This window comes from Sceloporus occidentalis, unplaced genomic scaffold, assembly GCF_023333645.1.
Source record: "Sceloporus occidentalis isolate IW3139 unplaced genomic scaffold, rSceOcc1.0.p SCAF_5, whole genome shotgun sequence".
Classification (NCBI taxonomy): domain Eukaryota; kingdom Metazoa; phylum Chordata; class Lepidosauria; order Squamata; family Phrynosomatidae; genus Sceloporus; species Sceloporus occidentalis.
This window is the reverse complement of record NW_028316985.1, coordinates 157,213,228-157,357,406: the sequence shown is the minus strand read 5'-3', so window position 1 is coordinate 157,357,406 and position 144,179 is coordinate 157,213,228. Positions and strand designations below refer to the sequence as shown.

Sequence of the window (144,179 nt, the reverse complement as noted above, 5' to 3'; positions counted from 1 at the left end):
CAGCACAATTGTGTGAAATAATAGTTTCTCTTTTTTGTATTTCAATTTTAAATTGTCTGTTATATTCAAGAGATACATCTTGGGGTCCATTCGTTCCTTTAATTTAAATATTTATTTTCATCTCAGTATGATTTCCCCCCAAAATATTTTAGTTTTTTGACAATTCCACCACAGTGTAAGTACGTACCCACCTCTTTTTGACATTTCCAACACAAATTTTTATTATTCTTAAACATTTTTATAAGTACCACCTGTAAAGGGATTTATAGAAATTCTCTCTCAATTCCACATTTAATGTTAAATTTATTCTTTTTCCCCAGAGCCTTTCCCATTCTTCCAGTTGTATGGGTTCTCTTAGATCTTTTACCCAATTAACCATAAAATGTTTAACTACTTCTTCCTCTAGTTCAAATTTGATTATTGGTTTGTATAATTTTGATATTTGTTTCATAGGGTCTTTTACAATATTTTCCAAATTCAATTCTATCATACCTATTCCATTAATTTTATTGTCCATCCTGAATCTCTCTCTTAGTTGCCTATACATGAACCAGTTACAGGAAAAACCTTCATTTAATAATTCCTCTTGTGTTTTCATTACCCTCTTACCTTGGTGCAACTTTGTTATATCAGCATATGTCACCCAGTCATCTTCCTTTAACACCTGTCTTGGAAACATTGCCTCATTCATAGAAACCCATAAAGGGATTTTTGTGCAGCATTTTGGTTTATATTTTAACCAGATTCTTATTAAAGACTTTCTAAAGAAGTGATTATTAAAGTTACTATCAAATTTAATTTTCCCATAAAACAGGTATCCACGTAATCCAAATTTTAAATCTGTTCTTTCCAAATTTAATGTCCTTTTCCCCAAAATCTTATCCAGTCAGTTATCCAATCGAGCACACATGCATAATAGTACCACTTTAAATTGGGAAGTGCAAGGCCTCCTTTATCTACTGAGTCCTGTAGGACTTTCATTTTAATTCTGGTTTTTTTGTTTATTCCAAATAAATTTTGATAAATCTTTTTCTCAGATTCTAAAAGTTAGATTGTTAGAGATTATGGGAAGATTCTGGAAAACAAACATTAACTTTGGTAGAATCATCATCTTTATTGTGGCTATCTTACCCATCCGTGATATATTAAATTTTTCCATCTGTCCAAATCCTTTTTTATAGTTTTCCAAATTTTCCCATAATTATTGTCAAAAAGCTCTGTATTTGTTGATGATATAGTAATTCCCGGATATTTCACTGGTTTTTCCACTTGGAAACCTGTTTTTTCTTTTAAGATTTTCACCTCTGCTTTAGTCAGATTCATAGTCAACATAGTTGTTTTTTCTTTATTGATTCGATATGCTGCTACTTTCCCAAATTTATTTAAAGATTGCATTAAATGTTCACAACTCTCAGTCGGGTTAGATATTGTCAAAACAAGGTCATCCACATAAGCTCTTAATTTATATTCTTCTTTCTTCAATTTATACCCTTCTATCAAATGATTTTCTCTTATGTTAATCAAAAGTACTTCCAATGTTAATATAAATAAAAGTGGAGACAGGGGACAACCCAGTCTCACACCTTTATAAATAAAACATGTGCCTGTTTTTGTTGGACTAGAATTCTGAAGACAAGGGGTTCAGTTCCCAGCTCAGCCATGGAAACCCACTGGGTAACTTTGTGAAAGTCACATTCTCTTGGTGTCAGAGGAAGGCAGTGACAATTCGCTCCAAACAAATCTTGCCAATAAAACCCATAATAGGGTCACCTTAGGGTCACCATAAGTCAGAAATGACTTGAAGGCACACAACAACAACATTCCTTACTGATACTGTTAACAACATGGTCTTTATCATGTGATAGTGTTTCTTTACACAATAACACTGCAAGGTAAGTCACTAGTTTTCCTGTTCTATGAGCTTCTGTGTCTGAAGAAGGGAATTTAAGATAGCGGAAAAAGAAGAATGGAACTGAACTCAGCTCCATGTCCATCACTACTCTTCTAAACCACAGAATGCCATTTTGGCAGATGCGCTGTGATTGCATCAGTAAGTGCCTGCCATTTCCTCTGCTGATCCTACTATGCTTATATAACAGGCAGGAAGGTACAAGCACAAGGACAAAAGAAAGGTAAGCTAAACCAAAGGGAATAAACACGCCAAAAGATTTGTCTGTTCTATTCAGAGCTGCTTGATTGCATTTCACATCAGTATTTTTTCCTGTTGACAAGCAAAGCTTGAAAGTAATAAGTGCTGCATGAATTAAATACATCACACTTGACTGCTTGGATACTGGTGGAGCTTCAAACCAATCTGGGTTCTATCAATGTGCCGCAATTGATTTCTCTACCTTGACAGAAAATGGCTGAAAAACAAATTATGAGAGGAGGAACAAATAAAAGTTAATTTTCCTGTTACATCTCTTTCGCATGCAACTAAAATAATACTGAACTTGTAAACAAGGTTTGGTACGTGTATCCTATCAGCAAAATTAAAACACTTATCCTTATTTTCACACAGGAAACTACACATGCATTCTACAAAAAATGGGCAGGCTGCCATCAAACCAGCATGTTCATTTTTGAGATGGTTCCTCACAAAATTTATTTCTTCTCTTCCTTGAATATGGTACTGCTGAGGGAAAAAATGCATTGCAGTTTCATTTTCTTATATTTTCTCACTAAATCTTTTCATTTATTGCTGAACCTTTGCTTCAGGGGAGGGAGAGCTGTATTGGTTCTGTTGGCTTCATGCTGTGTTTCAAGGAAGCCTGGAGTTTTTCAAAAGCTTAACAGGGTTTCCTTGGTGAGAGCAAGAGTAACAACACAAAACCACCCCTACAGTGTGTCTGCCATTACAAGTCTTCCCCCTGTGTGCTTATTGGGGAATACTAACCACATTCTATAATCAGAGTTTGCAGGGAAAATACTTTTTGGACTGCACAATTTCCAGGGTCCACTAGCCAGCATGGCCACTACCACTGCTGGCTGGTGAATTCTGGATGTTACAGAATGCAAACCTAACTAACAAAGATGGCCAAGGACCAACTGAGCAGACAGTAGGTTCAAAAAACCCCACCCAGTTGGAAATTATTTAAGAGGCCCACACTTGCCCTGTCCTAACATCCTAGCATTATGTCAGTGTTCTTAGGTTGGAGGCAGTTTGGATCTGGTATAACTTTGTTCTTCCATCACCCCCTCTTCTCTGTTAGAGTTAATAGTTAATATAGTTAACCTTTGTATGTCTATGCTTACAACTAGCATGGTCAGTGATGCAGGATAATGAGAGTTGTTGTCCAATAATATCTGGAATACCACAGATTTCTCTGTCCTTTTCTACTAAATAGTCTTCTGAGACAAAGACTGAGGCAAAGACCTTGTTCTATCACATTATGTAGTTATTAACACAGAATTACATTGCTTCCGTATTGTACACACTGGGTTCTTAGCTGTAAAGAGCTTAACCAAAATTAACTGGCAAATCTTCCCCATGAGGTCAATTACACATAGTTAAATATTATAGTTGCTTTGTTCTGAACTGCTTGCAAGCTGGAAAGGTTTGAAAAGTTGAAAAGAAACCTTTGTTTTCATACAACCTGGGTGCCATTACTTTAAGGGTATACATCCAAACAGTTACAATTTTGTCACCAAGGCAATACATCATTCTTGTCCTCAACAGATGTTTTTGTGGCATGTAGGGTTTATCTTCATCTTGCAACACCTTCTTAATAGAGAATCAGAACAAAAAAGGAAACAAACAAACAAACAAACAAATAAGCAAGCATGCTTCTGGATAGCAGTAGCCAATGTTTTAAGGCCAAATACATATTTCCAGGGTCAAACTCCAGGTACAGTCAGTCTTCCCCATAGGCAGGCTTGCCTTCCGTGACTTTGAGCTTACGCAGAAGGCAAGGCCTAGCAAAAGTAATGGGGTGTGTACCCACACCGCCGCAAGCATGCACCACCACAAGCATGCAACCCATTATTTTCTACGGGGCCTGAGCATATGCTCTTTTCCCCATATGTGGGGGGGGGGGGGTCTGGAACGGATTCCCTGCATACGTGGAGGGCAGACTGTATATAGAACTAGATATACCAGCATCCAGTGAGCACAATGCTGAAGAAGGCTGATACAGCAGGGTGACCAGATATCACCACCAAGGAGAATCAGGCACTGCAAAATGTAGGGCATTCCAGAAAATGTAAGGCATTACCAAATAACAGGGGGGAAATACACACATCAATATAAATTCATGCTTCTTAGTCATGCTCAAAATGGAGGGGATTTGGAATGACTCCAGGACAGAAGGATGAAATGTAGGATGTTTCCTGGGAAAGGAGGATGTCTGGTCACCCTGGATATAATAATAATAATAATTATTATTATTATTATTATTATTATTATTATTATTATTATTATTTGTATACCGCCCTCTGGCAAACCAATCCGGGCAGTTAACAACAGAACTGCAGTTCCTTATATGTTTTGTCTTCACTCTTAAGTAAGTGTGGAAGCCTCAGCTGAGATTGTGACAGCATACCCTCCAGTCCTGATTAATCCTCTGTCAAAATATTCACCCTAGAATTCAATGGTTCTCAATCACTCAGGTCCAAGTTATTTGGCAGACCATATCTCCCTGTCTAAGGGCCTGAACACACAGGCCAAAATAAAGCTGCTTCAGGTCACTTTGGAGGTATGCTGTTTAAATGGCACACACATTTTAAGAGGCCAGAAGCTGCACCAAAGCTGCCCTCTGGTCCTTAAGACTGGAGCGTGGCTTTGGCACGGCTTCCGGCCTCTTAAATGCAGCATTTAAACAGCATACCTCCAAAGTGATCCAAAACAGCTTTATTTTGGCCTGTCTGTTTGGGCCCAAAGCTAGCCTGGGCTCTGATATCATCAGGAGAGGCTCTTCTCTTAGTCCCACCACTATTGCAAGCATGGTTGATGCAGACAGAAGAGAGGGCCTTCTCAGTGGCTGCCCCTAGACACTAGAACTTCCTTCCAGGAAGGCCCAAATGCCCCCTTCCTTGTTCACAACAGGTGAAAACATTTTTATTCAGACAGATTTTCAAAATGGAAAGTGCTGTACTGTTTTAATTCTACTGTTGCTAAGTGCTTTTACCTTTTACAGTTGCATTTTTATGTGTGATGTGTTTCAATACTGTAATTCTGTTTTAATTCATTTTCCAGAATCCGTGACCATTGGCCAAGGCTTCTGAGAGTTCAATAACATCGGGAACCTCTCTGGTTAAGAAACACTGCACAAATCTGACTTCAGGAATGGTGAAGAGGGAAGACCTTTAGTCCATAGACTTATTCCAACTTTGGAGGGTACAGATCCAGCCTTCAGAAGGTGCAGGTCTCTATCAACATCTCCCCAAAGTTTTCCTGTCTCCTGCAGAGAACAAACAGAAATGTACACTGTGAAGGAGCCTGGACTATCCTGCCGTGATTAAGAAAAAGTATCCATGTGCTGATGTCCTTACTGATCAAACATAAATAGAAATACAGGAGGAAATGCATGTTCTCTGTCACTTGGAATGTAAGGAGACAGGACCTTATAACAAGAGCAATGCCAGGCATTTCTTCCAACCCAGCCACCAAAGTCCAATCCATGTAGCAGTGAGGGCTTGTAATGAGACATAATTCAGTTGTGAGACAAGACATCAAGGAAATTTCCTGACAGTAAGAGTGAGATTTAATCACTCCACAGGCTGCCACTGCAACTACTGCTGAGGCGCCCTCCCTTCACTGTCAGGGAAGGAGATGCCTGTCAAGATTGCAAGTAAACTGAATTGCTGCCAAGCTGCTGCCTACAGACAGCAGATGATTCTCATCCACCATTTCTTTCACTCTTGCACATTCGGATCTGGCACTGTTATGTTGCCTCTGTGAACTGTGAGGCTTTTCAACAACCAGAAGAGGCCATTTTTAAAAAATTAGTGCAATTAAAATTCCACACATATTCATATCTTCCAATCACCAAAAAAATACATAGTGCTCCTTTAGAAACAACCTTTTTTCTTACATGAGATATGTTAAAGCTGCTGTTCAGTTAAACCATCACTACCAAAAATGTCAACCATTAATAATTCCTGGAAAAATACAGTGAGAAGTTCTTCAAAGAAAAAATAGAATATCTTTGTTCAAGACAATAAACATAACATAACTATTACTGTTCAAGCAACAATTGTTTTTCCAGGCTAAGATTCATTTATTTCTTATTGAATTTACTGGCTACATTTATAACTCTCCTTTAATTAGCTCAAGGTGGTATACATGGCTCTCTTCCTCCCCATTTTGTCCTCACAACAATCCTATATTTTGGGGAATGTGAGAGATAGTAATGTATCCCAGACGCAGAGTAGTATTCACAAGCAGAATGTGAGCAATAACCAGTCCCAAAGCACCACAGTGTACACACAAGCGTCAGCATTGAAATAAATCAGATTTAGGCTGCATTCACACTGCAGAAACAATCCAGTTTGATACCACTTGAACTGCCATGGATCAATGCTATGGAAGTCTGGAACAAACTACAATTCCCAAAATTTAATAGCACTGAGTCATGGTAGTTCTAGTGATGTCAAACTGCATTATTTCTGCAGTGAGGATGCAGCCTTAGGTCCTTTACAGACTGGCAAAAAGCACTGGCCTATGGGCTTGGAGAGGGCTGAGCAAGCCCACGCTCAAAGCCCTCGCCACGCTGCCCAGGTGCCATCTTGTGTGTGCACCATGATGATGCCCTGGCACAATGCCCAAACAGCACTGCGCCAAAGGGGTGTCATCAAGCTGCGCAGCAGTGGCTGTGGTGTCCCTTCGAGGGCTCAAAAGGAAGCCAGTTTTTCTGGCTCCTTTTTGTGCTCTACAGAGGCTGGATCAGTGCCACAGCGTGCAATTGCTGCAGCACTGATCCAGGGCAGAAAGGGGAGGTGTCTCGACTGATGAGAAGCTTTACAGTTCAGTACTTATTTACTACAAAATTTGCACCTGGTTGTTTTGTGCAGAAATTAGCATTTTCTGCCCAGGAAACAGCATTTTGTGCATGGAAAATAATATTTCAATACAGAAATTAATTATTGTGCAGAAAATCCTGTTTTCTTCACAAAAATGCTGTATTTGGGGGTTTATTCTGCATAAAGTTTGCACATGCTTGATTTGCATATAAAATAGAATCTTCTGCTCAGTAAACAGTATTTTATGCACAGGAATTAATCATTCTGCATTGATATATTATTTTCCACACCCAAATTGCTGTTTTCTGTGAGCTATATTCCAGAAAAGTAATGTTCCCCAGGTCTCACTCGGATGTTGTAGATAGAGGAAGCTCTTCTGCTGCTAGTAGAAGTTTCAGTTGCCAGTCTGCCCAGCTTTTTTACAAAGAATTAAGGCTGGAGTGGTGCCATCTTGTCCTTGCCTCAAGCAGCAAAATGTTTTGATCTGCCTCTGTGTACAATTTATAAATACTGTATTGGCTTTTGTTATTAAAATGTGCAATATAAAAAGATAAGAATTCTATGTTTCTGTACAAGCAAGCAAGGAGACTGAGTTCTTTCGACATCAATTCTGCTTGATACCAACCTACTATATACTAGAAATGAATACAAATCCACAGAGGGCTTATATTTTGAGAAGGAAGGCAAAGGCCTTATAACAGGAGGATACTTCTATTGCTCGCCTTCTCCATTTTGAAATGGGAACAATATTTCCTCTGCTCTTAAAAGAGGATTATAGAGGACTGGTTGTTTTCTCAGTGCTTTGAACATGGCAGATGCTATAAAAGTGTTAAACGTTATCAGAATATTTTTTTTAACACAGCCTTCAGAGTTCTCCATTGTGCAATGTGTGGTGGAAGTAATGGGTAATTGGGTTTCTTCTTAGTGCCATTAGATAAGAAATGTTTCACTTCAGTTCATCAGACAAGAGATTAAGGGCTCTTGTTATGCCAAGGGAATAAAAATGTATAGGATAGAGGAAGTGAATAATAGACAATGTAAAACTGTCATTGTCAACCAAAACCTGTTACCAGACACAAAGATGTTTCTAGCCATGTAGCACATTTGCTTTTTTTATAGTTATACTCTCAGTTCAACAGACAGTGAAACATTGCTTCATGTCACACAATAGAGTATAAACTGGCCCATTAATTGTAGCTCCAATTTACAGCAGACTGTGTTGTGAGTTTTCACATCTATTGTTGCCTCTACCTAACTCTTCCATAACTCACTGCAAAGACTGTGGAAAGTCATCTCTGTGACCAGTCTGATTCTCTAATGCCTTTCACTGTCAGCACTGTCTTCTCAATTACATAGGCTTGAATGCACCTGATGTATCCCTCCACTGTTTTCTCCCTGTGACCAGGAGAGCATATATTAGTGCTAAACTTGGTAAACAGCCATTCTGACAGGGCTGTGCTTCAGAATTCATCCCAGACCAAATCTCACTATAGGATAGATGCTAGCCACTAAACCTGAGATTTACTTTAGGATATCTGTCTTGATAACTTTCAACAAAACCATAATAGGTATAAAATCCATGATCCTGGATTTTATTGTCCTGTCTAGGCTGGTGGTCAAATGTGAGAGTGGGAAGTTTAATTGTTAAAATTAAGTTTCTAGCCCTTATAGCTTTGATCACAATGTTATAGCAGAGGACAAACTAACCATCAGAACTGGGGAAGTGGCAGGGTTTAAGAAACCACAAATTATTAAATAATATTTCAGATATATATTGATCACTTCAAAAATAAATACTATCAGGCTTTAAAAAATTGATATGGGGCATGATGAAATCTCCCAGCTTTTATTTTTGATTTGGAATGATTTTTGGTTTGGTTTTATGGGGGTTGGGGAGAGAGAACTTTGGTTAATATTGGATTAATTGTATCATTTTTCCAAATGCAGTGTGCCTGCCTTAGCAATCCTATGGGATACCTGTAATGTAGGATAGTGCTATCTGTATCATGTATTATTATTTTTCTGTTGTGAGACCATCAAGAAGACACATTTAGATTAAGAAAAGAGCATTGGAGCATTTATGGAGATCCTTAGGCATTGTGGGTATAACCAGTCCTCTTCTCAACTTCTACAGATCCACTCCTTTGCACTATTGTTTCCCTGCTTTTGTATATGTTTTTATCAAAAGAGGTTTATCTTGCTTGGGTTAAAGAGAAATCATTTGAATGAATGAGGAATCCTGTGCTTCATCAAACGCAAAGCCTTTGTCAAACCATTTAAATATATAAAGTGATACGAAAATGAACTGATTTCATCACGGATTGTTCATATTACACGTGGTTTGGCCCACATATCACAGGTAATGATTACACAATGAAATGAAGGTCACAGGTACCCTGGGATGCTTTCAAAGTCTCAAAGAGCTCCTAGCTGATAAAACTGCTTTCCTTCAGCACCTAATATGATGCAAGATGGGGGTTGATTAACATTATTCAGGCAATGTTTAGTAGTAAGCTTGTGTTTTCATCCTCCTCACTTTGCTAGTTGGTGAGCAAGGACAAACATGGCAAATTGGAGCACTGTGGTATTGTTCCTGGAAGGGGGAGGATAAAGGAAAGCATTTGATGCATGCACTATAAAAATTGTCCACTCTATTTATGCTCCATTTTGACCTTATAAGAACAATGTACGCATACAAGGCAACAAGCATTTAATTACTGCAGTTCTGTTTTAAAGAAGCTAGTCAAAGGGTTATTGGCATACTTTTTCAATGGAATAGACAGCTATGGTCAATTACCACTGGCCTACATGGCCGCATGTGGAGTGATAAACTGACTTTTAATTTGCCCAGTTGATTTCCAGATTCTATAATTGTTCAAGAGCACCTTATTCAAGGGCATTCCACTGAATTTCCTGTGAGCATTTTTAGTGTTCTGCTGTATGGTGATGCAGTACAATGTTCCACTGTCCTATCCAGAGTTGGATTATCATTCATTCAAATGGAGCAGTTACTCCAGACCCACCACAGGCTGGGAACTTATGCTGAAAGAAAAAATGCCATTTGCTGCTGGTGGTGGTGGTGCTGCTTCACCAGTCACTTCCTGACTCTACCAATTTTTTCTGTTATCATCACCATTGTGTGTGTTACTTGAGTAACTGAGGGGAAAGGCATAGGATCAGGCCTGTCATCTCACCCAGGCTGCACGGCTGATTTTGGGTTTATTGGGGAATGTGAGTGATAGTAATATATCTCACAAAGAAATTAGCATCTGCAAGCAGAAGGTGAGCAACAATCAGACCCATACTATTAATCTAATATGTATGCAGGCTGAAATCCTGCTGGGGTTTAGAGGGAAAATAGAGGAAACAGATATGCAAGAGGTTGTACTTTCTCAGAGGCTGCATAAGTGTTGTCACTAGTGCAAGCTAACATTTTGCAAGCACAGACACAGAGCTTTCTCACATGTTCGATTTGGTGGGTGGAGAACTAATCACCCATTGCCTTACAGATATTCTCAAGTCTCTAGCATCCATTGCACAGTTGCACTGCTGTGGATACAGTCCGGCAGCAGGTTGCTAATGAGTATTATCAAATGTAATGTGCCACCACTGCAGGCAGGTGATTGCAACCCGGCTGCATCCCGGGTCCCAGGCGTGCTTCGGAGGCCACTTTTCCAAGCCGGGAGCTTGCCATTTTGGAAAAGTGGACTCCAAAACATGCCTCCAGCTTGCAATTGCCAAGTGGCAGTGGCAGTAAATTACATGTGATAATACTCACCAGCAACCCACATTCCAACTGTATCCCATTGGGGAGCACTCAGATAATTAGTCAATGTGATAATCTCCTTAGTGTCACTATATGCATATGCTATTCTTAAAATACAAAGACTTTTCACCAGAATGTTAGCAGACAAATCTAGTTCTAATATTATTATTAGGGAATATAATTTGGATATTCAGTCATCCAGGAATGTTACATGGCTTGGAAAACCTCCCATAACATTTTTTCATCTTACACACATCTATCTTGCTCTGTTCTCAAGGATGGGAAAGGTCTGGTCCTCCAACTGTTGGACTGCATTTATCATCTGCTCTAGTTTTCATAAACATTGGTGAAGAGTGGGAACTGCCATTCAACATCTGAAAAACCACAAAATCCTTCATGCCTGTTCTGATGCCAGAATGAAAAAGAAATTGGATAAAATCCTCTTGGTTAGTCACAATTAGGGTAAGAGCAGAAAGCAGAGAGTAGAAATGAACAACTCTCCCAAAGGAGTTCTTGTAACAAGTGAGGTTATCCAATTATCTGTATTGGGACCAGAGATTTTTAACTGGTTCATAAATGATCTAGTATATGATGAATTTGTGGTGGCTAGGTTTACTGACAACAATTCAAGGCAAAATGCTTGAAGAGGAAACAAAATAGCAAATGATATTCAGAATAAATAAACATAGATTATCACATGTGGCTTATAAAATGCAATTAAAGTTGGAAAATGGCACCTTTGATAATACTTATCACATGATATCACCTCCAACCCATAACTGCGGTGTCTCTGAAATGTGGTTAAGGCATCCCTTTTTGTTAATGGTGTAAACCCATAAATAAGCTTCCAACTGTGCAAGTCCTATTAGTCTTCAGGTGCAAAACTGCTGCAGGCAGTGTGATCTTGGCAGTCATGTAGTGTCAGTGTCTTCTCCTCCCCCATCCCCTTCGCTGTTCCAAAGCAGGCTAATTTTCTTTATTTTTTAATTTCAATTTCTTTCTCTCTTTTTTTTTACTGTCCAATACAAGTCTACTTGAAAGTAAGTTCCAAACCACTGAATAAATATTGCTTTCAGGTAGGTGTAGGACTGCAACCGTATTTCCACTTTTCTCATTGTACAGTAGTGTAAGGTGTAAAATAACCCATCCACGAGATTTAAAAAATGAGAAATCTCTCTCCCACCCTCCCACCCCCTCTCTTTCTCTCTCTCTCTCTCTCTCTCTCTCTCACACACACACACACACACACTTGAACTGGCTTCAGCAGAGGATTAGAATTTCATTCTGTTCTGAATGACTGATGGAAGAGAGATTAATTTCTTAAGTTGAGGCAGGCAGAAGTGAGTTTCCTAATTATTACTTTGAATTCACCCATTGTGATTTTTTAAATATGAATAGAGAAATAATTAAGAATAATAGTGGCCTCAAGCACAGCTCTGCTTATAAATGTATTCATTTCATACTCCAGCTTCAAGATGAGCAATCATTTCTTTTTGTAGTCTGACAAAGCTTTTCTCCCACCCTCTTTTCCATCTATAGAACAAGGCTTTTTTTTAAAAAAAAAAAAAACATGATAATCTAGAAGTCATCTCTGCATTAATGCTTTTGCAGATGCTATCTCATAGTGCAGCCCACATTAGGGAAGACATGTGGTTAAAGAAGAAAAATGGAATAGTGGTGTGTGGAATAAAGGATCTTTCCAGTGTGTTTCACCAGAAAAAGTGAACCAAAAGGTGAATTAAATGATCAGGGAAAATGTCATCTCAGAGCACTGTGCACATTATAATAGAAAGAAGGAGAAGTAATAGTGATAACCTGAAGTTTAAACTTTGGTCCCCAGGTGTTTTAGACTTCAAGTCCCAGAAGCCTCAGTCAATATGGTCAATAGTCAGGGTTTGGGAAGTTGAAAACCTTAACATTTGTAGGAGCTTAAAATTTTTAGGACCAAAGACTGAAAAGCACTGATCTAAATCCTTTCATCGCCAGACATGCTGACCTTCAGGTGTTCATTATCATGTTCCCCAACACAACAGAAAGAGAACAGCTAGAAGTTGACTGAACTGACCCACTCCAGGATATCCTTGTTCTCCTTGTCTGACATTTTCCAGGTATTGGAGAGCAATTCTTTGTATCAGAGGACTTCCCTTACCTTTCACTTTAGTTCTTAAGAGGGTTGGCTTTAATATTAGACTAATGACAGGTCTATATGACCAGAATACCCTGGGATGCTCCCAGAGTATTCTGGCCTTGAAACTGCCCTGAATTCTCCCATTACCTGGACATTCTGGAGCAACACTGGCTGGCTGTCTACATACACAACTCACTGTGCTGTCTGCTGCCAGCACCATTGGCTCCTTCTGAGATCAAAAACCAGGCACCCAGCAATGATCACATGGCTAGGAACCTCACTGTGATCTCAGAAGGAGCACCTCTGTCACCCCCACCAGTGGATGTCACAGTGGAACACTGTTTAAATATACTGTGGTCCAGCATCACTCCAGAGTGCTCTGGATTTTCCTGGAAAATCTGGAGCAAATGATAATTTTTTTTAAAAAAAAGAATTGATTTAAGGGATGCATGGACTTAATTGATATTACTCTATCTTATGATTTGTAGTTTCATGAGGTATTTAGAGGTTTCCATCAGTGAACTCTAGTGCTTCACCAGATCTCAAATCCCAAAATTCCACAGGATGTATCAATAGACAATAAAGTGGTAACAAAGTGCTGTGAGTATTTAGCGTGGAAAAAGCTTCTGTCATGGGAGGCCCAAGTGGACTGAGCATCACAGAATACCTTTATCAGTTTCAGATGAAACATCAGCAACACCCCTACCTGGACAGAGATACCAATAGTAAGAGCTACCAATGCAATGGTAACTTTCTGCTTTGTTTATTGCAATGTGTGGTATGTGAAGCTAACATTGAAAATAATCTAGGAACTATAGCACATTTGGAATAGAACAATAAAATTGATCACTGTGATTGGTCATCATGCCCCAATGCTGTGTCAACTGACCTGATTACCAGCCATTGCCAGGCCCAATTCATTGTGTTGATGCTAACCTTTAAAGCCCCAAAGGTTATTGGCCAGTCTACTTGAAGGGATGCCTCCTTCCAGATTCTCTTGTTTGATTTTTAATAACATATCTGGATGACTTTTTCTACATGCTACTGTCCATAATAGACGGCTAAAGAGAAAGAATCTTCTCAGTAGTCTCCCAGAACCACTCCTGGCATTATACAGTGCACCCGCGTCATACACGGGCACACATTATGTGGCTTTCAGCATATGCTGAAAGCTGTGCAGGGAGAAGGGGTGGCACATACCATAGGAATGGATAGGGTGTGTGCCTCTGGCGTGCATGCACTGCTGCGCCACCGCACCACCTCATGCACGAGCCCCATTCATTTAAATGGAGCTCGAGCATAGGCGGTATTTGCTTTATGCGGGGGAGTCCAGAACAGATCGCCCGCATAAAGAAAGGGCAAACTGTAATTAGTAATATGTTGATGCCAAGCTAAGACCTCCCTAATATGGCTGGCAGGCAGGCAGGTAATTCTTGATGTCTACTTCTATCTTTGTTTTTTACTGTTTTCAACACCTCCAGAAGTTCTAAATCTATACAACCATTAACAGAACAAATAGAATAGAATCTTTATTACAATCACAGACCACCACAATTAACAGGACAGAAATCCTCTCCAGAATTCACTCTGGAAACCCTTCATATGAAAGTGAGAGGCTGTGCAGACAGCCCCAAAGGGCGACCCCCAGCTGCCCCTTTTACAGCCAGATCGGGACCACAGCAATTGCACACTGCAGTCCCAATCTGGTCTTTCCAGGGTGCAAAAAGAGCCACAAAAAGCGGTCCTTTTTGCTCCCTGGAAAGGGTGTGATAGCCACAGCTTGCTCCTTCAGTGCCGGACAAAGCACCAGAGGAGCACCATGACGCCGCACTCTAGGTGGTGTGGTGCATGATGTCACACCGCCCTGGAGCTGGAGGCGGGGCATGCATCATGTAGACTCTGCCCCCAACCAAGCCCAAACTGCTGGTCTGCACAGGGCCTGGGATACAATAAAATTCCTACATTGCACTCCTTTTTCCTTCTTGTTTAGCATGAAACAGCTGTGCAATAATTCCATTTTTGACACTTTAGGCAGTTTCCCAAATTAAGCATGGAATACTGTGGTCTTTTTAGATTCAGAAAAAGCCTTTGTTTATTTAGAAAAAGATTATTATTATTATTATTATTATTATTTCATAGAAATGATCAGAAAAGCAGGAAGAGGAGGAGCACCTGAAGTAATAGCCAAATTACTGGAATCAAACAATTTAATAAAATGGTTGCTACCAATTTGGCTGCTTTAGTGATCAGTTATAGTTGAGTTTCTGTTATAAATGGGTATGATTGTCATTATTTTTGGGGGGGAACCAGATAAAGTTATTCTCAAGTCTCACAGCAAAGCACTGTACTTCTCTTACCTATTCACTTAAAACAGTCAGCTTCTTGTCTCATATTAGCTGCCTTAGTATTCCTGTAGATGGAACTAAGAGGCCAGCCATAAGAATGTTCTAATTATCTTGAGCTACTAAGTGACAACAAACCTATAAACATATGTACATCTGATCTGCTTAATCTTACCCACATGAGGGAAGAGCACATTTATTTTGATAGATGTAAATGAGGAAGGGTATGCCAGCGTTACACACATCTAATGGCAGTTAAAGGAAAGAAATTCATTTTTTGGATGTGATTTAAAATCGCACACCACACAAACACAGACAAAAAAACTGCCTTGGAACATATAAAAAAGTACAATTCAGCTTTTTACTCTCTAAATCAGTTTTGCTTTCTTTGCATAAGAATGAAGTGGGCTTGCTGTGTTGTTAATGCACATTCATTAGAATGAGAACAGAGTCCAATGCTGGGTTTCTTTTGTGGCTAGTATTTCCCATGTATATATCTCAGTAGTATAGAAACCAGGGTAGAAAAAAGAACTTTGGGATTGGGTTCAAGCTAAATTGGCTTTTCTAATTATTTGACTCATGGGGTTTAAGCATTTACACTTGTATTTATGTACACAAGAATCAGCCCCACAGGAGCTATTTTTTAAATGTGTTTTTAAATTTTGCTTTGTATAATGAGAATGTATTTTAACTATGTGTAACTTTATATATGTGCTGTTCTCCCACCTCGATCTGTAGGGAGAGGTGGGATATATAAATAAAAATTATTATTATTATTATTATTATTATTATTATTATTAAACATGAATTGTCAAGGCAGAAAGGGAATTTTTCAAAGGCTATTGCCAAGTCATTGAATAAGTTTCCCCAACACAGAGTTATAAAAATGCCTGTTCAGATAGCTAGCTATAGATATGGATATCAATATGCTGATGAAAAAGCAGAAATCAACAGATAGGCCTACAAGAGTTACCTATTAGTTTTCTTAAATTGTGCAGTCCTGAGTCTCCTTTCATCACCTCTTTCTTTTGAGAAGAATGCTATCCTTTCTTTCAGGCTGAGACATAAATGTACCAAATTAGAGATAATGTTAATCCCTCCTCTTCGTACACAATCATCCTGTGGGCATTCCTGTTTTTCCTAAAGACTACGAGTGAGGAAAGAGTAAAACTCCCTTCTCAATCCATCCAAGAATCCTGAAGATTAGCCAGTGCATCTACTTTTACCAATTATAATTTTAAACACACACACACACACACACACACACACACACACACACACACCAGCAACTGACTACTTTTTAGCCTCACATCTAGTTTGACCCTTAATAGACATTGCTGGAGAAACCACTTCTGAGTATTCCTTGCCTAAGAAAGCCTTACGAAATTCATGAGTTTGCCATAAATTGACAGGAGACTTGAAGACACATATACACTACTTCTATGCTAAACTACTGGTATGGATGCCACTTAGTATTACCCTTATTGGCTCCTCATAAAATTCAGGAGACAGGAGCCAACTGACATTAGTACATTAAACTACCATTTCAGCATGAGCTATGCATTCTGTTCTCTACTCTTGTCATGTGGCACTGTACTGCAAGACATCTCCCACTAACTTACACAAAGTGTCTGCATACAGTTGATCTCAGGGTTGAAATTTGGGACTCCACAGGTGGTTCCAAAATAACAACCAAGAGATCAGCAGGTGATGGCAACAGTAGCAAAAAAGACTGAGGTCAGCACCTGGATCAACATGAATTTATTTAATGTTTTGATTAACATTTATGTAAGATATGGGATGGCTGGGAGGTGACAGGACTAGGAATAATGTTAGTTGTTTTCTTCTTGGGTCTCCAAAGAGGATTACCTGGAATATAAGTAAAGCCAGTGGTGCCTGATGTATCCAAGTCAGTGAGGTAGTACATCCCCTCTGGTTTTAGTCCAGATTCTAAAGGAGCTACCCAGGTATGGAAGCCTATTTCCAAAATGTTCATACTAAAGGCTGGAACATAATCAGCACTCCACTAACATAGAAGTCTCTGCCCACCACTAAGAAGTCCATGTTCTCTAACTACTTAGCTGTTCCACTGCAAGAATTCACAGAATATCAATATACCTGGAAATACAATCTGTTCAATATGGCAGAAACAGACATGTGTAGGATTCTGATTTCTTTGCAAAACATGTGTTTTCTTTTCAATACATCAAATAATTCAATATTCTATGCTTTATAATATGAAAGCGATACACATCTCTCCAATTATTTCTTGACACTTTTGCATAGGTAAATTTAACAGTTTTGTTCAAAGACCAGTAATAATTATGAAAATAATCTCTCAGTTTAAACCCTTGCACCTCTAACAAATAAACCTCATTAGCTTTGCCTATTAATCCTTACTGTTAATACCTCAGTGGATCAACTCGTTATATGGGAGTTAACACTGCTAATAACATTTGTAAAGCCTCTTAACTTGTTCAGTGTAATCTGTGGTCTTGACCTAAAGCCAAAAAGAATCCTGTACAGTTGTCCTTCATGCCATGAGTCAGATAGTACAGTTCTAGAAGCCACTATTATGTAGCCACAATTATTTATTTTATTGATTGATTGGATTTATATCCACCTTCCCCCCCCCCCCAAATAGTATTCAAAGTGGCTTGAATAAGCCACAACTTCAGTCATTTAACCCTGTCTACATTTGATCATATGAGGAAACCAGCTAGAGCCAGTAGAATGGGTCATGTGTGATGCTGACAAAATTTATAGCCAGAAGAGGTCCTAAACTCTTGTCTATGATGTGTTTGCCATTTCTGCATAGCCTGGCTATCAAGAACGCAGATATAGCTCTAAAAAAATGTTGAATCTAGAATCAATTCATTAGTCAGTTGAGCTCACTGGGGAAGGGAAACTTTGACCCTTTAGGTTTGGGGGTCAACAACTCTCATTGCCAATTCTAATTAATTATGGGAGTAATGGAACAGAAATTACGGTTTGCAGCAACTGAGGTGAATTGAAGACAACAAGAAAAGGGAAAGGAGACAGAAACTGGGACATTTTAAAAACACTGAAAAAAGGGGGAAACGAAGGAGACCGTCCCTATCAAATTTGGACAGTTGGGGAGCACAAGGTCACCATAATTCAGTAGGTGATGGATGGAGAAGACTCACTCAGTAGTGGGAGAAGCTGAGTCAGATCTATGGGGGAGCAGAGGAAAAGACAAACCTCCTATTAATAACACACATATATACATATTTACCCAAAGGCATATTCAGATAAGCAGATACACAACTGCAGCCTAACTGTTCAATCTTATACATGCCTGCTCAAAAGTAGTTCACAGAAGATGGAATTGTATTGGGAATATACTCGTGCATAGGCCATGCTACACATGCTGGACCAAATACTCATAATTGTGCAACAGAAGTATTCTGCTGATAGCAGTGATGGAAAAGAGCTGGACAGACTACATGTTCTTCTGTGCCTTGTCTTTGCAAGTTGTTCATTACATTTTGTGGCTGTGCATCCAATACTTTGTGTTGTGCATTATGTATTGTGTATTGTGCACTGGCACAAAGTCATTGACATGTGTTGTGCAATGTTGCTGTTCTGCATAGGAGTTGTGTAGAACTCACATACAATACCCAGGATACCATAGGATGTAGCTATGGCAGTTAAAGTGGAATACAGTACTATAATTTTATAGTGTTAATGGTCCCAAGGCTCTCCCACCAAGACACACCCACACCCAGAGTCTGTATAGTGCTAAGATGGCATATTGGTGACTTTCTCTTGTGGAGGAGGGGAGGAGCAGCTGCTAGTGTTTCTTCTGCTAGTGATAGCAAGTGGAAAGTTCTGAATCAGTTGCTGTTTATCCATAGGGCAGGATGGAACTGGATCCACTAGATCCAAAGCAACTCTATCCCCTTAGAATACTCTCTTGAATGAACAGTCTGGAGAAACTATCCCACCACCCTCCCCACTTGGTGATCCAAGACGGCAGGACTGGGGAAGAGGCAGAAAAATCATTGTGTTGCTCCCATCTCCTTCCCTCTTTCTTGTAATGCTCTGTGGATATTTATTTCCAGTACTCAAGATCAAAGTGACTAAGACTACATTTCACAATTTGTACAACAGACAGATTATAAGACTCCTATATAAGGACTCATATATAAGGCAACAATAAACTCCTGTGCTCATGTAGTGCAAATTTCAGTCCACTGTTTGAAAGAGCTCATTTGTCAGCTTCCTGACAAATTCATAAATATCCTGAATTATAGAAATGGCATTATAAATTGTTTTTCCTTCTTGATTTTATCTGTAGTTCTGCAATCCAGTAGGGAGTAATGCCTCATTGTCCTTTGCTCCTTCTTAGACAAAGAAGCATGGTGCTTTAATTCAATATGATCCTGCTGTGGATAGTTCGGAGGGGGGGGGGCTAATTTCTAGTTCCAAATTAACTGTTCCTATAAATTTTATGTGGCTTTCATTTTACCACAGCAAGAGAGGCAGTCCAATGAGAGTAAAAGCAATAAATAAAGTGTCATTCCGTGTCAGTGTTAAGAATCCTCTGACAAATTCATTTCTCATAGCTGATTTGTATATCTTTGTCCATATAATTAGTTATTTGAATACACGTATAATAACTTGAATAATATGTGTACCCTCATAGAAATGAATGCTCAAATGAAACTAATAGCAGCATGTTTTGGGCATCCAAAAGGAATACTAATGCACATTTCATTCCATTGTGATGGAGCATGAGATCCTCTTTCTTTTTCAGTGTATAGAGTGTATTGCCTAACTTTAAACATTGTACTAACTACATTCTGCTGTCAGTAATAGACTGGATGAGGGTAAACAAATTGAACCTTAATCCAGAGAAGATCAGGACAAAAGTGTTGCTGATCAGTCAAGAAGCAGATCAAGGAATAGGATTTCAAACTGTACTTAACAGGGGTACACACTCCCTGAAATCTCAGGTTTGTAGCTTGGGCATACTATAAACTGCTGATGGAGGGAGGTTATGGGGGCATATAACCCCCTTGCTGAAACAAGTTCACTGGCTGCAGATCTGTTTCTGGGAAGAATTGAAAGTGCTCTCTATGACCTTCAAAGCTCTCCATAGATTGGGTCCAGACCATTTGAAAAGTATCTCTCTAAATGAGCCTGCCAATGCTCTCAGATCAGCAAGGAAAGATTTTCTCTCCATCCCAGATATGAAGGAGCCAGTGGAAAATCAAGGAAGAAAGTGCAAAAGCAGGCTTATTGTTGAACATAGAGGAAACAAAAAGAATGACTACAGACAATTTACACAAATTCAAACTAGACAATGTAGAGATAGAAATAGTAAAATTCTCATACCTGGGATCAAACATTGATCAGAGTGGAGACTGCAGTCAAAAAACCAGAAGAAGACTAAGAATGGAGAGGGCTATTATGAAAAATTAGAAAATATCCTAAAAGGTAAAAGATATTCAACTGAGTACAAAAGTTAGAATTGTACAAGCCATTGTATTCCATATCACCACATATGGATGTGAGAGCTGTGCAGTTAAGAGATCAGAGAAGAAGAAAATAAATGCATTTGAGAGTGCTGAGGACACTATGGACAGTCAAAAAGACAAACAAGCTAGAAACCTCTCTGAAAGCCAAAATGATTAAGCTGAAGTTGCCATACTTCGGCCACATACTAAGAAGGCACAGCTCACTGGAAAAAACAATAATGCTAGGAAAGGTGGAGGGAAGCCGAAAGAGAGGAAAGCTATATGCAAGATGGATGGACTGTATAAAAGAGGTCATGGGTATGAATTTGCAAGAACTGAGCAAGGGAGTAGAGGACAGTGAGTCTTGGAGATGTCTTATCTACAGGGTCACCCTGAGTCAAGATTGACTTGAGGCTGGTTAACAACAAAAACATTGAACGTTGCACTGAGACTGTGTGTCTACATGGGGAAATAGTACTAGAGACAGATTGTTAGAACAACTTGGGTATTCCCTTTTTTTGTGTTGGATCTATCTTCTTTTTATGCAAACTGATATTCACAGGGTAATACCATTTCTTTTCTCCTCAGTCCCATCCTAGCTGTCTCCCAAGCAAAGAACACAGTGCTAGCATCCCAAGCTTTTCTTCCTATCTCTCAATGGAGTTCCCATAGTAAAAGTTCCTTTCCTTTTACTCAAAATAGTCTTTGCTGTTTAATCAAAGCACCAATATTCCACACTTAGCCACCCTTAGTTTTGCAAGGGCATTCTATAAACAAGGCATCAACACTGAGAAGGTATTCTCACATGTCCATTCAGTTGGGATACTCAGGGGAGAGATTCCAAAGAGGACCTAAGATTTGAGGCAGTCAGGGGTGTGTGTATGTACGTACATGTAAACATTTTACATTTCAAAGTGTAAAACAGAGACACTTGAGAAAAGCAAATTTAGGAGTGAACTCTTTTGAATTATAATTTGTCGCTTCAATTTAGAACATAACCGGCTTTCCACATTTCATAGCATACAAACAAAAATAATAGGTAGAAACACAACATTCTGCACTATGGATCAACTCATTTAAAAATGAAACTCATCATTTTCTTTCACTGCTACAGATTCAGCATAGCTGCTTCAGTGGTTTAGAACCAACAAAAAATTTTCAATAGCATCACTTTGCTTTCTTGAACTTAAGTTGCACAACTCTTTCCAGTTTGATAAAAGCTTATGACATGCTCTTTGGTCACAAGGAGGAAAGTCTAATTGAGTTTTCTTTTGGGGTAGGGGGGCTATAGGCTTTGAAGATTAACTTTTTTCTAACTTTTAAATTATTTCAGTTCCAATGTAGTCTAAAAGTTACATGCCAAGAAAGCTGAGGCAAGCCAAGCAGAACATTCATATAAGACTATCTACTGTGCCTCAGAGAATTTGTTTGTATATCAGATAGAGAATCATTTCATACTTATTCCAAGCTTAGTGCAACATACTTCTCAGAAAGCAAATCAAATTGTAAAACTCAGAAAATGCCAAGGTTGGCTAACATTGTGGCACAGCACATATAGCAACAAATCCAGACATACCTAGGAAATGGTGCAGCTGGTGGCACAAAAGCACTGGTCAAAATGAAAAATGTGCAGCAAAAATAAATCAAGAGTAATGGGGAAATGAAGCATACTTGGTGGGTGTTTGATGTTGCTGTTGTCTCTTGCCATTTGCCACAGATTTCCAAGTGTGTGCTCTTATTTATTTGATGTATTTGTTGCTCCACTCTTCAATCACCAATGCTCAGCAATAGCTTACAGGAAAATATTTTTAAAATTGCAACAACACAATAAAAACATCAGTAATAGAAGACAATAAGCAGTTATACAAGGCAATGCACACATAGAGAGGAACCCTATGTGTGTACATAGGTTTTTCTAGACCACTGGTGGGAATGGTGAGGCATTCACTTGTTGTTGAACTGAAGTTCCCAGAAGCTCTAGCCAACAGTGAAGAATACTGGAAGCTGCAACTTTGGAAAGGCAACTGTTACAAAGGGAACGAGAATGGATTGGATTCAGGGTGGTGGTACTTTAGGGAGCATGGAGAATAAAGGAAACTGGATCATTTCTGCACTCCTCCAAAATGGGTTTCCTTCAGATCCAAAGGATTTACTTCCAAGTAAACCTGCAGCTTCTATACTGATTATTTTGTAGTGAAAGAAAATTTTATTAATAATAATAATAATAATAATAATTCCTTAATAATAATAATAATAATAATAATAATAATAATTATTTTAAAAATAATATTAATAATTAGTTATTCGTTTGCTGAGGCACCAGAGCTGTCTGGCAGAGAAGGCTCAATGTCTCACGACACTACAGTTCCCAGAATTCCATAGCACTGAGCTAGGACAGTTAAAGTGGAGTCAAACCAGATTGTTTCTCCAGTACAGATGCAACCTGAGAAGAAGGCAACTCTTACAAAGGGAAGGAGAGTGGATTGGATTCAGGGAGGTGGTATTTTAGGGAGCATGGAGAATAAGGGAAACCAAATCATTTCTGCACTCCTCCAAAATGGGTCTCCTTCAGATCTAAAGGATATACTTCCAAGTAAACCTGCCACTTCTAAACTAATAATAATAATAATAATAATAATAATAATAATAATAATAATAATTTTTCCAGTGATACATTCGGATGAAGCAGAGGGCATGTAGGGATAGGGGACATTCCCTATCATTCATGTGAGGCTAGCATTCACGTGAATCTGGAACCAGGAAGTGGCCCCCTTCTTAACTTTGGAAGTGCAAAGGTTCACGATGCACATTGGTGAATCCGCATGGTATGTACTGGTGTGGTAATTTAATGTGCACTCGCTCTGCTTTGACTCAGAAATGGCCACAATTTCATTCTTCATGTGTGATAATTCATCACGTGAATTGCCTTGGATTTGAATTGATTCTGCTTCCTCTTTACTTCGGATTGGCTCCGGATTGGAGTTCCAGTTTCACGTGTGATAAGGGCCCAGGAGTGCTTTTGCACATTTATAGCTTGTGCTCCAACTGTGCCTGTTCCTTGAGACATCTGATATAGTGGTGCATGCTTTTTTGTGCCTCCTTTTTGCACTCTCCAGAGGCTGGATCAGGGCCATGGCATGAGGGTACCGCAGCCCCTTATCTGGCCAGTAAAGGGGCAGCTGCAGACCACCTGTTTGGGGTGGTATATATAGCCCCTGAGTCCCAGTTTTGGGGAAAGGATGGGATATAAATAAAAATAAAAATGGACCAGCAGTTTGTTTCTTTTACTTATAACCAGTCCTTCTCCCAGCACGGGATGCAATGCATTTGAACCTTACTTCATTACCGCTGCTGGGAGGGCATCCTGCACCACATCTGAGACAGCAAGTTATATTAAGAGACAACAAAAGTTGCGTGGCAGGCACAGCCTTAAACTGAGAGGTACAGCTGAAACATTCTGAAGAAGTTATCAATAAGTTGGTCTCATTTCTCTCTACTGAGAAACTGCTGCGTGAGGCAATTGCCTCAAATGGTTAGGGCTGGCCTTGTGTTGGAAGTTGGATGTTAGGTTTGCAGCATGGGAACAGTTTGAAGTATAGCTTCTCTTTCTTGACGACAGTGTGATGAGACTTTACACTTTCTTGGAACAGCCCACACTGTGGCAGTTCATGTGCAAATCCAAGTGGTCCCAGCATTCCTGCAAAGATAATGCTCACATAAGCAGAATCAGAAGGAATTCCTTCTGTATGTTATCTATGGGTCCTATTTTTACCTTGGCAGCAGACACAGGGATTATGTTGCACCTGAGAGGATGTTAAACTCCAGCTCCTATTTTTACTAACCATTGATTATGCTGGCCACCTGTGGTCAGAGCTGTTTTCCAACAATATTTGGGGATCACAAACTTTTTATTACTGTTGTATACAGCATGAGAGGAAGACAAGCCAAATTAAGGAGGCTGGGGTCCTAGAGCAATTTCCTAATAGTGCTCTCTTTGTACATATGTGTGAGAATAGAAATTAAATAGAAAAGGCAAAAATGTTCACAAGTATAGCCATTTTCAGTCCTGTGACTCAGGTGAGACTAACACTATGAGTCCTTGTATTTTTACTAAGCTAGTGAAATAACATAAAAACATCAGGATACAAAGGAAGTAACTGAGAAAGAAGAGGAAGCAAGTTATATATATTTTTTTCCCTTCAGCATTGGGCCTAGAGTCTATGAGGGGCCTGGAGTCATTGTTTCAAATGAACCATTGATAATTCAGCCATGTCAGAAGAAAGTCATGTTGGAAAGGTTCCCCTGCTGTGAAATATTATGAGATGGGGATCTAACAGATATTCTATAATTAAATATAGTGCAGTCACAGAATTTCAACTATAGACTCTAGTTTGGGGAACCACAATCTTTGTACCCAACTTCTAATAATACTTCTCCCGACCTATTGGTCCTGGGAGAAGGCTTTGCTGGCCTCTCATTGGAGAGACCAGAAATTTAAATAAAAATGGCGCGCTTCTGCGGCTGTTAGCAGGGAATGGTCAGGGGTTAGCCTGCTTGAGGCTCTCCTGCCAGATCTCCCTGTCACTTGCCTTGATCGCTGGCCCACCCTCCCACCTCGACAACAGTGGGAGATTCATTCTGGTTGCTTCGGGGCTGGGTAGGAATTTTTGCCCTTGTTTATCCAAGGGTTTTTTGTCTACCCTACACTGTTAATTGGGGAATTGGACAATTGGCTTAGGATGTGGTCATAAATAGGCTTCATGGCATAGGTGGGGGGAGATTGACATTTCGGTGAGCACCTCAGCACCCTCCTAAAGGGTAAAGGTGGGTCTCTGGAACTGAGGTTTACGTCTTGAGACTAAACACAAAGGGAAAGAGACTTGCCTTGGGGCTGGCCTGAGATTTAAGTGGGAGAGTCTTGGATTGGCCTTCCGGATGAGGGCCGGCTGGGGAGCAACCCAATTATGGATTGCCCTTGGGGCTCAGGTATTTTCGCCCTTTGGAAGCTGGGGAATTGGTCTTGGAGCAGACCATCCGCCAGCTGTTCCTACACAAGGTTCTACCCCCTGGGATTGCAGTTCTCAAAGAAATAAAATTAAATAGGTTCAGTTTTAATAAAGTTGCCCATTTTACAACCCAGTTCTCTGTGTCTGGTCTCGTTATTCAATGAGTTGGTCAGCAAAAAAGCTTTCTAACTAATGTAATGTATATGTCTACTGGGTAGTAAATTATGTTGCTTTCAGTGGGGTTTACTCCCATGTAAGTGAGTCTATAATTGTAAAATAAATGGAAAATATGATATTGTTATCCCCCAATACTGTGCTGAATTTCTTTGTTCAGTGAGTGTATCTTTTTAGTGAGGACATTCAAAAATATCCCTACATACACACACACACACACACACACACACACACACAAAGAAAGAGAGAGAGAGAGAGAGAGAGAGAGAGAGACCTGTTATTCTTAACAGCAGTATGCTAAAACATATTTTGTAGATGACATGGAACTGATATCATGGAAATGGTGAAAATACTTTTTCAGAAGGATGTGTCTATATGTGATATAGCAATTCTTCAGAGGATACATTCAAATAACATAAATTACATATTTGCTTGTGCTTGTTTTTTTTTAATTGAAATACTGAGGATTCACCATATGTTGAGGAGTTTAGAATTAAGAGAGAGTAAGAAAAGAAATAGAAATCTGCTTCACTGCAGTCACATAGACATTGACCCTACTGTGATTTGAAACTTAATGGCTAACAAGTATTTTAACAAGTGATGCTCTGAATGCCTTTTGACAAGAATGTGTCACTTGCTAATGGTTTTCTTGTGAGACTGAAAGTAAAAGACTTTTTTTAAAGAAAAAAATCAATAGATATTAATGTCAGTGTTGCTTTGGCATCTTCTTCTATTTCATCTGATTTGAATTTAACAAGTACCGTGGGCCCTTGGTATCTGCTGGGCTTGGTTCCAGTACTCCACATGGATACTGAAATCTGTGGTTGCTCAGGTCCTACTAAATACAATGGCACAATAAAATGGTGTCCCTTATATAAAATGGCAAAATCAAGTTTGCTTTTTGGAATTTATATTTTTTAAAATATTTTCAAGCTGTTGATTGTTGGATTTTTGGATAAAGAACCTATGAATATGGATACCTGACTGTATGACAAAGACACAGAACTACAGACACAACATACACATTTTTTAGTTTCTGGCAGTGGGGATGAGGAACTTGATTCAGGAGTATTCAGTAAAGGAAACAAAGAGAGCTACTTTATTAAAGCAACATTTTTGTCAAGGGTGTTTCAACTAATAATAAATAATAATAATAATAAAAAATTATTTATATACCGCTTTTCCATTGATCAAAGCGGTTTAACAACATGTAAAACTTACAATATAGAAACATCAATATATTAAAAACACAGTAAACAATAAACCATATCTCATGCCAGCTCAACAGTGCTGTCAGGGGGGGGAGAGCATTCGGGAGTCAGGAGTCAGGGGTATGCCTGCTCAAAAAGGTGTGTTTTCAGCCCCTTCTTAAATTGGACTAAGGAGGTGGCCGAGCGGAGCTCGCCGGGGAGCGAGTTCCAGAGCTTGGGGGCCGAGATAGAAAAGGCCCTCCTGGTGGTGATAGACAATCTAGACTCTGGAACTCTTAACATTTGCTTCCCGGCTGATCTGAGTGTGCGGGGCGGATTATATGGAGAGAGGCGGTCCTCCAAGTACCCTGGGCCCAAGCCATTTAACCAACTAACAAAAACAATAATGAGATATAAAAACGGTCGCCCGACTTGGCGGGCAGACCGTTTTGCCACTAGAAGCAGCTGGAACTACAAGCCCCAGTGTGCACTGGGGCTTGCTCCGGCTCCCTATTGGTGTGCGGAGCGGATGGGGCGGTCCCATCGCTCCGCGACACTCTGGGAGCCAGGCTTGTTGGTGTGGAGCTTCCGGTCCTCCAGGGCTGCCCATTGGTTGGGTGGCCTTGGAGGAGGGGCTCCGCACAGCATGCAATATGGGCGGGGCCTAGGCCCATGTTAGGCCAAGTTGCCGGCCCCAGCCCTCAGTTGGCGCTTGGCTTCGAGCAGAGCGGAGCCAAGCTGAGGAAGGGAGAAAGACTTTGAGCCTCTTCCGCCCGCCCACCGCTGTTTTGTGGGTGTTTTTTCGTCACAACTTTGGCGGCAGCATAGGCCAGGATCTGCATGTTGTTGTACCAGGGCTATGGAGCTCTGGTTTGGGAGTCAATAGGTACCCGGGGGCGAATAGGGCAGGTGTTTGGCCATTGCGGGGGCCAGAACGTGGGAGCGCCTCCCGGTGACTAGGGGCTTAGTGAATTTCTGAACGCAAGACAATGTTTGCGGTCAAGTTGTGTTCCTTAGCCCCTAGGTCATCCCAAGCACCTGGTGGGTGCCAGCTTTGGATAATCAGACAACATCGGGTTGTTTGATTTCACAGATCCTGACCTTATGCTTTGTGCCAACCCTACCAATTGTTTGCAAATAACGTTGTGGCCTTACTTCCAACTGTTGTATTGTGGTTATTTGACAGCAACATCTGAGGCAACAAGAAGAATGAGAGGCTGAATAGACCAGCATAAAGAGCTGGCCTTGGGGCAGAGTGGGAGTGTGGTGTCCATACGTCGACTACCTGGACGCCACCTCCACACCACCCCCACACCACATTTTTGGCTCAGCATTTACACACATGCCAAAGAAGCAGCAAAAAGTTTTCTCAACCATGGATAGGCGTCCTTTACGTGGTGCAAAAAGAAGCCACTTTTTGTGGCTCCTTTTGGCACTGAGGAATGCCAGATCCAGACCATGGCATGTAGTTGTGATGAAAGAGGCAGCTGAAGGCCACCCTTTAGGGGTGGTCTGTTCAGTCCCTGAGTTATAAAAAAGTTATTTATTTTATTTTATAAGCGAATGGCTTCACTTAACTGATATGACCGAGATAATGATAACAATGATGGCGAGTTCTTGTTCCATCCCTCCACCCCAGGGATTTTTGGAAAGTCCCAGGAACTTCTATCTTGTGAAATTATCCTAAAAGATGGACTTTTTCTTCCAAACATGATTATTTGATTTCTGTTGCTGGGGGGCGAGGGGCTGCAGAATGGCTTAATAGGTTTTCCTGCTCAATATAAAGAATATAAGTACATACAGGACATTGTTAGAGGGAACTTGAGAAAATATTTTCCTTTTCTTTTCCTTTCTTTTCTTTTCTTTTCTTTTCTTTTAAGCACTATAGCTCTCACAGGCCTCTAGCTCTCATGGCCAACACTGGCTGGAGGGGTTTTGGGTATTGTAGTGCAAATTCTGTTGTTAGGCCATTAGAACATTAAATCACTATTGTGACATCCTAACAATGCACCATGAAAAGAATTGACCAAGCTTTCCCCTGTTCACTTATGCAGTGGAGGAATTCTCTGCAAGGATTCATGTAACTATTCCCAAGAATTCATAATTAGTTTAGCAGTACAAAATAACTCATGTGGATTAGGTCCTGGGTGCTTGCTTCCCTGTTTGCTCTCCCTTTCCTCTCTCTGTCTCTCTCTCCCACCCACATACACTACACACTTACTAACTCATAGTACTTTGGAAATGTGAGTGGACAGGAAAATGATTAACAAGATTGTGATAAAAGCCTTGACAAGAATATTGCTAGGTGCTGTATTCATTCTTCATAGCTTCCATTCAACTCTGTTGCATACTGAGCAGTCTGTAATTTGACACCCTGCTGCCAGGGGGCATAGCCTACAGTCAATATGATCAACTGACCAAGGGGCAGCTTTTAGCATCCTCCTCTCATACTTGTGGTTGTCTGCTTCCTATATTCCCCTCCTCAATGCACTCTCCAAATCTCCATTGCTTCTGGAAATCCTCCAGAGCTGGTTTGCAGGCAACAAAAAAATCTCCATGACAATTTTCTTCCTAAAAGAGGTCCCACTGTATGAACCAGCCTGGATGATAACGCCTTCAGTACAGTATGTCCTTCTGAACGTCCTACCACTCCAATAAGCTAGGTTGAGAATTAGAGCTTTCTCTATAGCTGCACCACACCTCAGCTATGGTAACTCTGTCCTGAAGGAAATCAGGCTGCTTCCATCCACAGTGAATAGACTAGTGTCACCAAGTGTATTGTTCCAACTGGCTTTTAAAATGAGCTTTCAGATGTTTTTAAAAGGAAGTTTTGTATAGGTTATTGTACATCACTTGAAACTGTATTAGGCCTAAAAATGATTAATATTTTTAGTAAATCATAATAAATTACACTGTGAAGTTGTATATAACCATTTAAGATGCCAAGCTGTACATGAAAAGCCATCAAATACATGATATGTGCTATCAAGATGTCATTCATGACAGCAGGATGTTAAGATTGGCTGGTGATTCCTTCATGAAGATATAATTCTACCTGGTGCCCACCTGAAATTTGGCTCGTTGCAGTTGGAGTACAGGGAAATTGCCCAGGATGGCATTTTGTATAATAGTAGATATTGGATTAGAAGTTGTTTTGTTTGGTTAGGCTTTTTCAGCCTAGTCCCTCAGTATTTGCTACTGTATTTTCAGAGATGTTTTTTGCAATATAGTACAAAGTTGATGTTTCATTGAACTGTTTTTAGATGAAGGTCAATATTTAATTCATGTACTGCATTTAACAGAAGTTGAGAGGCAATCAGAAAATCTGAAATACATAAATGAAAAGGCACCACTGGAGGACCTCACAGTTCAAAATATAATGTTGTATATAAGCTGGAACAATGAAGCTGTATTTGCAGAAAAAGCCAGAGTGAAAATGAGAGCATGAGAACCCTAGTATGCACTTAAGTTTTTGACCTGCTGTGTTCCTTTTCATACCAAACCAATATTTAGCACTCGCTGAAGCCTGAGGGTTTGTACAGGAGAGAAAGAATCATTCCAAGAGAAAGTTAATGTTCCTAATTTAATAGGAAAAATAAGAGAGAGAAATTATCAGTACAAGAAACAGAGACATTGGAATATTTGATACCTTCACAAATGCACTACTCCAATTACTTTTGTTTTCAAAAACAAAAGAATGTAAATTGACCATGAACTATTCAAGATTTTTCCCAATGTTTGGCTCTATGCAATCTCACCAAGGGAGAAATCAACTATTAGATTCTTTAGTTATAATGAAAGAACCCCTGTTGCACTACTGCATACTATGAATAAAACAAAATATGGCATGATTAAAGAAATACCAGTTCTTGTAAAATCTTTAGTCTATAATTCAATGTCCCTTTTTGCACAATGGCTTTGGGTTCAAAGAATAATGGGCCAATCAGTAGTGTTTCTGTCCAGGGTGTTACCCGGTGTAGGGAGACAGGGCTTTGGAGGAGCTCCAGGGGGCAGGATCAAAAGGCCATGCCCTCTTCCTCCCTGTCCCCTGGGTAAAATAGCACCAGGCATGAAGATGGGGTGCACCGGGCACTCTTCCTCCCTGCCTAGTACCATTTTCATTTTCATTGCTTTTTTAATACTTTGGATGAAATTCCCCCAAAGACAAGAGGTGCATAATTTGACACTTTGTGTTAGAGAGTAATAAAAGAAAAATCAACATTGCAACTAATATTACACACCTATACTTTATAGACTATAGCAAAGGCCTTGGAGATTATCTCACTACACTCTTAAAGTGTTGCTATTCCACTTTAACTGCTCTGACTGCTGTTGCATTTTGGGCTTTGTACTCTGGCTGAATAGTCTAAATGCCCCTTCCTAAACTGCAAATCCCAGAATGCAACAGGAGACAGCCAGAGCAGTTAAAGTGGAATGGCAACACGTTAAGAGTGCAGTGTATCAATCTCTTTGACTGCATAGATGATGAAAAGTTAAGGACTGCTTGTAAAGAATAATAATATAATAATAATAATAATAATAATAATAATAAAATTTTATTTCTATACCGCTATTCCAGCGATCACAGCGGTGTGCTACTACATTTGATTGTCCTGATTTGTAATCTGTACTCAGGACAAGAGGGTACTATTAGAACAGAATATGGAGAAACACAATGGTGCCTAATTGGAAAGGGGGTCAGGCAAGACTGCATTTTATCACCCTATTTGTTCCACTTGTACAGTCAGTCCTCCATATCCACAGATTCTGTACCCATGGATCTACAAATTCAAAATATTTTTTTTAAAAATTCAGAAAATAAACCATATTTTTTCCATTTTATACAGGAGACATCATATTGCTGCAGCCCTGTATATAACAGGACTTGAGCATCCATGGATTTGGGTATCCACAGGAATTCTTAGAACCAAGCCCCAGCAGATACCAGAGGACCACTGTAATAAGAAAATACCATATGCAGAGCAGGCTTAGGCTCAAAGGAATGAGGAGTGAAGATCACAAGAAGGTATATCAACAATCTAGCATATGACATCATATACATAAACACACACTCCTCTCCATCAACTTCCAACCAACTTCTTCAACATCTGCTCCAAACAACTCTCCAACTCTCCAAACAAACCCAACTAACCCACATGTGACCAGACTCTTGGTCCACTTATATAGAAGGTTGGCTCTAAGTCATTACTCTGTGCCACATAGCATGATCTAAACTTGCTGTAACTTTGCCTCATGCCATGTGCTCCTGACCCAGCAGTCTGTGGTTGTCCCATAGGATATATGTCACCTGTCAAGCAAAACGTTTTTCTGTTGTTAAAGTCACAATTACTCCAACAGAAAGCTTACAGAAAGCAAACCAATTCAGTTGAGATGTGGTGCTGGAGAAGAGTTCTGAGAATAGTGTTTACAGCTAAAAAGACAAACAAATGGGACCTAGAACAAATAAAGCCTGATCTCTCCCTAGAAGCCAAGACAGCTAAATCGAAGCTGTTGTACTTCAGCCACATTTACTTACTTATTTATTTCAAGAATTTATATCCTATCTTTCTCCCACAATGGGATTCAAGGCGGGTTATGATCATTTAAAAAGATAGAGCTAAAACATTGATTACAAAAATTAAAAATCATGAGAAGACATGACTTGCTGGAAAAGATGACAATGCTTGGAAAAGTAGAAGGCAGTAGGATGAGAGGATGACTTCATACCAGTTGGATAGACTTAGGGATGAAGCAGGCAGGCAGAAAGGAACGGCCAAAAGTCACTCCCAACCTGATCACCCCAGGGCCTCTGCAAACACATGCCACAGCCCCAAGGGCCTCCTGTTACAGCCACAAATAGAAAAACTGGCCCCGGTGTAACCCTGGGGCTCCTTCCACATGCTCTGGGAGTATGTATCATGTAAACGCCAAGCCACCTGTTTTGGTCCTTAATCAAGGAGAGCACAGCCCTGAGTCTGCTGAATCTAAACAGTGCAATTAGGATAGGCTGTCTTGGAGGTGTCTTGGGACCTAGTGTCCATACCGGCCTCACCCCTAGCACGTGATGGGGGCGTAAAGATGGCGGCATCCTATACACACGGGCACCGCCATCTTTACGTGCTAGATGCGTTGCGTCCGCACGTGTCGCCCTGGAAATGATGCTGCAAATGCGCCCCTTGCGCTTTGCGGTGCCTCTTCCGGGGCCTAAGAAGGAGCGCGATTTCCGCGCTCCTTCTCGGCAGCGTCCGGGAGCCGCGCCATTTAAAGGCTGCGGCTCCTGGATGGTGCAAGCGGCGGCGGCAGCAGACCGCCGCAATCCGGTGGTCTGTAATGCGCCTTATTCACCCAGCTGCCATAAGTCAAAGTTGACTTGAAGGCATTAACAGCAACAACAAATGCTTTAAATGGAACTGACTCTCTAGTAAGTGCTAAAGATTATAGCTACAGGTTACTCTCCTATGCACAATTTTCTGGGACTAAGCCCCACTAAATACAGCGTGTGTTGCTGCAGAATAAACAATGGTATCCATCTATCAGGGCAAAGTCAAACGCATGTACCCACAGAAGCATGAGGCCTTCTCTGTTATTGAATTATTTTAGCATTTCATGAACTTGTCTGTTAGCATCTGCACGCGTCTTTGCAAAACAGGACCAGTAACAATTTTCTTTTCACTCTCAGTTCTTTGGATCCTAGCTCCTGTGTTTAGACTTATGCCCTTCTTGTAATAAAATCTGGCTGGAAAGATTTGAAATCATTACAGATTTCCTACAGGCAAGTCTGCAGTTAGATTGTGTCAGCAACTCTATTACTTCCATTATATAGCTTTTTCCTTTACCATTTCATATTGTGACTCTAAATATTTCTTGTGGGCTGCAGCTTGCTACAAGACATCTGCACTGGAAACAAATTACTTACTTACTGAAAACAAAAAGAGAGTACCAAGTCCTTTAAATACATTTTCTGTTAATTTTGGTTCCTTTTGTAATTGTGCTATTAATCAACAAATGGCTTCAAATTAACAGATTGTTAGCGGTTCCTTTATTTCCTTCCCATAAAAATGATTTTTAACATTTTTTTTTAAGTCTTTAAGAACACGAACACTAGATGCTCTGTTCATGACTAAGACAGGAAGGAACTACCTGCAGTTTCTCAGACTTTTTCTCAAGCAAACCGCTGACACTTGCAGCAACTATTCAAAAGTATATTGAAACTAGAGAAACAGAACTACTAGTAAGATGCTTCCTGAACAATAACTGAGTTTATACCAAACAAAATACTCAATAAATATGGGCTGGGGGGGGGGGGGAGATCTTTCCAGATATTTCCAACTGTAATGCCCACAATCCCTTGCCATTTGGCTATGGTGAGTGGGTCTTCTTGGAGTTGTATCCCAGAACAGCTGAAAAAGCAAAGCTTCTCAATTCATACCATGTAACCAAAGCTATATGTAAAAGCTACTTTGAAGACAACTAATGAAGCAGATAGGTATAGTGGCTGCAATCAGATTATTTTATCATGGTTGGAGGACTGGGAACTACTAAGTGTCAGTCCTAAATTTGTGCTCTCCATTTTCCTCTTTTTCCTACTTCAGGAGAGGAAATACATCTGGGTCATTTTATCCTGGTTTGATATTATCACTGATGAACAAACTACAATTTACACAAACCACAGTTTCCTGTATGTAAGTTTCTTGTTTGCATCGCTCATGTGCAAAAAAATAAAAATGGAAGGGAAGAGAAGGAGCACCGGAGCCTAACCAAGGCTTACACATTCCACATTACTATATCAACAAAACCAGGCTTGTTATTTTGTCTGAATCAAACATTGCTGTTAATGAAAGAAGGAATGTCTTACATATATCAGGGTGCATAAACCATTGTGTGTAATGCTTTCCTATTTTCAATTTTTAGAAATAAAATAAAGCTTCTAACTTTTACTATAAGCGAGAAAGAGAAAATCCAGATAAGCAGGAAATGATGAGGATATTGGACTTTTCTTTTTAGCATCTATTTATCAAATCAGTGTGTGTGATGAAAACATGTCTGAGGCATGCTAGAAGAAAACATGGAATGGCCTGCATCAGATAGATTGAGGGGTGCTGCTCTAAATCATTCTTTTTGGAAATGATGTTTTGCTTTTGAAGAAATAAACATAATTTATTTTGCACTTTTAAACAGGGGGTTGATATAAGAATTAAGGTGAGCCAACACCAGAAGGTATTGTCTTCCCAAGTATAACAGTGCCTGAACAGAATGGAACAGAATTACTGTCTTCTGGTAAATGTAGTGTAACAGGTCAAAACATTGGAAAGAGAGAGATCTAGGGCCTTCTTACATCATATAGAGCTATGATTCCACTTTAACTGCTATGGTTCTATTCTATGAAGTCCTGCAACCTGCAGTTTAGAAAAGTATATTTATCATTCTAGGCCACAGAAGTCTAATGACTCACCAAAATGCAAATTCTAGAATTCCATAAGGATGTTGCCATGGCACTTAAAGTGGAATCATACCACTATAAATGTGCAGTGTGAAAGATCCCCTGGATCATGCTGAGACCCCTTAAAATACACAAAACTATATAATGAGAAAATGACCATGTCACTTTAAATATATCTTAAACCACAGAAAACAATTTCTTTCTTTGTTCTACAGTTTATAGACTAGAGATGCAAAAATTTATTTCTCCTGAAGTACATAGCTCATGAAAGCCACCCAGTTGCCAATTGGATTCTTCAAAGCAAAAGCTGATTAAAAACATCTTGGCAGATGTGGAAAGGAAATGGTAAACATTACCTGCTTTATTTTGGCCAATATAAAATACACTGATGATGAGATTAAAGAAAAAAATGTTATTTTTACACATTTTTTCATATAGTATATTTTATTTCACTTGCTGATTGTTTAGATTGGGGAAACCATTTGTTTCAAATAACGATTACATATGTATGCTTTTGTACAACTTTTTTTTAAAGATATTAGCATATCTGTGTCATTTAAAGAGATTGCAAACATCTGATTTATGGCAGCGATAAATTGTTAAGGTGTTTTAAGGAAAAAATAGCAACCTAATGCATTCAGATTCATCAAAATGCAATCTCACAGATAACATCCCAAAGTGGTGAGTTTTCTACTTAGATGGCCCAGATCCTTTAATAGAGTGTAGCAGGAGCTAGATTTATGTTTTTATAAATTGGAATGTAAAGGTTGAAAGTGATTCTAACAAAGAACTATTGCATGCTTATGAGACAGGAATACTAAGAGATGAATATCCAGAATGCTGGTCTATATCAAGCAAATTTGCAAAACTTTCTCAGAAAATAGTCTGGCAGATTTTATGGGATGCTTTTATGTGAGCACTCACAGTGGGAGAGAACCTGAATTGTCTTCACATATCCAAGCAAGAAAGGTCATTCCCCCTTTAACACACATCAAATCTTCTAAAAGCTTGTGAGAAAGCTCTCACTATTTTGACTGGCTATATAAACGTGGAAGATAGAGAATAATAAGACAAGCATAAATACAGATATAAAAAGAGCATTACTGAAGGTCATTCAGAGGAGATAACATGTTTGGCAGAACTAGGGAAAAAAGTTAATTTTAAACTACAACTTCCAGAATTCCTAGCCGACATGACTATTTGCCATCCTGGTTGAGGAATTCTGCCAGTTGCAGTTCCCAAAATAATTTTTCCTCATCCTGATCTTTCAATATTTGAAGGATGTGTCATTTCAAAATATATACTATCAAGGAAAGAAAATAGCATTAGAACTTTCTGATCCAAAAGACATTAACAAACAGTTCCTTACTAAACGGTGAAATCTCTTATGCACTGCCTCTGAAACAGTAGGGCAGGACCCCCAAGGGTGCTTGAATGTTGCTCAAGGGGTGTGTGAGACTTGAAGGCCCTGATCCCTCCTCTTCCTCCTCCTCTTCCCTATCTTTTTAGGTGTAAAAGTTACATATGTATTGAGTTAAATATTGAATGTACTTGAACAAAACTTTTCTAATTTGAAGAATGTAATTTCCTTATGAAATGTTAAAATATTAATATATATGAATGTGGGAATGAAAATACACACAGTAAAAAGAAAATATTTTTATTCATGTACTAGGGTAAAATGTTTGAGTACCACTGATCTAATCCAGCCTTTGTCAAAAACTTGAAGTTGTCTTAGGACTATACAAGGCTATAAAAGTAGAATTTTTTAACAGGATAAAATTCTGCCTTGAATTCCAGTTTGGCAGAAAGGCGGGATATAAACCCTTTAAATAAATAAAAATCAAAAGCTTCTTTGGCTGGTATGTATCACACAATGTTGTTTGTGTCCTGCTTCCCCTTGCATTTCATTTGTTACTATAATGTACCTTTTCATTGGTGGGAAAAACCCTTCAATAGTTTCTGGGTCTCACTGCTATTCTATTACTGCTGGAGTTTTGGGAAGTAGCAAGGAAACAATAATTGCTATTGAATTTGTTTGCATTTGAAGAAATAGGTGAATTTTGCTGGTCTAGTAAAAGCACTGGCTTTTACTACCACCTTAGGTAAATTATTTGGAACTGTCACTTCCAGAATATCCTTGTTGGACATGAATAAAGACTGGAAACTCAATTGCACTTATAGGGACAGTATATGTTCAATGTACCTTAGTACAACACACTACCTGCTTTAAAATCTGCCTAAGATGCACTACATTAAAATTCAAAATATATTTTTCAAGATTATATACTCAGAACATGTAATATAAACATACATTGATTAAATATTTGTGTTTGAATAAAAATATTTTTTAATAAAGAACATGTATAAGTTTATACATGGGATCTGATAGCACACCTGGTGACACTGCTTCTAATAAACTTAACTTGTATCTTTGTTCATAAATATGGCTCTGACAGCTTTAAGTCTCCAAACCAAAACCAACCATGATTGCCCTGGGTTTTCATAACACTCATGGAGATAAAAAATCTTTAAAATATATGACACTCTTTAGATTATTTCTGTTCATAGAGCAAGAAAAGTACATATCCATAATTTTCCGATAATTTTTACCATTGAAATTTGGGGATGGAATGGTTGTTTCCTCTTTGGCATGCCATATGAAGTATATCAGCAAGTTCTGATATAAGAGTTTATCACACAGGCTCCTGGAACGGGAATTGTGCATTACAAAAGGGGCCGGGATAGGGCCAGAACAAGTGGGGGATGCATTTTACTGCACACAAAAGTCCCCATTCCATTCTGTTCCCTTCAGTTCCGTTCCCCATCCATCCCACAGGAGGCAATTTTTGAGAACTGTTCAGTAACCATTCTCAAAAATTGCCTCCTGTGGGACAAATGGGGAACGGAATGGGAGGGAATGGAATGGAATGGAATGGGGACTTTTGTGTGCAGTAAAGTGCGTCCCCCACTCATTCCGCACTCATTCCCGCCCCCTTCTGTTCTGTTCCCAATCCATCCCGGTGCTATAAACTTTATAGTCTGTAGAGTGGGCCCTTGGTACCTGCTGGGGTTCCAGGAACCCCCATGGATACCAAAATCCATGGATGCTCAGTTCCAGTGGTGTAGTAAAATAGTGTTCCTTATATAAAATAGCAAAATCAAGGTTTACTTTTTGGATTATTTTATTTTCAAGCCATAGATCATTGAAAACATACGTTCACAATCTGTGGATATAAAGAGTCAGCTATATAAGACAAAATTTAGCTCTTCCTTATGGAAACAGTCTTAAAAGTGTAACAAGGATTTTGCCAAATGTGCAGGATGCGTGGACAACAAAGAAAAAGCACATGGAGAGATTTTCAAATTATCAAGAAGCTTTCCAGGACTATTAAGGTAAAAATAAATAATTTCCCCCATATTTTTTTCATTTCTATGCATTGCAAATATTTTTACATTCCTTTACAGTTTTATAACAAAGCTGTTGACGGAGCATAGTATCTCCATTTTTCTTTAATCCTCTCTTTCTCTGTCACAAAATGCATTCCTCCAAACAATTTCAATATTACCAAGGACCTTTCAATCACATTGACATATATTCAAAATATCTCACTAAAATTAATATATTCTGAATTTCCACTGCCTCATCTTGAATATGTATTAACCCATGAAGCCCCCTGAAACCTAGAGAACCAATATCATTAAAAAGGCATGGTGGATGGTGGGGAGAGAACTTTTTTTGCTTTCCCAATAAATAACTTTTCCTTCAAAAGCAGATAGAAAAATGTATCCATACTTGAGGAAAAGGCCCATTGTACACAGTGGGTGCTAGTACAAGAAAGCATTAGAGGTTTGTAAGTAGAGACTGAACAGCCACCAGTCAAAAATGCTATAGCAGCAGATGTCCTAAATAGACAAGGTGCTGACTACATGAATTTTGAGGTTTCTTCCAACTGTATTATTCTGTGTGTAGCAATTCACTGTCATTGACTATGGGTAGTTAGTCCTCTGCCACCAGGTAGATGGGTTTTGTAGTCCACAATAGCATTGTGGCCAAATTTCAACAGCTGTCCAGTGGTAAGAAACCTACCATCACCAGTTCTGAAATAGCGATACTGTCTTCCGGTATATTTCTCACTCCAGTTCATCTGAGGCACTTCTCAAGTCTCCTTACCATCAAAGGTGAGATCAGTAGTGATCAAAGAAAGGAATTATCCCCCTCCTCATGTAGAGGAACAACCATCCCTATTGGGTGTTTTATTTTGTTATGTTTTTGACATCAAGTGCTTGTAGTTTAGGGGAGGTATTTAGAATTTTCAGCCAGAGAGGTCAAATGTCTCACCAGATTACCAATCCCAAAATACATTGGATGTTGCCTTGACAGTGAAAGTGGGATTTTAGCACTATATTGTGTAGTGTGAAAGGCTCAAATGTGGAAATTATTTCATCTGCCTAGACGTTTGGGTTTTAAATGCTAGAACTTTATTGCTGAGAGCCAGCATGGCATAGTGATTTGAGTGTTGAGAGCCAGTATAGTGTAGTGGCTTGAGCACTAGACTATAACCCTGGAGACCAGGATTTGAATCCCTGCTCAGCTATGGAAACCCCACTGCAAGGCTGCACATACAGCCCCGAAGGGGCAGCCTGAAACTGCCCATGTTACAGCCAGATCAGGGCTATGGAAATCACACACCATGCCCCTCCTTTGGCCTTTGCAGGACACAAAAGATGCAGTTTGGCAACGTTCTTTCAGGGCTGTGTCATATGTACACAGCGCCAGAGAAGTGCCATGATGCCACACACTGTGAGGTGCAGTGCACAGCGTCATTCCACCCTAGAGGTGGAGCTGGGGCATGTGTCATGGAGATGCTACGCGCTGACTCCACCCCAAGCCAGCCCAAATAACCGGTCTGCACAGCCCCTGGGTGACCTTGGGCAAATCTCACTCTCTCAGCATCAGAGGAAGGTCAAGGCAAATGACAAAGCTTGTTGAGAAAACTCCATAAGAAAACACTTTCACCACAAGTCAGAAATGACTTGAAGAGACACAACAACAATAAATTATGTTTTATTATATTAGATAATAGGTAGATGAAGATGAACAATAGATACATATGTGTGCATACCTTTAATTGATTCTAATCTACTGCAAAAGCTTTGATTGAAGAAAAAGTTATATCTACTGTATATTTTTCAATGTTTATTGTTAAACACGCTGACCTTAGCCTGTTGTATTTGATCTTGGCCTTCATCTGACATGCTATGTGCCATATTGTGTCCACAGGCAACAATTCAAAATGAAACTCAGAGGTCTTTCTCATTCTGATATTTATGCCTGAGTATATGCATTGAAGTCACTAAGCATACCCCAAACAACATTTGTTATTTGTTTGCAAAATGTTTATCTTATCTGTTTGAAAACACTTAGGAGATATAACAATGCAATAATTAAACACACACATTAACAAACCTAACACCATAAATCAACAGGTGAAACAGGAGGCATCCCTATTGAAATTAGAGTAAACAAGCAACATACAGAAATTTAAGCACCATTAAAAACTCAAGGAGAAATTAGGGACTTTATTTAATGCTTAGAGATATCAGCAATGATTCCAGGTAGACATGCCTAAGGAGAGAGGTCTATAATTGAAAGTACCCAGGTAACTTTCAAAGAAGAAAATATACAATGGGCATTGGGAAATGATTTGTAGAGTGTGATTGCTTTTCGGAGTACAAGAGTACAGGGCCTTGTCCACAGAAGCTCATAATCAATAATTTGTCACAGGGCAAACTATAGACAAAGGAAAAAACAGACAAGAATGTGCAATTATTTAAGGTAGAGGAACTTTGGGAATTATAGCTTTGCAATAGTACTGGAAGGTAATCTCAGATAATGCACATGCTTGTATCAAAGAACACAATACACACCCGTAGTGTGAAATGAACACCCACTCAGAATTAGGCAGGTGTATCTTTGAAATACATACACAAGCAGCAAAAGCCTTTTCTGAAACCTGTGATCACTAAAGCTATCTCAGCAACTTTTCTTTTTAAAAAGATATAAATTGTATGAACTTCTGATCCTAACAAGACAAAACAGAGTTACAGCAAGTGTTTAGTGCAAACACATTTGTCTTGTTATGTTTCAGTGGGGTATACACTGGATGCTCAGTAGGGATTGGGCCCTAAAGGCAAGCGTTCATCTTTGGTACCAAGAATTTATCATCCAAAGCCTGAGGAACCTTCAAAGAGCTTCAGGGAAGCACAACACATATTTCTGAAAATGAGGTGTTGAGAAAATGAAACAAAAGCAAGTGAAGAGAAACAGCCGATGCATTTTCCATCTATCTCAAAGATAGGGACAAAGTGTAGGAGGATGGATAGCCTCAGCAACAGCTTATAGAAAACATAACAAAACAAATCTTCAGATAATATAGATATGAAATGAAGTGAAGCATAATAAAGAAAACAGGCGAGCCAATGTTTAATGTAGAAGGGTTATATATCTTAACCTGCTCTCTTCTCCTGGTTGCAAACTCAAGAGAATGAATGCTTCAGAATGCATTCTCCTCTCAATGACATGAATGCCTCTAAATCTAAATCAAGTGTTATCATCACTGTAAATGAAAAAGGGAATTGCTCTTGCTTTTATTTGTTGGTCTCAAAGACCATTTGTTAGGTGAAGTAATAATGAACCTACACTATTGTGATGTAGTTCAGGAAGACTGTGGGAAATGTAAATGGTACCTCTGTACTCTCAGGCACCAGAAATGGAAGGGTGGCTGTTGGCCTTGCTGGGAGACTGACAGACTTCCAAGGGTGCTGTGTGCTGTGGACATAGGAGGCTGTGCCAACTGACCATTCAAACCTGGACCCACCTTTGCTCTTTTGTTGTGAACAGTTGTTCAAGCAAATAATACAGAGAAATGCCTTTAAAAGGATGATCATGTCAGGGGGGCTTTTATATGGCGTGTGTTGCTATGTTTTTAAACTTTTCATTTTTTATGTAATTTTATATTGATTTTGATTAGATTATTTTAATTGTTTTCAAATTTTTATAGTACAGTGTTCAAATTATTTTATCTCTAAGCCACATTGGGTTCTTTCTGGGGAAAAGGCAGCTTAGAAATGAAATATATAAAATAACTTAACTAACTAAATAAATAAATAAATACCAGCTGTGGGAAACTTGAATGTTGTTCTGCTGCAGTCATGTTCATGGGCTTTCCAGTGTCTATTATGGGAAGAGAATGCTGGTCTGATTCAGCAAGGCCCTCTCATGTTATTCTGTCCTTAAAATCTTTAGTTCGCTATTCTACAGATTGCAGCCTAGTAATTTAGTCTGAAAGTTAACTTGATTTATGGAAAGAGCAATAAAAAATAATACATATCCTCCAACGTTTCACAGATTAAAACTGGGACATGTGTGCCAAGCAACACCAGAGTGGGGTCAAGATGGCAAAAGTTATTAATGAGGAAGAACAGACAAGCTACAAGAGTCTACAGCAGATTGCTTTTTTCTGACCCTAGTGGGAAAGGCAAGATCGGGCCTCCTCTTCTCATCTTCCTCCACTGAAATAAAGGCGAACAACTTTTACACTGTGAACTAAGGCTCTGTACAGACTGGTGCTATGCGCCAGCCTGGGGCTGATTTTAGGGCTCAGGAAAGCGGAGTGTCTGCACGCTCTAGAGCCCTACCACGCTGTCCTGGTGCCATCATGGCTCACTCCTGTCCACATGGGGGCCGCCATGATGGCATACATGCAGCACAGTGTCCAAATGGCACCACGCCACACATACATCATCGGTACATATGAGAGCTCCAGTGGTGCCCCGGGCATGTCCTAGAAAGAGCCCGCTGGAAGTGGATTCTTTTTATGCCTCCCGGAGACCACACTGTTTGGTTGCTGCGGGCTCCATCCATCTGTTGAGCCCCTGAGTTTGCAACAGCTTAAGTAAGATGAAGACAGAGAAGGGAGACAGTGGGAGGAGGAAAGAGAAACTAGACATTTTATAAGCAGCTAAAAAAGTGGAACAACAGAGGATTAATCAGGAATGCCCCCCAACATTGCAATGAAGAGTATTATAATAGGCTTTGTGAAGAGAAAAGTGGACATGCCATTCCCTGCTCAGCCACATCATGTAATGTTTGGTATAGCAACTCTCACATGCTGAGACTCTCTAGGAGTTTACATGTTTGTTGTAACTTCCTGTTTTTAAAATGCGCCCTCTCATTTCCTTCAAGCACACCTTGCTAAATTATGCACAATCTATTTTGTCTCTAGTCTCCATTTTGTCTTTAAGATCCCATTTGTCTCCATGTTTCTGTTGACCAACTGACAAACCATTTTTCTTCTTAATGTCCTTGTCACCCTAAAGCTTAGGAGCACATTTAACCCAACTGCACCCTAACAGGACACGGGATACAGGCGGCAATTATCACACGTAATTCGCCACCAATTCTGCCAGCCGAGTACAGCGCAGCAGGCATGTTTCGGAAGCCGCTTTTCAAAGCTGGGAGCTTTCTAACTTGGAAAAACAGCTGCTGTGAAGTGCTCCTGTGAGCCGAGATGCAGCCGAGCTGTACTCAGCCAGTAAAAGCAGCAGCAAATTATGTGCAATAATCCCCATGCATCCCACATCCTAGCTGCATCCAGTTAGAGTGAAGTTGGGTTAACAGGTGCATGCGATAAGCACCTTAAGAGGCCCTTCAGAATGAGGATTTGTGCCAGCATGCCAGGGTCCCAATTGAGAGAGAGATTCTTTATGGCACTTTATTAAATCTTGCAAGATTGAGTACATATGGCTTAGTAGCAAATCACATCGCCTCCCATTACTGGTGAGAATAGCCTTCTTAAACAGTTTTACAATTATATCTATGACATCACAGCAAACTCTAATTGGGAGACTGCATTCCACATACAGACATAGTCTAAACACGTGGACACTGCATGGACACTAACTCATGATTGGCTGCTCAAGCTTTACTTACTGTGCCACATATGTTTTTCTGCTTATGCATGATAAAACTGAATTTGGAGATCATTGCATGGGCTTATGCCTGGCCCAGGACAGACTGAAATTTTGGGACTTTTTTTTTCCAGATTGGGTGTTATCGCACACTTCTGTCCTCAGACTGGAGGCATCACAACCCAATCTTAGCCAGATCTGTCCCCAAACTTCCCTAATCCTGCCCATTGCAAAACAGTCCTTTGCAAAGAATGGGATTAGGTCTGATTGCGAGTGATAGGCTTCGCTCAGTCAGGTGCCTCCTATAGGTTATGCTGGGTGTCATGAAAGATGAGTAAATAATGTATTACTGTTGTCATGAAACAACAAGGGGATGTTTGAAGTGGGTTAGTTGCTGCTCACAAGTTACATCCAGTCTCTTTTTTGAAATATAGGCCTGAAACAGACGGGCAGACAGGGGTGGCTTTCAGCTTCTCTGAGGGCATGGTGTTTAAATGATGCACGCCCATGAAGTGCTGGGGCTGCCTAAGGTGGCCCAAAGCCAGTCCCAAAAAGAATGGATCTTTTCCGCTCCTTGCTATGGTCCATTTGAGACCACAACAAGAGGCACCCTCAGGCCTGCGGCATGTGTTTGCCACAGCCCTGGGGCAACTGGGCCAGGAGTAGCTTCTGCCTGCTCCTGGATGCCCCTTCGTTTTCGCCCCATACTTTGTTCCCCTCTCCTCCTTTGTATTGTTCCCCTTACACTCACCCTGATCATTTGTCAGAACCAATTTCCACTGAGCCTCTTTTATTATTATTCAGAAGTTATTGTCAAAGTGCTAAAATGCTTTATAAATTTTATACTAGTTAAACATTAAGATCATTTTTGTTTTAGTACTAACATTCCTCTTTCTCTTCCTTTTTATGCTGAATCTGTGTGCTGGAAACAATAGCTGCGTTTACTGGCAGTAACCATCTTTACCGTTTCCAAAAGTACAAAATGTTGCAAAACAATTACAAAACTTTGGCGCAGGTTTGAAAACTATTCCAAATTTCAGGCTTTGTAGTAAACATTTACTTGGAACCCTGTAGCTGAGGTGTTGGTATCTCTTAGGCCTATTACAAAACACTCGAGTTTTCTTGCAAAACATTGGAAAACAATGACAAAACCTTGACACAGGTTAGGAGGTGATTTTGGAATTCATAGTAAAGAAAGCTTTATAATTTTATAATTCGTAGGATTTGCAGTTTAAAAGGGGACATTTAGGATTCTTAGCCAGAGTGTCTAGTGCAGTGATGGCAAACCTATGGCATGCGTGTCAGAGGTGGCACTCAGAGCCCTCTCTGTGGGCACATGTGCCGTTGGCCCAGCACAGAGTTTGCCAGAGTTTGTTACCAGAAAGCCAGAGGGACATGGCACTTTGCAATAAATAAGTGGGTTTTGGGTTGCAGTTTGGGCACTCGGCCTCTACAAGGTTCACCTCTCCAGACTACAAACCCTAGGAATCCAAAGGATGGAATTATGACAGTTAAAGTGAAATGATAGCATGACAGTGTGCCCGCTCCATACGCAGGCGTGCCATACACGGCTTCCGGTTTATGCAGAAGCCGCGCTGCAATCTATTGAATGTAGCGCCGCCACAAGCAAAAGCCCCATTCTATTGAATGGGGCTCAAGCTTACACAGTATTTGTCTTACGTGGGGGGAGGGGGGCAGGTCTGGAACAGGTCCCTGTGTAAGGCAAGGCTCCACTGTATACATTTGTAGCGTGAGGGGAGAATGTCCACCATTGAGTCTGAGGGCTTGTCTACCGCTTTGTCTATATTGATGTTTTACCCTGAATTTCCCTCAGGCTCACTGTGTCCTATTTAAAGGATACAAGGCCCAAACCCTGAATTGGACCCAGACTGTCTTCACAACGCCTACACCTGATTTGGGGTTTCTTCCCCCTAACCTTCCCTTTTGTATGTTTGGAATTGTATTATTCTTTGAAACTGTAAGCTACTCTGAGTCCGAATTTTTTGGGGAAAACGGGAGATAAAGATAATAATGCTAATAATAATAGAATCATAGAGTTGGAAGAGACCTCAAGGGTCATCCAGTCCAACCCCCTGCCATGCAAGAACACAGGATCAAAGCACCCTGGACAGATGGCCATTCAGCCTCTGTTTAAAAACCTCCAAAGAAGGAGACTCCACTGCACCTCAAGGGAGTGTGTTCCACTGTCGAACAGCTCTTACTGTCAGGAAGTTCTTCCTAATCTTTAGGAGGAATCTCTTTTCCTATAGTTTGAATCCATTCCTCCTTGTCCTGTTCTCTAGAGCAGCAGAAAACAAGCTTGCTCCATCCTCAATATGACACCCCTTCAAATACTTAAACAGGGCTATCATATCAGCTCTAACCCTTCTCTTCTCTATGCTAAAGACACCCAGCTCCCTCAAGATAACCATACCCAGCTCCTTAAATAGTATAGTAGTAGTAGTAACAACAACAACAACAATCCACTGATTCTGAGATCATGCCTTGTTATTGATGCGAGATGCCCAGTACAAGTCACTCTGAGATCATAATGAGGCATTCAGCATCAATACAATGCATAATCTCAGAAGCAGTGCTGTGTGACAAATGGGGAACCATGTAGGAAGCCCTGTTGTTCCCTGCTGTTAGAGAGCCAAGAGAGTGGGGGGGGGGGGGATTTAGGGCCAGAATACACCAGGGAAACTCTGGAATATTCTGGCAAATGAAGATGGGGCCTAAGGTAGTATGTTCTGGACAGCTATTTGAAGTATGCATCTCTCTGCCTTCCAACAGAATGGAATGGATGGGATCTCAAAAGGAACTAGAGGGGAGTGAAGCTGCTGTCCACTTCAGCATGAGCTGCCTGAAGCAGTGGTTTGATTTTGCTTAACAGTTGTCCCGACCCTGCATTTTAGGCAGAAAAATTCTAAATTTGGGAGGAGTTCAGAAGAAGCTACTACTTTTATACCAGATCAGAGTCATGACTGCAAAAAGCTATTATCTGCATTTAATGCAGCCATTCCATTGAGTGCCCACACACATGGAAGCAGTGGCTCTTCCTACAGAAGAAGTTTGTTTTTTAAAAAAGCAACACTGAGGACCATTTCCCACCTCCCCTACCAATTTTCTGAAAAGTTGCATTGTTACAAAGATCAGTTTTGCCTTCATAAAAGGGCCACCCTGCTTGGACTGCCTTTAAGTCAACCATGACTAATGGCAACACTGTGAAGGAGACTTCTGCAAGACCTTCTGTTCTCATCTGCTTTGCTCAGGCCCTGCTGGCTCAGGGCTATAGCCTCCTTGATAGACTCCATCCATCTGGTTTGTGGTCTTCCTACAGTTCTCCACCATTATTGTTTTTTTCTAGTGAGTCCTAGTTTCTCATAATGAGGCCAAGATATGACAGCCTTATCTTTGTCATCTTGGCTTTCAAGGAGATTTCAGGCTCTTCTAGGACCCAATTGTTTATCTTTTTTGGCTGTCCACAATATCCACAGAACTTTGAAGTTGAAGGTTTTCATGGCCAGCATACATAGTTTTTTGTGGGTTTTTCGGGCTATATGACCATGTTCCAGAAGAGTTTATTCCTGACATTTTGCTAGTATCTGTGGCTGACATCTTCAGAGATGCCAGCCACAGATGCTGGTGAAACATCGGGAATAAACTCTTTCAGAACATGGCCACGTAGCCTGAAAAAACCACAAAAAATTATCCAGAGAACTCTTCTCCAGCACCACATTTAAGTAAGTTGATTTTCTTTCTACCAGCATTCTTCACTATCCAGCTCTGGCATCCATACACTGTGATGCAAAATGTGATGGTTTGGACAATGCTAACTTTAGTTTTCAGTTTATATCTTTGCACTTGAGGTTTTGTCTGGTTCTTTTGTAGCTGCCCTTCCAGTCCTAGTCTTTGTCTGATTTCATGACTGCAATCTCCTTTCTTTCCCCCTGCCCCTGGAATATTATTTTATGTATATATTCCTCTATTTACATAAAGCCTTTCTTTCTTTCTTTCTTTCTTTTTCTTTCTTTCTTTCTTTCTTTCTACTTTTATGTTTTTCAGTTCCTCAAAGAGTACTAAATCAACAATAACAACAAAATATTCAAATAGGCTTAGGATATGAGTTAACAAAAAACACAGATAAGGGACTCTTAACAGACAATTCTAGTGCAATCTCCCTTCTGACCAATAATTGATCCAAGGTTTGGGAACTCCTCCTCATCATTTTTGTTTTCTTAATGTTCAAGTATAATCCTGCCTTAGTGCTTTCTTCTTTGATTTTCTTTAGCAATTGTTCTAAATTGTTTTTGTGACATTTGCATGATGCTAATAAAGTAAGATATGATGAGCGGCAGTGTTTAAAGGTGATGTTTCCTGATTGTGCCATATTATATATTGTGCATTATGTGGGCAGCCAGTGTGACATAGACTATGACTCTGGAGACCAGGATTCAGTTCCCAGCCACGAAATCCATTGGGTGGCCTTGGGCAAGTCACATGCTCTTAGTCTCAGGGGAAGGCAATGGTAAATCTCCTCTGAACAAATCTTGCCAAGAAACCCCCATTATAGGTTTGCCTTAGGGTCAGAAACCACTTGAAGACACACAACAACAACAAGAACAACAACAATAGCCGGGTGTAATGGTTTGAGTGTTGGACCAAGGACTCTGGCGACCAGGGTTCATTTTCTCAACTCAGTCATGGAAACCCACTGGATGACCTTGAGCAAGTCACACTCTCTCAACCTCAGAGGAGGACGATAGAAAAAAACCTCTGAAGGAAATTTGCCAAGAAAACCCCAGGATAGGCTTACCATCTTACAGTCACCATAAGTCAGAAACCCCTTGAAGGAACACAACAAAACTGGGTGCAGTGCTTTGAGTGTTGGATTAAGACTGAGAGACCAGGGTTTGAACCTCCACTTGACTATGGAAACTCACTGGGTGACCTTGGGTAAGTCACACTCTCTCCAGTAGTGTCACTATGGGGGTTCGGGGGGTGCAAAGTGCACCAGGCGACAACCTAAGAGGGGGTGACACCACTGCTTCTCAAACACCTACTTTTTGGCAGAAATGGGCTGTGGCATTCACCTGCTTCCCTTTAAAAGGCTTTAAGAGATAGTGGGAGCGGGGTGAAGCTCTCTCAGCCTCAGAGGAGGGCAACAGCCAAGCCTCCTTCTGAAGGAAACTTGGCGAGAAAACCTCAGGATAGCTGCACCACCTTTGGGTCGCCAAAAGTCAGGGACCCTGGTGGCCAATGGTTAAATGCCTGTACTGCAGCCACTCACCAGCCAGGGGCTCAGGGTCGACTCAGCCTGGCATCCTTCTGAGGTGGCTAACATGGGCAGCCAGCTTGTTGGGGGCAATTAGCTTACAGTTGTAAAGCGCTTGGAGAGTGCATTGATACGTGGTATAGAAATGTACTTGCTCTTGCTTTAATCCCTTAAGGTGCACAAGAAAGGCAACAATGGCGACGAGTGGGGGATGAGGAGGGAAGGAGGGGGACCCTTTTGACTTTTGAAGAGCACCAGAGATGCTCAAACCCAGTGGTTCATGTCACAGCTATTAGTATTACATTCTGTGCTCTGTGGCAATGATTTACGAGTAACATTCGTGCAAAAAAGCATGACTAAATATTCTGTAGGGTGTGAAATGGGGGGAGGAGGGGGGTGACCCCAGTGCTCCCACCACCATCTCCTCAGGGGACCCTCTGCTTGGGCTCCTCCGATCAAGGGAGACCCCGCCTGTCTTCTCAAGTAGAGAAGAAGCAGCCGCCGCCGCCGCCGCCTCCTCCTCCTCGCCATCCCCGCCAGCAGCATCCCGACTGCGCTCCTCAGGAGGAAGGCTTTGTGGGAGGCGGCGAGGTCTCCCCTGCTTTCCTTCCTTCCTCCCTCTCCTTCCCCTTCACCCTCCAAGGAAAGGCGGGAGACGCTTTGGGCGTGGGCTGCGGGGGTTTCTTCTGCTTCTCTTCTTCCTCGAGGTCTCTTCCTCCCAAGTCCCTCCCCAGGCTCTTGCCTCTCCTTCCTCTCTCTCTCTCGGAGGGAAAGCAGCCCCAGCAGCAGCAGCAGAAGCGACGTCTGGGAATCTTGTGGAGGGACTGAGGCTGGTGCTCTTGCAAGAGGAGAGGAGAAGGGGAAAGCCGGCTTCGCTGAGCCAAGCCCGAGGGGGACACCCAGCTCTCAAGTTGGGGTCTCTGCCCAGGGAAAGGAGCCCCATGGCGGAGAAGTTCAGGTAATGGCCCCTCAAGGCGGGCAGGGCTTGGAGGAGGAGGAGGAGGAGGAGGAGGGCTGGGGCTGGGCTCCTGGGAAGGAAGTATGCTGTAGCTCCACTTTCACTCTCTACATTGCACTGACCTTTCCCTGCCTTTCTTTTTATGATTAGCTCTCTGCCTTCCTGACATAAAAGTTAGGAGAGATGCCCCTGTCTGGGTCTCCTTTTGCCCCTGGAGGCTGCTGAGGGCGGAGGCATGCTGGGCTGTTGGGGGAGAGGTTGGGGGGTGCAAAAGAGGGACTTTGGGGACTTCTGCCTCTCTGGGTTGTGAGTCTGCTGGAAGAGCGGGTATTTGCCTTTGGAAAGAAAACTTCTTGCAGTGGCTTAATGTGATGCTCCACGAACATATCTACATACAGAGATACACTCCAAATATACAGAATCCTAGAGTCGGAAGAGACCCCAAGGTTCATCCAGGCCAACCCCATTCTGCCATGCAGGGACACTCGGTCAAAGCATCCCCGACAGATGGCCATCCAGTCTCTGCTTAAAGACCTCCAAGGAAGGAGACTCCATCACTTCCCAAGGGAATTATGTTCCATTGTTGAACAGCCCTTACTACCAGGAAGCAACTCTTAACGTTGAAGTGGAATCTCTTTTCCTGTAGTTTGCATCCATTCTTCCCGGTCCTGTTTCTGGAGCAGCAGAAAACAAGCTTGCTCCCTCCTCAATATGACATCCCTTCAAGTATTTAAACAGGGCTATCATATCATCTCTTAACCATCTCTTTTCCAGACTAAACATCACCAACTCCCTGAGTCATTCCTCATAGGACATGGTTTCCAGACCCTTCACCATTTTAGTCACCCTCCTTTGGACATGCTCCAGCTTCTCAGCATCCTTTTTGAATTGTGGTATCCAGAACTGGACACACACAAACACACACACATATATATATATATACACACATACATACATATATCTTTCTTCTTCTTTTTTCTCTTTGCCTTGTGTTGTTTGGGAGCTTGTAATGTCATCCTTTAAATTGCATTAGCTCAGTTTAACATCTGCCTTGCGACTGTGGTACCCGAGCAAAGCTTTTCAGGGGTTTTTCCTCCCTTTTCTATGAGACATTGTTGCCCTCTAGTGTTTTAAGGCATGGAAGGCTGCTCTGTTGATGTACCAGTTAAAAGAGAAAAATCATAATCGTCGAACACTTGATATTGTCACAGATATTCTGGGTAGCTGGTGTGTGTGTGTGTGTGTGTGTGTGTGTGTGTGTGTGTGTTAAATCTCCAAACAAGTCAAACCATATGAGCATCTGTCTTAAACCTTTGGATATTATGTGGGTTATTTTTTCTTGATTTAAAAAAGGTAAGTGTTTATTTAGAAGTTTCTTGACCTGGGCGAGCTCAGAAACAAAGCAATAAGTGCATATGCCTATCTGAATAATGGGTTTGGGATTCATGTTTGTGGGGCATGTACTCAAAATGTAAAATAGACTGAGTTGGTCTCAAAGAAATCAGCAGCATCTCTCTTTGCATCTTGCATTTTTAGCCCAAACTTTATATGCCTGCTGCAGTGAAACACCTCCTAAACAAATATTCACTAGCAATAGAATAAAAGAAGCAAAAGCAGAGGGTGGACGCATACAGTCACTTGTGTATAGGGCTCTTATTAGACTGCAGTCATTCATAGTACGTGGGAGTAAGCAGGATTTACTTCTGAGTAGATAGGCATAAGGTTGCACAGTGCCAATTGTATTTCAGCATTGCCGTTTGTAAAATAGCAGTATGAATAATGTCAATTTGAGAGTGTCCCTGACATTCAATGGTCATGTATAGCTGGGGAAGGGCTGTATTAAAGTTGTAACAGTAATTTTAATATTTTTAAAAAATTATTTCCAAATTACTTCCAAAATAATTCTTCAAAATAAAGGAATGTGAACTAGATTTGTGGAATGAATGCTAATACTTTCCTAAACTATCCATCTACAACTCAGTTAAGTGTTGGAATATATAGTGGTTTCAGGCTGCATTCCTAGGTACCTTTAATTTCAAATGGATGGATCTCAGTGGCGTATATAAGACAGGGTTGCTCTTTCCATTGAATTAAGTTTAAACAGTGCCCATGCTTGCTGAAACAGAATAGAAAAGTGTATGATATATACAGAGGGAGTATGCAGCCATTCTAGTGCAACACAAACTGTGAAGTGCCTCACTTTAAATTAACACTGGTTCAAAACACACTGTAGAAATAATCCAATCTGAGACTGCTTTAACTGCCCTGGCTCAGTGTTATGGAATTCTGGGAACTGTAGTTTTGTGAGACATTTAGCCTTATCTGTCAGAGAGCTCTGGGCCACAATAAACTACAATTCCCAGGATTCTCTAACACTGAGCCCGGGGAGTTAAAGCAGTCTGAAACCAAATTATTTCTGCAGTGTGTTTTGGACCATGGTTTCAGATATGTGAGCCTCATATTTCAGGTGAGTATCCTTTATACATGTTTAAGGCTGTGATTCCAAATCAGCTGAGCTGCAATTACTGTTATTTAGTTCTAGATCAGATTAGAACAAACCAAGACAGCAACAAACTATACATGACTGAGATTCAGTAAAAACTGTTTCTCTTTGCTCAAATGCAACACCTGCTTTGGAATATGACAGAATGGTGCATTTAGAAAATTGAAGTCTGCACTTATAACTTGGACAGGTTTTCTTGCGTACCTAGACCTACCTTGCAGAGTGCTGCTTGTTTGCATAAATCAGTTATTTACCTTTGCAACCAATCTTTAAATACCCTTGAAAGTATCTCTCCAAACAGACATTTGGAGCTCTCTCTCTCTCTCTCTCTGCCTTAAGAATAATTCATTTCTGAATATTGGGGTGGGGAGTGGAGGGTCTGTAAAGCACCCTTTCAGCTGCCAGATTCAGAAGACTGTCCATATGTGCATGAGGATGAATATCTGAATAATATGGGGGAAAGCAAAGAAAAATTATTATCATAGATGCACATCTTTTAATATTTATAAAAACTGTCAATTCATACTTGTGGTTCAAAATAGGAAAAATATAAATAAGAAATAACCATGCACTTTTTCAGTATTAGTTTTCCAAACATTCAGTGCATGAAACATAGCATTTTCCATATTCTTAAAGATAGTCTAATTGAGTTCATGTTTAAGCACTTTTGAATCATAGTATTTTCAGTGGAAGAATTAAGCATGTGGTTAAATATTTCTCCCATTGAAATAAATGAGACTTGACAATTTTTGACTTTGTCTCTGTTATGCCCTAAATTAGGGTGAGAATTGTGTAGCGTTCCAGATGTTGCTCCTTACAATTAGCTGTGCTGCATAGGGTGGCTGGGTCTTGTAGTACAGCAACATCTGGTGGGTTAGACTACCAGTATCTAGGCACTAGTTGATTTGGATACAGAAGTTGGACTCAATTTATTTTTTTGGTTCCTGGTGGTGCACAATTGTTGTAAATGTAAAGGCAGTCCCTTGACATGACTGTCTAGTCGTAACCAGCTGTAGGAGGTGGTGCTCATTTCCATTTCTAAACCTAAGAGCCAGCATTGTCTGAGGACTGCTCTGGTGGTCATGTGGCCAGCATGACTGCACCGAATGCTATTACCTTCCCACTGAGAAGTGGTACCTATCTATCTACTTGTATTTGCATGCTTTTGAATTGCTAGGTTGGCAGAAGCTGAGAATAGTGACAGGAGTTCACCCCGTCATGCAGCACTCGGGCCTTGAACTGCCAACCTTCTGATTTTCCAATCATCAGATCTGGCGTCTTAACCACTAAGCACAGTTGTTGTACTGAACTTTTAATTCTTCTTCTTTTCTAGTTTTATTAAATTTAAACCTCCATAGAGGGTTAGGGCCTAGTGCTTTGTTGCAAATAAATAAAAGACTATAAACATGTAGTGTAGGCTATATAGACTTGTATATGAATGTTTTGTGACACCACCATGATTATTCTGAATGATACTTTTGTACTATAACATGCAACTGTTTCTATTTTGTCTTTCATTGGAATTCTGTTTGTTTCACTTTTGCAGATTTAGTTTGTCTAAAAAAATAGTTTGCCATTAATTGAATAAAGTACTGTGATGTTTTTACACATGAATAGGAATCTCAACTCTCTTTTTTCCTTTCTAGCATATATTTTCTGTGAAGTGTGCTGAAGATAGATATACACGCTGCAATGGTGACATAAACTGCTAAACTGGACTGGGATAAATTTTGAAACTTCTCTCTTCAATTTAAATGCTGCTGCTCTTGGAAACCATCTAAGGAATGACTTACAACATGACTTTTGTAGTGAAACTACATAGACATTTTCAGCGGACAGTTATACTACTGGCCACTTTTTGTATGGTGAGCATAGTTATTTCTGCCTACTATTTATACAATGGCTACAAACAGGAAAATGAACTTTCTGAGATCAATTCAGAGATGGAATGTGGAGATCTTCCCATCCTACAGCCCTACAAGATAACACCTTGGAAGACAGTGAAACCCACCAATCCCCTAAGGACTGATCCTGTGGTGCTGGTGTTTGTGGAAAGCCAGTATTCTGCACTTGGTCAAGACATAATAATGATTTTGGAATCTAGCAGATTCCAATATCATATAGAGATTGCTTCTGGGAAAGGTGACCTTCCCGTACTTATAGATAAAAACAAAGGCAAGTATGTTCTCATAATATATGAAAATATTTTTAAGTATGTGAATATGGATTCCTGGAATCAAGGCCTTCTACATAAGTACTGTGGAGAATATGGTGTAGGGATGATTGGGTTCCATAAGAACAGTGAGAACACTTTGCAGACTTTTCAGTTAAAAGGTTTTCCTTTCCATGTCCATAGCAATGTGGCTGTTAAGGACTGTTGCATCAATCCTCATTCCTCTCTGCTCCATATCACTAAATCATCTAAATTTGATAAAGGCCCTTTGCCTGGAAATGACTGGACAGTTTTCCACATAAATCATTCAGCCTATGAACCTATTATATTTGCAAAAGTAAAAGCACCTGAAAACCTCCCTCCACCTTTAATTAAAAATGCTCGCCATGCAACTGTCATTCATGACTTGGGTCTTCATGATGGGATTCAACGTGTTCTGTTTGGGAACAACTTAAACTTTTGGCTGCACAAGCTCATATTTATTGATGCCGTTTCATTCTTGACTGGAAAAAGGCTTATGTTGTCTTTGGATAGATACATTCTCGTTGACATAGATGACATCTTTGTTGGAAAGGAAGGAACAAGGATGAAAGCCAACGATGTTCAGGTGAAGTATGGGGGGAAAGCTCATATGATCTGCAATTTATATTTGGGAATTGTAGTTTTTAACTTTCAGCATTGTTGTATTGCAGGATTAAAGTGGGGGGAGGAAGAAATATGATTCCCTTGTGCCAAATATCTACATCTGAAACAGGTTGATCTTTTCAGGTGGTCTAATCAAGAAACTAGTTAAATGTTCATTCTTAATACTGTTTCATTCAGCTTAACTAAAAGGGTTAACATTCTCCATACCTTGCATGACTTCACACATTTCTGCTGTGTTCCATCATTTTACTTTTTTCCAAAATGAAAACATGTAGTAAACTTTTCCTCATAGCAAGTGCACCATTCTCTTCACTGGTTGTAGATATAAAAATGTTTTTAAGGAAAGGAATACCAGAACTGTACAAAGGATTTATTAGTTACACATATCTTCACTTTTACATTAAAACCACCCTTTGAAGGTTAGGTTGAAGGTGTCAGTCAGTCAAGGTCAACCAGTGAATCTCATAGCTAAGTAGGAAGCTTTAATTTAGGTCTTCCAAGGTCCATTCCTCTAACCACAAAACCATTCAGGTTCTCCATGTATTCCAAGTATGGATGCACCAAAGATTTGTACAAAAAAGTTATGATAGTGGCAGTTCTATTTGAAATCCCTGCCCTAATGACACCCAATATAGATTTTACCTTTTCCATAGCAGCAACACACCTGCTAAGTATTTTAATTGAACTGTCCACCACAACTGCAATGTCTCTTTCCCTGGTCATTCTTCCATATAGTTTGAATTTAGGATGGTTTGTTCAAGGTAAATTACTTTACATTTACACTGAACCCTGTTTGTCATTTCAATGCCATTTTTTCTCCTGTTTGGAAGACTGTTTTGAAGCTCTTTACTATTCCTTTTATTTCAACCATACTAAATATTTTCATGTTCACAGTCAATTTGGCTACTTTACTGTTGGTTCCTAACATTGGCTAATTAATGAATGAGTCAAAAAGCACTAATTCCAGTAGAGACCCTTGTTGGATTCCCATTTCTGATGTGAAAACTATCCTGCAACCATTTTTTCACCAATTCATAAGAGAACCTCTCCTCTTTCCCCATGTTTTTGCTGGAATCTGAACAAACCAGTTCAAAGCTGCCTCTTTAGCTTTTGTGGACTAACTGGTTGTGTGTTTTAGTATCACCCCATGGTCCAATATACCTTTGATATGGGTACACTAGGAAGAGATATTTTGGGGTGATCATCAATACAATGTTGGTGGTTCAATATACAAATAGTATGGAAAATATAATAGGAAATGTATACTATATATGCGGGATGACGGTGGCCAGTACTTGCTTATGAATCTAGAATTGTCTGAGGAGGTCACAAAATTCTTACTTTACATTGTACATTACAATTACATCTTTTAGATGTATAAAATCTATGCATGTTCAGAAAAATACTTCCCACTCATCACATTCACCCTGTAGCAGGAGTCCACAGCATGCTAATTGGGGGCAGATGTTGCAGCACCTAGGACAGTTCCAAAGGAATATCTTGCTCCAAAAAGCCATGGAACTCAACTGAAGCCTTTTATTGCTACAAGGCCATGCTTCTCTTTCAGGTTCTGCCCTTTTCCTCACAGAGGGAAGCCTAAAAGGCACAGAAATTTGACTTTAAGTCTAGAGTTCTCTGTTTCTCCAACAGCTTAGGTGCTGGCACCACAGCTGCAGGGACTGTGGGGCTCTTGGGAAAGAGTGTGTTATCTTAGGACATATTATCTCTTTTATGAACTGAATTGTTAACGACATATTTTTCTCTTGTTATAATCAGTTTTGACAAATCAGTGAGGGGGGGTAAGCACTGGTACCATGAAACTCTGAAACCAAGAATTTTAATTCATGATAGTAAAAAATGGAGATGCAGTTCTCAGAAAGATGAGCACCATGGGAACATATTTTGGTTCAGTGTGGGCTCTGGCATGTAATTCAAAGCGATCCACTGTTAAGATGTTAGTTATTAGTTCTAGTTCTAGAATAACCTTTGATAACATAAATCCTTTATGTGCCTCACTCTATTTTGTTTACCATTTTTAAAGAAATGGGTTTGACAGGTAAAGAATCCCTTGTGGAAGGGGGACCTAAGATGCTATTAAAGCATGCTGTTAGCATAAGTACAATTTTGCCATTTTATCTTATTCATACACCCATTCTCTTTCAAGGTCCCAAGGAGATGGTTGCTGTAGCACTGCTTTTTCACTGCAACGAAGGTGAAATGTAGCACAGTTATCTCATTTTGAAAGATGAGGTGAAATTTAAGGACAGGTTGATTGCTATTTAATGTAATGAGTATGTGTTCCCTTATAACAGTATTGCTGCCAAAATATACTCAAACGGATCTCATTTGCCATAAATATCTCCGGTGCACAAAACTTGAATTTTTCAGTATAATTTTAATAATTTAAGAATCAAGCAGAAAATAATGGACATGTGAAACCTGTCACAAAGTATGATCATAATAATCTGGGTACAATTCAGAAAATGTCCCATTGGTTTCAATGGGATTAGCAAAAATATTAATATAAAGTATGACCTTGTTCAGAGTTATGTTTCCTGGTTTACAAAACCATATTTTATAAGATATAGGGATCAAATAGTGAGATAACATTCACCCTATCATCACCATTCCCGCTCCTTTCTGCTGTACTATTATGTTAATGCCTAGAATGGGATATTCTGTTCAGTTCAGTTTAATGAAATCTTATGTTTCTGGCTTCAAAATCTGTTTTAATAAGCTTGATATTAAGCTATAGAGAACTATCGTTTAAATCATGAGTGGGCAGCTGTGGTGGGTTTAGATACCAGTTTCTGCCCTTGAGACATTCTGGGAACTACATGGAATGCCAAAGTGCTCCGCCATCCAAAATACTCAAAAATGGCCAGAAGACTACTGATTTTGGGAAACGTCAGTATTTAAAAATGTTAAAATGTGCAGGAATAAGGGTCTGCATCCTATTTTAAAAAACAAATTGCCACTTCTGGAGGCTTCCAAGAAAAAGCAGTTTACTTTTTTAGGACAGAAAAAGGACATTCTAGGAATCTGTAGAAGTTGTGAGGCCCAGAAAAGGCCTTGGAGGTCATGTGGCCTCAGGTTGCACTTGGCTTGCCCCTGATTTAAACAAATCTTTTAACATGTCAGCATATGTCTGAACTGGAGCTTTGTGTAAGGATATACTGGGTCAAGTTCACATATAATGATAAACCAGAATTCAGGAGAACCTTAATTTCTTGTTTATGATCTTGATACTCATGCATGCTGCCTGATTACGTCCTCTGTATTCCAGTGTTACATTTTAATATGTAGTGCAGCCCAAAAATTCTGTCTTATCTTTCCCCTTGCAAGCCTGTGACATAAGCCATGGTTTGGCTTGACTTTGGCATGAAAGGTGATGGTGGGCATGGGATAAAGACATGCCTGATTTTTCTTTATGTTTAGTTTGCAAGAAAAGCCAAGTGAGAGTGAGTAATGTGCATGCTAGCTTTATCACAATACGCCAGAATTCTAACAAACACAAGCACTACATGCAAACTATGCATGATAGATTCTGTCACTAAGTATTGTTTACACATTTAGGGATAAAGTTTGGTGGAACTGCACCTGAAATCTCAAATTCAGCAGTAGGCTTTTCCCCATAGAAATGCAAGGCAATTATTTATACTGGAGAACATAAAAGATCATTATTGTTTTATGCACTATTAGTCAGCTTCAATTTATGGTAACTGCATGATGTCCAAGAAGTCCTGTGATTAAGAATCTTGCAAACTTTAGTAAAAGAAAAACAACTCAATTACATTAGGCACTGTTACACTATGCTACTGAAAACCAGCCTTCATGGGATTTTATTCTCTACTGTAACTTCTGTCTCTTCTCTTTCTCTCTCTCTGTTTTGCTAAAGTCAGCTAAATTTTTGCAAAGGACTATTTGTATCCAAAGAGATCTCTGTATAAAATGTGTCCAAGCTTAGCAAAACAAATAAGTAGAATTACTGAGTTATGTAGTCTGTATCTAATAAATTTCCAGTTCTCAACTATCTGTCAAGCATCTATATATCTGGATTCTGAGCTAGATCTAGTAGATTTAGATTGTGCTACTTTATTCAAATGCCCAGTCCTCGGAGTGACTAAACTAGTAAATTACTTGCTGGCAGAAGTTGTAGCCCAAAGTCTGTTGGGGGCACCAGTTTGGAATCAACTGAATTTTCATGTTCCTTTGAGTCCCATGAACCTTTTTAATAAATGCAATTTTGACCTTCCTTTGGTTCCTCTGTACCTCTTTAAGGTATCTTATCTGGCTGGTAAGGAAAACTGGATCACTCACTGAATGTGGAATGTGTTTGTAAACATTAATAATTGATTAATTGGTTTACCAATGCAAGCTGTATTCACCCCAGATAAAATATTTGTAACCTTCTATTTATATACATACTGTTTTTCTTCTCTTGAGTTTTCTTCCTTCGTAAGAGAAATCTGATGATAAAACAGATGGTTAGAGAATTGTGCTGCTGCTGCTGCTGCTGCTGCTGCTGCTGCTGCTGCTGCTGCTGCTGCTGCTCTCTTCCCTTCAAGTTGTTTCTGACTTATGGTGACTCTAAGGTGAACCTATCATGGTTCGTTTTGTTTGTTTGTTTGTTTGTTTGTTTACAAGATTTATTTAGAGGAGGTTGCCATTGCCTTCTGCTGAGGCTGAGAGTGTGTGACTTGCCAAAGTCACCCAGTGGCTTTCATGGCTGAGCAGGGATTTGAACCCTCATCTCTAGAGTTGTAGACCATCAAATAAGCCGCCATGCCATATTGGCTTTAGATAATTGCTTATAAAACTTATAAAAATATTATTAAAATATTTTATCAAGTTTTTTCCTTAGCTATGTGTTCTCAGAATACCAAAAACAGTGTTTTAAATAACTGAAAGCATAAGATAAATATGCAGGGGTAGTAAAACTATAACCTTGGATATGTTTTTGCCCAATAATTGAAGGATTTAAAGTTTCACATAGCTGATAAAGAAGAGTTGATTATATTGATATTAAATATACTATACAATGTTAACAATTGGATACTTGGCTTTGTGTAAAAGGGGGATTTTGGATTAGCAATTCAAGTTAATTATGGTCTTTAAAAATATGGTAGGTATATTTTTCCTGCTTCAGATGTAATAGATCTAAGTGCTTCCTACACACTTTCACAGTTTTATCCTTTATTACATAAGCAGTTCAGTACAGACAAATAAAAAAGAATAAATGGCTAAACATACATGCTTTATGTAGGTGTAATGTTCATTTTTCAAGTACATAGTTAAGATGCATGTCCTTAATCTGCTCTTTTCAAAGCTACTGTAAAACATTGCCTTTGTTGCAAATCCTAGCTATGATCCAATCAAAGATGAGAACATTTAAATTTACATTACTTTCACATACAATAGCAATAGCAAGTACATTTCTATACCACTTAAAAGTGCACTTAAGCACTCCCAAAGAATTTACAAGGTGTAAGCCAATTGCTCCCAACAAGCTGGGTACTCAGAATTAAATGCTTAAGTGATTCACATTGAAATCAGTGAAATTAAGAAAAGTGTTTAACCAATGCTTTCAATTTGGAACATGGCATATGTCTGTTTTGTTATTAACGGAAATCAAGCTGGCTTCAACTCATGGAAACCCTATTAATGAGACACCTCCAAGCCAGCCTATCATCAGGTCTTGCAGACTCAGGGCTGTGGCTTCTTTGATTGAGTCTATCAGTCTGGAATGCTGTCATTCTCTTTTCCCACTGCCTTCTACTTTACTAAGCACCATTCTCTTTTCTAGTGAGTCATGTGTCCTCATGATATGGCCATAAGTATGGGATGTTTTACATCCTATAGCCACTTTATATCCCATTTTCAGAGAAAGGCAGTGTGACGCAAGCTTCTTTCTATGTGTTAAAGTTACCTTTTATCTTTGAATGAGAAGGCCCCCCCCATCAATGACATCTGCCCAGCATCCACCCTTTATATACTTTCCTTAAATCTCCCAAGTGACTTCCTCTTAGGCAGTTATCACATGGAGCCTTACTGTCCCTGAAACATGGCTAAATTGTCTGTAAAGCACGTGGGTGTGATAGCAGTCGCTCTTGCCTCCTATGATTTAATCGTCATTGAGGCATCCTGCTCCTTTCCTGTCATCAAAGCATTCATGGAGCAGCCATTTTTCAACAACGGGAACTTCAGTTATTGGAGAAATGGCTGCTCCACAAACGCTTTGATGACAGGAGAGGAGCAGGATGCCACAATGACGATTAAATCACAGGAGGCAAGCGTGATTGGCTATCACACCTGCGTACTTTACGGATGATTTAGCCACATTTCAGGGACAGTAAGGCTCCATGTGATAACTGCCTTACAAGTTTAATATCTTAGGTAGTGTGTTTGTATGTGCCTATATGGCTTAGAATTCATTCAGGCAGAGGTTTCTGTTATAACAGATAAACACTGACTTTATTGAATAACATTTAGCTAGAATGTATCTTAAGTAGAATAATTCAAAGATGGTATGGTTACAATAATATAAAAGTTGCAGGCATTTCACAGTTTTCTCTTTATAATCTCCAATACATTTTCTCTCCCATTTAGCATCCCTCTCTCAACTCAGTTCCTTTCAACTCTTTTCAACTCTCTTAAAATTCCCCCTCATCTTTCATTCAACTGACACTCTCCACTGCGCTCCCCTGAACTCCACTCACAGTCACTCATTTTTGCCTTTTATATCTACTCCTTCCCCAGCAGCCCCTCCCTGACAGACAGCCCGAACTGTGATGAGGTATCAGGAAGCCAAATCTGCTCAGTGATTCCATCACAGTATATAAATAAATAAAGTACAACGGACTTAGTTTAGTCACCTTGGCTTCTAGGGAGAGTTCATGCCTGATTTGCTTTAGGAGCTGTTGATTTGTCTTTTTTAACAGTCCACGATATCTGCACAACTGTTCACCAGCACTACATCTCATATGAGTTGATTTTCTTCCTATCAGCTTTCTTCACTGTCCAATTTTTACAACCTTACATAGAAACTATGGTGGTATAGTCAGTTCTGTCTTTAATATTCAATTATATATTGTTACACTTCAGGATCTTGTGAAGGGTTTTCATAACTGTCCTATCAAGTCATAGTTTTCTTCTCATTTCTGATTAATGATTGTGGAAAGGTTTGGAAAATCTTCAGCTATTTCAATGTTGTCATTGTCTGCTTTATCGTTAATGTAAATCATCTGTGGTCATTTTTTATTTCAATTAACATTAAAGCAGACAATGACAACACTGAAATAGCTGAAGATTTTCCAAACCTAATGAACGCCTGTAAAACTTCCTTTGCACTTTCCTCCTTGACTTTCTTCATTAATTGTTCTATGTCTGCTATTTTCTGCTAGTAATATGGTGTCAACTGTATATCTTAAATTGTTGCTGTTTCTTCCTCCAAGTCTAGTCCTGCTTTACCTATTATATTTTTGACATACAAGTTAAACAGATAGGATGATAACATGCAGCTTTGCCTGACCTCCCTTTCCAATTGGAAAGCATTATGTTTCTTTGTATTCTGCCCTGACAGTATCCTCTTGACCTGAGTACAGGTTATGCATCAGGACAGCCAAACGCTATGTTTAAAAGTGACCTATAGTTATTGTGTTTTTTCACAATCTACTAAATTAAAGGTATTGCTATAATTTATAAAACACAGGTTGATTTTCTTCTGAAATACTTCAGTGTGCTGTATTATTTAATGTATATTTGCAATATGATCCCTAGTGTGTCTTCTTGGACATTTGGCATTTCTCACTCCATGTACAGTAAAAGTCTTTGTTGAACAATTCTGAGCATCCCTTTACTTGCATGGGAAATTAATGCAATGGTCCTATAGCTACTGCAATTTCTGGTGCCCTCTTTCTTGGGAGCTGGGATGTATATTAAACGTTTCCATTGATTTGTTTCCCACATTTGTTGACAGATTTTGGTTAGAACTAGAATATAATCTGTCTCTATGGATTATAGCAACTCTGTTGATATGTCATCTTTTCCTGGTGATTTATATCCCCCAAGTACTCTAGATGAAGCTTCCACTTCTCTTTTTAATATCATCTTCATATCATCTTCCTGAAATAAATCTGTTATCATTTCATTTCTTCTACTTAGTTGTTCCATGTATTGTTTCATCTTTTCTAATTCTTCTTGGCTATGCAATGTGTTCCCCTGGTATTCATAGAGCATCCTCACTCATGGTTTAAATTTCCCTTTGATTTCTTGGATCTTGTGAAAGAGGTCTGTTGTTCTTTTTTGTTCTTCCCTTTTATTTCTCTGCATTGATCACTATATCAGTTCTTCTTGTCTGTGTGCCCAAGTCATTGAACATTTACATTCAGGATTCTGACTCTGTTTCTGTCACCTTTTACTTATGTTTCTCATCTGCCCTTAACAATTTCATCTATCATCCACTGATGCTTCTCTTTCTTTTTTGGCCACAAATAGTGGTGTGGTTTTCCCAAAGTCCATCATGTTCCCAGGAAATTAAACTTAATAGTGCAAATATGTTTTTACATTATCTTTAAACTCTGCAGGGATGTTCTTCAGGTTGTATTTTGGCATGGTGTTTGGTTTAGTGTTCTTCTTCAGCTTTACCCTGGCTTTTGCTATTAGTAGTTCATGGTCTGTGCCACAATATGCTCCTGGTTTTGTTTTTCCTGGAATATGGAGCTTTTCCTCCTCCTCCTCCTCCTCCTAGTTATGTAGTCTATTTGATTTCTATAATCCCATGTATACAGTCACTTCTTAGGTTGTTTGAAGAATGTGTTCACAATAAAGAAAATGTTTTCTTCACAAAATTCCATTAGTCAGTCTCATGCTTCATTTCCTGATCCTAGGACCCATTTTCCTATAATATTTGATTGTGCTCTATTTCCTGTTTTTGCATTCCAATCACCTATGATTAACAAGTAAGTCCTGTTTTGGTGTGTGATCAATTTTCTCCAGCACAGAATCTTTCAATTTTGTATAGAAACTTTCAGTATTGTCTGTTATACTTAAATATTTGATGGTCCCATTCAGATGGTGATCTACTTTCAATAATTTGGAATGAGCTGTGATGAGATTCAGTATCCATTCTAAATGGAAGACAGTGGAAACTGTTGCTTTCATTAAAGTACAGACTTGAGGAAATGGTATTTGTTCTAACCAAAGACAGTTAAAACAAATTAGGTTCATCTCATGTTTTCAGATCTTGGTTTAATCAACTGCATTTATATGAAACCATAACTTACTACAGTTTGTATACAGCAAAAATTGTCATTTGTATTAAAATCAGACTTTAATTTTTCACTCTTTTCTTTTCCCACAAGGAAGCAGAAGAAAGGAAGTAAGATAAATAGCTTACATATTGCCAGGGCTTCACCTAAATCATCAGGTTACCATCTGAACTTGATGTCTTTTGCACAGCTCCATTTAGGAACATATTAACACTTATTTTATGGTTCAACAATACTATGTAGTCAATTATCACGAACAATGCATTTTAAAAATAGAATTGAGCACTGGTATAGCAACACATCTATCCAGTAAGGGGAACATTAAAAATGTAAAAAGGTGCATATTGTTGAAATACTAAATTGCAGCATGGATATAAATTCTGAAACACTATAACAGAAACAGCCATTTAAATTACCATTACGTTACACTGTGGAATCTGGATAAAAATCTCTTTAAACCTTAATGTATTCAAAGCTAATGCATTCCATTAAAGATGTTAACAGTGGCAGATGCAATGCATCTTTATTATTATTAATATGGAAGGAGTTGTCCTAAGCAACAGAATGACACATGGGTTATGAATATAAATCAGTTGAAAAATCTAGTTTTGAAACCCGTATTTGTGTGCATCTCAACAGTATGATTGTTCTAGTCAGTATATCACATGCATTAAATGAAAACAAGGCATTTAACAGGAAGGCTGCACATATTCAGTACTTTTGTCATGCGTATTTTAGAACAGTTATGGAAGATACAACCATCAGCATCTGCTAGTCATAAGGGCTACACATGTTATTTCCTGCCTCAGGGGCACTATGCCATTTAGTATCATTTAATGGGGAGCATGACCAAGAAAGTGCTATATCATTCATGTACTGCTTGGGGCCCTCCCATAAGCATCTATGTGCCATAGTAGGAACAGAATGTGCCACAGATGATCTAGCATGACTTTTCTTATGTTCTTAATATATCAGTATGCTAACTAGGAGCTTAAGGGATTGGGCATGTCTTTAGCATACCCAATGTACTATGGTATGTGTCAGAAAACATTTATCTTCCATGTCTGCACGAAGTATTGCTAAAGCAAAGTAACCACAGTGCAATAGTTACCAATTCTAGGAGTACTGTTGTCATGGAGTGAAAGGATCAGTGCTCTGAATACTGCAGAGCTAGAGGCCAGTACTAAGGACTCTGAATGCAGTAACTGAGCCAAGAACACTTGAGTCTGAATGAGCCACATTCACTCTCTTTTTTCATGGCTTTTAAATTCTGGAGTACGTGGGCAACAAAAGAATCTTAAACCCAGTAACCAAAGAGTAAATCTTTCTCTTGTTCCTGAGTGTTTAGGTTTCTTGGCAGTATTGCATTCTAGAAATAAATTTGTAAGTGAATTGTTTTGGACTTCCAGTTACTGTATACTGCTTGGCATGTAAACTACAAATTACATCAGTTGACTTGGCCTATTATGAATTTCATTTTTGCCTAAAATTAGAATCCTTTGACAGAATGGCACTAATACTTGCATTTTCTGGCAATCTCTGTTCTTCCCCCTCCCCACTATAAGGAAATATTTTTCCTGCAAACTTCTATTTACTTGAGCTTAAGCTTCAGTAAATTCAGTCTTACTTCTAAAAAGTCCTATTTTATGGTTCAACAAGAGTTCCATTAAGAATACAACTGAGAAGGATCTGCCACCAACAATCATTGATTGCCATAGGCAACAATAATAGATATGCCAAAAATTTACTGAGTGTGGCATGGATGAGGCAATATTTGGATATCATGCTGAAAAGGTTTAACAGAATGCAAGTGAGCCTATCCTTATTGCAGGATTGCATATTACTCCATTTTTTCTCCCCAATTTCTTGTGGGTATAGTAGAAGGAGAGTTTAGAAACCTTTTCTTCAGACTTCATTTAATGATATTTTTATGTTGTTGGAACTTTTGGTTAGGTTTGGGCAACTGATTTCCAAGTTATAATGGCTTGTTTAATGTAAACTAATCACAGTTAACCCTCGTTCTGGATTCAGACTTCACAGCAAATGGTAGCTAACCAAAAGGGGAAAGTACAAGCTGGCAAACTTTTCCTGTCATCTGTGCAGGAGAGGGGTTTAGGGTTTCCACTCTTTATATGAGAGCTCCACCCTTTATTCCACTGCTGTTTTCACAAAATGTGTGGGTTTTCCATCCCTTATTCCCCCAGTTGTGGTGTTTTCCACTTGGACAATCCTGTCATGGCCAGTCAAGAGCAGCTCTCGGAGGAGGAGGAGGAGGAGGAGGAGGAGCCTTCTCCAGAGCAAGAGCTAATTGAGGCTACACCAGGTGGTAATCCTGCTCTGCCAGGTCCCAGCTGTGAGCTCCCAGCCCCAGAGGAGGAGGCCCAACCAGGTCCTAGTGCTAGTGAGATGCCTCCTGTGGTGCAACAGCCTAGTGGTGACTCTGGGGAGGAAGCTTGCCTGGATGTGCCTACTTACAAACAGAGAAGGGCTGAGAGTGCTTGCAGGCGCAGATCCAGGAGGATTGCAGAGAGGCAATTAGCCAACCAGCCTCAGGTGGCACGGGGGAGAGTTTCCCTTACTTAAGTTGTAGAGAGGCCTCCACTCAGTGCCAGACCTTATTGCATGATCCCTTGGTGTGATTGCTGCCGGCACTGGCTCCTTGTATCTTGACTCCTTGTTGCTTTGACCTTGGAACGAACTGGACCTTTGTTATCTTCTGGCTGCTTTGACCCTTGACTGATTTGACTACTCTGACTCCTGGTATCCTGATTTCGGCTTGGCTTTTGGACTGCTCTGACTTCTGGTATCCTGACTTTGGCTTGGCTTTTCGGACTGCTCTTATGCTTACTCCTTGCAAGGTCTGTGTTCTGCTTCCACTTGCTGTGCTAAGCCATTCTTATCAGTGTGTGTCTGAGTGTGCTGGCTGCAGTCCAGGACAAATCCCACCACTGTGATGAAATGTGGTGTTTCTGCCCTTTAACTGACAAAATGTGAAGAGTTCCATGGTGTTCACTGCAATTCCTGGGGGGGGGGGAGGCTAATAGTCTGCCACAATGTAAGGACTTCCTCCTGCTCTACGTGTGTGATGCCCACATGTAATATCCTTAAAGTACCAATGTGGATTTATACAATGTCTGTCTCAATGGATACCATCCAGTGTATTCAATGCTGCCCCAACACAGACACTTTGTCTGAATCCAAGTTCTTGTTCCCAGAGGTTAAACATATCAGAGAAGAAAAAATATTCATTACATTTAAACACTGCAGTCTCTCTCTCTCTCACTGTAATCAAGCTAACTTGGACCCTTACCAACCACTAAATTCAAACTCTCTTCTTTCACTACAACCTAGTAGTTTATAACACCAGTCTCTTTTTCTGCTGAAGTTGTGTTCTTTTCAATCTTTTCACTGTGCAATTGTGACTAACCTCTGTTAGGAAGGATCTAATTAGGGGAATTTCTGAATTTAGCTCAATTGCTGAGAGGTAGAGTCCTAACAACACCCTTGCGAGACCGGGTCCCAAGATGTCTACGAGAGGTCCACAAGAATCCCTTGAGAGATGATGCTGAGACAGACTGCTCCAATTAAGTCCAAATATTTATTAAAAAGGGAAAAACAAACACACAGCAAAAGTGGGCACACACGCTCACGCACACACACAATTCTTAATGAAAGTAAAGGAGGGAAATCGAGAGAGAGTTGAGAGAGGCAAATCTATGGGAGATACTCACTTCTGAAGGCTTCTCCAGGAACCAGATGTGGATATAGATGATGAGATGACACGGCCGCTGAAATTGGGGAATTGGCCAAGGGGGCTAATATCAGAGTTTGGTCTGACATGAAGCCAGGCTGTATTCTGAATGTAGCACACTGGTGTATGCTTAGACTGAGGCTTATACAGACAATTTGTAGCCCCTGGCTATGAACTTGATGGCTTAACTTCAGCCAATACAAAGGGTATGAAGACCTGGGCTTTTGTTAAACCAAGGTGAATAATAGCCTGAGCCAGTGCACTTGGATCTGACCACAATCAAGGAAGGCAAACAGATGAATAGATGGCCAGTGACTTAATCACTGGGCCATTAAGTGTGAGGCCTACAATAAAGATTTTCCTTTTGGAGGTGATGGTTTTCCCTTTAGCAACTCCCAAACCTCTCTCTGGGGAATTTCCAAAGTGTTGCTTTTCAGGGGTCTTGTGAGGCAGACTCATCTGCCTACCTGACCCACTGCTTTCAGGATTATGGCTGCTAGCCTGGCAGGTCAGTTTGGGGTCATGAAGGAACTCCACACACGCTCCAAAATTTATTAAAATCCATATGTGGTAACACCTCTTCTTTATTGCAACTTCATAATATTTCCAGCATTACAGCCTTTGTTCACAATAATACCTTATCACATGGAGCATTTGGTATTGCCCACCCAGTCCAGTCCAGAATGTGCCTAGTTTGGCACATACACAGACAACCCTCAATGAAATATAAATTAAAATGAGTCATACTTTTAAAAGGGCTCCCCCGCCCCTTGGAAGTGAGACTTCCCAATTCAGGATAGGCTAATTACTGGCAAATGAAAGTGGTTAATCTGCCAGCAATCAATCTAGTCTGATGAGATCAGGACTCATCCCTGATCACCGTTAAGCAAAGGGCAAGCAACACCAAAAGCCATCCCACTGACCAACTAAAATTGGGATTAAAGCAAAATTGATTTATTGCACTGCAAATGCTAGCTCCACAGGAGCATGAAAGGAGATAATTCACTGAGGTTTTGTGTGAAAGAAAAGAAATGCCTACCAAATGATCTCCCACTGAGATAATAACAGAAAAGAGGTGACATCTTCCTAGCAAAAGATGTTCTTAACCAGCTGCTTCTGTGATTTATTGCCTTGTGTAAAAAAGTCCTTAGCCTAACTTAAACCATTCTAGACTCTTTTCTAACTGTCCTCCTCTCCAACCCTAGAGTAACCAAACTTTCCTCTCAAACAGAACTCCCAAATATCATTCCCCAACTGATATTCACCAGTCTTAGGCAAATCTCCTTAAACATTCCACCAATTAGTATTCACTTTGTTGTTGTTAACTGTCCTGAGTTTACTCTGACTCATGGTGACCCTGTAGATGAGACATCTCAAAGATTCCCAGTCCTCGACTGCCCTGCTCTAGTCCTGCAGGCTCAGGCCCATGGCCTCCCTGATCAGGACTAACTATCCAGCGTTGACACTCCATTTTCATCCCCTGTTCCTACAGCTCATTCCCTTTTATTGTAATATACAATCCATAAAGCAAACAAAAAAATTAAATACAAACCCATGTCATCACAAGGGAGCACTGTGCATTTGGCAAGAGGTAAGTATTATTCATGTCTTGCTAAATCATTTAGGGCTTGCCTATATTAGGTGCAAAGGTCTGAATGGACTCCTCAAGCTGTATCTGTCCTGCTTCCCCACTCCCACCCCCAACAGGGCAGATCTATTGTTCATACTACAGGAAGAATGGAAATTTCCTGGAAACTCAGGAGAAAAGTACGAGTTTTTAAAAGTGATGTTAAAGTTGTATACTCCATGTTTGGTTCGAAAAGGGCCATACATCATGTGGCCTTATAACACTGGATTTGGGAAGAGTAGTTTTTTTACCTTGTATAGACAATTACATAGCGTGATATCCACATAAGTTATATCAATTAACATAACTGGAACATCTGGGGAGCATTTTCATAACTGTTATGAAGACAACTCATTTTTAAAAATGTTACTTTGAGTTTTGCTACTGGTTATTTTTAAGTTATAGAACCAGACAGAACAGTTTAATTATATTGTGTATGTATAAACTAACCTTTTAAAAAACCTTTTATTTCTTACATTAGAAGTTTACTGATGTCTGTACATGGAACCTGAACACTTGACAGATCTGATTATATGAAGCACACCTTTGATATATCAAAGTAACTCATTTTATTTGTTTAAGCCATAGGCCATAAAAAAGTTACAGACAAATGTAACCATCAATAAAACAGAATACAAAAAATAAAATAAGCAGCAAGAAAAGAACAAATAATGCAGAGAGTATGTTACTATTTTCAGAATCTAAGTTGGACATTGCCACCAGTTTTTGCCTAAAGCAAGATTTTGAAGTTAATTCAGAGGTGCCTGCTTCTCAAAACATTGCAGAAAGTTTGAAAAAAAAACCCACTGTGTTTAATAAGACTAACTCAGTTTCTCATCAGGATTCCATATATCCTTAATATCAATTATTTCCTCAGCAGTAAAGCCAAAAACAGATCAGGGAAAAATACTTAGGTTACTGGAAAATGTGTTTTAGGGCTTCTTTTTCTTTTTCTTTTGTGGCAATTGACTTATTTTTGACTGCGTAAGGCTGAAGCTATCTTACAGTATATTGGTCAGTGGCTTATTCAGCATGATACTAAAGCAAATATGTGTATTCACTGGAGGATGTTTCTCATAAAACACAGTCAACAGCTGTACACTGGGCTTTCCACATTCGTTAAGGGTGCAGGAACCCAATGAAAGTGGAAAACCCGCAAACAAAACAAAACAAAACACCATTTTTTTAACCTGAAAGAAAATCTATCTAGGAATCTTTAGAGCCTCTACTGCAATTCTGTAGTCAATATCCAGTGGATATTGACCATAAAATTGTGCTGGAGGACCTACAATTGGCCAGAGAAGTATTTTTTCTAGGAATCTCTAGGTCCTCTAGTGCAACTTAGCTGGACATTGACCATGATGTCTAGAGATTCCTAGAGAAGAATGTATTATACAAATCCATGAATAATCAAATTCACAAAAGTCAAACCTGCAAATGTGGAGAGTTGATGGTATTTTAGACTGAGTGGTGATCTATCCCATTAAGATTCTGGTGATTTGGCATTCAGCAGGAGAGGATAATATTGTTGCTCCCACACTCCTCTTTGAAAATGTTCCTGGGGCAAACTGTTGGCCTATGAGAACCATTAGAAGGAATTTATAACAAGAGTGGTTTGACAATGGAACCAATTATCTAGAGAGGCGGCTGGGCCTCTTTCTCTCAACATCTTCAAGAAGAGGCTGGACAGCTTCTTGTTGTAGATGATCTAGCTAGGGTTCATCCACTGACCGGGGGGGGGGGGGGGGGGCTGGACTCAATAGGCCTCTTCCAACTATGATTTTATTATTTCCTTGTGATGTTACATTCCGTTTATTTTACTGTTCCAGTTTCAAATCCTAAAAAACTGTACAGCTGGATAAATAGCTGTGACTAGCATGCTCCTGTTCAATCTTTTGCATGTCTTTCTTTCTTTCTCTTTCTCTCTCACACACCACTTCTTAAACTTTCATATTAGTGTCTGTAAATGGTGGTGGATGATTGTATGTACAGTGGGCCCAACCCTTATGTGGAGATCCGTTCTAGACCCCTCCACGTAAGGTGAAATCAGCATGTGCTGGAGCCCCATAGGAAGTAATGGGGCTCATGAGCGCCATGGACGGGCGCCTCAGTTCTTCCTCCCCAGATATAGAGATATTGTCCCCTCATTTGTCTATTCTTCCCTGCCTATGTTTCTGCCTTTTTAAAAAGCTTTTAATGTTTTTTATACTATTATTGTTTAATTCTGTTTTAGTACTGGATATGGGGGGGCGGTAGGTCTAGGGTTTGATTTTTAACTCAATTGTAATTGATGTATTTTATTGTTGTAACCCGCCCGGATACTTCATGATTGGGCAGGCTATAAATAAATCTTTATTATATTATTATTATCTGCATCTGGGGCTAGGCATAGTGGAGCTGGGCCTGCCTTTTCTTCTCTCACTCCGAGACCAGGACGATACCAGTTAAGATGGAGTAATTTAATAAGGAACATGAAGTCTGCCATCCCAAATTTATATACTGTAACAGTGTGTAATGCCTGCTGAAATCTTTGGGGTGTGCTTTTCAGTAAAGACAAAAAGGGTTGTATTTAAAGAGACACGGCCTAGACCAATAAGTGATCTTTATTAAATACAGATCTGTTAATAGAGAAAATTGTAATGGCTGCTTATACAGTTATCCAGAGAGTGAAAGCACCACTGTATTCTGTTTCATTTTTCTCTAGGAAGCCATAAAAGAGTTTTAAAGTGGGCAAGTATTTAATTAGGAGCTCTTTGGAAAATTAGGTAGTGGGTAATAATATACAAAGTTCTTAAGAGGATGGCACAATAGGGATTCATTTGCTTGTGTTCCAGGAGCGGGTGGTGGCAGCTACTTAGCTTTTGTACATCCAACTGCTTGACTTTGACCATGGATATTATATATGGAATGTGCATTTTCAGGCCATTGAGAGATACTGTGGATTTTCTTCTTTTTTTAATCTAATTAGGATAAGAGCAGAATACAACAAGTGTTTCCAAATAAAGCGTTTATTGTACAGTCACATTGCTTCACTTGCAGAAGAAGGCTTCCAACAACATCCTATACTTGTAACCCTCTTGTGGTCTTCTACTACTTCTTTCATGCGTTTTCCCTGTTTTATACAATAAGGCAGTTGCAAAGAGAAAGATTGCACAGTGCCTTTTAATGACTAATACTAGGAATGCTCCACCTGTGAAACAATCTCTTTTCAGCAAAGACATTCCTCTTTTTCCCTTCATTAAATTATTTACAATACCTGAAAATGGTCATTAAAATAATCATATCCTGCCAAATATGCAAATAAACAATGGAGCATTCAATAAAGTACAGTTTCCTCCAAACTGGGGGTGGGTGGGAAGTAACTTCAGAACAAGCCAAGATATGGATCCATAGGCCTAAATCTAATTGCTAATCCCAACCACAGTAGACTCATTGAATCAATTGTTAAATTATAGGTCAAGATACATGGATTCCTTCATTAAATGGATCTACTCTAGTTAGGACTAATGATTAAATTTAGGCCATAGTTTGAAGTTATCTTAATATTTTGATTTGTTCAAAATCTGTTAGGTTCAGGTGAAACAGCAAACTATATTTCTTTTAATTTTCTGGTGATTTTATATTAATACAACAAACAAAATGACAAAGAAAAAACAAAAAGAAAAGAAGGGGAAACAGCCATAATAGAATCCTAGAATTGTAGAGTTGGACGAGACCACAAGGGCCATCCAGTCCAACTCCCTGCCATGCAGGAACTCCCAATCAAAGCCTTTAAGAAGGCATTGAAAACCTACCTCTTCTGGGTAGCATACCCTCCCGACTCACTGTAGAGAAACTAGTCCCTAATGGATTGATTCTTGTATCTGATGCCCGACTGTTGTTATATATGTTTTTAAATTTTGATTGTACTTTTGGAATGTATAATATATTGTACTATGACACAGATCATAGAGTTTTTAATGACTGTAAACCGCTTTGATCTCCAGGAAAAGCGGTATTAAAAAAAGTTTCATTATTATTATTTTATTATTATTTATTATTATTTTATTATGCCCAACAGATGACCATCCATCCTCTGTTTAAAGACCTCCAAGGAAGGAGATTCCACTACACTCCGAGGGAGTGCGTTCCACTGTCGAACAGCCCTTACTGCCAGGAAGTTCCTCCTAATGTTGAGGTGGAATCTCTTTTCCTTCAGCTTGCATCCATTGTTCCGGGTCCTGTTCTCTGGAGCAGCAGAAAACAAGCTAGCTCCCTCCTCAATATGAAATTCCTTCAAGTATTTAAACAGGGCTATCATATCACCTCTTAACCTTCTTTTCTCCAGGTTAAACATCCCCAGCTCCCTAAGTCATTCCTCATAGGGCATGATTTCCAGACCCTTCAGCATTTTAGTCACCCTCCTTTGGATACGCTTCAGTTTCTCAACATCCTTTTTAACTGTAGTGCCCAGAACTGGACAACGTATTCCAGGTGGGGCCTGACCAAAGCAGAATAGAGTGGCACTATTACTTCCCTTGATCTAGACACTATACTTCTACTGATGCAGCCTAAAATTGCATTGGCCTTTTTAGCTGCCTCATCATACTGTTGACTCATGTTCACCTTGTGGTCTACTTGAACTCCTAGATCCCTTTCACTTGTAGTCTCTTTAAGCCAGGTGTCCCCCATCCTATATCTATGCATTTCATTTTTCTGCCCTAAGTGGAGTACCTTACATCTTTCTGTGTTGAATATAATTTTGTTAGATTTGGCCCAGCTATCCAGTTTATTCATTTGAATTTTGATCCTGTCCTCTGGGCTGTTAGCTGTTCCTTCTAATTTGAAGTCAACTTCAGATTTCATAAGTTTACCCTAATTCTGTCATCAAAGCCATTGACGAAGATGTTGAATAGCACTGGGCCCAAGACAGAGCCCTGTGGGACCCCACTGGTCACTTCTCTCCAGGATGAAAAGGAGCCATTGTTGAGCACCCTTTGTCTTTGGCCAGACACCAATTACAAATCCATGTAAAAGTCACCTTGTCTAGCCCATGTAATGGGGAACCTTGTCAAAGGCCTTACTGAAATAAGATATACTATATCCACAGCATTCCCTTCATCTACTAAGCTGCTAATTTTATCAAAAAAGAGGTCAGATTTGTCTGTCATGACTTGTTTCTCTGAAACTCGTGTTGAATTTTTGTGATTATGGCATTGCCTTCTAGATGTTCACAGACTCTTCTTTTTAATGATCTGCTCTAGAATCTTTCCTGGTATTGATGTCAGACTAACTGGATGATAATTGTTGGGATCTTCTTTTTTCCCCTTTTTGAAGATGGGGACAACGTTTGCCCTCCTCCAGTCTGCTGGGATTTCTCCTGTTCTCCAGGAGTTCTCAAAATTATTGCCAGTAATATGACAGGAAACTGGTTGGCTGAAGAATTCCTGTGTAATTTGTCGGTTCACCTGAGACTCAGCCTGGCATCCTTCCGTAGGTCACTAAAATGAGTATCCAGCTAGTTGGAGCAATTAGCTTACACTTTGTAAACCACTTAGTACATTGGTAAATGGTATAGAAATGTACTTGCTATTGCTAAATCCCACAAGGCTTGCTTGTGTGTGCATCTACACTGTAGAAATAATGCAGTCTGACACCACTTTAAGTGTTGTTTTTCCATCCTCTGGAATTCTGGGATTTGTAGTTTTACAAGGTCTTTAGCCTTCACTGTCAGAGAATATTGGTGCCTCACAAAACTACAAATCCTGAGATTCCATAGTATAGAGTCATGGCAGTTAAAGATGTATCAAACTGCATTATTGCTATGGTGTACATTCACCCTAACTTGTTAAGTTTAGAGATATTACTGTCTGAATCACTAATATGCACAATCGGTTAAGAGAATCAGTACTGTAGATGTTCCCTGACCAATTCAGTTTCCAGTTCAGCAAATATTTGTGATCCATTTTCCCACTGGAATTATTTTGCAATTAGACTTTCTTGCCCCAAGGGAGGAAAAAATCCAAAATGCCAAAGATAACAGATGCAGGTGACAAGCAGGGTATCCTGCTAAAGAAGGGGTTTGTGAAGTTTTATTTATTTTTTTTATTTTTGCTCTTAGAGGGGGTACATTTGTGCTTACAATAACACCTGTCATGTTGGCTTTCAGTTCTGCTGTTCCTGTGCAGTAAAAGGGATCTCCCACTGTTCCAGCATTCTGTTATCTCTGTGACTTGGCTTGCTCTGGAAAACATGTAAATGTTACAAGGCCAAATTAATTTCTCACATTTGGAGGATGTGGGGTAAAAATTCCTTCTTCCTGAGACTTCTCTAAGCAAAAATATATTTGGACAATTCTTGAACCCAGTTCAGTTTCATTTGCACATTCCTTAATACTTTCAAATATTTTTAGTTAAAAGTAGAGTTTATTTCTTATTGGATTCATCCCAAAATTCCAATTAAGCTGCAGAATAATTTCAGGATTTTTGTTAGAGCTACCGAACATTCAATATGTCTGTTGCTGTTTATGGTAGCTTGAGTATGCAAAGCTAACTGAAAGAAGCTAGTAGCATGAACTTTTTGTATTCTTCTGTTCTCTTAACATGAGGCTCAAAGCAGTGGTATTTTGGTATATCAGGACTGTGGGTGGAAGCTGATTTACTGTCAATTGAGCTTTGCTAATTCAGCAGCAGGCGACGTGGGTGAGCTGAAAATAAACCTGAACTCCATCATTGTGAACATCCACCAAAGCTGAGTGGCTGGAACTAGATATTAAGATGGATATTGCAAATGAAAAGTGACAAATGGTTTCTAAAATCAACAGTTTGTGGAGGAAACCAAGGTTGGTCCTTGATGGAAATAAATGGATACATAAACAATTTTAAAAATTAACAGAGATCATGGAGGAGGATTTTCCAATGATGGTTGACTATAAAAACTTGTAGTTTTGTTTTTGTTTGTCCAGATAAAGAAATCTTAAAAATGATGTTGATGAAATCCTTAACTTAACACACTGTAACCTTTAGTATTACTCTGTTTCCTAATTTATCACACAATGCATGATTACTATACCAGTGTTGTCTCCTGCACTGGCACGGCAATGCCTATGAGATGATGAACTAAGAAATGAAATGAAAAAATGTATGGTATTGCACCGGCAGAGCTAGCATGGTGAAGCAGTTTGAATGTTGGACTTGGAATTTGATAGCGTTTGAATCACTACTCAGCTATGGAAATCCATTGGGAAGCCTTGGGCAAGTCATACTCTCTCAGCCTCAGAGGAGGGCATTGGCAAATCCCTTAACAAATCTTGCCAAGAAAACCCTGTGATAGGTCTGGCTTAAGGTCACCATAAGTCAGAAATGGCTTGGAGGCACACAACACCAACCATAATTGCACTGGCATGTTGAGTTATGCTGTACAAGAAAACAGTAAAAATGGAAAGATTGTTGGGAATAAAAGTATAAAAATAGATTTAATCACAATTGGGAAAACATGTATATGCGCCTGCACAGCTATCAAGAAGAGGAAACATAAATTGTCCCTTTCTTTGAATGGTATGTGTTTCATGGTGCGATATCTGAAAACAGCATCAGACCAAGTGGCTGTTGGCTAAAGACATTTTCTTACCTGAGCAAAATATTAAAATGCTATACACTTGGCCCTCTGTTTTTGTGGAGATCTGTTCTGGACCCACCCACCCACCCCTGCCCAAAAATGAAGGCTTGTGCTTATTCAAGCCACAAAGGCTTGAATGGAGAGCCCCCCTGTGTGCATAGCAAGGGTGTGTGTGCTGGGCACATGCACCATTGCAAACAGCGGAGGTTGCCCCTCTGCATGTATTCAAGGGCACGGATCCCAGATCCATGCATTGGGGGTGGGGGGACTGTCCACTGTGGGTTTTTTTAAAAAAAAAATACAAACTCTGAGTTAGTTTGATCCTTCCTCAGCACTTTTATAGAGAAGGAGAGGAGTTTTATTGGGTACATGTTGGGTTCTCATACAGGTTGAAGGGTTATATTCAGCTTGACAGGTTAAAAGTTGTGATATAGACAGAAAATGAAATAAAATGAACAGCATTGCTCTTACCAGCTAAGCTCTTCAGCATCAGAATATATGTGGGGAACAAAATGATGACAGGATACAGCAGGGTGCTTTTTAATTCTCTTGTTTTAATTGGCCACAAAAAATGTTTTTGACCTTTAATTAAAAGAAATTGATGGCATATTTTTCTGTTAGCAGCAGGGTAATGAAATCATTTTAGGTGGTGGAATACCTTATGTACCCAAGAACTAATATCAGGAAAGCAGACAAAATCCTGAAGATGCATTGTTAATTGCATTCCTTTATTCACTGAAATTGGTAAGAGATAATCTAAAAGCTCTGGCCCCTCTTGCCATAATTAGCCCTTTTCCTCTGGCTTCTTCTGTTATTTATTTCAAATCTTCTGATTGTGTAAATGAAAGGAGGAAAGGAAAGCATAATATCAAGATACATACAGAAATAATTGTACAATCAAAATCATTGGCTGTATATACCCAGAGAATACCAAGAGAAGTATAACTTTCAAACAATGTTTGATCTATTAACCGTATTAACCATATTTGAGCTTTAAATAAATTCATCTAATAATATATCTAATAATAATACAGATTGAATATATCTTATCTGGAATTCCTAACTACTCCAAAACCAAAACATTTTTCATGCATGGCTGAGATGGTGACACCTTTGCTTTCTGATGGTTCAATGTACACAAATTTTGTTTCACACACAAAATTATTTAAAATATTCCATAAAATTTACTTTCAGGCTGTGTGTATAAAGTATATATGAAACATACATGAATTATGTGTTTGGACTTGGGTTCCATCTCCAAGATATTTCATATATATCTGCAAACATTCCAAAATCCAAAACACTTCTAGTCCCAAGCATTTTGGATAAGGGAGATTCAACATGAAACTATAATGAACTTTACTGTGGTATATGATAGGCTTTAATAACATGCCTACATTTCCATAATTATTTTATCACTAATAAATCCTAGTCTTGGATAGCTATTGAACCCAATATTTTCAAAGTAGTTTGGGGCCCATTTATACTTGGTACTAAATTTGAACTACCTTGATCAAAATCTACATAAGTAATCTGAGCTATACCTGTAAATATGTTCCACTATCAAAATTCAGACTGCTTCAGAAGCAAACTAGTAGCTGAGCAGAGGTTCACCATGAACAGTCTTCTCATATTTTATTTAAATGAAGAGCAGAAGTATCTGCCTTCAACCAAAAAAGTAGCAGAAAGCAGCTAGGTAGCTTAACCATTGCTCTGGCTACCTTTCACCAGAATTGCCTTCTAAAATGTTGTACCATTTTTGTATGGGAAAAAACACAGGTCCCCATGACAAATGATCTTTCTTTCTCAAGGTTCTCCTGAACCCTAAAATATACTGTGTAAGTCTGGGAAACTATTTTGACCTGATATTTAGTACCAGGAAAGGGGGGACATTTCTATTTCTATCAATGCAAGACAGTCATGCCTATGCAGGGCACGTGAATGCAGAATGCACAATATATTAGTGCCACAGTTCTAGTCCATTCACTTTCTTATCCAGTTGGAAGAAGAACACAGACAGCACTCTCAGTAAGTCTTTACTGGCAGCTCAAAACATAATGGTTACAGAGTCCAATTACTACAGAATCTCAAGGTATCAGAGTGACCTTGACTCTTTCTTCAGAATAAGAGCAACTGCGAAGGATGATAACTGTCTGCACTCAAATTGCCTAATTCCTTCTTTGGGTTTTATTTTTTATTATTATTATTACTGCACCTGGAAAAACCTATACCTAAGAAATCTACAGCCTAGATACTATAACAGTATTGCCAGCAAGAATACTTCAGTATACAGTGGGCCTTTGTTATCTGCTGAGGTTTGGTTCCAGGACCACCTGGAAATAACACAATCTGTGGATGCTCAAGTCCCATTAAATAAGATGGGACTTATCAAGGATTGTTATTTGGAATTTATACTTTTTTTTTAATATTTTCAAGCCATGGATGCTTGAATCCGTGGATAAAAAATCAGTGGATAAGGAGGACTGACTGTACTCTTGAACCATGACCATGATGTTAGAGAATCTGCCCCCTCTTCCCACTTGCTCTTAGTTCTTGGGTGAGCTAGGAAATTGTTTCCACCCCCACCCCCACCCCACCCCTTATCAGATAGGCCAAGAAGCACTGATTTAAATTTTCAGTTGTTAATTTAGTTGTTAATAAAAACTTCTAAGAATTACACCTCGTCATATCCTATGCTTTTTGACTATTCCTTGACTAGCTTCAAATGCAGTTAATGACACAAAAGCACTCAAGAGCTTAAGGGAAAAACTGGACCCATTTGGGGATATTATTGTATGCAGCAACATGTACATAGCCTGTGGCAAATGTTGGAAACAGACATTGCTATCATGCTGTAGAGTTCAAGGAAATGTACATCCCTAGTCAAGCCCCTGTGCTGCCTTTTGTGGATTACAACTACAAATCTTGATGAAAATCCACATGTACAACCAGTTTCAGTCTAATCTAGACCTGCTAGTTTAGCAAGGCAATTTATACATAGAAGCAACCTTGGAGGAATGTTCATCTTCAGATCAAGACCATGGCAGTGTAGATTTCCCCCTGCTCACCATGGTAGATGCGACAGTCAGGAGCACTTGTTATCAGCTTCGGCTGATACGCCAGCTGCGCCCCTTCCTGGAGCAGGGAGACCTTGAAACAGTTGTACATGCGCTGGTCACCTCTCGATTGGACTTCTGTAATGCGCTGTATATGGGGCTACCCTTGTGCCAAGTTCAGAAACTTCAACTTGTACAAAATATGGCAGCCAGGTTAATTACAGGTACTTGTCGTACCGATCACATAACACCGGTTTTGAAATCCCTTCACTGGCTGCCAATTATTTTCCGGGCAAGGTACAAGGTGTTGGTGATCACCTTCAAAGCCCTACATGGCTTGGGTCCAGAATACTTAAGAGATCGCCTACTTCCATACTGTCCGTCCCGCACTCTAAGGTCCTCGGGGAAGAATCTACTTCAGCCAATAAAATCTAGGCTAACTTCAGTCACCCAGAGGGCCTTTTCCATTGCGGCTCCGAAGCTATGAAATGACCTGCCGAAGAAGATCCGTGACATTTCTACTCTTACAGCCTTTAAGAAGGCTCTTAAAACGGATCTCTTCCGGCAGGCCTTCCCTACCTAGTTCTACTCCCCATTTACTGTGACTTATGTCACTCTGTCCACCAATTCTTCTCTTAAATTTAATGAGAAGAATTAAATTAAAATTAATTAAAATAAAATCCTTGCCTCAAGAAGAAGAGCCCTCCCTCCATGACATCATCATCAGGCCTAGGAGGGAGTGAAAAAGAGAGGCCCAACTTCCATCAGGCCTAACTGTGAATGTACTCACTTCGCTCTCTGTAATTTTATTGTATTTTATTTATTTATTGTATTTTATTTTATTATCTTTATTTTTACTGTTGTAACCCGCCTGGATTCCTTGTGATTGGGCGGGCTATAAATAAATCATTATTATTATTAGTAGTAGTAGTATTAGTATTAGTATTATTATTAATTTAGAACTTCACCAAGGCAGCATCTGGGAGCACTGCATGTGTAATACTTCTTTTTTTAAAAAAGGAGATGGGCTGTGGGCCTGGGAGGGAACTTGGGGGGGGGGGTTGGAGGCAGCAAAATAGTGGGGGGGCTACAGGAGGTCTATGGCCATATCCTTGGTTTTAAGGGTAGTGTAATCTTATATATTTATATATTTAAAGCCCTACATGGCTTGGGCCCAAGTTACTTAAGGGAATACCTCTCCCTACACAATCCGCCCCACACTCTCCGAACATCGGGGAAGAAAATATTGGAATATACAAAGACCAGACTAATCACAACTTGCCATAAAGCATTCACAGCCACGGCCCCCACACTTTGGAAGAGCTTACTGGAAGAGATCTGTCTTATCATGACCTTACATGCCTTCAAGAATGCACTTAAGACGGATCTCTTCCAGTGGGCCTACCCATCTGATCTTCTATAACTGATCTTAAAGAATCTTCTACACATGATTCAATAGTACAGAAACAGATGGCGATTTGGCTATTTTAATGACTGTGCATGTATTTTTGTGTGCTTTTATTGACATTTTGTAACTGTATTGTTAGATTTTATCTGTTGTAATCCCGCCTTGATCTGCAGGGAGAGGCGGGAAATATAAATAATAACAACAACAACAACAACAATAATAATATACAGAGCCAGTGTGATGATGTGGTTTAGGTGTTGGAGTACAACTTTGAAGAGACCTGGGTTTGAATCCCTGCTTAGCCATGGAAACCGACTGGGTGACTTTGGGCAAGACACACTCTCTTAGCTTCAGAGAAAGGCAAAGAAAACCCTCCTCTGAATAAATGTTGCCAAGAAAACCCCATGATAGGGTTACCTTAGGGTCGCCATAAGTTGGAAATGTTTTTAAGGTGCACAAAAAGAACACTCACATGTATGTGACAAAACCCTGGAAGTGTAAAATTTTAAACTAGGAACAGGCATGCTGGTGCCTATCCAACATATCAAATATCTTAATTTTATGATTTTGATGTGATGAACAGCAGTGTCACTAGGACAGTTCTACTTGTGTTTGTTTGAATGTGAATTCCTTGTCACAATGTGTGTTCTACTCACATTATTCTACTACTTTAGATTATGGACTTAACTGTCTTTCAAAATAATTTATAATAATTTTTCCAATAAAGATCGAAAACTGACAACCCCCCAACCCCCGATTTACATATATCCAAATATCAGCATTATTAAAACCATGATAATAGCATTCCAAAACATCAGCAGTGACTGAGGATCTTCTATATATAGATAGATTACTTGGTCCCTTTTCTCTAGAAATATCAACATAGCTTTTCCAATTGAAGTGTACACCCTGCATTATGTAAAATTTGTAAATCAGTAGTTTACAAGACATTTTAAACCATTAAATCTCAGGAAAGCTTTTCAAAACTAATGACAATTTCTATTCCTATTTTTAATAGAAGGCAGGTTATGAGCACTTTTATTTCCTAAGGCTAATGTCCAAAAAGCAATTCCAAAATTATTTTAATGGGTTTTTTTAATTTTGTCACACAGAATAAGGTTAATGTTTTTCATTTTGTCAGCTTTGAAAGACATCTGTCGTTCTGGGAACATCGATGCATTTAACATTGTCTTATGTTTTTCTTTGAATTTATTCCTCTTTGCTGTAATACATCATTATTTATTTCACTACTGCTCAAAACATTAGAAGTCTACCTATGTATTTGATAAAGTATTTATGGTCTCTGCTAAATTGTGGAATAAGGGGAAGAGAGTTTAGCCCATCTTTTCTCATCCATGGCCAAAATCTCTTTCCTTAATTACTATAATAATCAGATGTATTTCCTCTACAATCATCACCACTCCTCCTCCTCCATAATTTCCCATTGCTAGCATGAAAGATATTTATTTAAATGCATTTGGCTGTCAATGAACAGGTCATGAAGTATACCTGTCTGTAGCAATATGTTGTTTATATAGCTCTATTCGTACAAATAAATTATCTGAAGAGCTGTTCATAAAGGAAAGGCTAAAAGAGTAGAGATAAACTTCCAATAGCTTACCTTGAGTATATAAAATAGCATTTTGAAAGGAAAATGTAGTCTCTACCCCCACATAATAACATACCCACTGTCTCTGAGACAGTCGTGCCCTTGTGTCATCTGTTGCTATATATTTTTCATGGGTTTTAACATTTTAGTTGTAGAACCTAAATGATGAGTAAAATGTCAAGTCACCCAGAAAATAATATAGGCATGAAAACCAAAATGTTAGCTCAGCTTGTCTGGCTAGCAAACAGTTCACAAGAGAGAAGTATTCCTCTGCTTCAGAGATACTACTATGTACTCCGCCCGTTGTAAATGTTCAAAGATCTTTGCAAGATTATAGCAGCATGACTTACTGATACCATCACCATCATCATCACCACCACCTCAACCATTGTTACCCTGATTTTCCCTCAAAATTGGGACTCAAAAACAGTTGTTAAAATGCAACAGCATCCCCTAGCCCATTCTTTAAAAACTTTAAAATTCTGTCTGAATAAAAAGTTTTTAACCTGCTCACAGAAGGAGAATGCAGAGAGGGCCATTCTGGAAGTTGCAGAGTCTAGGGGCAGCTACCAAGAAGGCCCTCTCCTGTGTCCCCATCCACTGTGCTTGCAGTGATGTTGTGACTGAGAGAAGGCCTGTCCTGATTATCTCAGAGCTTGAGGTGGCTCATGCAGGTAGATACAGTTTGCCAAATAGTCTGGACCTGAACCATACTGGGCTTTATACATCATAACCAGCACTTTGAATTGTGCTCAGAAACAAACTGGCAGCCAAAGGAGCTGTTTCAACAAGGGTGTTGTATAATCTCTGTAATCTGCCCCAGTTAACAGTCTTGCTGCAGTTCTTTAGACCAGCTGATATTTCTGAATGTTCTTCAAAGACAGCTCCAAGTAGAGCACATTACAGTAGTCCTGGCAAGATATAACCAAAGCATGTACCAGTATGGCCAGATCCAGTATCTCAAAAAACAGGTGCATTTGGCACACAAGCTGTAAATGTGCAGAAACACTCCTAGCCATCACAGAAACCTGGGCCTCCAGGTTCAAAGCTGAGTCCAGGAGTACCCCCAACCTGTGAACCTGTGTCTTAAGGGGTTGTTTTGAAAGACAGTTGTTTTGAAAGACAGGTACATAACCCCATCTAGCACAGGCTGAATCCCTATTCTTTATTCTGCCTTCCAACTGACCAAGAGCACCTCTGTCTGTCTTGTCTGGATTAAGTTTCAGTTTGTCTGTTTTAATGGGAATCATGTGGCTTAAAACCACAGAACTTTCAAAGTCTACTGCAAGTCACAAATCATTTGAAAGATTAGTAAATATTGTTTATATATATTGTTCTCCTTTATAGTTCTGTCTCAAGTACAGTCTAGTATTTAGAATAGATGTTGCTCTTTTAGGTATAGACAGTGAGATACAGATATGTATGGAATTGTGGGACTTCTGCCCATCCAGATTGATGAAGCCAGGAGGAAAATTTTTGGCTTTTAAGGGGATCACTGATTTTCTCCTTAGTTGCAGCCTCCCTGTGATGTAGTGGTTTGAGTATTCTGCTTTATCACACTAGGGAACAAACAGGATTTAAATGAGAGTTAAATGAGAGTTAAACAGGAAACGTGGTGTGATAAACATCAGGTATTTCCTGTTTAACTCTCGTTTAACTCTTGTTTAAATCCTGTTTGCCCTTTAGTGTGATACAGCAGTATGACTCTGGAGACCAGAATTCTAATCCCTTCTTGGCCATAGAAACCCATTGGGTGACCTTGGGAAACTTACACTTTCTCAGCCTCAGAGGAAGGCAAAGGCAAACACCTACTGAAATCTTCCCAAGAAAACCCTGTGATACGTTCGCCTTAGAGTTGCCATAAGTCAGAAACAACTTGAAGCCACACAGCAATGACAAGCAAACCTCATCACCACCAAATTCCCCAACCCTTAGCCAATTTTTAGATAGATTCAAGAGGCTATAACTAAATGACAGATATGGTAAAATACTATTCAGTAAGTATAACATTACTGCTCCTTTTTAGTAACTAATCTTTTTTGGGGGGGAGGTCTAGCATCTTTTGCAGGAAGGTAGAAGGGAGAAATGCCCTCCTTCCTAAAATTATTAGAAGACCCTCAAAGAAATCAATGATTAATAGAAATTATAAACCATTTGCTAATTAAAAGTTCTCTCTTATTCCTTTTTTTGCTTAATTTGTATATGAAACTCTTGGAAGAGCTCTTTAGAGCAAGGTGTTATTAGACATCCATATCCAGTTTCAGTTCTCAATCAAAGTGAGGTGGTCATGCTGGAGAGTTTGGCTAAATAAATTCAAACCAAATGAACATAAAGTAGAAGATAATACTTCCTTCTCTTTTGTTGATCAGGTGTGGAACTTAGGGATCTTGATTGATTTTCCCTGTCCAAAATGGTATTTAAATACTGTTACTCAGCTACACATAATTTTTCCTTTTTCTGGAGGAGGACTTCCTATCTGGTATTACCATCCACCATCACTACAGTTTGAAGACAATTTATTGCATGTTCCTTAATCATAGAATCATAGAGTTGGAAGAGACCACAAGGGTCATCCAGCCCAACCTCCTGCAATGCAGTAACTCCCAATCAAAGCACCCTGAACAGATAGCCATCCAGACTCTACTTAAAGGCCTCCAAAGAAGGAGACTCATCACTTTCCAAGGGAGTGTGTTCCACTGTCTAACAGCTCTTACTGTCAGGAAGTTCTTCCTAATGTTTAGGTGGAATCTCTTTCCCTGTAGCTTCCATCCATTGTTCCAGGTCCTATTCTCTGAAGCAGCAGAAAACAAGCTTGCTTCATCCTCAATGTGACACCCCTTCAAATATTTAAACAGGGCTATCATATCACTTCTTAACCTTCTCTTCTCCAGGCTAAACATCCCTAGCTTCCTAAGTCTCTCTTCATAGGACATGGTTTCCAAAACCTTCACCATTTTGGTCACCTCCTCCAGACATGCTGCAGCTTGTCGACATTCTTTTTGCATAGTGATGCCCAGAACTGGATGCAGTATTCCAAGTGAGGCCTGACCAAAGCAGAACAGAGTGGCACTATTACCTCCCTTGATAGTCACCACAGTCCTATACATTTGCCTGGGTTTGGGTATCTTTCAGTACTTAAAATTTAACATGCAAATAGACATGCATATGATTGAACTGTCTGACTTTTTTTCAACTGTCTTATTATAGAAATGGAACAAAGTCATGTGAAGGATTCACTTGGCCTTTTGGGTCATGAGCCTGATTTGCTGCAAGAATCCATATATTTCAGCAAATTGGGTCTACATTGTACTAAATTAATATAATATTGTAAATCCTGACATATAAAGCATACTGCTTCCAAGGTTAGTGAGTTATATTTTGTGGGTTAGATTCCATTTGGTGCTGAACAAGGTTGTTTTTTTTTTTTTTTTAATATTTAGCTTCAGAGTCTTTCCTTACACAAAACACAAGATATTCCTATATGAGGAATTAAATGTATTGTTTCTATATGAAGGGTATTGGTAGTTTGTAGTATAGGAGAGGGGAATGTCATCCCCAATTTTCATAGTGTCTCCACAGACTGTAGACCATCCCTGAGAAAGGCTCTCCATCATCTACCTTCTTTTTCGTTTGATATAATTATCAACTATTGGGGTTTGAACTATGGAAATGGGAAGGGGAAGCATTGCTGTTGGTTTGAGGAAAAAATGACCATTTTATTTTATTTTATTAAAAAAGAAATATAAATGGGAAGAAGACATTTTCTGCATCAAATGCATTATTACACAGGTGTTGATATATTTTTAATTTATATTTATTTCAGGCTCTACTTGATACTCAGAATCTTCTAAGATCTCATATCTCAAATTTCACTTTCAACTTGGGATTTTCAGGGAAATTTTACCACACAGGTAAGAATCGGGGAAAAACAATAAAATCACTTGTAATCAATGTTCTTGCAGTGCATAGAAAGTGAAATGGATTTTGCTGATTCAGGTTTGTGCTATAAAATGAAATGAAATGAGAGTGAAGAACTCTTGGAGCCTGAGGGGAGGAAACAGCTTCCTTCAGGAGGATAAAACTAGAAAATAGATCACCTCTTCCATATGCTGTGAATTTTACAAGGTAAGGTAGTCAGACTCTAAAATGCCAGATATTTTCAGTATTATATCTGCCTATAGTACTGCTACATTATCCAGTGGTAGAGCAATTCTACAGTAACACTGAGATTGTTGTAATTTATTGAGTACTCAACTATCATTTTGGGTTGGAAAAACAACCCAATCAGTAGATTCTCGACAGGTGCTATTTAATATGATTGCCTCTTAAAAGCTTTGTTTTACAAAATCATTAAGAAATATTTCACAGCTGAGACTGAAACTACTAAATTGCAAAGTTTTTTTTGTAAACATGTTCAAAGGGAATGGTAGAAGCTTTGTTATAACACTGTTGAGTTGGGCTTAAAACCAATAATATTTGCAAACTACATTAATTTGTCAGCTACTGTTCTTCATTAAACATCTATGTGCCCCACCACACACACTGTCATAGCTATCATACTAGAGATGTGTGTTCCTTTTGTAATGACCTTGCAACTACTGAAAACTAGAATAGTTTTCAGCATCAAGTTATTGTTTCATTTTGCTTTCTAACTGACTATTTTGGTATTAATCTTGGCAAGTTGTTCTTCCTTTTAGAATTATGAGCTCAAATTTTTAATATATTTGTTTGAACAATATTTGTTGTGATAGCTGAATTCATATACCTGGAAATCTCTTTAAAATAAAACAAAACTAGATGCATTTTTCCAAAGAGTGTTGTCTTCTAAAGATGTGACACTTTTTAGCCAGCTTTTCATGACTGAAAATGGAATGCACATTAAGGTCTAGAATAGCCTTATTGAATCAATGGGATTAATGTCAATGTTACCTTATTTAGACATTGGGGATTATCATATGGGGACGGGATAGGGACAGGATCACTCCTCTGTCTTTATCTTGTCCATGACCATGATCGTGCAAAGGAAATTAGACATGTTATGCTGATCCTGTCAAGTCCTGTCAGTGAAGCGGAGTTGTATTAATGGGTTCTCCTGTTAATACTAAATGCCAGCAAATGATGAGACAATTCCATTTCACTCACAGGACAATGACAGGATCAGCACAATGTCTTGATCACTGTCAATTGTGCCTTCTCGACAGGATATTGTCTGAATAAGTGCAACGTCATTTGAAAGTCCTTCTCACAATCACGCGGGAAGGATGGGACAGGAACAGGACAATGATGTCCTGTCCCCCATGTGATAATCTTCATTGATTCAATGAGCCTACTCTATTTGGCTGACCAAACTGGCAAGATCATTATTAATTTTTTTTGGTAAATGGGCATACAGAAGCAATGGCACTAACTGAGAATGAAGTAAATTTGAATGGCTTTGGTAATGAAGGGAAGCAGAACATCAGATGGAATTTGATGCAAACTGATATGAGAAGAAATGGAAAGATTGAGTTCTGAAGATGTATAATCAAATGTTGATAAATTATCTATATACGTTACAGGTTTCATGGAATTTATGCCACTTTAATTGCTATGGCTCCATCTTTTGGGATATTTAGAATATTCTGCTAGAGTTCCAGCACCATAGTACAGGAAAGCGCACAAAAGCTGTGGTTTTAAAACTGTAGTGTTCAGGGTGCTTTGGACTTCAGTTCCAGAAGCCTCTGGTAGCTTGGCTGATGCTCAGACTTCTGCAACCTGAAGTGGAAAATATATGGAGGACCACAGCAATAGAGTTCTCTTGCAGACATTTCTGAATATTCATCACAAAACTGCAAATCCCAGGATTCCATAGTGGTAGAGTCATGAAAGTTAAAGTAGTATGAAGCTGCTATAATTGTATAGTGTAGACAGACTTTCACCTACCACTTATTTAAACTATCAATGCTGGATTGTGCAAAAAGTGCTAATTTGAATGCACCCACTTTACCATAGTATCACCATAAGTAGTAGTTTGTCCAATAGGTATTCCAAGAAGCAGGGAAAGAAAAAGCTAGTTTGCATCATTGCTACAGTGTGAACACGATTCAAGGCTCTCTGATGGCATGAGAAAGCAGTACATCTACATAATTACCATAGAACAAATCTCTTTATGTTGGCTCACCCCTGAAATGACCATATTGTTCAACTACAAAGTCATTGGTTTTAATGTACTCCTAAAATCTAATGATCCCAGGCTAGCCACTACATCATTTCAGCTGCTTAAAATGCTGTTTCCACTCTAAAATTACTTGCTTCTCTCAGACTGAAAGAGAAGGTGAAAGTCTGGAGAGCAAATCACTAGTGAGGAAATAAGAGTTATACCAATAGAAAGATTGAAGTCAAACATATGAGATTGCATATGCAAAGCCACATAAATCAGGATCTTAAAACCCTGGTGGTTAGTTTACAACATGTTCTGCTACTGCTACTTTTTCTGGCTGCCCCAGTATGCAGTGTCTCTCATGTTCCTTGATTGGAGTTTGAACACTGTGTTTGATGGTCCCTAGTTAGACTTATCCACAGCTGCACGGCAAAGTTGACAAGTCTACATAGGGATCACCAAATGCGGTGTTCAAAAGCCAGTCAAAGAACATGAGAGAGACACTGCAGACTGAGCCAGCCAGAAAAATCAGCAGTAGCAGAACATGTTATAAACCAACCTGGGCATAACGTGCTATTTGAAAACATTGAAATTCTGGACCATCCAAACAACTATCAGGTCAGAATGCACAGGGAAACCACTGAAATCCACAAACACCTGGAAAACTTCAACAGGAAAGAAGAAACCCTGAAAGTAAACAAAGGCCTGTTACAGACTGCCAAAATAAAGCTGCTCCGGGTCTCTTTGGAGGTATGCTATTTAAATGATGCATGGGTCCTAAGAATCCAGAAGCTGCGCCAAAGCTGCACTCCAGTGCTTAGGAATGGAGTGTGGCTTTGGCGTGACTTCCGGACTCTTAGGATGCATGCATCATCTAAACAGCATACCTCCAAAGAGACCCGAAGCAGCTTTATTTTGGCAGTCTGTAACAGGCCAAAGTTTGACTACCAGTCCTGAAAAACACTAAAATCAAGACTCAGCACATCCAAATGAACATCACCCAGGATCAGGAGGTTTCCCAGCAGACAACGGATGACGAATTAAATAGTCCCAAATCCTCCTTGCATATCCTCCCACTCTGAGGCCTTGCCATTCACCAAAAGACCAGCATACAAATGAACATGTAAATCACTTCTTCTTAACCAAGGGTCACACAGAATATATACCCCACACACCTCCATGCCACCATTCTCTGAAGATGCCAGCTATAGATGCAGGCAAAATGTCAGGAATAAACTCTTCTAGAACACAGCCACATAGCCCGAAAAACCCACAAAAAACTATGGATGCCAGCCGTGAAAGCCTTCAACTTCACAAAGCAACTTCTCTTTACAAGAGGCATTTCAGTCGTCTCTTTGGCTTCCAGATGCAGAATGGAACATGGACACTTCTTTTTCTTCCTTGGGCAGCCTGAGTTAACACAGTTACTTCCCTTAATCATTGTAACAGGATTTTAAAACTAAAATGAAAAGTTATTGATTTTATTTCTGCAGGAACTGTAGAGGAAGATGAAGGTGATGACTTGTTGCTGGGGTCTGTGGATGAATTCTGGTGGTTTCCTCACATGTGGAGCCACATGCAGCCTCATCTTTTCCATAATGAATCATCATTGGTGGAACAAATGATTCTCAACAAAAAATTTGCCCTAGTAAGTTAAAAGCATGTATTGTGGATTGGCCAGAAGTATTTTGTGTCTTATTTTTTCTTCAATCTCTTAAATTTAGTGCTTTCTCTTACATTTATGATCATGTACTGAAATACTCAATGATCAATCTATGTGGACTGTTATTCTCAACTCATTAAGAAATTTACATTAATTTACCCATGAACTTATGCTGCTACTAGATAAATAAAATCATGGTGTGGCATACCTCAAATTCAGAGCAGTTGTCAGCACAAGACTCCTGTATGTCATTTAGATGGACTGGCCCTGGCCAGTCAGATGATTTGAAAGTCCAATTTCTGAGCCTGTGGGGAAATGAAAGTTCTGCTTCCTAAAAGCCATGAGTTCCTAGCTTCAGAATGATACTGAAATGAGTAAGTACAAGAGATAACTGAACCATCCATCCATGATCCTGCTCTGAAGGACATAGTCATAGTCATTATTTACATCTTAGCCAGAACATGGTGTACATATTGGTACATCCTATGGATAAATAAACTGAACATTAAACATACAGCTGAGCACTGAAGTTAGAATTGCCCAAGCCACTGTATTCCCCATTACCATGTGCTGATGTGAGAGCTGGATAATGAAGAAAGTGGACAGGAAGAAAATAAACTCATTTGAGATGTTATGCTGGAGAAGAGTGCTTATGATACTGTGGACAGCCAAAAAGACAAACAAATGGGTCCTTGAACAGATCAAACCAGAACTCGCCCGGAAGTCAAGATGATAAAACTCAGTTATAATATTTCCCTCTTCTTTTTTTCTTCAAAAATGATATAAACAGTTCCCAATCTTTTGGTAATTATTTAATGGCTATTCTTTGATATAAGTATCTAATTTATCAGTTCCAGCTATTCTGATGACTTTGAGCCATTCCATTCTTTTTTAATTGGTAGTGAAATATTCTTCCAGTTTGGGGAATATAAAACTCTTGCTGCCAATATCATATAATATAATACCATAAAAATACTCCTTTGATGTTCTTATTTAATATCTCCAATAAAAAAACTTCAGGTTTTTTTATTTTTTATTTTGATAATATCTTGTATTGGCTTCTGTATCATTTTCCAATATTTTTTAGCTTTATAACTAAAGCCTAAATTTTGTCAAAGTGAGAGCTGGTATTATTGCAATTTACACAGCGTCCTAAATCCAATAGTCTCAAAAAGAGTAGATCCACTCAAACAGTAGAACTCGCATACATGTTGATTTATTTATCAAGTTTCCATTGATTCATTGGGTTCTCTCTAGTTGGGGCTAACAGTTGGATTTAGGTCAATATTACTTCAGGATTTTTGAACCTGTATTCTTGAGCAGAAGTATTTAGTGCCATGAAATAAGCTCACAGAGAGTACTTTAGGAATTTAACTCTGAAACAGAATTGATAAATTGCATTACTTACAGAGATAAGAATCACCAAAGGAGGCCTAAACTGAATTTAGTAAAATAAAAAAGAAAAGATTCAAAATCACAGAGGAACCTTCATTTTAAGCTTTAGACTATGAAGTTTAGAGATAGAGAGAGATTTCAAATCTGAAGAGGAATCAAAGGTTTGCTACTATGAAAGCATAGTATTTCACACACTGTTTTAAAATAAGCCATGGAAATTAACAAGTTATTCATGGAAAGCTACTTGCATTTTAGCAGATAGATGTCTCAACAGAAAACCAATAGGAATACAAGATTATCGCCCAAAACAACAACAACAACCTGAAACCCATGCATGATTCAGGTATTTCTTACCCAGTTTCAGTTAACATAGATGTTGACCCATCCTCTCCATAATTATATCATCCCATGGAAAGCAACAGGCCTGAAGTGAAGATGTTCTTGGTCATGTGGATTCATCATTAAGAATACTAGAAAAATCAGAATTGGGGATAGGTGCGGCCACCCTCTAATTAACTGCAATGAGCTCAGCATCTCTCTCAGTAATAACCTTTTCCTCCTGGGTTTACAATCTCAGTTGTGCTCTTGCTGAAGAGGAATTAGGATATTTAGAGTACAGCAGATGTGGTTCTTCAGGTGTTCTTTGTCTGCAGCACACATCACCCCTAGCTAACATAGGCAATAGTGATGAATGTTGGGAGATGTAATCTTGAAGGCTACATGATTGCTACCTTTGTAGTACTGTAAGAGAAGCAGACCCTCATACTGTATTACAGATTCATTAATTAACAATTCGTTCTGCCTATTTTTTTTTTTTTGCCCAAACTGTGTACATGTTAATCAAATTTCAATTATTGAAAGCCAGATGCTCTCCTGATGTCCTTCCCTCCCTCTCTCTCTTCATACTGAAATATGATAGGTATATACCTATATGCCTTTCACCATTCACACATAGGAAAATGTGTGTTAAGTTGCATAGCAGCACCACTAGAAAGATGGAGAGAGAAAGCTTGCTCATTATTTGTCACTCTTACTTGGTCCTTGTGAAGGTGTGCTGCTGTTGCTTGTGGAGTTTTCTGACCAACAAAAATGGCTGCCAGTAATCTTTGTCATCTTTTCGTGGGCAGTGTGAGCAAAAGCTAGATGTGAAAAGCAATACTATCATACCTACTCAAATATATGTGTAATGATGATGCTCATGAACTACATAGCTCTGATTGCTTAGCTTTCTAATCTGATTTTGCTTTGTTTTAGGAACATGGAATTCCAACGGATATGGGATATGCTGTGGCTCCACACCATTCTGGTGTCTATCCTGTTCATGTTCAACTTTATGATGCCTGGAAAAAAGTCTGGAATATTAAAATCACAAGTACAGAAGAGTACCCACACCTGAAACCTGCACGATACAGAAAAGGCTTCATCCACAAAAACATTATGGTGAGCTGTTCTGGTTCTCTTTCTGATGGTTGAGATTATATTCCCAGATACTTGTGAATAATCTCAAAGGAAAAGAATGTTATAAGGTTCACAATGTTTGAAGAGATGCCCTTGATTATTCATGTCCTAGCTGGTGAATGCACAGGCAGAATGCACAGGCAGGATAGTCTGGTTTTAAGATAAAGAATTATTCAGGCTATGTCCACACGGAGGAAAAGAAACATTCCTATCACATCCCCATAGTGACCTGTTTAGATGACACATACAGCCAAAACACTGCTACAGTCCATACTACAGGGTGATTCTCCAGAGTAAAAAGAGTCCCTTTTGCTCTGAAGCCAGAAACTTTGGATAATCCCCTGAGCATGTTGATTGTGCACCGGGGTGGGGATTGGATGGAGGAGCATCGGTGGTTGGGTGGAAGATGTCAGGAGGCATCCTGGGCCAGGCAAGCTGCTGACTTCTTCCTGTCTGGACATTCCAAGTCCTGTCCAGAGCTGTCACTTTCAAGATTGTGCAGCTCCTTTACTCCATATTGTATTTTAATGGGACTGGGACAGGATGGGAGGGGGAGTGTGTGGGCAGTGCTGCCAATATGAGTCTACTCTTGCTGCCAATTGTGTGGAGAGCTTGTCCTCACCATAGATCCAGAAACCCCAACAATAAGCTGGGTTTTCCTGTCAGTATGGACATGGAATCAGAAGGAAGAGATCAAGGTTGCCACCAACCATTATGCACATGGACAGCTTACAGAGCAGATGCAGAGGTCACTTCATCATAGTTTCACCCACCGTGATCGGATATATTGCAAATAGAGTAATAGTTTCCAGTTTGCATTTATACATAGAAATCAGCATATGTACATTTTGTGCAGACCTGTCTCCTCTTTTTATGTTCTCTTTTGATGATATAGTGGGCCCTTGGTATCCACTGGGATATGCTTCAAGGACCCCCTCCCATGGATGCTCAAGTCCCATTATATATAGTGACAGAGTAACATAGTGTCTCTTACATAAAATGATAAAATCAAAGTTTTCTTTTTAAAATTGTTTTTAATATCTTCAAGCCATGGGTGGTTGAATCTGTGGATGCAGAATCAGTGGATACAAAAGGCTGTATTTTTCCTTCTTTAAGGGAATACCCTAGCCCTATGATGTGTGGTTTAGTCTGTTGGGCATGAGCAATCCATATTAAGTGCATTTCATTCTTACAGTGGGAGAATTAAACACATGCTTCTGTCTCTTCCACTACAATTATTGTGACTTGGAGGTACTTGCATTGGCTGGGCCAATTTCCGAGGGTGGGAATTGTGTGGTCCTTCAAATGTTATTGTTCCAAATACAATTCCCAATATTTTTACTCAGCTATGTTAACTAAGGCTGTTCACAGCTACAGTAACAACATCTGGAATGCAACATAATTTTATTCCCTAAATTTGACTGTGCCCTATTGTGTCTGTACTTTCCCCCCTTCTCTTACTGTTCTGCTTTTGTACAGGTTCTTCCTCGGCAAACCTGTGGTCTTTTTACGCATACAATTTTTTACAAGGAGTATCCAGGTGGTCCAAAAGAATTAAATAAAAGTATACAGGGAGGAGAATTATTCTTCACAGTTGTTCTCAATCCAGTAAGTAATTCAAATATTTTGACAAAAATAAATAATGAACTAATTTACTAGGAATCAGGTTTTTAATAAGCAAAGATTTAACATTGTTGTGGTGTTTTTGTTTAGCTCCCATCTGTATTATGCTTAAGGCCATGTTGATAGAAATCCTACAATATACTGTTTATATCAGTAAAACTTAATACTGTAGTGCTTACAAACATGGCTGATTACCATATCTATATGAATTTATTTCCATTTTGAAGTCAGTGACACTATTACTGCTGCTAATGGTATTCCGTTTTGACATTGCTGTGGTAGGTTTTTTATGACAGAGCTTGCTTACTGATCCATAACAAGAATTTGTCTGCCTTTGAGCAAATAGATCTTCCTGCTGTTTTTGTTGCTCCTTTTCTTGGGGCTACCCCATTACTACCATACAATGAGGTTGCGAATCCTCAGTGAAGCAGCTAATTGTTGCTGGAATACCTCCCTCCTTATGTGGATTAAAACTGTCATACATTATGACATATTTTGTTGCTTCTCAAATGCTAGAAGCTTCTAAATCATTGTGACAGAGGCCATTCTGTAGCTCCCAAATGACATATTTTTTATTAAAAAAATCAACCCAAATTCTCAAGGAAGTTGACATGCTGGAAACACATAGGGCAGTGAATTCAAAGTTACATGGTTTGGTCACTCTTGAATTGTTCTCTTGCTCATTCATACTCTTTGAAGTACAACGTTCTAAAATTCAGCAGAGACCATCATTCTTTAATGGCTTTCTCTGCTCTTGGTGCAGAACACTTCATCTCTCCTGATTGTTGTCTCATTGCTCCCTGAAAAGCTATTTCCACTCAATTGGCAAATACACAGCAAACCATTTGAGTAGTAGAACTGAAAACATGCTCTCCAACTGTCTTGAATTAGCAGGGACAGTCCCAACCAATCTTCTGCCATTCTAATTTTTCAGCTGCTTTTAAGATATCCCAGTTTCTCTCTCCTCTTCTTCCTTTCTACTCAGGTTACTTCAGTTGTTGCAGATTCAAGTTCAGAGTGGAAAAGTAGTTTGTACTCAGTTAACTCAGCAGGGAAGAAGGAGGGGGGAATCTTGCCTTTCCCAGTAGGCTCAGGCAAAAGCAAACTGCTGCAGCTTCTCCTAGCTTTGTGTTCTTCTTCCTTAATAACTGTCACCAGTTTGACCACATTCTGATGTTGCTTGGCCAGATGTGTCCCAGTTTTCATCTGTGTACTGTTGGTGGATATGTGACAACAACACTTTAATATTCGAGTTATATTCTGATAGGTACAAAGTTTTCATTGTTTGTTTGTTGAATGTCAACCCTAGAGCTGCCCCCCACACACACACACAATGTTGCCTAAAACACACAAAAAAAGATGGTCCTTCACCCACTGCATATACAAAATCTCGGCTGGAGTTGAATCTTTCTTCAACAATATCTATGGGACAGTATTCTTCACTGCATCTGATTGAAAAAGACTAGTAGAAACCTATGTTGGATTCAACTCTGTCCTCTAGCACCTGGGACAATGTCTACTGCTTGAAGTGACTGATTCCTATACCTAATGACAGGGCCTTCCATATTACATTGAATAACATTTCCTAGAATGGAATACAGTCCACTTAATGAACCTATCGCATGCTACCCATTTCTTAAAAGTTATTTTATACAGTGGTGGTTGTAAAGGGGTTGGAGTAGCCAGTGGCAAACACAATGAGAAATTATTTCTCTGTTACTCTGTAGGCATTTGAGCAAGCATCAGATTACAAGTGACAACTAACTGACCTTGTCTTAATGCATCGTTAAAGGGATACTGCAGATGTGTTTCTTGTTGCTATTGCTTGAAGTTGTGCAGTGATTTTTAGAAAGATATTCAGAAAGATATTGGATACAATGATGTAGAAAGTACTGGAGCATGCAGAAATGTCAGGAATAAACCTTTCTAGAACTTGGCCTCACAGGCCGAAAATCCCACAAAAAACCATGCAACCAGTGTTTGCCAAACAACAAAATAATAACTTTTTAAAAAAGCTCCATCTATCCTTAGTATTCTAAGCTTTTTAAGCAGCTGATTGGAGAACCACTATTAGAGGAATGATCCTTAGACTTTGTTATATTGGACTCCACAATATATTCCTGTGATATTAATGTGCGTGCATGCGTGTGTCAGTACTATGTTTCAAGATTAAAGTGTACTCCCGTATTTTTGTGGATGGTTGCTAGACTGAACCAATATTTCTGACAAATCAAAACCAATTTACAGGATTTTCTGGGTTTCATATTGTACAGTAATAATAATTAATGATTTTATGATAACTGGATATTTGATAGAAATTATCAAATTTTTGTTCTATAAGTTGTATAAGAGCCAGTGTGGTATAATGGCTTGAGTGCTGGATAGCGACTATGGAGACCAGGATTTGAATCCTTGCTTGGCCATGGAAACCCACTGGGTGATCTTGGCAAGTCATACTCTCTCAGCTTTAGAGGACAGCAAAAGCAAACTCCCTCTGCACAAATCTCCCTTCCCCCCCCATAAAAACTTGGATAAGTTTGCCTTAGGGTTGTCATAAATCAGAAATGACTTGAAGGCACATAACAATAACAGTAGTGTAAGACTCGCTTTTTTAAAAAAAATTCCCAAGTTTTATTGTCCATAAGGACCTATTCACTGAAGTTTCATTCCTTTTCCATGGCATCCTGTCTTTCCTGGCGTTCAGGCCAAATCTTCCAGCAGAGTATTCCTGCTTGCATTCAGTTGCACTGGTATAGTGAACAGAAAAGGTGTTTTTGCTGTGGGGCTTAACACAAAGTGCTCCTGTTCCAGATATTTCCTCCCTCATATTTTATAGAATACATGATCTTCTCACAAACTGAAAGTGATCACCAGTGTGGTGTGGGGGATGTCCCTCAAGACCTCACTCCCCTCATTTCTGGACTTCCCTTATTACTTGAAGTAAAGGCACTTCTCTCTCTCTCTTTGTGTGTGTGTGTGTGTGTGTGTGTGTGTGTGTGTGTGTGTGTGTGTACGTATGTATTATCATCTGGACAGGTGATGTAGGCCACAGCTCCCCCACCTAAAATATCCTTTGTCCTTATATCCTCCCTCCCAAATATTTTTGTGCAACCAATGATGATCACATACCTGCTCGCTCCATCCCAGAAGACACCAGAGTGATACAAAAAAGGCTTATGTTAACAAGATCAGATTCAAACATTAAATAATTCGAGGACTATTGGGTTGGATCCAGACATTTGAGTGGAACATGGAAGAGGGTACTCTTAACTCCTACCAACAGAAAGGGTAGATAGCACTTTTCAGCAATTCACACTTGTGACGTGGCCTTCTTTCTAAGCCTTGAGGTTACCTTTTACCTCTCACTTATAGAAGACCCTTCATCAATGGCATCTGCCCAGTGTCTACCCTTTATACACTTTCCCTAAATGTATAAGGACTAGGGCCCCAAGTTTCTTCATCTGAAAAGTTTAATATGTTAGGTAATATCTTAGCTAACATGTTTATCTGTGCCTATACGGCTTAGAATTCACTCAGGCATAGGCTTCTGTTACAACAAATAAACACTGACTTTATTGAATAACATTTAGCAACAATGTAGCTTAGGTAGAATAGTTCAAATGTGGTATGGTTACATTAATATAACAGTTGCAGGCATTTTTCAGTTTCCACTTTATAATCTCCAAAACACTTTCTGTCCCAGTCAGTATCCTTCTCTGACCATATTGAGACCCTTCGTCTCTTTCTTCAGCACTGTCTTGTCAGGATATCTCTCTAACTTTCTTTAAGCCTAGTCAGATTCCCTATCTGACCCTCTCCCTAGAACTCAAGAACCTCCCCTGAACTTTCACCTCACAAAAATCTTGATTTTCTTTGGAAGACTTGGCAGATTATCAGATTGGGGACAAAACGTCCCTGTCCTGTCCTTTTTCCGTTCTTATAGCATGATCACGAGAAGATTTTCATATGATGTTGTGCTTATCCCTTCTTTATCCCATCCATAAAGCATGATTGACCATGATTGCATGAAAAGACTTTCAGATAATGTCATGCAGATCCCGTCATTGTCCCATCATTGAAGCAGCATTGCTCGGCATTTTACTTTAATGAGAGTTCACGTTAATGCAATACCACTTCAATGATAGGACAATAGAGCTGAGATCTGAAAGCATTTTGCAGGATCACAGTCAAAGATGGGATAAGGACAGGGGAGCAATCCTGTCCTTATCCCTTCTGTGTGTGATAATCTCCTTTGGGATGACCAGGGGGCTGCAGTAGGAATGAGGAAACCAACAAAAATTGTCTCTCTTGCTCTTCGAGGAAGTATTATATCTTTGTAAGCATTTGAAAATAAATATTCTGGCTTGGCAGAACCATACTTCCATGCCATATTTTTGCAGTAATTTTAAAATAAATATTTGGGGACAGAAGAGTCATATTTCTATTCAGTGTTTCACTTTCCTAATGCTACCACTCTCCCAAATACATCTTGTGAATGAGGAAACTAAACATTTTGGTTCTCAACCCAATATAAGCAGGTACAGAACACTGCAGTTCAGTGGTATATTTGTTTTGCAAGTCTTCCTAATAAAACATGACAGGAAGACATTATCAGTCTCTCTGAGCCTGTAGAAGAGCAATTACACCCAAGGGCTGAGTTCAACATAGAAACTTACCTGTCCATAAATCTAGGTAAAGATACCTGTGTATCTTTTTCCCCCTCCTCTCTATTTCCTGTCATGGACACAGGCATTATTCTTGAACTACTACAAACGTGCATCCCTTCTCTTGTGTGCCAGTTCCTTTTTAAAAAATAACTATATGTATAGCAATGTGGTAACATGTGAATGAAATTGCATTTTAAAACCTTAAATCATCCAAGCTATTTAGTGCAAACTCCCCATCTTCTACTATTGAGAAGATCAAATATTCTGAAACTGTTCTCAGTGAGATCCACTGAAGTGGAGATATCTTCACATGAAGATACTTTCACTTGGTCCCGAATTTAACTGATTTTAACTGAGATCAAACACATTTTGAACAGGACCAAATTATGGATCAGGTGTAACAAGGTCCAAACTTGGGCAAATGTTTTTTCAAAATATGGTGTTTTCAGAATATAGAGACAATCCAGAAAGACTGGGACTGTTTAGAAAATATGTTATAAATCTTATTATTTGATCTGTTATCAACTAATAATGGTATTATTTACACACAAATAAAACTATCACTAGACTGGAAGCTACCTCCTGTCACTAAAAGATTTGGAATTTATCTGAATTGTTAATATAAATTATCACAACTAATGTTTAATGGTATCTTTCTGTAAACTACTAGATATGATTTATGGTTATACCTGGATATTTGGTAGTAAAGGATATAGATACGAGGTCTTTAATTACTCCAGAGGTTAAACTTTTAGTTTAGGATCAGAGGGAATACTTTAAGTTAGGTAAGCAAGGTAATATAAGATCTATTGGAAGTAGTGTAAGCATATATCTTATATAACTTTTAGAATTTATGTGTTTAATGGTGTGTTGTATGTTTGTATTTGATGTCACTGTGTATATGTTTATGTCAATGTTTAATGTGATATGTGATTGCTTTTCAATAATTTTTTAAAAAAAGAATATGGCAATGGTGCAGTACACATTTCTCCCTAGAAATGTACCAGTTAAGAGGATGCTTCTTAGCGGCCCCTCAATTGATGCTTGTATTAGAGAAAAATGTTATTGGAGAAGATATTGTTGTAGGATAATGTTATTGAATATTAACTTTTTAGAGGCAGTAGTTTTTTAAAAAAAAATCTTATTTCAGTGAATCTTTGGAATAAGATTCAGAAAATTTATAATCAGATGGTATTTTGTTACAATGGTAATAAGGCTGTTAAAATGATATTTTGTTATAATGGTATTTTGTTATATGCAGCAGAGAAAACCATTAAAATAGTCATCAATGACCAACCCCTTTTCTTTCCATTTACAAGCCCGATGATTAAACACTTGAACATGATAAATGCTGACACTTTATTCTTAATCTCTGCATGAAAGATGCAGAAAAGATCTAGGAAAATCTAATGTTCCTAAGGGGTATGGTATCCTGAAGAGTTTCTGTTGCTGGGAAGAAATGTAAACTGCTTTGCAGAACCAATCTGTTATTCTGAAACAGCCACAGCTGGAGGAAATGAACCAGCAACTATGTTTTTAATTAGGCCGCCTGCTATTTTGGGAAGAGGCCAGTAGTGCCAGCCATGTCCATAAAAGACTAAAAAAAAAACCCAACCCTATACAACCACTGGGATGCATCCGTCAAAAATATTATCAACGTCGGCAGTGGCTGTGAATATATTACTGCTAATTTTATTTAAAATCTTTATTCCATAATTTTTGGGATGATACAAATGCATGATATAATATATTACTAAAATTCACAAAAATTATCAAAGCAACAGAGAAGGCTTTTCCAATAAAACTGCACATCTTGGCAAACCTTCATTGCATCCCAGCTGAGCCCATTATATTAGCTCACAGTACTGGTCTGATATTTTGATATTAAAAAAAATCAACATATTTTCAATGACAACAGGAATTAAATCACATACATTTTTATATCCTTTCATGACAAAGAAGATATATTTTCTAAGTCAACAAGTGTCTCTCTTCCTAAGTAACACATCAGACTCCTTCAGGGTCCTTCTTGGTATTCCTGGCTTCACTGATAGCACCATATATCCTTTAGACAGTTGTTTCCTATACTTTAAGCAGTTATGAGATAAACTGGCCATTGCTCATTGTGTTCAAAACTTCTTGACAGTCTGGCCCTGTTCTTGAACAAGTAGGCAGGCCTTGATCCAAAAACAGTCAAACACTTCCATGTTTGCCTGTTTTGCTATCCATCTACCACCCTCATGCTACATAGAGGACTGCTTTAATGCTTGTTAGTTTTGTCTGAATATATAACTTCTAAAACTTGCTGTCTATATTATTCCTATATTTCAATAGGTTCTGGGGAAGTGTGGGGGGGGGGGGGAGAAGAGAAGGTGAACCTAAATACACTTACCAATTAATATTTATGGTAATTGTGAGACTATGTCACACAGTTCATGTGAAAGCAAAAGTGTGATCTTTCAGGGGTTCATTTTTATTAGGAACACTGAATACAGTGGGGGTTTTATGTCATCCATCTTTTTAAAAATGAATTTCTCTTTCCCAATTTAAAGAAATATATTCAAGCACAGACCAAAGCCTAATTCATTATTCTGTCACTTTGTGAGTCTAATGGCGTAAGAGCAGCTGTTGCTGAGTCTCTGAATACCTGAGATTGAACTCTTCAGAATAATATGCAGATAGTATCAGGGACCTGCATACACAGTGTACACAATGCAAAATTAATTGGAAAATAGATGGTCTGAAAGTTAAACATACTCTTGTGGCCTGTAAACATTTGTTCTGTGACTAAAATAACAGTATTGTATTAAACTGGAAGGATTTCTGTTTCTAGCACCTAAATAAAGCTGTTCCATTAATCATAAATTATTTCATTTTATAAGCACCAAATTTACTGCATCAGGATATATGACATCATTCCAATCTTTACAACATATGAGGTGACTCCAGTGCCAAAATTAAGCACATAAAGATACATAAGGAAGTGATTTTACAGCTTGAAAGTATGTAAGTGGAATTCCATCAAGCCAAATCAAAGGAACATAGTCATGATTATCTTGCTCCACTGGTTTTAATGGGCCTATTGTATGGCTGTAAGTATGGCAGTAACTATGGCTGCATCTAAACTGCAGAATCAGTCCAGTTTGACTCTGCTTTAACTGCCATGGCTCAATGCTTTGGAATTCTGGGATTTATAGTTTTGTGATATATTTAGCCCTCTTTGTTGGAGAGTTCTAGTTTCACAACAAACTGCAAATCCCCAGATTTCATAGGATGGAGCCATGACAGTTAAAATGGTGTCAAACTGCATTAATTCTGCAGTGTGACGACTGCGCATGAAATTCGATGTTTTGAACTATCTTAACTTGGGTGTTCAATTTTATATCTCTGCACTTTAAGATCTTGTCTAGTTCTTTAATAGCTACCATTTCCAATCCTAGTCTTCTTCTGATTTCTTGACTCCAATCCTCATTCTGATCAATGAGTGACAGAAGTGACTACTCTGTTGGAAAGAAAATCTCATATAATAGAGAGACTACTGTTGATAGGAGGGAATTCTGTGATATTGCACATTCAGTGTTGGTCTACAAAGCACTGCTGACAATATGCAATCACCATTTCTTGCAGTGATGCTTACATATGCACAGGCCCTCTTCAAGTGAATGGAGGCACTGCAGCAAAAGGCTTAAGTGGTTTGCAGCCACCACTGGCCTCCGTGCTCTTGGGATTAACTGTATGAAACCGCTGACACAAAACATGTAGTAAAATAAATTTGTGTAAAACAAATTCAACTGGTACTGTCTGAAAGCTTCTGCCATTTACCACAATTTCTCATTGTAAACTAAAAGCTGGGTAAAATGGCTGTTACTTCAAAGTTTAGGAATGAACAGAGACTCAAAAGGAGACCTTTTTTTGCTTTGATTTTGCCTTGTAGGAAAGCAGGTGGGCTGGCAAGAAGTCAAAAGGAAGTGATTGTGCAGCTTATCCAGAGGGCTTTATGCAATAAGAAAATAGAACTGAGAACCTTTGCCATTGCTTTTGTGAAAAAGATGAAAGTTGGAAATCTGTTACTAGTCAGGGGCCAAACTACCATTTAAAGCATTCTGTGCATTTGGTTTATTCCATTTATAAAAGATATGAATTTCCAGAGAGAGTGCAATAAGGCACAGCTAGTGTTCAGATTTATTTGGGAGAAAAGGTGAAGGAAAATGGATGTATTTGCACTAAAGCCACAAACAATGAAATGCTTTAATAGGAAGGCTTTTAAAAGATGGGGTGATGTAATCTAATAATATAGGCTGTTTTCACTGGAACACACTTGATTTAAAGGGCAGCAAGGTTAGTTGAATTCATTCAGTCTGCCTTGCCTTTTTATAGAAGGGAAAGGGAGCAATAAAGGCCATCAGTGCATTGCTGAAAGAGTCATTTGCCTGGGAAGAATTAGACAGCATAGACTAGTTAGAAAATTGCTCAGAAGGACTAATCCATATGTAGCAAAACGGGCATTAGTACTAGAACATAATTGCTAGTGTTTGATATTAAAACCTGTATTAAAACATCACATTTTGTTTTTGTATTTTGACATGAAGCTTATACTACAATAACAAGGCACTCCTAAGAGGAGGGGGTGGAGAGGCAGGAGAGAAACTGCCAAAACTGAAGCCCTGCTGGGCTCACACCAGCAGGATAGAAATTGGAAGGGCAGCTGGATGGAAAATAAGTACAACAGCTCCAGGCCTGGCATACTTCTCCTTTTCATTCAGTTCAGTGGACACATCAGGAAAATGGAAAGGCTTTGGATCAGCAAATTAGAAGCATTATCTGACCCATCCAAGTCTCACCCTTGGAATGGCCCTTTTTGCCATTTTCACCATTGGAAGACTAGCTACAGAGTAATAACAGACATGATTTTTTTCTTTAGCTGTTGGGAGGAAGCTTCCAAGGGCTTCCAAGTTTCCTTCCTCTTTCTCTGAGAGAAAGACTTCTTTCCTTAATCTATGGACCTTGGGAAATATTTCAACTTGTACAGTTCTCTAATGCACTACACACGTCTGTGCTGATTTCCTCACAGATTCATACATCAAACGTTTCATGTATTTGCAAATTTCCTTACACAGATGTGTGGTGGGAAGATCCTAATTCTAGCCGCTATCTAACAGTTAGATGAAAGAATGATTGCTGGAATCCTATATGACCTTTTCTCTTATGTAACTTTGCATATCTTTAGCTAAGTAGCAGAGGTGCTAAGAAACCTGGTCGTTGAATTGCGAAGATATGTAACAGGACACCGGCAAGAGTGCCTGATGCATGCTGGTGCCCCATGCTCATTGGAACCAATGTGATGCACATCTGGACTTATGTGATGAACATTGGGTCCATTGTGCATCAGTCCAATTGTGTGCTTGCGGCAAGGCTCATCAAGCACTTTGCTGGCTCTGCTGCATAGTAATGTAACAACAGCCCTCTACTGGACAGACATTGTGTGCAACTGCACAATGCTAATTCGTGTAGACCAAAATCCACTTATGAAAATGTAATGTTCCAACAGGGTTCCAGCCATGTTTTTTAGGCATGACTTTTCCCATTACTGCAATGAAATGTGAAGCAGCATTGGGTAGACTTCCTCTTCCTGTGCTACCAAATTAAAGTTACCATGGCATCTCAGGGACCAGAACTTTCATTATTACTAAGGGCATAGACTAATTTGTCCTGGTAAAAAAGCAGTAAGAAGCATTTGAATCTTGTCAGTGAAGAAAACTAACTTTAACATTATGTGGTTTGAAGTGAAACATAAGGGATTATTGTCTCTTCCATTACAAGTTGTGGTATTTATAGTATAAAGAGACAGAAAAATAGTAGTAAAACTGAATTTAAGGTATTTTCCCTCTCTGACAGGGCATTTTAACCCTGAAGATGATTTAATGTGATCTGTTCAGACCACTTTAAAAAAAAAAAACATAAACCCAAACCTCCACTCTATAACTGTTTTAGGATACATATTTTTCCCTGAACTGCTAACCTTTTCAAGTTCTCACCTTTTTTCCCCTTTCAGTGCAGAGCTAAAGTTGTTGGCAGGTAAAGAATTGCCAGGAGATGAACTGACATTATAAATGTCAGAGGTCAGTACAGGTATAGGAGGAGGAGAAAGTCTGCAGAAAAAAATGAAGCTTATATATTGTAGAAAAACTTTCCAATTATATCTTTGTTGAATACAGCAGTCCAGTTCCAGGTCTGCTTATGGTTTTAGGAGTAAAAATAATAAAGGAAATAAGAAAAGAAATAAGAAAAGGTTATATATGTAGCCAAAAATGCATTATTCCTTGCCTGAAGGGAAAACAGATATCTTTTGAAAATACATTTTTACAATTCTGGCTTTAAAGGGGGAGATTGTGGCCTATGAATTATATATCCTTATATCTCTCTATCCTCTGAGAATAACAAAAAAGTAGCCTTAGGCTTTAGTCACAAGCCAGGCAGTATCATAAGATGACACTCATTAAACAAATGCTCTGTGAAACAATGCTTGTTGCACAGTCTTCTAAAGAAGCAGCAGGAATATAGAATTCCAGAGCTTTCAGAGGAAGCAACACAGAGAAGGAGATACAACATTTTAAAATGTGTTGTAACCTCAAATATACAAATTAAACCTTTCCACTGTAGGTACTTATTTTGGGATGAGGGTGCATTTTTTATTGGCTGTCCTTCATAAAAGAAACACATTGGGCCTTATCAGACAAGAGCAAACTTCTGTTCTTAAAAGAGTGCTAATAGTGCATTCGGGAGGAGAATTATCACACACCCGTGTCCTTATCCCATTCTTCTCCCATCCAGAATGAGTAGTGGAGCCATCATTTGGTAATAACTGGAGTTCCTGTTAACAACCAGTGATGGCTACATTACTCTATCCAGACTGCAGAAGGATGGGATAAGCGCACGGCGTGTGATAATCTCCCCGATTGCATTATTAGCATGCTTTAAGGATAGGAGCAAGCCACTTTGTTCCCATCTGATAATCTCCATTGTTTCAGCATGACACATCAGAATTTATTTCAAGATCAAAAAATTAACATTTCTTACCAAATTTGTGTTTCACTTTCTACCACAGCATGATTTGTAAGTGGCCCTTTAGATATTTATGCTACATTTCCCAAATAATAAAGACCAGGCCATTTAGTACTGTGTCTGCAGGCCAGCAAAATACAGTTGGCCCTCTGTATCCATGGCATCTACATCCACAGATTTAACCATGGGCAACTTGAAAATATTTTTTTTAAATTCCAGAAAGCAAACCTTGATTTTGCTGTTTTATATAAGGGCCACCATTTTACTATACTATTGTATATAATGGGATTTGAGCAGCCACAGATCTTGGTATCCAATGCAGAGGCCTGGAACCAAACCCCAGTGGATACCAAGGGGCCATTATGTTACCTTTTTTTGCTTTTGTAGATTCAGAATAGGATTAGAATACAACTTGAATAAAGATTCTCCCTTTGCCCTAATTGTCTCAGATGAGTTCCACAATTCACTCATTATGGCAAAGACTGAGACAGTTGCTGGTGAAGGTGATTAGTTCCAGCTTTTTCTCCAACTATGGACATGTGGGGTCCAAGTAGGTACATTCCATATAAAGCTGTCTAAAGTGTAGCCCTCCAGATGTTGTTTGCTTGCATCAGCCTTCCCATCATGCAGCACAGCCAATGGTGAGAAATTCTGGAAGCTAGAGCAAAGAAGAAAGGAGCCAGAATCTGAACATCTCTTCTAATTAGCATGGACCACACTTTAGCCACTTCTGATGTAATCCAACATTTGATCCATACCCTCCTCTGTACCAAATCTGTGCTTTGTTTTGATTGTGCCTCTCCCCTGTGTCAGAGCTAAAGTAGGGAGTGGGGTAGAATTAAGATTGTCTCTTGCTTGCCTGCTGCTCCAACACTCAAGTCAAGAGAGAAAGCATGCCTTCATTGGCCCTACAGCTCTGAGCTTGTTTTTGCATTATATGTAATCCTGTTCCTCCTCCTCAGCTCCATGCTTTGTGCCAAAGCAAAAAGGAGCCACAATCTGAGTATCTCTCCTAATTAGCATGGTTCTGTTAGACTACATGTAGAGTTAGAAGGAAAAAAGTTAAACAAATGGCCATGCAGCTTAATAAAATAATAGTTCTGAGGAATAGTAGGCTGCCCATTAAACAAACAGCCTTGAAATTTTAGGGAATCTACTATCAACAGCAATTAACACACACATCATTCATTAACCTTGATTACTTAAGGACAAGCTAAACAATACAGGAAATGTGTAGTTGCATTTCTGTAGATAGCAGCATTTGTGAAATAGGGGGAATATTAATGGGACCATATCATGCAACAACAACAATTTTTCATGCCACAGTGCTAATCCTGATCTCCCCAATGCTACTGTGACTGTTATTTAACAGCAAGAAACACGTGTCATATGTGATAACATAGTTTACATATCACTCTATTTCATCCTTTGTTGTGATTGGAACCTCCTATGAGAAGAAATTCCTTCTCAAATTAAATAAAGTGGTCCCATTCACATTAATATATTGCACTTTGATTTTATAAGTATTCTTTTTTAATTAGTATATATTACTAGTTTCAATTTGTCAATTCTCCCAAAGATAACATCAAATAGTTTGTCAACAATGCAATTGATTTTTTTCCTGCTACTTATGATCAACTAGCTTTTCACTTCACTTATTAATGTATCAGTTTGACTAAAGTATGATTACTTCATACTTTTTAAACTTGTATTTTGCATATTTATAGTGTTGTAACTTGGACTGTTTTAGATTTGTAAGTCGCCTTAAGTCCCTGTACTGGGAGGAAGGTGGGGTATAAATAAACAAATGAAGAAGAAGAAGAAGAAGAAGAAGAAGAAGAAGAAGAAGTAGTTTCTAATTCATTCACCACCAGCTCAGTGCTGCATAGAAGACTTTTGCTTGTTTCTTAACTAACATCATGGGCTATTATACCAATACCCAATGTCCTTCTCCAGAGTATATTGCTAAATTACAGAATAACAGCATCCTTAGTCAGAGCATTAGTTTTGCTCCCCACCAGTACCTCAAACCTATGACTTTCCTATGGGTTAAGCATTAGATTTTGTCTTCCTGAAGAGTACAATATTACGAAGTATTCATTTACATTATATTATCATAGAATCTTGTTTTGGTGTACCTCATCCTTTGACAGACTTCCAATTATATGGAAAATCTTCCATTTATATGGAGATGCAGCCTGTGCTTAGCTATGACTGAACAATGGCATTTAAGAGAAAGGTGTTCCTGTCTTTTTAGATGACACAGCCAAAAGAAAAGGGGACAAAAAGCAAAGGGAAGATGGTGGTATCCAATAGAGGTATGCCTGCACTTGTGAATAGGACATTGTCAGCTAAAGCTGTCATTAAACCCAGGTGGTATGGCCCACAAAGCACCATCAGCAGGCATCAGGTGTCTGAGCGCCTTCAAGTCACCTGTCATCTTATGGCAATCCCATGAATTTCATAGGGTTATCATAGGCACAAAATACTCAGAGATGTTTTTGCCAGTTCCTTCCTCCAAAATATAGCCTACAGCACCTGGTTTTCATTGGTGCGCTCCCATCCAAGTACTAACCAGGGCTGACCATGCCAAGATCAGATGTAATCTGGTTTCTTTAGGGTATTTAGGCTCAAACATTGGCTACTAGTCCCTTATTCATTTGTCTTCCAACAGCAGTGGCAGACAGATGTAGAGACTATACTCAGGTATGAAGTCACAGAGGCAAATGAAGTTAACAGTGTACTCCAGCACATAAGTCTGTGTTCACTTTGTATTGTTTAGACTATAAAGCTTTTCTGTCATGGAAAAGACTAAGGATTCTTAATTTACTGTCTGAATTTCAACTCAATTTGTAATGTCCATCACTGTTCTTTATTAAGAGGGTTTTTTCTCATTGTTGTATCTATGTATCCCCTGCTATATCCTGGGTCTCCTTATGCTCCCCACTTGTGCTTTGATAATTCTTATGGAAGCATATGTCATCATGTGTGTTGCATGATGTGATGTGTCCAGTGTAACATATGAACGGTGTGATCAGCCATGGTTGACACAGGTTTAGAGAAGACAGTGTAAGATTTCTCCAGGACAGGGAACATGTACAGAAGTTAGAGGCCATAGTTTATATGTAGACAAACAATGATCACGGCTAAGCATGTAATATTGTAACTAGAATTTAAAATAATTGAGATGGGGTGCACTGTATTCCATACCTTTGTCAATTTTAATTGCCTTCACTGCCATCTAGTGACACAATAAGAAAAAATGTCTTTTGTTTTTAAGATCAGTATCTTTATGACACACCTGTCTAACTATGGGAATGACCGACTGGGTTTGTACACCTTTGTCAATCTGGCCAATTTTGTTCAGAGTTGGACTAACTTGAAGCTGCAGACCCTTCCTCCAGTTCAGCTAGCTCACAAGTACTTTGAGCTCTTCCCTGAGCAGAAGGACCCTCTTTGGCAGGTAAAGACACAAAATGAAGCACTTCTGTTTTACTTGCTGGAGATGATTTATTTGAACTGTCAGTCACTTTCTCAGTCTGTGTCACAGTATGTATTGCTGTCAGGCATACAATTACATCCCAGATTCTTGCTTGTTTGTTTTTGGGTTCTTTTTACTTTAAATGGCCAATTATTAATCTAATCACACTGTACATGTAAATTAGTTGTACAACAGATAGAGAAAACATATGTAGGTCTAAATCCAGTTATTATACCCAACTAGAGTAGATCCATTAATTCAAGAGAACTTATATTAGTGATGATTTACCATGTTCTCACAGATTCAGTGAGTCTACTGTAGCTGGGACAAACAACCATATTTAGACCTTAATTTATGATGAGTAGCCAAATTGCAGCACTCTGTATGATCTTGGACTGCACTTCCCAGTATTCTTCACCATTAGCTCTGTTGGTCGGTTGGAATTGCAATCCAACAACCTCTGGAGCACTGCAGTTTCCTCATTTGGATTATTATAAAAGTGACACAGTTCCTAATATCAATGTTTACTCTACATTTAGCATTCAAAAATGTCTGGGAAGACTTTTATTTTTCATTAAAATTCTCTTCTTTTCAGTGTTCATACATAAGCAAACAAATGTAGACCAATACAAAGTATGCAAAATTATGTTGGACTTGTTTCCCCTTCACTTAGAACCCTTGTGATGACAAGAGGCACAGAGATATATGGTCTAAAGAAAAAACCTGTGATCGTTTACCAAAATTCCTGGTGATTGGACCTCAGAAAACTGGTGAGCACTTCTGCTACTATTGTTGTTGTATCTTTTCCCTAGTCTCAGAATCATTTCATAAAAATTAGTTTTGTAGGAGAAAAGATTAGTTGGCAGTGATAGCAGACTAAAGCTTAGCTACACTGCAACCCAACACAACATAAGACTGCACTTGTTGTTTCATAATTTTGTGTCCACATTACATCTGTCTATTTCGAGATTGCTGTAATGTTCTAAGTTAGAGGAAGAAAATGTGTGGATTTCCAGATGATGTTGAATTAGCATTTCCCATCATTCCTCGGTATTAGCTATGCTAACCAGGGCCGTCGGGAGTTGTAGTCTAGAGGAACATATGATTCTTACTTCATGAACATATGAAACAGAAAAACCTATCCCATATTTTGTCACCATTATGTTCTTCCCCAGTAGATGTCTTTCTCCACCAGTCTCAATACACTGTCTTATTAGCAGATAGGTTTGCAGTTCTTTAAACAATGGATCTTGTACAGTACATAGGATTGAGATCACAGATGTTTTCAAAAGAGCTATTGCAGATTGGCTGCAGTTTTGTTTGTTTTTTAAACAGCATATCATTGATCAAATCTTATTAGAGACAAGCTTTGTTTTCTTTTTTTGGTGTATCAAAGGAAGCTTTATATACATTTTATGTATCTTTAAGTTACAGTTGGCCTTCTGTATCCACAGATTCTTTATCTATATTATTTAACCATCCACAGCTTGAAAATATTCAAAAATATATACATTCCCAAAAGCAAGCTTTGATTTTGCCATTTGATATAACGGAGACCATTTTACTTCCATCATACCTAATGGGACATGAAAATCCATTGATTTTGTTATCCAGGGGGTGGGTGGGTGGTCCTGGAACCAAACCCCAGTGGATAGCAAGGGCCTAGTATATTTAGTGGCATAAGTATAGACAATGTTCACTAAATATTATGAGGAAAAGAGCTGGTTCATTTTACATAAAATCAGGATCCAGTTGGCAGAATGTATGAGTCTTGTCTGAGTTGTTCATTTTTGTTTTCATTCTCTTTGCAGGCACAACAGCTTTGTATTTGTTCCTGATTATGCATCCTTCCATCATTAGTAACTCCCCCAGCCCCAAAACCTTTGAGGAGGTACAGTTCTTTAATAGAAATAACTACCACAGGGGGATTGATTGGTAAGATGGGTTACTAGTATAAATCTAACATTTCTATACTGTGCACAATACAAAAATGGCATTACCATATCTAATGTGAGTTTGTATGTGCAGAATAAAATGGACTTGGTCTTCAAAAAATTAAATGTGTGCAAATCTCCTCAGCTATGAATGAAATACCTGTCTATGATTTCTCCTCTTATTAGTCCTTTATTTAACTGTAAATCTCATCCAATGAAACACTTGTAATTGTATGAACTCAAAGAACATTGATTAAAATTTCAGTCCAAGATATTCAGTTGTGTATTAAACAGCATTGTCTAAGATTTTAAAAGGTTGAGCCTAGCTAAATAAGAATATATCACCACTAGAGATAGATCTCTCCTTTTTTTACCCCCTGGGGCCAAATGAGATAAAAAGCCATGGCTATACACTCTGGAGTTTATCAAATGGGAGGAATTTCTCTTACATTTGAATGAAAAGAAAGTGGGGCCAAAATGCATTCACTTAAAGTTGCTAGTTTTGCGCAATTACGTGAATACGCATTGCATTCGAACTGGCTTCCCATTGCCCGAAAATAGCATGCCATTGCCCGAATTTGTTTGTGGCAGTCTATCATGCAATAATGTGAAACCACATGATTGTGTTCGGACTGACTTCCCATTGCCCGAATTTGTGTGTAGTGGGTTATCACGCAATAACGTTAAACCCCATGATTGCGTTCAGATTGTCATTGGATTATACTTCCAATTCCCCTTGTCTGATAAACTCCTCTGACATCATTAGGTTCCTGGGCAAAGGATCATCTGGATTTTCTCTGCCTGGTGCCTTACACAGGGACTTAGTTGTATTCCTACTTGCATAGAAAAGAAGGAAAGGAGGCAAAGAGCTCTGGGTCAGCTTTTAGAATTGCCAACTGAGTCCAGAAGTTAGGGCTCAGGTGGTGCCTGCAAACACTTAAAACATGCAAGGCTTTGATTATCTTCATTTTTTCCCAACACAGGGGAGCAGAGGGAAAGCAAAGCCAGTCACACATTCAAATGGCACTTGCAGGAGCCTCCTGATCTCACACCTCAGTGGGAGTTTCTCTGGTTTGGGGTGTGTTGTGTAGAGTAATCACCAGAGTTATCTGCAGCCATTATGTGCTGTATGTTTTTGCAATTGGGAGGGTAGAGTGGACTATTACCTCAAAACAATGGCCCCATTCATACTGGCCTAAAAGACATGGAGGGAACTGGGATGATCCGGATGCCCCTCCCCCGAATCGCTCCGTTAGCAAGTGCCCACTACAAATTTGAAATCGAATGCATTTTGACAGAAATCGAATGCATTCTGTCTGCCGGCGAGGTGGCCGCTGTCAATCAAGCGATTGTCATGGTGACGTTTTGCAGGGCATCGGAAAGTGTCCTCCCCCTCCTCCCTTTTTTTAAAGAGCCAGGCACAGGGTTAATTTTTTTATAAACCTGTGGGCATTTGGGTCAGATCTGCCCTGTCCCAGGCAAAGGATGGAATTGTCATGCATTTTTTTATGCTTTTAAAAGCAACATTTGTAGCTTTCCCTTTGCTCCAAAAAATTGTTTAAAAATGTAACACTGATTGTAAGTGAGGTCTTTTGCAACATTGTAGCTTCCCCCTCTGCTGAACTGACCCCTTTCCTCCTGCTTACACTTTGCCATTGCCTTCCACTGAGGCTGAGAGAGAGTGACCTCATGGAATCAATTGGGAATAAATGGGAAATGCAGCGCATTAATAATAATAATAATAATAATAATAATAATCCAGGAGCAAGAGGAAATAGCAAGCACACAGACATGTCACCCCCCCAAAAATGCGCATAAATGCTTCTGCTGCATCCATTTCCCTACATCCCCCAGCCTTGGCAATCCTCCTCTTCCTCTTCCTCCTTCCTCCTCCTCCATCACTTTCTCCATCTCCCCCCCCACCCCCAGCCCTATGCAGCCCAGGCTCCCCTTTTGCCACCTGTCACCCTTAGCATCCACCCTTTGGGCTCTTTCCTCCTCTCTCTCCCCTCCGATGAGGGGCAGGAATGCTCTAACCCATGGAATCATGGGGATTTATTGGGAATTTATTGGGAATAAAGGGGAAATGCAGTGCAGGCATTCTGACTGTAGCATCCGCATATAACAGTAATAATAACAATAACAACAACAACAATAATAATAATAATAATAATAATAATAAATAATCCAGGAGCAAGAGGAAATAAAGCACAAGCAAGCACACAGACATGTCACCCCCCAAAAAATGCGCATAAATGGTCAAAAATGCGCATAAATGGTCAAAAGAGGCTGCTTGAAAAGGGGGGGGGGTGTTGCTTTGATTGGGGGTTGGACTGGATGTCCCTTGGGGATCCCTTCCAGCCTTGGGATCATGAGGGAGAAGAGCAATGGGGAGGCTGCGGGAGCGGGAAGTAGACCACCACCCCTTTTCCCTCTGACACACACACACACACACACACACACACACACAGAGAGAGAGGAATCTCTCTCCCTGCTTCAGCTGCTGGAGGTCTGCTGCTGCCTGGCCAGCGACCCTCCTCCTCCTCCTCCCGCCATCCCCTGGCTGCCAGGCTGGCTCTCAGGGGAGCCCCTCTCTGGGTGCCAGGCTCCAGGCTGGAAGCGGCTGCCTCCGTGGGCATACAATGTGCCCTCCTGGGGTTGGCCAAGTCCCCCAGCAAGAGAGGCGGCCTTGAATGGCCCCGGAGGGAGCAGGGGCCAGCAGGAGAGCAGGAGGAGGAGGAAGAGGAGGAGGAGGAGGAGGAGGAGGAGAGCATCCCCTTCCTCCCGGCGCCAGGAGCCCTGCCTGCTCTTGCCCAGCAGCAGCCCTTCTTCTCAGGGCTCTTTCCTCCTCCCCCTCCCCTCCGATGAGGGGAGGAAATGCCTTGCCCTTTGCCCACCCTCTGACCTAAATCCCTCCCTCAATTTGCCTCGATCGTGATCGAGGCAAAGTTCTCATTCCCAGGACCCGGGGTTTTTAAAAAGAAACGGCATTTGCGCCGATTTCAAAAGACCCGCGCTAGGGGCCATTTAACACGGAACGGGTGTGCAAGCTCCTGATTCGCTTGTGTGAGATTCGGGGTGAGTAGGAACTTCATGTGATTGAATCGGTTTCAGAACCGATGTTTTTTGTAATGTGAATGGGCCCAATGATAAGAAATGGAGAAGAAGAAGGATGAGCATCTGAAACCTCACACATCTAGAAAAGTTCCTAGAGGTTGGGTGGGGGAAAGAGGTGAAACAACTGCAAACCAATTGCTTTGAACTTGCCTCTGTAGCTGTCCATTTATGGCTGCAGGGGACAACATATATGCCACCCTACCCCATACTCCCTGGACCACACTTTTTATGCTCCCCAAAGGAAAATCATTTCTCCAGGAAGACTCTGGAGCAATTCATTTTTTAAATAGGTGCGCGTGCACGCACATGCGTGCGCGCACACATACACTATTTGACATGTTTTTCAAAAATGTCAAAACTTAAAGTGGACATTCTCCCCACTTCAAAAATTGTTTGCAATCCATGCAGTCACCAGTTAAAACTGGCAAGTGGATTAACTTCCCTTGCAACATTTGCTGTAACAGATAGTCAGTCCACAGCAACTTTTGCCTAGAGAGGTTACTGTATTTAGATTTGATGAATAAAATATCCCAGCTGCAATGAATTTTGGTACAAGTAAGGATGACCAACAAGCTTACCTTTCCTAAGAATTACAATATTCCTCACCCACCCACTCCAGTTACCACAACCACAATGCTATGAAAGGTTAAGAAGAACTAAGCCTTTATTCCAATGCTGCAGTCCCACTGATGAGGGCACACACCCCCTGCCACTTTGGGTTTTCACTCCAAATTTCACAAGATCATATCTTCTTCTCGGATCATCTCAGAGAAAGAAACCATTTATCCACCCCTCATTCAACATTCCTAACTGGCCCTTGGCCAGACCATACTATGCCCATTTCCCTTACAACTATCATAGCCCACCTCACAATAGTACCCCCTCCAATCTGTTTCCCTTTGTATGGGGAAGCTCACACTGGGATCCTTGGCCTGAGAGAAAGCTGTGCATGGCACGCTCCATAATAATATAACACTGGTATTAGCCCAAACAAAGCATTACAAAATATTCCAGGTCTTTGAAGTCACCAACTTCAAATTTACCAACTTATCTCATGCAAGATAAGAGGTAAATCTGTATCATTTCTTGTAGGAGCCCATAAAAGTGTAATTATTTTTGGCAGCTCCAAGGTGAGTTCTAGGCATGTCATTTAAAAAGCCTTTAATTTAGCACTGTTTGTGAATCAGTGTATCTATCATTCTGGAGCCAGATAAAAACTGTGGTTGTATCAGGAGAACAAGCAGTTGTATACTGCTGACTCTAACTAGGTTTGTGAGGTGTCAGTTTTCAAGTTTTTTTCCTTGTCACAGAACTTTGAACCTAATAAATCTGTTATTTCTTTGACAAAAATCAAGTTTAAACTGACCCAAGGCAGATTGTATCGACAAAATTTCATGTTCCATATTTTCCATAAGAATCTCATTTTAGATATAGTCTTGTTCTTGTAATTTTCTCTCCATCTAATTAGCAAAAATATGATTTAGCTGACAAAGCACAAAGGTTAGATTGACAATATCTGTGCTTGGTATATTTTATATATAAGAGACCAAAAAAGTAATTAGTTCTGCTAGAAAATTATGTATAATTTTTAAGACTTCTAAACCGTTCTAAGAAGGATATTCTTTTTGTAGGTACATGGAATTTTTTCCTACACCATCTAATGTCACAACGGACTTTCTCTTTGAGAAGAGTGCCAACTATTTCCATTCTGAAGAAGCCCCTAAAAGAGCAGCTTCTTTGATTCCAAAAGCAAAGGTCATCACCATTCTCATTGACCCATCAGATCGAGCATACTCCTGGTACCAGGTGGGAAATTTACAAATTAATGTAGGCTCTCTATTAATATAGAACAAATTATTGCAAGTTGTTTAAAATTTAAATATCTTTAAATTCTTTATTGTTTCTGAACATGGCCTGGTTTGTTGGAGACACTCTGTGGGTCTCATCCAACCCACAGAGGAGGTTCCCCTCTCTGAAATAAAGTGGTATTTCAACAAAGCAGCTCAACAAATTGGTTGGGCCTATACTCAATTAAAAATGTTTTAGCATTTATTTCTACATAGGTTTATATAGTTCTTCCTACTTTTTTTTGCACCAGAGATTCTTAACTAGCATTCATAGAGTTCATTCATACTACATAATTATAACACTAAATTCTATTTTAATTGTCATGGAAACATCCCTCTGCAGTCTGTAATTTGGTGAAGCATTGGAGCTTCCTGGATGTGTATTCTGAATAATACTCCATCCTGAACTCCAAATTCAGGCACTGAACTATGACAGTTAAAGTGGAATTTTAGCATTATAACTTACTAGCATAAATAAGGAGTCTGGGGTGGTTCATAAATAGGGAGTGAAAACAATGTCTTTTTCATTGATTTCCATCCTATTCCTTGAAATTTTTCCTTTCTATATGAATGTTAAGTGGGGGGGGGGGAGCCTTTAGGTGTAATTTTATTGGAGACTAGTCTACATGAAATTAAATTAATATTTTGTATGTTCGTGTGCATATTTTTTTCTGGGGAGTGTCCATAGATTTCACCAGATTCCTAAAGGGGTTGTGACTCCAGAAAGGTTAAGAATGACAGCCTTTTTGTACATAGCTTAGCCATTTACTCAAAGCAAGCAATATGGCATTTTTAATTTAATTTATCACATACTTTGTAAAAAAAAAAATGTGGACTTAATTAGTCTAGTCTCCATAAATTCAGGGACTATTATTTTCATGTCCTGAAGAGAGACAGTGGCTGTATACAAGCAAGAACTTCAAAAATAAAGGAGGCATTTCTATGCACTGAACATCTCCTCACAGATTAGCTTTCAAGGCAAAAAAGAATCCTGTGAATACTGCAGTCTGGCCACTCTTCTTTACAATGACTTGCCTTTTTACAATATTGCCTTTTCAGCATCAGCGATCACACAAAGATGCTACTGCTCTAAAGTTTACCTTCTATCAGGTTATCACTGCTGGGCACCATGCTTCACCTGACCTTAAGGCTCTACAAAAGAAATGCCTGATACCTGGGTGGTATGCCACCCACATAGAAAGATGGCTCACTTACTTTCCACCTTACCAGGTAAACCACTACATATCTTTAAAACTATCCCATATCTCTTTGAATATTGACTTGTTTCAGTGACCAAGGAGTGAAACAAAAAGGGGGCAAAAGCGGCCTGAAGTTGCCTTTTCCAAAAGTGATCCGAGTCCCCACCAACTGCACCGCCGGCTCCTAAGGGGCTGGAGTGTGCATGTCATGATCACACGGTGCATGTACTTTTTTTTTAGTGTTTTTCCATGTGTACCATCACAGGAGCAAACGGCTGGCGACTGCCATTCCATTGGATGGCCATCCTTATGAACCTGCACACAGTTGCATGTGCAGTGCTCCACTGGGACAGGACATTTGAGCAGAGGTGTGCCCATGTAGATGCTGCCTTACCCCCCTTCACCCCATGCCCCCTCTTTGACTGTCTTATTTGTATATGTTGTGTATACATATATTCCATGACACAACATGCTGTAATTTTTCTTCTCTCATTTTAAAATATATATACTTTCTGATTTTTTAAGCTCCAGGGGACCCTACAAGCCCCAAGCAGGCCCTGCACAATGAGCTTTCATACAAAAGGACATAAGCCCTCTTCACCACTGTTGTGATGCAATTTCTAGTTAAAATAATCTCCGATTCACAGAGTACCACAGCTCACTGTCTGTCAGCCAGTGGACACCTGAAAAGGCTTGGTCTCACAGCTATCAGTTGTCAAATCTGCAGCCCAGATGGTTATATCCCAGAGATTCCTGCTCAACCATGATGGTCCTTCAGCAATTAAAGTATGGCACGTATTCAAAGAACTGAGTTTCCTGCTTTGTTTGTGACATTAACTGTCACCACTGATTGATATTTTGGAAAAGATGTGCACATGTATGTTGCACAGTTTGCCCTTTCATCAAAATTCCTTTTGCGTCCATTTTCAGTGTGAATTATGTTTGGTTTTCTACTGATAGATCTTAATTTTCTAGGTCCTTCAGCTTTATTTTTCAGCCATTACTGGTGTTCCAAGCAGCTTCCAAGTTAATATCATTTCAGATTTAATTAGTGAGCCATTTATCTCTCTCCTAGATCATTAAAGGTGGTGATAAATATGAATGGACTTATTACTGATCCTTGGGGCACCACTCTTCCTTTTAAAGACTAAGCTTCATATATGTGTGGGGGGGGGGGGGGGGAGTTTGACAGATAATGAATTTTAAATGCAGTTTTCATGGTTGACTTTTTTTTTACCTTCTTTTTTTCCAGTTACTAATTATTGATGGACAGCAGCTAAGAAATGACCCAGCAATTGTAATGGATGAAGTGCAAAAGTTTCTTGGAGTTACTCCACATTATAATTACTCAGAAGCCCTAACGTGAGTAAATTCCATGATTTATTTATACAGTACACATAGTAAAGAAATACTTGTGAGAATGAACCAATTCACACGATCAGATGACAAAATATGTTCTGAATGAGTATTTTCCCTATTCATGCAGTAATTTCTCCTCTACTTTCTTATGAGCTGTTATTATCTTTAGTTAGCTGTAATTTTCAATTTTATCTGAACCAGAAAACAATGGTTACCAGCTCTGGAATAAGCCAGGACCTTAAACCAAATTCATAATATGGTTATGTTTGTGGCTTATCTTGGAGCTAACAATGATAGATTTACAATTTGCTGTAGATCAAATGGGAAATTATGTTTAGTTTGACATGTCCTTGTTTAATTCATTAGGTCATGCAAAGGGAAGATAAATATGAAGGCAAAAGGTTGTTTATGGGCCTCTATTCAGGCATTATGGATTTGTGTATTGTAAGCTTATGAAAAGATGTGAATTGCCTGGAGTCTCCATGAATAGAAGAAGCACTTCTCTTCAGAAATTTCCTCTGAACATGAGAAAGACTAACACAAGGAGGGCATAAACATCCTCAATACTTGTCTGTTTATAAGAGTGACATCCCACATCCTTTAACAGGGCTGTGATAATCTGAACCAGATCACTGTTTCAAATTTTAAAAATTAATTGCATGTTTTGTTTGAAGATGTTCCTCCTTTTAATTCCCACAGAAAGATCTTCACTTATATATGAACTGTTGACAGGATTTCCTATTCTGGATGTTAACAAGTTACACTTTATCTAATTTACAATAAGTCTGTCAGCTGGGAAGAAAATCATTTCTATAAATCATGTTTTAAACACGTCTGTGGTGAACTACTCTATAATCAGCAGACTCTAGACAGACAAAGGCTGTCTCCAGTAGATTGGTTCTGCCTTTTGAATTGGTGAAAAGAGTGGAATGCCTTTCCACCTGTTTAATTCGCAGCAAAAGATTCACCATCTAGAAGGAGGAAGGAGAGAAGCCACTTTTCTTTTACTTGCTAGAAAGACACAACAATGCCCATGTCAGGGATACAGCAAATGCTGTGTATATAATAAACAGTCATGTACACAAACCTTTTAGGTTTAAACATTTATTCACTTGCCCTTAAAATGAGATTGATAACCTTAGTCTGTTCCTTTGTATGAGAGCCCATTGTCTGTTTTTGTAAGAAGCTCTCAGAAAAGAATGCTGTCCGTTCCCAGACAGTTCTCTATTTAATTCCTCTCAGTCAATTGTGCTGTTTTTTTCTTTTTCTTTTTTGTAGACTATGTGGCAAAACTGACTTTATCTTCCATGAGATAAAGTCAAGTGCTTTGTAAAGACATAATGGATCAAATTTACCCCTAGAGTAATTCTATTGAGCTTTCAGCTGCTTTTACACCATAGCCCTTGACCTGGATGCTGTGAATTATTCCTATCTGCATCTAATTCCAAGTCTATGCTTCTTTTTCTCTGTCTACTTTGAATTGTGAAGAAAGATTTGTTAAAAGATGTGCATTTTAAGTAACTTGTTCTTTCAAATGCCTTGGTATAAATCCAGTAAAATTGCACTGGGAATTATTTTAGCTTTGGATGCCCGATTTGTTGGTCGCTCTGTTTGTACTTCAGTTACAAAAGCTGATAAAGATCTAGCTTTGCTTAAATCAGAGATAATAATAATAATAATAATAATAATAATAATAATAATAATAGTTTTATTTTTATACCACCCTTCTTGCAATCAGGGCGGTGCACAACATGGAAAACCTGTGACCCTCTAGATGATATTAAACTCCCATCAGCCTCAGATAGTATTTCCAGTGATCAGGGATAAAGGGAATTGTAGCTCTGCAGCATCTGGAGGGTCCTCCACACCCTACTTCAATGGTGGGAGCCAAACAGTTGAGACAAATGGACCACAAACAAAGTCCAAATTGTGAGATGTGACACTCCAGTATGCACTATTCTCAGGACCAGCTTGCCACTCAGCTATTAAATAGAGACTAATAAGAAGCGCAGCATGGAACTGCGAAGTAGTAGTACAGGACTGACTGTGATATAGCCAGGAAAAACATCTCCTGCTGCTTTTTAGAAGTGCCAGAAATGCCCACTGATATATCAATATCTTAAATCAAATCTGTCTATTAATTTTAATTGACTTTTCATAAATCACTGTTGGAAAGATGAGTCAATTCCGATTTCTTTTAGACAGAGTTCTTTTAGGCAGTTTTTTGACAGATCTTTTAATAAAAATTCCTTTTAATTCTTAAAATTAAAACAAAAACAGGCTCAAAGAACCTTATGCTGCAGCTTCTCCCTGCCTTATGATAAGACAAATATCTATCATCCCACACAGAAACTGAACCAGGATACAAACAGTTCTGTTGGCTATCTGAAGGACCATATTCTCCACTCTCACAGACACATTTGGTGGGGTTATGAGAGAGGTTCTTCTTGATGGCTGCTCCCAAACTGTGGAACATTGTGTTTTTGCCGCAATTTTAAAACATTATAAAAGCATTATAACATTTTGTTTAGTCTGTATTTCTACCTGCTTTTATGTGGTATGAACCCCTTTGAGTCCCAGTCCTAGAAGAAAGCTGTGCCAAACAAATAATAAGTAAATTAATGAGACAGAAGTTACCACAAGGTACAGAACTTGGTGTCTCTTCTGTTGTATCAAGGCCTGTGAAAGAATTACCCTGCAATGGCTCCCACATCAATGTAATATATAAAAAAAAAGGAATCAGTCTTCTGTAGAAGGCAAAAACAATGCAATTGTATAAATTATATTCATGTTACTGCCAACAAATACCAGATGCTGAGAGCTATATTTCAGAGGAAGGAACTGGCAAAACTACCTCTAAGTATTCCTTTCATAAGAAAACCCTATTAAATTCATGGAATAGCTATAAGTTAACAGGCAACTTTAAGGTATATGCACACACACATAAAGATGGTACACACATTTGTGTTTTCTTGAGGTACTTATGAGGGCCTCTATGTGATGCTCTTTAAAGATCAAATAAGTGGCCAGTCAAACACTATACTGTGATTCTTTGTGCACATTTCTGTTGATGGATGATCACAGAGAGATATGTGTCCCCAATGAACTGAATTCCAAACAGTTCTACCAAAATATTGCTCAGGATCAAAGGGCACTACTTTGAAATTCCATATTTCATACGAAAGACTGGATAAGGCTATCAAGGAGATGAATATACAAGGAAATGATTGGACTACATATCATAGAAGTGGAATAGATTGTAATAAACTGGCAGGCTACTGATTAATATCAGTCTGTTTAAAAGCTGTGATATCTCAACGACAGGTTTCTTGGACCTCACAACTGGCAACATAGTTACATTTCTGTGTGCCAAACCTCACGATACCAGGACTTTGAAAATGGTGTTGCATGATCACTCTGCAATTCCAATGATTTGTGGAAATTCACAGGGGAAGTGTATTCACTAAGTCTGACTTAGGTACCAGATATTGCCCATGAAGGGATGGATGTAAAAGCACATCTTTTTTTTCTGGCTGGAAAAATCAGTTTGACAAAAGACATGCTTTCACAACTGTTTCCCGCAGGAAGAGAACTGAAGTGTTATGACATCGTGTGGTTCTCCAGCTCCATTTACACTTGGTTTTCTTGTGCAATAAGGCTGTCAGACAATCACTTCCTTCACACATCCCTTCAAGTTTCCCTGGCCCCAAGGAGAGAGCTCACTTCATTGTTGTCCACTCACTGTTATCAGACTTGCTTTTAGTTAACAGAACAGAACATTTATTGTCTGGCTTTCGCCTCCTTTGTTCTTGGTGATGTTGGCTGCTTTTTCCTATTCTTTCCTCTTCTCAGCAGCAGACAAGAGTAGCTGATACCAAGAGAACAAAGACAGCAAGCAGCCAGGCAATGACTTTCTTATTCCTTCTACCAAGTAAAAACTAGGCTGCTATTTAAAATGGTGAGTGGACTGCAGCAGCTGTCTTCTCTTTGTGGGAGTACGGAACAAGGGAAAACTCGAAGGCGATGTTTCAGTAACAGACAATTGTAGTGGCTGGCTGAACCTGCGACCTCTCTTCACAGTGATTCCATTACAGGTTGCTAAACCTGTAAACTAGCTCGGCAGTGTAGCAGACAAGGCAGCAATGAGATAAAGCTTGATTTTACATTTTTCAGATTCCTAAACTGAAGCATTCTTAGAATGATATAATGATCATTGTGTCTAAAGATACTATATGTTTCAGCTTTGATTCACACAAAGGGTTCTGGTGTCAACTCCTGGAAGAAGGAAAGACAAAATGCCTTGGAAAGAGCAAAGGCAGAAAATATCCTCCAATGGATTCTGAGGTAAACCCTTATTCTTACCACACTATGGAAAAAATCCAACAAAAGATAAAATCCTTTGAAGTCCAACTGATTTCATGGTTAAATAAATTAGAGCTTAGATTTAACTTTCCTCTTGAAATGAATGGAACTTAGAAATGAATTTAATTTAATTACCAATTATGTCATTTGTTTCATAATTATCCATATGGACTGTGATTAAAATGTATTAGCTTTTTATGTTGTACTAAGCTCCCCTGGAAACATACAAAAATATTATACTATGCAATGTGATTATAATACATTTCTTTATTACTTGGAAAGGTTCAGAATTTTATAGATGAATCTATTCTAAACTGGATTCTTTTTGCATCTGCTGTAACAGAGGAGAAAGTTTCTGATTTCAGACTCACTCTCCCTGATTTCCTCCATTCAGATACTTTTCTCAAGTGCCCCGAATACCTTCAACACAATAATTTTTCTTAAGGACTAGAATTCTACTTAGTAGAATTAGTAGAATTCAACTTAGTAGAATTCAAAAACTGGGGGCTTTATCAGATGGGGGAAATAGGGCAAAATTGGGATTTAAAGAGCCAATTATCCTGTGCAAAGGTGCAGTTCCAGCTAAAGAGAAAATAGAACTTGTAGTCAGAATGTATGAGTGTGTGCAGTTCCCCATCCTCCTCCCTGTATATGATATTCCTGGAAGGCTAAGAATGTCTCTTGTAGTTATTCCTCTGCTAATATTTATTTCCAAATGTGATTTTAATAAAATATATTGGATACTGTTCAGATCCACATAAAACTAATAGGAAGATACCATAGTATTTCATCAAATAATATGTCAGCTTTTGTATCCATCAGTGCAGGGTTTTCCTGTCAAGCTACTACAGAGATCATAATGTGGAACTGTCAAAGCTTCTACACAAATTAGGACAACCCCTGCCATCATGGCTGAGACAGGAGCTACAAAAAGTGAGATAGCACTGGCAGAAAAAAAGTGTCAGATGAGAGCTCTCCTTCACTTCAAACATAATCAGACCTAAAGTCTCCAGGATCTGGCAGAAGGCTGTTGGGAAATATCTCACTTCAAAAGAAACCAAAAGAATGAGGTTTGTGACATAGATTGGAAAGCTGTCTATGAGAAAGTGTGCAAGTGTTCTGGTGGATATGGATTTCAGAACAATTTGTGGGTTTATAATGATTCTAATAGGGTACTATATACTAGGAGGGCCATCAGTGCCAGACACATTAAAATAGGATCTTCATGACTATCCTGGAATGTTCATGTAGTTACTACTCATTTCAGTGGAGCTGCCGCAAGAGAATTTCAAGTGGATTGTGCCTACCAAATGTTGTGCATACATGTGGAAATGAATAACAACTGGTTTTGGCTTCAAAAACAAGGCTACACAGCTGTCCAAAAATGTACTAAATATTTACAATTTATATATTACCGGTGTATTCATATCACTTTAAGAATATGATGTCTCATGTCAGTTTTGTAACCCACTGTCTGCCTGCTTTGTTTTCAAATTGTTTGATTACAATGATGTGTCTTATATTTTTTTAAAAATGAGAAAATATGTAGCACAAAATACCAAATGCGTCCCCCATTTCCAAGTTGATTTCTAAATCTGGAACTGATTTTGTTAAGGTTTCACAGTTTGGAAAGAAAGTAAATGTTTTTAGGAATGCACAATTAGTAAGAAACAGTACCATCAACTAAATAAGCAGGATAGTATCTACAGGAAGAAATTGCATCATATACTTGGATTTCTGTGGCTCAGTCTTTTCACTTCAATCTGTAGAGTGGAGAATTGCTGTAACACTGTGGAACCTGTCTTTTCCCAAACAGAAGACTGTTGGAAGAGAAAGGTGCATGAACTGATTCTCTGTCGATCCTGCAGGTACTATGCATGTAGCTCTGTGCCAATACCATAAATCCAACCAAGAATATGAAATAACAAAAATTCTCTCAACCACATTTTATTACACATTTCATTTACCCTTTGTAGTATTGGGGTCTTTGGTGACTGTAGGAAGGCATTAACATCACTTACAAGACCTTGACCGTTTCATTTGCGTAGAACTTGTGTAAGTTATGCAAATGAACCAAACATGTATTTTGTGAAGTAAAACAGTTTAAAAGGAGTAGAATTCAAACCTGTACAAGTGACTGGGACTCTGAAAGCATAATGCCAGTGCAATACCTATGACTTTAATATATATATATTTGACTATCTTTTGTCACTAACTGGGATAAGTTAAAAAAAAATTATGATTTTTTTCCCAATTGTCTGGAACTGGAAAATATACCACTGACATCAGATTTCATAATCCTTCATTGGTGGAGGGAAAGGGTGATGATTTGTCACCTTAACAACGGTTTATGTAATTTACTCCATTACATCTTTCCATGCTTTTGGTTGGTTTTTTGTTGGGGGGGTTTCAGTGCAGTCTTAAATGTTTAAAAGTACATGGAGTGAGATCTCAACTTTATATTGATTAGACTGCTCACACTTTAGAAAGCACTAGTTTTATTTTTTTTAAAAGCCTTTGTAGCTATTACTTTCATTTCCTACATTTTTCATTATCTAAAACTATTTATTGCCTTCCTGGAATCTCATATTGCATCTCTGCTGTTCCAATGTTAGAAATAAATGTAAAATTGCTATTGAGTATTCAGGCAGGTATCTTTTTCATCCTAACATCTTTATTTCATTCTGTGCATTCTTAGCCACAGAGTGGTCAATTTGCTCCTTATCCCACTATATACAGCTATAGCTGTCTCTGAAGCATTGGTCTTCAAAGTTAGGACTAAACCTAGCTATAGTCCAACATATACATTGAAATGAATGGTACTTTTTACAATTAAATTTCATTCATTTCAGTGGGTCTAGAATAGGTTGGACTAACACTAGATTAGCCTTTAGTTACTAGAGAGCCAGGCATTCTGAAAAGAAGAAATCAGGAATGGCAATCAAACAACTTTGGTAAGACAGTTTGTTCGCCACAACCAATTTCCCCCACAAAGTACAGAGGCAGAAGACAGAAGAGTATGACATTGGGCTTTGAGTTCATATGCAGTAGTATTGAGACCTAATAGATCTGCTGAGTGCCTGCATATACTGCGGGTACCCTGCCCTCTTAAATTATCTGTTGTTGCTGTTGAATGCCTTCAAATCATTTCTGACTCATGGCGACCCTAAGGTGAACCTGTTATGGGGCTTTCTAGGCTGAGAGCATGTGACTGGCTCAAAGTCACTTAGTGGATTTCATGCCGAGCTGGGAATCGAACCTTGGTCTCCATCTATACCACTGCAGATATAGCAGACATCACAACATGGGGAGTACTCTGGGAATTATTTACACTGCAATCTTGTACTCACTTGACTGGGACTCGGTGTAATTAATGGGACTTCTAAATAGGTGTTAACAGGATTGCACTGCAAAAGCATTCAAAAATTCAGAGTGACATTTAATACCTCTCATTTCTTTAAACGGCAGCTCGAATAAAGCACCACCTGTAGATATTTAGTTTAACCTATTTCTTGTGAAAAAGATGTTGAAAGTTGCCTATCTGAAACAGCTGTGTTAGTAAGAAAGGAGTCTGGTTATTTGCAGGTAGTATTAATGGGAGAGGAACATAAGAAAAACAAACCAATAATGTGTGTCAGTCAAACAATCCAAGTAAACACTGTGGTTCTGCTGCATTTTGTGCCCAGTCCTATACATAAGGAATAAGAAGTGGAACTAATCTTCAAAATATATTGTACAAATTATACTTTATTATTGCTGAAAAATGTGAAGCTTCCTCAGGAAGAGTAAAATAGATATTTCTGTGTTTATAGATGTAATATTCTTCTCATTCATATTGAATGAAAATTGCTGGAAATGTTTTTTCTCAGTTTTTTAAAAATAAAATATAAAACTAGACATTATTCTGATAGTGGCATGATTTCTGCTGTGCAACAATAAACTCTGATAAGAAAATAGCTTCAACACTTGGTAGTGATTTTATTCTAATTTGCAAATTTGTCTACTGTTTCTTCAACATTTATGGAACCTTGAGACCAAGCGAGAAACAGAGCTGACTGTGTGAGGTTTTTATTTTTATTTTTAAAATGTTGCCATCTGTTTCCAGGTAGATAACATTATTCCGTGACGTTGCTTATTTTTATTGCCTTGATACTTATTTTTTATCTTCAGTACCAGATGTTTTTTTCAAGTGTGCTACAGTTCCACATTCATGCTAAAGGTTGGGTGTCTCTTATATGGAATTCCAAAATCCAAAATATTCCAAATCCAAAATTGTTCATATTGGTGGCAAAGATAATCACATCTTTGCTTTTTACTACACAAAATTTGTTTCATGCACAAAATTATTTAAAATATTATGTATAAAATCACCTTCAATCTATGTATAATGAATTTCATGTTAAAAACATGGGTCCCATCTCTATGTATGTCTATGTATATGCAAATATTCTAAAATCCAAAAAAATCCAAAATATTTCTGATCTCAAACATTTTTGGTAAGGGATACTAATCCTATATTAAAATAAAGATAATCAACAGAGAAACCTACAACAATTACATTAATTTGTCACATGCCAGATGGTTTAAATAAAATTCAGCAGTTGCACTATTAAAACTGAGTGGTCAAAGCCTGGTGCTATCTGAATAGAAATGGTTTAGACAGTAGCACATGTGGAGAGCACCATAGTTTTTGTAGGACAAATGCTTGCATGCAGAGGCTTCTTACTCTAGTCTAGATAAAGGATATCAGAAAAGAACTAGGAATTGAAAACAGATAGATATGGGACTGCTGCTGAAAACATCTCAACACCTGGTAAAATGAAGCACATACTGTATCATGATGTCAGTGCATCATTATTGCACTTACTCGATGACAGGCTGACGTCAAAGTATGGAGACCCTATGAATGAGAAATCTCAAAGAACACCAATCTGCCTTGTTCAATTCTTGCAAATTCAGGGTTCTAGCTTTTTTGAATCAATCCAGCTGCAGGGTGGTCCTTCTCTTTTCCTATCACCTTCCACTTTACTGACCATTATTGTCTTTCCCAGTGAGTCACATCATCTCATGATATATTCAAAGTTTGACAACCTCAGTGTCTAGCTGGCGTCTAGTGAAAGTTCAGGCCTGATCTGCTCTAAGATCCATTTGTTTTTTTAGCAGGCCATGGTATTTGTAAAACTGTCCTCCAGTACCATATTTCAAATGTGTTGGTTTTCTTCCTGTAAGATTTATTTCACAATCATACAAAGAAATCAGAAATAGTACCAGGTGTTCCACACTGCAGAAATAAAGCAATTTGACACAATTTGTTGTTTGGTGAGATATTCAGCCTAATCTGTCAGAGGGGTCTGATGCCTCACCAGACTACAAACCTCAGAATTCTGTAGGATAGCATTCTTAGCTTTCTAAGATTATGGATTCCACTTGAGAGATCCTCAGTTTGTGTCACTGCCCACTACTGCTGCTGCTAGTAGTGGTTGGGCGCATTTAAACTGGCTCCACATTTGAAACACCCTACCCACAGTAACACTACTTAGCAGCATAGCACTCTGGAGAGGTATTGAAAATGGAGTAACAGTTGGATCCAGAGTTAATCATAACTTGTAGCAAACACATTGGCATCAAAGAGACTTAATTTAGTCTGGATTGATTTCAGTTGATGTAGTCAAGTTTGGACCTTTCTCTGTAGCAATCCCATAATTATGGAATGCCCTACCCTAATCTCTGTGCATGGTTCTTTCCCAGGCTGATTTTAAATGGGCCTAGATGACCAGGTTATCCCATGATGTTTGTAACTGTTTTGTTCATTTGTTCCTTTAAAAAAATACCATTATATTGTTGTGACTATTTTAATTTGTAATTATAGTTGGGTATTTTGCCTCTTGTTTTATTTTATTCTGTAATCCATTTTGTGGAGACTTTTCCAGAAAAGGCAGTATAAATATATTACTGTAATTGTGGTGTTGGTGGTGATGATGATGATGAACAAATATGTATGTATATATGGAACAACTGCTACCTCTGAATGGTTTAATGAGCAAGTTACTCCAATGTATCAGGACCTAGCATTTTATGTCCCATCTATAATCAATATTCATATGACTAGGAAAGCTGTCAACACTACATCCTGAGACTTGCCATTCTTTGAACTCTTTGTTGTTGTCAAGTCACCTTCGACCTATGGGGAGGCACCCTGTTAATGAGAGACCATCAAGTCATCATACCATCAACAGCCCTGCTCAGATCTTGCAGACTCATGACAGTGGTCTCCTTCACTGAGTCCATCCTTCTGCAATGTAATCTTCCTCTGTTCCTACTGCCTTCCATCCTACAAAATATTGTTGTTTTTTCTAGTGACTTATGTGTTCTCATTATTTGTCACAAGTATGACCATCTCATCTTGGCTTCTAGAAAGAATGCAGCCTTGATTTGCTCTAGGACCCATTGATTTGTCCTTTTAGCAGTCCTCAGTATCCGTAGAACTCCTCTCCCGCACATCTCAAATGAGGTGATTTTCTTCCTCCTATCACCTTTCTTCAATGTCCAGCTTTCACAAATAGAAATAGAAATTGAAAATATTATTGCATGGACAAGCCTCACTTTAGTATTCAATGATGTATCTTTACACTTAAGGATCTTGTCTCATTCTTTTATAGCTGTCCTTCCTAGTTTTCTTCTGATTTGTTGACTGCAGTCTCCATTCTAATTAATTACTGAGCCAGGATATAGAAAATCTTGAACTATTTCAGTGTCTTCATCATCTAAAATTACATAAATCACTATTAGTTTCCTTAATGTTCAACCTGCCTTTGCACTTCCTTGACTTTTTCTACTTCTGTGCAAAAAGTGTCTTGGACACATTTAGTTTGGATGAGTTTCAAGTAGTCCTTAATAGCCATTTTTCTACTTTTATTAAGCTACATTTTTATGAACGTTTCTTTAGGAATAAGTCACTGAACTCAATGGTATTTACTTCTGAGCAGTTACAGGACTGCACTGTTAGTTTTTACTTAGTGCTTCAGTCCTTCAAAGCCTTGCTAAAACAGTATTTAATCAAGAGTGAAGATGGCAGAGTAATGGACATACATGAAGTTCCCAATTCAGCTCATTGATTTCCAATCAGAGAATTTGCTGAAGCCAAGTACAGGTGTTCAGCCATCCCTACAGAAGTGGTTCAGAGTTAGTTATTTATTCAAAATACAGTGGAACAAAATGCTTAAAGCAAACAGTGGAAAATAAGAATATCTGACATACTATCAGGCATGAAATTTTTCTCTTCACTGAAGATTCAATAATTGTCCAATGGAAATAGATGCCCATAGACTCAGTAGTTTAGGCAGAATAAAAATAAACCAAACCATATAGAGGATTATGAATACAACTTATGTGTATGTCTTTTCAAGCTGCATCTTAATTTAGTGACCCCATGAATTTCATAGAGTTCTTTTAGGCAAGGAAAACTGAAATATAGCCTACAGCTCTGGTATTCCTTGGCAGTCTTGCAGCCAAATACTAACCAGGGCTTATGCTGTTTTGCTTCCAGGATCAGACCAGATCTGATGTCTCCAAGGTATTTAGGCTCTAAGTGAAATAATTATTATTATTATTAATTATAATTAATAATATATTTATATTATATTAATATATTATTTATGTTATTATTATTATTATTATTATTTGTATTTGTATTCGTATCCCGCTCTTCAGAAACAAATGCTCTCAGAGCAGTTTACATATTATTAATTTGAGAGTTCCCTGCCCCCAGGTTTACAATCTAAAAAGACATGCCACAACAAGAAAAGGGAATGGGATCGAGTCCAGCAAACACTGCTGGTTCTTCTTTCCCAGGGCAATGGCAATTGGAGGGAGGCAGGACCTTTCATCTGCCTCTGGGACGGAGCTGTGCCTGCCTCTTCTCTAACTCCGAGGTCAGGAGGGAAACACTGTCCCTTTATTTTTAGGTTTGCATTGTTTTACACATCAGTTACTTAAATCATCATCACACTCATATTTCTAGGCATTTTAAATTACCAGTTGTGGCGAGACACTGGCAGAGTGGAATGATCACAACATGCTGACAGAAAGGTGTGTGCCTGCCTGATGAGCAGCTCTAAAAGGGGGGGAGAAGTCATTGAGAGTGTATGAGTGCATCATGTGCTGTTGAAGTGAAGAGGCTTCAGTACACAGCCTTAACAGGGTTCAGACTTCTGTGTAAGGAATGAAGATTTAAAAGGACACAAGAAGTCCTGTGAACTTAAATGAGTGTATTAGGGGCTATACAGACCGCCCCTTTCCTGGACACAGCAACCTCACACTGCGGCCCCGATCCACCTGTGGAAGGTGCAAAAAGGAGCCGCAAAAAGCGACTCCTTTTTGCACCCTCCAAAGAACACCATAGCCACAGTGGCAGGTTATATGGCACCCTTTTGGTTCTGTGTCATCTGGACGCAGCACCAGAGGTGCATCATGAAGGTGTGCACCATCTGAAGTGGTGCGTGCCATCATGACACCCTGGGGGCAGAGTTAGGGCCTGCTTTGTCAGGACGCTGCACCCTGACTCTGCCCACAGGCTGGCCTTTCATGCTAGCCTGGATAGCCCCTTAGTTGATAATTAGGAGCCAGATCAAGGTGGATCATACTTGCCTTGTTCTGTGTGAAGGTTAAGAGTGAATTGAGTCAGACTTTCATGGGATTCATACTCCTGTTGAAGGCTCAATATTGGTATTTCTGTTTGTGTGGAAACCAAGTCAGTGAGGAAACTGGAACGAAGACAGTTTGCATCAAGTGATGTGTTGTACATATTGTAACCGCAAGATTTGAGAACTAACTGTAAAAAGATACTAACAAGTTCTGTCTGGAAATTGAGGCGTGGGACAGACGGGCACGATAGTGTGCCCTCGTCATGTGCGAGGGGCGACACTTCCAGACACCTCTTGCCCCTCGCATGTGATGAGGGCATCAAACTGGTAGTGCCTTGTACAGATGGGCACTGCCATTTTGATGTGACGGGCGCTTAGCATCCGCACGTCGTGGCGCCATAATGTCGCGAGCGTCATTGACGCACTGCGGCGTCATGGCGCTGCAAAAAACCCCACTTTTTGTGGGTTCTTTTTGCTATGCGAGGAAGCCATGCGGTTTGTCTGCTGCAGCTTCCTTGCACAGCAAAATAAGGCATGGGCAGACCGTCCTTTTTGGACGGGCTGTACCGGGACAAAGTTTCTATTTCTTCTTGTTTACAGAAGAGTAGTAGCTTGAGCTGATTTATAACTAAAAACATCAAAAGCACTCTACCAAAATATTAAAACACTTAGTAGGTAAGGATACTGGGAGCCATGAGTCACTTATTAAGTGAGTGGATTAGGAAAGGCCAGTAAAAGGACCCATGGGTTAAAGAGATTATTTCTCAGGCACGATAAGCCTCATATTATATTTTAAGGAAAGAAAAACCCTGTGGCTCTAGAGGTCACACCAATGGATAAGGCTTAAATGCATTCCAATTTAGCATTATACCTGCATTCCATATGTGGAATATAATACATTTACACATATTTAATATTCATAGCAATTTCATTATTGTTTAGCATTTCACCTATATTTTTAACCTAGCTTCTTTTAAAGTCTTGTGTATAAACAATACACTTATATATAAACATTTAAACATGCCTAAACATGTTATTTGGAGAGGGATGTAGAGAGGGATACATTTATATATACTTGTGACAACCATGTCCCAAAGTCAGTTAGATTTTTAAAAAACTATTCTGAACTTTGTGAAAACAAACAAACAAACAAACAAAACAACAATAAACAAACAAACAACCTAAACAAACCCTGAATCAAAATGTACATGCTTCTGGTACATTGTTCCTGCTGTTTGTAGTTAAAGGCCTAAACCGTTCTCTGTAACATGAAGAACTAATTTCTGTTCACCTTGCTGCATCCAAAATGGAAAAAAGCAAAACACTGAAGGTTAGCTGATACAGGAAAAGAGATTCCACCTCAACATTAGAAAGAACTTCCTGACAGTAAGGGCTGTTCGACAGTGGAACACACTCCCTTGGAATGTAGTGGAGTCTCCCTCCTTGGAGGTCTTTAAGCAGAATCTGGATAGCCATCTGTCGGGGATGCTTTGATTTGGATTTCCTGCATGGCAGGGGGTTGGACTGGATGGCCCTTGAGTCTCTTCCAACTCTATGATTCTATGATCCTATTCAAAGTCACTGAGAAAATAGCTTATGGGACCATAGCCAATTGAAAAATTGAAATACAATTTGAAAATTTTAAGTGAGAACAATAACTATGACAACTTTGTGAATGTGTCCTTCTGTTTTGTTTCTTTATTGAGCTCAGTCAGAGTAATTGAAATGTCAGAGCAGCACATTTCATCTTTTACAGGAATTACCTTCCTTTCAGATTTCATTCAGCTCTGTTTGTCAGTGCACAAAATGGTAGTTCCTTCAACAGTTTAAAATTTAAAAATTATTCATGTGAAGATTTGGTTGTTTTTGTTATTTGCTGGGTTTTTAATTTTTTTCTTAAAGTAAAATAAGAAAAGTAAACAAATGTGGGTTTTTTAAAATCCCCAATATATTTGTTCAAATCTGTGAAGTAAAAGCACCATCCAGTGGCCAGACCGATTTGTACATTAGCATTTGCTACTATCCCTTTTCTGAGCACTCTGCCTACAATACTGAATAGCCTTTGCTAATCACTGTTCTTCCTTTGAATGGTAAAATATCCTGAAATGGAACTAGCATTTGATTAGTACTACAACATATCACAAATTTGTTTAGTACTAGGGTTGACCCTACAATGCTAGGCTAAACCCTAGCATTTGTTTAGTACTACAAGCCTATCGAGATCCATATCTGTCCTTTACTTCTCATCACACCACACATAGACCCAAGCTTTCCACTGGGAAGGATTTACCTGCTCACAGGTGTAATACTTGGTTTGGTGACAACTGGATGACAGCACTTCCTGCAAAAACAAGAAATCATCCATTTTGAGCCATTAATATTTTTCAAGAAGTAATGATCCCAGTATTTAGAAAGAAATAGTTGGAGGATAGCCCAATGAGGACAGAGCAAGCTGAAGGGAATACCATGAAAATCCTTAAAGGCAACACCAGGTGGTAGTCCATACTGTAGTATTGCAGAAGCTTTTTGCTTTTGCTAATGGAATTTAAAGTTTATTTCCTGGACTGAATCTCCCAGTATCCACATGTCCAGAAGGAGGAAGGCTGGGCACCTGTATGAATACCCTTCTATATCATCTGAACTTAGGACAACAACCACAACATCTTGACCAAATGCATGGCTATGAGTAACATGATTTTTTTTCTTTCTTTTTCCTGTATCATTTTTAACACCTTTGCTTGATAAAGAAGCCAGTGGAACTTCGAAAGCTTGCAAGATGTGTAATGTGCATTTTGGTTGTCCAAATTAAGGTATCACAGTTTTGTGGATTTTGGATGATACTAAAAGGTAAAGGTAAAGGTATTCCCCATTGACAAGGTTGTCAAGTTGTGTCCAACCAGATGAGGAGGTGATCATCTCCATTACTAAGTCAAAGAGTCTATTCTGTGATTATGTGGCCACCGTGATTGCACAGGTTTACCTTCTCACTGAAGTGGTACCTATTTATCTACTTGCATTTGCACTCATTTGAACTTAGGTTGACAGAAGCTGGGCCTAGTGATGGGAGCTCACCCCATCTTGCGGCACCCAGGCCTTGAACTGCCAACCTGCCAGTCTTGCAATCAACAGAGCATCTTAACCACTTAAGCCACTGCATCGAGTGAATGATACTATATTTTGCTATATAGCCAATATGGCTACCCCTGGATAAATAGTCCATCCTGGAACATTTTGTGGCTGTTGGTACACAGACCTTCATAAAAGATTACTTATTTTGACTTGCAGCTTTCAGAATTCCCCAGCCACTGCCACCAGTGGCCATGCTGGATGGGCTCCAGGAAATTACAGTGCAAGAAAGTAAGTTTTCCCATGCTCTAGTTCTACCTCAGTATAGGTCCACAACCAATCCATATGCTGAGTTGTGCTTTGTGCCTTCACATAGTTTCCATTTATGGCAACCCTAAAGTGCTATAACAGCGATCATGGAGTTTTCTTGGCAAAATTTGTTTAGGGGAGGTTTGCTACTGCCTTCCTTTGAGGCTGAGACACTGTGACTTCCCCAAGGTCACCCAGCAGGTGTCATGGCTGAGCCATGAATTGAATCCTGGTCTCTAGAAATAAACTAGATGAATTATTCCCACCTTATTAAAAGTGATCACTGTGAGAATGTAGAAGAATGCTTCACCTAATATATTTGGGTGCTTTATAGCAATGCTGCTTATTCTGTCAGTTAGCCTTACTCAGTCTCAAGAAGAGGTCCTACTGCTTGGCCAATGTGATTCTAGGCTGCATTAACAGAAGTATAGTGTCTCTAGATCAAGGGAAGTAATAGTGCCACTCTATTCTGTTTTGGTCAGGCCTCACCTGGATGGAATACTGTGTCCAGTTCTGGGCACCACAATTCAAAAAGGATGTTGAAAAATTGGAGCGTGTCCAGAGGAGGGCAACCAAAACGGTGAAGGATCTGGAGACTATGCCTTATGAGGAGAGACTCAGGGAGCTGAGTATGTTTAGCCTGGAGAAGAGGTGGTTAAGGTGATATGATCACCCTGTTTAAGTATTTGAAGGGGTGTCATATTGAGGATGGAGCAAGCTTGTTTTCTGCTGCTCCAGAGAACAGGACCTGGAACAATGGATGGAAACTACAGGGAAAGAGATTTCATCTAAACATTAGGAGGAACTTCCTGAGAGTAAGGGCTGTTCGACAGTAGAACGAGTCTCCTTCTTTGGAGGTCTTTAAACAGAGGCTGGATGGCCAAATGTCAGGGGTGCTTTGAATGTGAGTTCCTGCATGGCAGAATGGGGTTGGACTGGATGGCCCTTGGGGTCTCTTCCAACTCTACGATTCTATAGATGTTGAGCAGATTATTATTACTATTATTTGGAATTATTATTATTTTAACCCATAACTGTTTCAATTTTAAAAATGGTTTAATTGTTCTTTAAATTTTATATTGATACATTTTAACGTTGCGTTGGTTTTAAGTGTATTGTTTTAAATGTCACGTCCCTGCCTTGAGTCCCTATATTGGGAGAAAGACTGGATATAATTAGTGTTATTTTAGAGATATTATAATTGTGTAACGTTGTTGTTGTAGTTTGTACGCCGCTTGGCAGGTTTTTGTGTATGTGTGTGTGTGTGTTTTACCCTTGCTATGTAAAGTGCTGTGCAAACTCTACAGCACTCTATAAATGTTAATAATATAATTATAATAACATAATAGATGTGATAAATAAATTATAATAAAATTAATAATAATTAATAAAATAATAATAATTTAATAAAATAAATAATAATGACAATAATAATAATAATAATAATAATAATGGAGCCAGTTGTTAAAGTGGTGTCAAGGCGGTTTATTTCTGCAGGAGGATACAATAAGTAGCTACGGAACTGTTTATTGACAAACGGGGTTGCTAGGAAAGGATTAAACGGAGTCTATGACGATTAAACGGTCGCTTAATTCAAAGACTAGGGCGAACGTTCGAGCCCTAGAGCGCCTGCGCATCTCACGTGAGGCCCCGCCCCCAACGCCCTCAAAGGGGCGTGGCCTCCCTCTGGCATAAAAATGGCGGCCCGGGGCGGAGTTCTTTCTTTTCCGCAGCGCTTCGATATAGGTCAGGTTGGTTTAGGCTGAGCTGGTAAGGAGGGGTGTGACGTTATACAGCTTTCTCCATCCGGGGCTTCTCTGCTGGCCATAAAAGGCTAATATAGCACTAGTTGTGGCTTTTGGAGGGAGGGAGGGGGAGTTCTCTCATGGAAATCCTGGAGTCAAGGAAGGGTTTTGGCGCATGCGCTTTGAAACCCGTTTCGGTTAGTGAGGTAAAATGGCGAGCGAAGGAAAGCCTTTGTGAGTGTAATAGGGGAGAGGTTGAGGGTAAGGAATGCTGGAGGAGGAGGAGGAGGCGCCGACCAAAAGGAGCCTAAGGTAAGAGAGAGCGTTAGGCTTGCGGGCAATTGAATTGTTGCTGGTGGTTGGGCTCGCGGCCACGTCATCACCAAGCGCCGCTGTGAGAGCGAGGGTGGGGCGAGCACGATTCTAGTCAGCGGGCAAAGGCGCATGCGCACACCAGAGAAGAAACAACAGCGATGGCGCGCATGCGCAGAAGGGTCTCCATGCTTCCATGGGACCTGCCAGTGTGGCAGCCTCCCTTCCTAGTCATGGTAGAGCAGCCCCCGGCCTTGCCTTTTGGCATAGCTCCCCCCCTCATTCAGATGGGGCGGGACGCTGACTTGGGCAAGGCACAGGTCCCTTTGGGGTGGTGGTGTTCCCCCCCCCCGATGTTTTGGACTTAAGTACCCAGAACTCCTGACAGTTGGCCAGAGGCATAGATGAAAGAGTTAGAAGAGAGGCCTCAAGGGCTGTCCAGGAATACACTAATAATATTTATACCCCATTCTTCAGCCAAAAGGCTATCAAAACAGCTTACAGATTGTTAATTAGACATTTCCCAACAGATGGCTATCCAGACTCTTTAAAAAAAGCTACTGTCAGCCCCATTCTGCCATGCAGGAACTCTCAATCAAGCAGCTCTGAGAGATGGCCGTCCAGCCTCTGTTTAAAAACCTCCAAAGAAGGAGGCTCCTTCACTTTCTGGGCTGCATATTCCTGTATTGAACAGCCCTTACTATCAGCAAGTTCTTTTCTTGGAATCTCTTCCTGTAGTTTGAATCCATTGCTCTAGGTCTTATTCTGTGGAGCGGCAGAAAACAAACTTGCTCCATCTTCAGTATGGCATCCTTTCAAGTATTTAAACAAGGGGTATCAGATAATGGAGGTGGAAGTCCAAAACACCTGGAGGACCAATTATTGCCTCTGATGGAAAGGCACCCTGGTGACACAGGTCCAAAACACACTGCAGCAATAATCCAGTTTGAGACCGCTTCAACTGTTCTGGCTCAGTGCTGTTATGGAATTCTGGGAACTGTAGTTTTGTGAAGCATTTAGCCTTCTCTGTCAGGGAGCTCTGGCTGCCACAATAAACTACAATCCCCTGGATTCCCTAGCCCTGAGCCAGGGCAGTTAAAGCAGTCTCATTCTGGATTATTTCTGCAGTGTGTTCTGGACCACAGTTGCCTGAAAACAAATGTATCGCATGCAGACCTGTGTCAGAACATGGCATGTCAGTGAATAGTGGGTTAAAGCTACTTTTGAGTAAATTGGGATGGAAGGGGAGAGTTTACCTCATTTGTCAGTATGCCGTATACCTTCACACATGGGACTGTGTCCTATCAAGTGGCCAAATAGATGTTGTTAGCCCTGTCCAAAACAGAACCTTTTAAATTGTTTACAGACAAGATATAATCTGTTTTATTTTGTATATTTTACTACCAGTTTAATTGTCCTATTTTAGGTTTAACATGTTGGATTGTTTTATGGTTGTATGCAAAAGCCTAGTTGGCTAATGTACATAAATAGGCTTGGCTTGAGCTTCACACATGTGAATGAAGAAGTGACTAGGTTAGGTACCTTTCCTCGTGTTAAGGGCTGGCGGAGGACAGTCCTCTGTCTGAAAGGCTGGCCAGTCCATACTTAACGATAAAGGAACCGTAAAGGATAAATCAGGGGCTTCGAAGATGAGCGCAAGTCACTACAATTGTTTAATTTATCAAATATTTCTAATTTTGCATCCATATGTGTGAATTAGCATGCACAATTTAATCTTGATGGGTATTTTGCTGGTGGTCACCTTGAACAGGGCTATCTGGTCAAAGGAGATGTCTCAATACAGTCTGCCTTACCCTGGAAGATGTTTGTGTGATGGCCTATACATTGTGCTAAGGAAGAGTTCCTTCTTCCCAAATGTATCCTAAACATGAGCGCAACACTCATGGTTGGTGAGAGGCTTGCCTACGTCTTCTGTATTCCATCACCTACTTTAGATCACCCAAAGAAGTTTTAATGCTTTTGAAATTGCTCTCAGCAGTGATTTGGCAAGGGTCTTGCCAACAAAGATGCAAAATCCCTTTTTAGAGCCAACACATTGTTCAGCATGGATGTGCATTTTAAGGAGTTCAAAAGAATAATAATGTGTGTTGTCTTTAATTAGTATCCTTGAATGGCTGATACTTAGACAAATGTATGATTTAAGGTCAATACATAAAAATAGATCTCGATTTACTTGTCTGGAAATACTTTAGCTCTATTTCTGTGTCAGTATTGCAATTAAGTGACATGTTTTCTGTTTATAAATCTTTGGAAATTAAATAATGACTGATGAACACAAATGCTGGGGAACTAATACTTAGTGTTCCATTTTTTCTTTTTGCAGGGTAGATGTGCTTGCAGTTCTGACTTGGAAGATTGGTGATGAGAGTCTGAAATAAGTATTTTGACATCTTTACATTAATCCTTAAATACAAGGACAGACAAATCTCTGCTTATCATTTGGGTGTAGCTCTGGAAACACTTGAACAGTTCCTTAACTGCTGCTGCTGAATTGTAGAAAGTTCCCCTTGAATCTGAATGTATCAGTTTGCTATGTGTTTTTGATGTATTAAAATACAAATGAGAAATCCTGTTTAGTATGTAATATACATTTCAAATATTTCAGCCCTTATGTGTGCAGTGCACAGTTTTCTTATTTCATTACTGACACTTTGAGGAGATGCTCTTAGGTTTTATATATGTAAGTTATCAATCTAGTCATGTTGTGTGTCTGGTGCAAATAAAAAGACAGAGGGGTGCAACCCTGCCCTACAGTCTAAGTCTGTTTCTGAAAATAAAGTTCTGAAAAGTCATGTGATTAGTCATGCCTTCAAATTGCCTGTCATCTTATTGTGACTCCATGAATATCATAGGGTTTTCTTAGGCAAGGAATACTGGTGGCTTTGCCAGTTCCTTCCTCTGAAATACAGCCCACAACACTTGCTATTCAGTGGTAGTCTCCCATCCAAGTACTAAGCAGGTCTGATCCTGCTTAGCTTCCACAATCAGACAGGATCTGGTCCCTTTAAGGTATTTAGGCCTGTAGTTTACATGTAATTTGACCCAAATAAGTTGCAGTGTGCCTTCAATTCATTTCAGACTTATGGCTTACCATAAGGTGAAATTATTTATTTTTATTTATTAGAGTACTTATACCCCGCCCTTCAGTCCTAAAGACTATCATCAGAGTGGCTTACAATTATTACTTTTAATTAGATGGTTCCCTGCCCTCAGGCTTACAATCTAAAAGACACAACACAAAAGGAGAAGGGAATGGTGGTGGGGAAGGAGATCAGGTCCAGCAGTTCTTCCTCTGAGGCCTAGACCAAGGCAGATGGACTGGAGGTAGGGCTCAGAGGCCAGAAGTCGCACCAAAACCACGCTCAAGTCCTAAGGACTGGAATGCAGCTTTGGTACAGCTTCTGGTCTCTTAAGATGCATGTGTCATTTAAACAGCATATCTCCAAAGTAGTTTTATTTTGGCCTGTCTATTTGGGTCCTCAATTAACATGGTCTCTGAGAGGAAAGCTCCATTTTACAAAGGCTGTGTATGCCTTCCCAGTCATCCCATTTCCTCATACTATCTAGAAGGTTTTTTTTAGTATTTGCATTGGGAGGAAGGTGAGAAGGCTGGAGGAGCAGACTGTCAGTGTTGGTTTGTAGCAGTGTGTCTGCACTAAACAATGTAAAGCTTGAGTTGGGAAAGAAATTCCAGTAAGGCTGCAGCATGTGGGCCAACCTACAAGCTAAACAGCTGTTTTCAGAATGTCTTGTTGGACATGTGAGAAAATTCAATGTGTTCTGTGCCTTCAAGTCATTTCTAACTGAGGGCAAAACTAATGTAAGCCTATCTGAGGTTGAGAGTGTGATTTGCCCATGGGCATCTAGTGGACTGACCATAACAAAGCGAAGGCTGTTCTGTGAGGTACAAAATCTTCAAGAATTAGAATGTAAATCACTCAGAAGTGTGAAGGGAAAGATAGGTAGCATTTTCTGGTAGACTACCATTAATTCTATAGATTGTCCATTAGGGGGTAGCATTGCTGTTGAAATGCTACTATTACCTATATGCTAGATCCAATTCTTATGTGCTTTCTTTAGAAAAAATCAAGGGCACATTCTAAATTGTCTAATTGAATGCAGTGCAAGTCCAAGAGCTAGTGAGCTGATCTTGGTACAAAGGGACATAAGTCAGGTGCAGGATGCTTTCTGCAAGTAGCAGGTTTTTTTGCCTTTGAGGGTATCCTGTCTGAACATGAAGATCTTGGTGTAGGTGACCTAGAAATTTGAGTAATGAGAACTTCTTTCTCTCGGTCTCAAAAGTGCTACAAGATTCTTTTGTATATTGATCCAAACTAAAGCAGGTATGTCTTACAATTCATTGGGGTTTGGTGCCAGAAACTGCCCCCCCACCCAATACCAAAATCAGTGAATGCTCAAGTCCTATTAAACAAAATGGCATAGTTA

At 39.3% G+C, this 144,179-nt stretch overlaps 1 protein-coding gene and 1 non-coding gene across 6 annotated transcripts; both read left to right on the top strand.

Annotated features, from left to right (window-relative positions):
* Positions 1 to 50,547: 50,547 nt before the first annotated feature.
* LOC149313028 (bifunctional heparan sulfate N-deacetylase/N-sulfotransferase 3) lies at positions 50,548 to 128,144 on the top strand. Of its 5 annotated transcripts, none has more exons than XM_089525893.1 (14): positions 50,548 to 50,695; positions 54,845 to 55,978; positions 88,156 to 88,243; positions 91,965 to 92,119; positions 94,784 to 94,969; positions 96,467 to 96,595; positions 111,620 to 111,802; positions 112,494 to 112,590; positions 113,632 to 113,755; positions 118,503 to 118,677; positions 119,778 to 119,948; positions 121,170 to 121,279; positions 125,518 to 125,620; positions 126,461 to 128,144. In XM_089525893.1, the coding sequence occupies exons 2-14, from the start codon at positions 54,983 to 54,985 to the stop codon at positions 126,578 to 126,580; spliced, it is 2,637 nt and encodes an 878-aa protein (XP_089382019.1). In that variant the 5' UTR covers positions 50,548 to 50,695; positions 54,845 to 54,982; the 3' UTR covers positions 126,581 to 128,144. The 5 variants fall into 5 exon arrangements, with proteins under 5 accessions (XP_089382019.1, XP_089382020.1, XP_089382021.1 ...); XM_089525894.1 differs by having other exon boundaries at positions 126,466 to 126,580; XM_089525895.1 differs by having other exon boundaries at positions 125,535 to 125,620; positions 126,461 to 126,546.
* An 11,752-nt stretch (positions 128,145 to 139,896) lies between these two features.
* Positions 139,897 to 140,032, top strand: LOC149313027 (small nucleolar RNA SNORA24). The gene has a single exon (XR_016281551.1). It is a non-coding gene; the product is annotated as a small nucleolar RNA SNORA24 (small nucleolar RNA).
* The last annotated feature ends 4,147 nt before the right edge of the window (positions 140,033 to 144,179 follow it).

What these genes read in the sequence shown, in the direction of transcription:
- LOC149313028 (XM_089525893.1), top strand. Translation starts at nt 54,983, where the DNA reads ATGACTTACAACATGACTTTTGTAGTGAAACTACATAGACATTTTCAG. An exon ending in TCAACAAAAAATTTGCCCTA is followed by an intron (nt 92,120 to 94,783) that starts GTAAGTTAAAAG and finishes GCTTTGTTTTAG; the next exon opens with GAACATGGAATTCCAACGGA. An exon ending in TACCACAGGGGGATTGATTG is followed by an intron (nt 113,756 to 118,502) that starts GTAAGATGGGTT and finishes TTCTTTTTGTAG; the next exon opens with GTACATGGAATTTTTTCCTA.